The sequence below is a fragment of the Lithobates pipiens genome, unplaced genomic scaffold (assembly GCF_037356315.1).
Source record: "Lithobates pipiens isolate NorthernLeopardFrog02 unplaced genomic scaffold, aLitPip1_a1.2 Scaffold_19, whole genome shotgun sequence".
Taxonomy (NCBI): domain Eukaryota; kingdom Metazoa; phylum Chordata; class Amphibia; order Anura; family Ranidae; genus Lithobates; species Lithobates pipiens.
Window position 1 is genome coordinate 596,388,862 of NW_027507764.1, and position 142,252 is coordinate 596,531,113.

The 142,252-nt window shown below is 52.9% G+C and overlaps 4 protein-coding genes and 2 long non-coding RNA genes across 8 annotated transcripts in view; 5 read left to right on the forward strand and 1 right to left on the reverse strand.

Moving 5' to 3' along the window:
- The first annotated feature begins 7,861 nt into the window (after window positions 1-7,861).
- Window positions 7,862-63,100, forward strand: LOC143997833 (mitochondrial potassium channel ATP-binding subunit-like). Of its 2 annotated transcripts, XM_077493661.1 has the most exons (16): window positions 7,862-8,008; window positions 27,871-28,183; window positions 39,617-39,772; window positions 40,357-40,451; window positions 40,521-40,626; window positions 43,680-43,841; window positions 44,340-44,425; window positions 51,849-51,946; window positions 53,064-53,169; window positions 53,261-53,294; window positions 54,684-54,814; window positions 55,032-55,126; window positions 56,838-56,971; window positions 57,654-57,801; window positions 58,508-58,758; window positions 62,718-63,100. In XM_077493661.1, the coding sequence occupies exons 1-16, from the start codon at window positions 7,962-7,964 to the stop codon at window positions 62,796-62,798; spliced, it is 2,043 nt and encodes a 680-aa protein (XP_077349787.1). In that variant the 5' UTR covers window positions 7,862-7,961; the 3' UTR covers window positions 62,799-63,100. The 2 variants fall into 2 exon arrangements, with proteins under 2 accessions (XP_077349787.1, XP_077349788.1); XM_077493662.1 differs by lacking the exons at window positions 40,357-40,451; window positions 40,521-40,626.
- A 13,208-nt stretch (window positions 63,101-76,308) lies between these two features.
- Window positions 76,309-81,697, reverse strand: LOC143997834 (acyl-coenzyme A thioesterase THEM4-like). Its single transcript, XM_077493663.1, has 7 exons — window positions 81,461-81,697; window positions 80,650-80,756; window positions 78,843-78,981; window positions 78,600-78,753; window positions 78,355-78,465; window positions 78,020-78,144; window positions 76,309-76,717 (listed from the first exon to the last, which is right to left on the reverse strand). Exons 1-7 carry the CDS (start codon window positions 81,480-81,482, stop codon window positions 76,671-76,673), a joined length of 705 nt encoding a protein of 234 aa, XP_077349789.1. The 5' UTR covers window positions 81,483-81,697; the 3' UTR covers window positions 76,309-76,670.
- Window positions 81,698-81,770: 73 nt separating this feature from the next.
- LOC143997835 (mitochondrial potassium channel ATP-binding subunit-like) lies at window positions 81,771-98,544 on the forward strand. Its single transcript, XM_077493664.1, has 4 exons — window positions 81,771-81,971; window positions 96,548-96,653; window positions 97,193-97,316; window positions 97,985-98,544. Exons 1-4 carry the CDS (start codon window positions 81,800-81,802, stop codon window positions 97,997-97,999), a joined length of 417 nt encoding a protein of 138 aa, XP_077349790.1. The 5' UTR covers window positions 81,771-81,799; the 3' UTR covers window positions 98,000-98,544.
- On the forward strand, window positions 81,997-84,813 carry LOC143997831 (uncharacterized). Its single transcript, XM_077493660.1, has one exon. It carries the CDS (start codon window positions 82,406-82,408, stop codon window positions 84,779-84,781), a length of 2,376 nt encoding a protein of 791 aa, XP_077349786.1. The 5' UTR covers window positions 81,997-82,405; the 3' UTR covers window positions 84,782-84,813.
- Window positions 93,706-96,387, forward strand: LOC143997836 (uncharacterized). Its single transcript, XR_013277744.1, has 3 exons — window positions 93,706-93,868; window positions 94,244-94,329; window positions 96,125-96,387. It is a non-coding gene; the product is annotated as an uncharacterized LOC143997836 (long non-coding RNA).
- Window positions 98,545-118,056: 19,512 nt separating the features above from the next.
- LOC143997841 (uncharacterized) overlaps window positions 118,057-142,252 on the forward strand; it is a 205,451-nt gene continuing 181,255 nt past the window's right edge. Inside the window, exon 1 of one of the 2 annotated variants that reach the window (XR_013277748.1) lies at window positions 118,057-118,248. This is a non-coding gene — a long non-coding RNA (uncharacterized LOC143997841). Of the gene's footprint in view, window positions 118,249-118,288; window positions 118,480-142,252 lie in introns of those variants that run through there. The other variant, XR_013277749.1, reaches the window with a different exon arrangement.

A 142,252-nucleotide genomic window follows, 5' to 3' on the forward strand; every position in this document is an offset into this window, starting at 1 on the left:
GAGGAGGAGATGATGGAGTGGACGGATCCAGGAAGAGGAGGAGTTGATGGAGTGGACGGATCCAGGAAGAGGAGGAGATGATGGAGTGGACAGATTCAGAAATAGGAAGAAAAAAAATCTTTTTTTTTATCAAAATGTTTGGTATTTTTTTGTTTATATAATAAAAAACTAAAAACCCCAAAGGCCTCCACATCCATTATTTTGAATCATGATATTTACAACTAAAATTACATTTATCAGGAAGTCAGATTTACAGGAAACAGCACCTTGTCTATATGCAAGATTATATGGCATACCATTATGTTCAATTCCAAGAGATGGGCCAGGGTAGTACATGACAGTGAGATCGGTGGCAGTGCTGGGGAGGGATGGGGATCAGCGGCAATGGTAGGGAGGGATGGGGATCAGTGGCAGTGCTGGGGAGGGATGGGGATCAGCGGCAATGGTAGGGAGGGATGGGGATCAGTGGCAGTGCTGGGGAGGGATGGGGATCAGTGGCAGGGAGTGATGGGGATCGGTGGCAGTGCTGGGGAGGGATGAGGATCAGTGGCAGGGAGTGATGGGGATCGGTGGCAGTGCTGGGGAGGGATGGGGATCAGTGGCAGTGAGGGTTGGGGATCAGTGTCAGTGCTGGGGAGGGATGGGGATCAGTGGCAGTGCTTGAGAGGGATGGGGATCAGCGTCAATGGTAGGGAGGGATGGGGATCAGTGGCAGTGCTGGTAAGGGATGGGGATCAGTGGCAGTGCTGGGAAGGGATGGGGATCAGCTGGAGTGAGGGATGGGGTTCAGTGGCAGTGCTGGGGAGGGATGGGTATCAGTGGCAAAGGTAGGGAGGGATGGGGATCAGTGGCAGTGCTGGGGAGGAATGGGGATCAGTGGCAGTGCTAGGGAGGGATGGGGATCGGCGGCAATGGTAGGAAGTGATGGGAATCAGTAGCAGTGGTGGGAAGGGATGGGGATCAGTGGCAGTGCTGGGATGGGGTTCAGTGGCAGTGCTGGGGAGGGATGGGGATCAGCGGCAATGGTAGGGAGGGATGGGGATCAGTGGCAGTGCTGGGGAGGGATGGGGATCGGCGGCAATGGTAGGGAGTGATGGGAATCAGTGGCAGTGGTGGGAAGGGATGGGGATCAGTGTCAGTGAGGGATGCGGATCAGTGGCAGTGCTGGGGAGGGATGGGGATCAGCGGCAATGGTAGGGAGGGATGGGGATCAGTGGCAGTGCTGGGAAGGGATGGGAATCAGTGGCAGTGGTGGGAAGGGATGGTGATCAGTGGCAGTGAGGGTTGGGGATCAGTGGCAGTGCTGGGGAGGGATGGGGATCAGTGGCAGTGCTGGGGAGGGATGGGTTTCAGTGGCAGTGCTGGGGAGGGATGGGGATCAGTGGCAGTGCTGGGATGGGGATCAGTGGCAGTGAGGGATGGGGATCAGTGGCAGTGCTGGGGAGGGATGGGGATCAGCGGCAATGGTAGGGAGGGATGTGGATCAGTGGCAGTGCTGGGAAGGGATGGGAATCAGTGGCAGTGCTGGGAAGGGATGGTGATCAGTGGCAGTGAGGGATGGGGATCATTGGGCATGTTGGGAAGGGATGGGGATCATTGGCAGCACTGGGGAGAGGTTGGGGATCAGTGGCAGTGCTGGGGAGAGGTTGGGGATCAGTGGCAGTGCTGGGGAGAGGTTGGGGATCAGTGGCAGTGCTGGGAAGGGATGGGGATCAGTGGCAGTGTTGAGTAGGGATGGGGATCAGTGGCAGCGCTGAGTAGGGATGGGGATCAGTGGCAGTGGTGGGGAGGGATTGGAATCAGTGGCCGTGCTGGGAATGGATGGGGATCAATGGCAGTGCTGGGGAGAGGTCGGGATCAGTGGCAGTGGTGGAGAGGGTTTGGGATCAGTGGCAGTGCTGGGGGGTGGGGGAGTCAGTGGCAGTGGTGGGGGGGGGGGAGTGGCAGTGCTGGGGGGGTGGGGATCGGTGGCAGTGCTGGGGAGAGGTCGGGGATCAGTGGCAGTGCTGGGGAGGGATGGGGATCAGCGGCAATGGTAGGGAGGGATGGGGGATCAGTGGCAGTGCTGGGGAGGGATGGGGATCAGCGGCAATGGTAGGGAGGGATGGGGATCAGTGGCAGTGCTGGGGAGGGATGGGAATCAGCGGCAATGGTAGGGAGGGATGGGGATCAGTGGCAGTGCTGGGGAGGGATGGGGATCGGCGGCAATGGTAGGGAGTGATGGGAATCAGTGGCAGTGGTGGGAAGGGATGGGGATCAGTGTCAGTGAGGGATGGGGATCAGTGGCAGTGCTGGTGAGGGATGGGGATCAGCGGCAATGGTAGGGAGGGATGGGGATCAGTGGCAGTGCTGGGAAGGGATGGGAATCAGTGGCAGTGGTGGGAAGGGATGGTGATCAGTGGCAGTGAGGGTTGGGGATCAGTGGCAGTGCTGGGGAGGGATGGGGATCAGTGGCAGTGCTGGGGAGGGATGGGGATCAGTGGAAGTGCTGGGGAGGGATGGGGATCAGTGGCAGTGCTGGGGAGGGATGGGGATCAGTGGCAGTGCTGGGGAGGGATGGGGTTCAGTGGCAGTGCTGGGGAGGGATGGGGATCAGTGGCAGTGCTGGGATGGGGATCAATGGCAGTGAGGGATGGGGATCAGTGGCAGTGCTGGGGAGGGATGGGGATCAGCGGCAATGGTAGGGAGGGATGTGGATCAGTGGCAGTGCTGGGAATCAGTGGCAGTGCTGGGAAGGGATGGTGATCAGTGGCAGTGAGGGATGGGGATCATTGGGCATGCTGGGAAGGGATGGGGATCATTGGCAGCGCTGGGGAGAGGTTGGGGATCAGTGGCAGTGCTGGGGAGAGGTTGGGGATCAGTGGCAGTGCTGGGGAGAGGTTGGGGATCAGTGGCAGTGCTGGGAAGGGATGGGGATCAGTGGCAGTGTTGAGTTGGGATGGGGATCAGTGGCAGCGCTGAGTAGGGATGGGGATCAGTGGCAGTGGTGGGGAGGGATTGGAATCAGTGGCCGTGCTGGGAATGGATGGGGATCAATGGCAGTGCTGGGGAGAGGTCGGGATCAGTGGCAGTGGTGGAGAGGGTTTGGGATCAGTGGCAGTGCTGGGGAGTGGGGGAGTCAGTGGCAGTGGTGGGGGGGGGGGGAGTGGCAGTGCTGGGAAGGGATGGGGATCAGTGGCAGTGCTGGGGGGGTGGGGATCGGTGGCAGTGCTGGGGAGAGGTCGGGGATCAGTGGCAGAGAGGGTTTGGGATCAGTGGCAGTGCTGGGGAGGGATGGGGATCAGCGGCAGTGCTGGGGAGGGATGGGGATCAGCGGGAATGGTAGGGAGGGATGGGGATCAGTGGCAGTGCTGGGGAGGGATGGGGATCGGCGGCAATGGTAGGGAGGGATGGGGATCAGTGGCAGTGCTGGGGAGGGATGGGGATCAGCGGGAATGGTAGTGAGGGATGGGGATCAGTGGCAGTGCTGGGGAGGGATGGGGATCGGCGGCAATGGTAGGGAGTGATGGGAATCAGTGGCAGTGGTGGGAAGGGATGGGGATCAGTGTCAGTGAGGGATGGGGATCAGTGGCAGTGCTGGGGAGGGATGGGGATCAGCGGAAATGGTAGGGAGGGATGGGGATCAGTGGCAGTGCTGGGAAGGGATGGGAATCAGTGGCAGTGGTGGGAAGGGATGGTGATCAGTGGCAGTGAGGGTTGGGGATCAGTGGCAGTGCTGGGGAGGGATTGGGATCAGTGGCAGTGCTGGGGAGGGATGGGGTTCAGTGGCAGTGCTGGGGAGGGATGGGGATCAGTGGCAGTGCTGGGGAGGGATGGGAATCAGTGGCAGTGGTGGGAAGGGATGGGAATCAGTGGCAGTGGTGGGAAGGGATGGTGATCAGTGGCAGTGAGGGTTGGGGATCAGTGGCAGTGCTGGGGAGGGATTGGGATCAGTGGCAGTGCTGGGGAGGGATGGGGTTCAGTGGCAGTGCTGGGGAGGGATGGGGTTCAGTGGCAGTGCTGGGGAGGGATGGGGATCAGTAGCAGTGCTGGGATGGGGATCAGTGGCAGTTCTGGGAAGGGATGGGGATCAGTGGCAGTGCTGGGAAGGGATGGGGATCAGTGGCAGTGCTGGGGAGGGATGGGGATCAGCGGCAATGGTAGGGAGGGATGTGGATCAGTGGCAGTGCTGGGAAGGGATGGTGATCAGTGGCAGTGAGGGATGGGGATCATTGGGCATGCTGGGAAGGGATGGGGATCATTGGCAGCACTGGGGAGAGGTTGGGGATCAGTGGCAGTGCTGGGGAGAGGTTGGGGATCAGTGGCAGTGCTGGGGAGAGGTTGGGGATCAGTGGCAGTGCTGGGGAGAGGTTGGGGATCAGTGGCAGTGTTGAGTAGGGATGGGGATCAGTGGCAGCGCTGAGTAGGGATGGGGATCAGTGGCAGTGGTGGGGAGGGATTGGAATCAGTGGCCGTGCTGGGAATGGATGGGCATCAATGGCAGTGCTGGGGAGAGGTCGGGATCAGTGGCAGTGGTGGAGAGGGTTTGGGATCAGTGGCAGTGCTGGGGGGTGGGGGAGTCAGTGGCAGTGGTGGGGGGGGGAAGTGGCAGTGCTGGGAAGGGATGGGGATCAGTGGCAGTGCTGGGGAGGGATGGGAATCAGTGGCCATGCTGTGAATGGATGGAGATCAGTGGCAGTGCTGGGGAGAGGTCGGGGATCAGTGGCAGTGGTGGAGAGGGTTTGGGATCAGTGGCAGTGCTGGGGGGTGGGGGAGTTAGTGGCAGTGATGGGGGGGGGAGTGGCAGTGCTGGGAAGGGATGGGGATCAGTGGCAGTGCTGGGGGGGTGGGGATCGGTGGCAGTGCTGGGGAGAGGTCGGGGATCAGTGGCAGAGAGGGTTTGGGATCAGTGGCAGTGCTGGGGGGGGGATCAGTGGCAGTGCTGGGGAGAGGTTGGGGTTCAGTGGCAGTGCTGGGAAGGGATGGGGATCAGTGGCAGTGTTGGGAAGGGATGGGGATCAGTGGCAGTGCTGGGGAGGGATGGGGATCAGTGGCAATGCTGGGGAGGGATGGGGATCAGTGGCAGTGCTGGGAAGGGATGGGGATCAGTGGCAGTGCTAGGAAGGGATGGAGATCAGTGGCAGTGCTAGGAAGGGATGGAGATCAGTGGCAGTGCTGGGAGAGGTTGGGGAATCAGTGGCAGTGCTGGGGAAAGGTTGGGGATCAGTGGCAGTGCTGGGAAGGGATGGGGATCAGTGGCAGTGCTGGGGAGGGATGGGGATCAGTGGCAGTGCTGGGGAGGGACGGGGATCAGTGGCAGTGCTGGGGAGGGATGGGGATCAGTGGCAGTGCTGGGGAGGGATGGGGATCAGTGGCAGTGCTGGGGAGGGATGGGGATCAGTGGCAGTGGTGGGAAGGGATGGGGATCAGTGGCAGTGCTGGGAAGTGATGGGGATCAGTGGCAGTGGTGGGAAGGGATGGGGATCAGTGGCAGTGCTGGGAAGTGATGGGGATCAGTGGCAGTGGTGGGAAGGGATGGGGATCAGTGGCAGTGCTGGGGAGGGATGGGGATCAGTGGCAGTGGTGGGAAGGGATGGGGATCAGTGGCAGTGCTGGGAAGTGATGGGGATCAGTGGCAGTGGTGGGAAGGGATGGGGATCAGTGGCAGTGCTGGGGAGGGATGGGGATCAGTGGCAGTGGTGGGAAGGGATGGGGATCAGTGGCAGTGCTGGGAAGTGATGGGGATCAGTGGCAGTGCTGGGGAGGGATGGGGATCAGTGGCAGTGCTGGGGGGGGGTGGGGATCAGTGGCAGTGCTGGGAGGGGATGGGGAACAGTGGCAGTGCTGGGGGGGGGGGGGGTGGGGAAGTCAGTGGCAGTGCTGGGGGGGGGGGGGAGAGTGGCAGTGCTGGAGAGGGATGGGGATCAGTGGAAGTACTGGGAAGGGATGGGGATCGGTGGCAGTGCTGGAGAGAGGTCGGGGATCAGTGGCAGTGGTGGAGAGGGTTTGGGATCAGTGACAGTGCTGGGGGGGATGGGGATCAGTGGCAATGGTAGGGGGGGATGGGGATCAGTGGCAGTGCTGGGAAGGGATGGGGATCGATGGCAGTGCTGGGGGGGATGGGGATCAGTGGCAGTGCTGGGAAGGGATGGGGATCGATGGCAGTGCTGGGGGGGATGGGGATCAGTGGCAGTGCTGGGGGGTGGGGGAGTCAGTGGCAGTGCTGGGAAGGGATGGGGATCGGTGGCAGTGCTGGGGAGAGGTTGGGGATTAGTGGCAGTGCTGGGGGGTGGGGGAGTCAGTGGCAGTGCTGGGGGGGTGGGGGAGTCAGTGGCAGTGCTGGGAAGGGATGGGGATCGGTGGCAGTGCTGGGGAGAGGTTGGGGATTAGTGGCAGTGCTGGGGGGTGGGGGAGTCAGTGGCAGTGCTGGGGGGGTGGGGGAGTCAGTGGCAGTGCTGGGGGGGGGGAGTGGCAGTGCTGGGAGGATAGGATCACAGGTAGTGGTACTCGCTGTCTTTGGTTCCGTGGTGTCTGCGGCAGCAGTGACACCTATGCCAAGATCAGGAGATGGGGTCTCCTCCAGCCCCTCCCACTTCAGGCCTCAGAAGTCAGCTGACTTCTAGTCTCTGAGCTGAGTGGGCGGCCATGGGCTCCAGGGGACAGCCCAGCTCACTGCTGGGATGCACCATCTGCCTGCCTGGATGGGGGGGGGGGGGGGAACGCGGAGCTTCTCGTGCCTGGAAGTCCAGTTTCCTTCTCAGGCTGCCCCTAACCTGCAGAGCCGGCCAATGAGGAAGGGACGCCTCCGGCACCCCTGACTGATGTGTGCTGGTTGCGGCACCCCTGACTGATGTGTGCTGGTTGCGGCACCCCTGACTGATGTGTGCTGGTTGCGGCACCCCTGACTGATGTGTGCTGGTTGCGGCACCCCTGACTGATGTGTGCTGGTTGCGGCACCCCTGACTGATGTGTGCTGGTTGAGGCACCCCTGACTGATGTGTGCTGGTTGAGGCACCCCTGACTGATGTGTGCTGGTTGCGGCACCCCTGACTGATGTGTGCTGGTTGCGGCACCCCTGACTGATGTGTGCTGGTTGCGGCACCCCTGACTGATGTGTGCTGGTTGCGGCACCCCTGACTGATGTGTGCTGGTTGCGGCACCCCTGACTGATGTGTGCTGGTTGAAATCGCAATGTTCTTCTGGTTTCCGTGTGATTTCAGTGCAGGTGCCCCTTTGTCTGTCTCGTCTCTTTTGGCATCCTGTGCAGCCAGTCACCCAGAAGAAGTTCCTGCTCCTCTTTTGGGTGAAAGGCTTCATGTGATGTGATTTGCCACACAGACAATCGCGGCAAAACCGCACCACGTTTTTGCCACAAACGATCCTTTGTGCAATCAATTGATCCTTCCTTCGATTGACCGATACTTTGATTAATTTTTTCGATCATCCAATGCTTCCTGTGATCAAAGTATCGGTCAATCGAAGGAAGGATCAATTGATTGCATGAAGGATCATTAATGCAAAAGAAGGGAAGATGGATTGGTTGCTCGATGGAAGGATGGGGTGAAGGAAGGATCAATCGATCGCAGGATTTATTCGTAGTTTGAAAGAAGGATTGTTCGATCGCAGGAAGGATCAGTCGATTGCTCCTTTTTTTGATTGACGAATGCTTCCATCGATCAGCCGACTATTCCTACAATCGTTCGGCTGACCTTTCTCCCCTCAATATATTGCCCCGCCCCCCCAGGTGACTGTAACTCACAAAGGGGCGGGGTGGAAGGCGGGCTCCTCCTCTTCTCGGTCATCTGAATTTCCCGCCCACCCTCCGCACATGCGCAGTACACCCGGACGCCACACTTTGTTCCTATAGGTGGATTAGGCCACGTGACCAGGAAATGCAGCGAGCGGCTCTTTGATTGGTGCTCCTTGACTGATCCCGCCCCCCGGAAGTAATTTCAGGAGGTGGTGCTTCGCACTCAGCGGTCATGCTGCTACACTTCATCCACGGAGCCCTCCGCCAATCACCGCTGAGGTGAGCGCAGTGCACAACGGGACAGGGGAGGGGCCTCACTGAGCGGTATCCCGGGGCAACCGAGCTGAGGGAAGCAAGCGCAGAGTCCGAACTTCTCTCCGGGAATGACCCCGCCCACTCCGAGCTTCGGTCCCGCCCACTCAACTTAGGCCCCGCCCACTCTGAGCTTCGGACTCGCCCACACCGGCTCCGGTCATCCCCATCCTCAGATTCCCCCATAGATGTAATGTCGGGGTTCTCCTTTATAGTCTGTGTGTCCTCTGGTCATCTCCATCCTCAGATTCCCCCGTAGATGTAATGTCGGGGTTCTCCTTTATATTCTGTCCTCTGGTCATCCCCATCCTCAGATTCCTCCATAGATGTAATGTCGGGGTTCTCCTTTATAGTCTGTGTGTCCTCTGGTCATCTCCATCCTCAGATTCCTCCATAGATGTAATGTCGGGGTTCTCCTTTATAGTCTGTCCTCTGGTCATCTCCATCCTCAGATTCCCCCATAGATGTAATGTCGGGGTTCTCCTTTATATTCTGTCCTCTGGTCATCTCCATCCTCAGATTCCCCCATAGATGTAATGTCGGGGTTCTCCTTTATAGTCTGTCCTCTGGTCATCTCCATCCTCAGATTCCCCCATAGATGTAATGTCGGGGTTCTCCTTTATATTCTGTCCTCTGGTCATCTCCATCCTCAGATTCCTCCATAGATGTAATGTCGGGGTTCTCCTTTATAGTCTGTCCTCTGGTCATCTCCATCCTCAGATTCCTCCATAGATGTAATGTCGGGGTTCTCCTTTATAGTCTGTCCTCTGGTCATCTCCATCCTCAGATTCCCCCATAGATGTAATGTTGGGGTTCTCCTTTATAGTCTGTCCTCTGGTCATCTCCATCCTCAGATTCCTCCATAGATGTAATGTCGGGGTTCTCCTTTATATTCTGTGTGTCCTCTGGTCATCTCCATCCTCAGATTCCCCCATAGATGTAATGTCGGGGTTCTCCTTTATATTCTGTGTGTCCTCTGGTCATCCCCATCCTCAGATTCCTCCATAGATGTAATGTCGGGGTTCTCCTTTATATTCTGTGTGTCCTCTGGTCATCCCCATCCTCAGATTCCTCCATAGATGTAATGTCGGGGTTCTCCTTTATAGTCTGTCCTCTAGTCATCCCCATCCTCAGATTCCTCCATAGATGTAATGTCGGGGTTCTCCTTTATATTCTGTGTGTCCTCTGGTCATCCCCATCCTCAGATTCCTCCATAGATGTAATGTCGGGGTTCTCCTTTATAGTCTGTGTGTCCTCTGGTCATCTCCATCCTCAGATTCCTCCATAGATGTAATGCCGGGGTTCTCCTTTATAGTCTGTGTGTCCTCTGGTCATCTCCATCCTCAGATTCCTCCATAGATGTAATGTCGGGGTTCTCCTTTATAGTCTGTCCTCTGGTCATCTCCATCCTCAGATTCCTCCATAGATGTAATGTCGGGGTTCTCCTTTATAATCTGTGTGTCCTCTGGTCATCTCCATCCTCAGATTCCCCCATAGATGTAATGTCGGGGTTCTCCTTTATAATCTGTGTGTCCTCTGGTCATCTCCATCCTCAGATTCCCCCATAGATGTAATGTCGGGGTTCTCCTTTATAGTCTGTCCTCTGGTCATCTCCATCCTCAGATTCCCCCATAGATGTAATGTCGGGGTTCTCCTTTATAGTCTGTGTGTCCTCTGGTCACCTCCATCCTCAGATTCCCCCATAGATGTAATGTCGGGGTTCTCCTTTATAGTCTGTCCTCTGGTCATCTCCATCCTCAGATTCCTCCATAGATGTAATGTCGGGGTTCTCCTTTATAGTCTGTCCTCTGGTCATCTCCATCCTCAGATTCCTCCATAGATGTAATGTCGGGGTTCTCCTTTATAGTCTGTCCTCTGGTCATCCCCATCCTCAGATTCCTCCATAGATGTAATGTCGGGGTTCTCCTTTATAGTCTGTGTGTCCTCTGGTCATCTCCATCCTCAGATTCCTCCATAGATGTAATGTCGGGGTTCTCCTTTATAGTCTGTCCTCTGGTCATCTCCATCCTCAGATTCCCCCGTAGATGTAATGTCGGAGTTCTCCTTTATAGTCTGTCCTCTGGTCATCTCCATCCTCAGATTCCTCCATAGATGTAATGTCGGGGTTCTCCTTTATAGTCTGTGTGTCCTCTGGTCATCTCCATCCTCAGATTCCCCCATAGATGTAATGTCGGGGTTCTCCTTTATAGTCTGTCCTCTGGTCATCTCCATCCTCAGATTCCCCCATAGATGTAATGTCGGGGTTCTCCTTTATATTCTGTGTGTCCTCTGGTCATCCCCATCCTCAGATTCCTCCATAGATGTAATGTCGGGGTTCTCCTTTATAGTCTGTGTGTCCTCTGGTCATCCCCATCCTCAGATTCCCCCATAGATGTAATGTCGGGGTTCTCCTTTATAGTCTGTCCTCTGGTGATCTCCATCCTCAGATTCCCCCATAGATGTAATGTCGGGGTTCTCCTTTATAGTCTGTCCTCTGGTCATCTCCATCCTCAGATTCCTCCATAGATGTAATGTCGGGGTTCTCCTTTATAGTCTGTCCTCTGGTCTAGTGATGGCCGAACGGTTCGCCCGGCGGTCGTTTCGCGGCGAATTTCCGACTTTCGCCGTCCGCGGGTTCGAACGCCTTTTTCCGTCGTTCGCCCCGGCGGACTTACGTGTTTAATGTATACAAGAACTTTAACCTTTCGTGACACGTTTATCATGTGTTACAGGACAACCAATTGAGACATGACAGCTCATGGACACTTGTACATTCCCCCTAACCTATAAATACACCCGATCCGGTGGCCATTTTACATTCTTTCTTCTGTCACTGTAGGGAAAGGATCCTGTGTGGAGTAGGGACAGAGAAAACGCTAGCTATTTGGTACACAAAAGTTCTTTTCAGGACTGGTATAGGTGTTAGGTCAGCAGCCTGAGTTTCTTTTGTCAGTTTAGATAAAGGGACAGAGCGCTGTATGCTGCTATTTTAGGGACAGCTCAGCCAGATTAGTCTTTCTTCATCATCATCATCATCATCATCATTAGCTGTTACTATCAGGTCCACAAAAGAGCTGTTCCAGCTAATCGTTCCAGCCTACTCTTTTTTGCCAATTTGTATAGGGACAGGCAGGAAGCAGTGTGTCAGGCAGTGAGGATAATTTTAAAGACTTGCTGTTACTATTAGTTCCACAAAGGTTCTTTTCAGGACTGGTATCAGTGGTACGGTAATAGGCTTGTACACGTATAATATTCTTTCTTCCAAATATAGAAAGAATATTATACTTGACTGCTGCCCTTCTGCTGCAGTCTGCTAATCATTCACAACTCACTTGTTCCACAAAGCTCTTTATCAGGACTGGTAACTTGGTCTGTCTAGGGTGCTACGGTACATAGGCTTGGGTGCGGTACAGTCTGCTGTTCTGTAAGGACCGCTATCGGTCCACAATACATAGGGTTGCCGTGCACTACTGCTGACCGCTGCCCTATACTGCAGCAGTCCTTCATTGGTATAGGGACTGACGTACAGTCTGCTAATCACTAACACACAACCTGCTTGGTCCACAAAAGTTCTTATAAGGACTGGTAACTTGGTATAGGGTGCTACGGTACATAGGCCTGAGTGCGTTACAGTCTGCTGTTCTGTAAGGACCGCTATCGGTCCACAATACATAGGGTTGCCGTGCACTACTGCTGACCGCTGCCCTATACTGCAGCAGTCCTTCAGCGGTATAGGGACTGACGCACAGTCTGCTAAACACTAACACACAACCTGCTTGGTCCACAAAAGTTTTTATAAGGACTGGTAACTTGGTATAGGGTGCTACGGTACATAGGCCTGAGTGCAGTACAGTCTGCTGTTCTGTAAGGACCGCTATCGGTCCACAATACATAGGGTTGCCGTGCACTACTGCTGACCGCTGCCCTATACTGCAGCAGTCCTTCATTGGTATAGGGACTGACGTACAGTCTGCTAATCACTAACACACAACCTGCTTGGTCCACAAAAGTTCTTATAAGGACTGGTAACTTGGTATAGGGTGCTACGGTACATAGGCCTGAGTGCGTTACAGTCTGCTGTTCTGTAAGGACCGCTATCGGTCCACAATACATAGGGTTGCCGTGCACTACTGCTGACCGCTGCCCTATACTGCAGCAGTCCTTCATTGGTATAGGGACTGACGTACAGTCTGCTAATCACTAACACACAACCTGCTTGTTCCACAAAAGTTCTTATAAGGACTGGTAACTTGGTATAGGGTGCTACGGTACATAGGCCTGAGTGCGTTACAGTCTGCTGTTCTGTAAGGACCGCTATCGGTCCACAATACATAGGGTTGCCGTGCACTACTGCTGACCGCTGCCCTATACTGCAGCAGTCCTTCATTGGTATAGGGACTGACGTACAGTCTGCTAATCACTAACACACAACCTGCTTGGTCCACAAAAGTTCTTATAAGGACTGGTAACTTGGTATAGGGTGCTACGGTACATAGGCCTGAGTGCGTTACAGTCTGCTGTTCTGTAAGGACCGCTATCGGTCCACAATACATAGGGTTGCCGTGCACTACTGCTGACCGCTGCCCTATACTGCAGCAGTCCTTCATTGGTATAGGGACTGACGTACAGTCTGCTAATCACTAACACACAACCTGCTTGTTCCACAAAAGTTCTTATAAGGACTGGTAACTTGGTATAGGGTGCTACGGTACATAGGCCTGAGTGCGTTACAGTCTGCTGTTCTGTAAGGACCGCTATCGGTCCACAATACATAGGGTTGCCGTGCACTACTGCTGACCGCTGCCCTATACTGCAGCAGTCCTTCATTGGTATAGGGACTGACGTACAGTCTGCTAATCACTAACACACAACCTGCTTGGTCCACAAAAGTTCTTATAAGGACTGGTAACTTGGTATAGGGTGCTACGGTACATAGGCCTGAGTGCGTTACAGTCTGCTGTTCTGTAAGGACCGCTATCGGTCCACAATACATAGGGTTGCCGTGCACTACTGCTGACCGCTGCCCTATACTGCAGCAGTCCTTCAGCGGTATAGGGACTGACGCACAGTCTGCTAAACACTAACACACAACCTGCTTGGTCCACAAAAGTTTTTATAAGGACTGGTAACTTGGTATAGGGTGCTACGGTACATAGGCCTGAGTGCGTTACAGTCTGCTGTTCTGTAAGGACCGCTATCGGTCCACAATACATAGGGTTGCCGTGCACTACTGCTGACCGCTGCCCTATACTGCAGCAGTCCTTCATTGGTATAGGGACTGACGTACAGTCTGCTAATCACTAACACACAACCTGCTTGGTCCACAAAAGTTCTTATAAGGACTGGTAACTTGGTATAGGGTGCTACGGTACATAGGCCTGAGTGCGTTACAGTCTGCTGTTCTGTAAGGACCGCTATCGGTCCACAATACATAGGGTTGCCGTGCACTACTGCTGACCGCTGCCCTATACTGCAGCAGTCCTTCAGCGGTATAGGGACTGACGCACAGTCTGCTAAACACTAACACACAACCTGCTTGGTCCACAAAAGTTCTTATAAGGACTGGTAACTTGGTATAGGGTGCTACGGTACATAGGCCTGAGTGCAGTACAGTCTGCTGTTCTGTAAGGACCGCTATCGGTCCACAATACATAGGGTTGCCGTGCACTACTGCTGACCGCTGCCCTATACTGCAGCAGTCCTTCATTGGTATAGGGACTGACGTACAGTCTGCTAATCACTAACACACAACCTGCTTGTTCCACAAAAGTTCTTATAAGGACTGGTAACTTGGTATAGGGTGCTACGGTACATAGGCTTGAGTGCGGTACAGTCTGCTGTTCTGTAAGGACCGCTATCGGTCCACAATAGATAGGGTTGACGTGCACCACTGCTGACCGCTGCCCTATACTGCAGCAGTCCTTCAGCGGTATAGGGACTGACGTACAGTCTGCTAAACACTAATACACAACCTGCTTGGTCCACAAAAGTTCTTATAAGGACTGGTAACTTGGTATAGGGTGCTACGGTACATAGGCTTGAGTGCGGTACAGTCTGCTGTTCTGTAAGGACCGCTATCGGTCCACAATAGATAGGGTTGACGTGCACCACTGCTGACCGCTGCCCTATACTGCAGCAGTCCTTCAGCGGTATAGGGACTGACGTACAGTCTGCTAAACACTAATACACAACCTGCTTGGTCCACAAAAGTTCTTATAAGGACTGGTAACTTGGTATAGGGTGCTACGGTACATAGGCTTGAGTGCGGTACAGTCTGCTGTTCTGTAAGGACCGCTATAGGTCCACAATAGATAGGGTTGACGTGCACCACTGCTGACCGCTCACCTATACTGCAGCAGTCCTTCAGCGGTATAGGGACTAAGAGTTTTGTCACAGGGTCATTTAAAAAATGACATGCAGAGGAAGAGGCAGGCCCTTCCGCAGGGGTGGTAGGGGTAGGGCAGGAGCAACAGGCTTGAGCCAAAGTGGGAAGTTGCAGAAGGTGCGTTCAATTACTTTAAAGGATGCACCAGACTTGGTTGAGTGGCTCGCTCAGCCTTACTCTTCTGCACCCTCCTCATCCTCTCGATCTGCACCCTCTTCTTCACTCTCTGCTATGTGCACCCCCAAAGACACTACCACCAACAACACGACCACCACCACCACCACCACATACCTTCCGCTTGAGTCACTGGAATTATTTTCCGATCCATATCAAGAGGACATTTCTGATGCGCAGCCACTCTTGGTATTGGATCAGGAAGAGGAGGTAGCAACAAGCGCTACTCAGCAGTCTGACGCCAGTACCCAGATCAGCCCAAGGAGGAGGTTGGTCCCCGGTGTTGCTGCCTACTCTACTTATAGCGGTGGGGAAGGTGACGTTGATGATGACGTGTCTAGTGATGTCACGTGGGTGCCCACAAGAGAGGAAGAGGAGGGGAGTTCAGAGGGAGATATGGACCAGCAGATAGGGAGGAGAAGCAGCAATGACTTACATTGCACAGCAGGGACAAAGCAGACTGCAAATGTATCAGGAGCGAGTCATCGACCATGTACGGTCACATCTGGCGCTCCCAGGACACCGGCACATGGCTCCGCAGTGTGGGCTTTTTTTAACGTGTCCGCTGCTGACAATAGCGTTGCCATCTGCAATCTTTGCAGTCAACGCGTTAGTCGCGGTAAGCCCAATACTCACCTAGGGACGACCGCCTTAAGAAGGCACATGAGCAGCCATCACCGAGCCCAGTGGGAGCAACGGAACACACAAAGCCACACTGCAGGCTCTCACCGTCCAGCCTCGTCTTCTACTTCTCCTTCTCCTCTCTCCTCACAATTGTCCTCCACTCCACCTTCCATCACGCCAAGCTCACATTTTTCTGCAAAAAGGCAGGCTTCCGTGGGCCTAATGTTTGAGCGTAAAAAAATGATGACGCCGGATAACCCTCTTGCCCAACGGTTGGCGGCTGGCTTGTCAGAACTCATAGCCCGCCAACTACTGCCATATAAACTGGTGGACTCGGAGGCCTTTCGCAAATTTGTGGCCATTGGAACACCACAATGGAAGGTCCCAGGAAGGAAGTATTTCTCAGAGAAGGGCATCCCAGAGCTATATGGCCATGTTCAGCGGCAAGTGAATGTATCTCTGGCACACAGTGTCGGTGCCAAGATACATCTGACCACAGACACGTGGTCTAGCAAACACGGGCAGGGAAGGTATATCAGTTTTACTGCCCACTGGGTGAACCTTCTGACGGCCGTCAAGCATGTAACCCGTGGCACCCGTGTAGATTTGGTTTTACCGCCACGGATTGCATGCAGGCCTGACTCTTCTTCTCCTCCTCCTACTCCATCCTCCTCCCTCTCCTCCTCAGCTGCCTCCTCCTTTTCCGCTGCTAGCGTCTCTTCCACTGCACCGCCCAAGCTCCCCAGAACCTATTCCACATGCCAGGTGAGACGTTGCCATGCCGTGCTGCGTCTGTTGTGCCTGGAAGCAAAGAGCCACACTGGCCCGGCACTCCTTTCAGCTTTGCGTTCACAGGCAGATGAGTGGCTAACACCGCTCAATTTGACAGTTGGTAAAGTGGTGTGTGACAACGGTGCCAATCTGCTTAGCGCATTGAAACAGGGCAAAATCACGCACGTGCCGTGCATGGCACACGTCTTAAACTTGGTCGTGCAGCGATTCCTTGTCAAATACCCTGGGGTCCAGGACATCTTGCGGCAGGCAAGGAAAATCTCGGCCCATTTCAGAAGATCTTACACGGCCATGGCTCGCCTTGCTGACATTCAGCGGCGACACCATCTGCCGGTCAGACGTCTTATTTGCGATTGCCCGACGCGATGGAACTCAACCTTCTATATGCTTGATAGGCTGCTCCAGCAGAAACGTGCAGTTAACGTCTACCTGTATGAACTCTGCGAAAGAAACGGTTCTGGGGAGCTGGGTTTTTTTTCACCGCGCCAGTGGCTGCTCATGCGCGACACATGCAGACTTCTGCGGCCATTTGAGGAGATCACCAAACTGGTCAGTCGCAGCCATGGCGCCATCAGTGACATGGTACCTTATGCCTTCTTTCTGGAGCGTGCATTGCGTCGTGTCATTGATCAGGCTGTGGAGGAGCAGGAGCGGGAAGATGAGGAAGTCGCAATGCTGGATGAATTCCCAGGGGGGGCTACTCTATCTGAGACAAGTCAACAACAGGAGTCTGATGAGGAGTCAGAGGAGGATGGTGCCGGGGCGGATGAGCAGGAGCAAGAAGAGCATGCTTTAAACCTTTCTGGGATCCCTGTTGTGCGAGGATGGGGAGAGGAGAATGAAGAGGACGACATTATCCTGGATGATGAGCAGGAGCCAGGCCACCACACCGCTTCCACTTTAGTGCAAATGGGGGCCTTCATGCTCCAGTGTTTTAATAGGGACCCCCGTATAAAAAGCATGAGGGTCAAGGACCAGTACTGGGTGGCAACGTACTTAGACCCCCGGTACAAACACAAAATGGCGGAAATGTTACCGCCGTCGCAGAGGGCTGTCAGAATGCAGCACTTCCAGGCCTTGCTTCGAGAAATGCTGCATTCTGCTTTTGCGTGCGCTGGCAGAGGAGCAATTCCCACTCCCAGAGAAGGATTTGCGGGTACCAATCCAACAGCGCCTGCAAGAAGAGGCCGGTTTGAAGATGTGTTGGTGACTTCGGATATGAGGTCATTCTTTCAGCCGACCCATCGACAGGTGTCATCCGGATCCAGCATCAGGGAACGCCTAGACCGTCAGGTGTCCGACTACATTGGGTTAACGGCCGATGTGGACGCTCTGAGGAGTGATGAACCCCTAGACTACTGGGTGGGCAGGCTTGACCTCTGGCCAGAGCTTGCCCAATTTGCAATCGAACTGTTGGCTTGCCCCTCATCCAGTGTCCTGTCCGAAAGGACGTTCAGCGCAGCAGGGGGGATTGTGACCGATAAGCGTACTCGCCTAGCTCACCACAGTGTTAACTACCTCACATTTCTAAAAATGAATGAGGCATGGATCTCGGAGGAATTCAACACATGTGATCAGTAGACCATGTATATGTCTATAAACAATTTTTGGAATCAAGCACACAGACCTTCTTAATTCATTTGGCTCACTTCCCTGACCCAAAAAAGCACACCGTACTATATGCCCCTACCCTCCTCTTTGAAGAGGTTGAGCGGTGTCATATTTCTACTGGGGCTGCTTATTATGAGGGGTTCCCACCATCCCTGTGCTGTGCTGACTTCCTCCTGGGTGTTCTTATTATGAGGGGCTCCCACCATCCCTGTGCTGTGCTGACTTCCTCCTGGGGGTTCTTATTATGAGGGGATCACACCATCCCTGTGCTGTGCTGACTTCCTCCTGGGGCTGCTTACGGTGCTGCTGTCAGCGCTGTATGTCACGGAGCTGCTGTCAGCGCTGTATGTCACGGAGCTGCTGTCAGCGCTGTATGTCACGGAGCTGCTGTCAGCGCTGTATGTCACGGAGCTGCTGTCAGCGCTGTATGTCACGGTGCTGCTGTCAGCGCTGTATGTCACGGAGCTGCTGTCAGCGCTGTATGTCACGGAGCTGCTGTCAGTGCTGTATGTCACGGAGCTGCTGTCAGCGCTGTATGTCACGGAGCTGCTGTCAGCGCTGTATGTCACGGAGCTGCTGTCAGCGCTGTATGTCACGGTGCTGCTGTCAGCGCTGTATGTCACGGAGCTGCTGTCAGCGCTGTATGTCACGGAGCTGCTGTCAGCGCTGTATGTCACGGAGCTGCTGTCAGCGCTGTATGTCACGGAGCTGCTGTCAGCGCTGTATGTCACGGTGCTGATGTCAGTGCTCTGTATTACGGTGCTGCTGTCAGTGCTCTGTATCTCCTGCACCCTCTTGTTTGCCTACCCTGGTCCCTGACCTTCCCTCTCCTCCATTGCCTTCATTAGCTCCATAGTCCTGAATTGTCAGAACAATTTCCCAAATAAAAAAAAAATGCTTGTAGTTATCGATCCCAAATTCACCTCATACATGTATTATGCTATTGTCCAGGTGGTGGGACTACGTGCTACCCCCTAATAATTACCCCGTGGCCGCAAATTCGACCTAAAGGTTTGCGAAATTCGCCTCCCATTGAAGTCAATGGAGCCCGCGGCGAACGGTCGTTTTCGCGAACGTTTGTGTCCGTTCGCGTTTCGCGTTCGCGAAACGTCCCGTCGGAAGTTCGTCCATCACTACTCTGGTCATCTCCATCCTCAGATTCCCCCGTAGATGTAATGTCGGAGTTCTCCTTTATAGTCTGTCCTCTGGTCATCTCCATCCTCAGATTCCTCCATAGATGTAATGTCGGGGTTCTCCTTTATAGTCTGTGTGTCCTCTGGTCATCTCCATCCTCAGATTCCCCCATAGATGTAATGTCGGGGTTCTCCTTTATAGTCTGTCCTCTGGTCATCTCCATCCTCAGATTCCTCCATAGATGTAATGTCGGGGTTCTCCTTTATATTCTGTGTGTCCTCTGGTCATCTCCATCCTCAGATTCCTCCATAGATGTAATGTCGGGGTTCTCCTTTATAGTCTGTGTGTCCTCTGGTCATCTCCATCCTCAGATTCCTCCATAGATGTAATGTCGGGGTTCTCCTTTATATTCTGTGTGTCCTCTGGTCATCTCCGTCCTCAGATTCCTCCATAGATGTAATGTCGGGGTTCTCCTTTATAGTCTGTCCTCTGGTCATCTCCATCCTCAGATTCCTCCATAGATGTAATGTCGGGGTTCTCCTTTATAGTCTGTGTGTCCTCTGGTCATCCCCGTCCTCAGATTCCTCCATAGATGTAATGTCGGGGTTCTCCTTTATATTCTGTGTGTCCTCTGGTCATCTCCATCCTCAGATTCCCCCGTAGATGTAATGTCGGAGTTCTCCTTTATAGTCTGTCCTCTGGTCATCTCCATCCTCAGATTCCTCCATAGATGTAATGTCGGGGTTCTCCTTTATAGTCTGTGTGTCCTCTGGTCATCTCCATCCTCAGATTCCCCCATAGATGTAATGTCGGGGTTCTCCTTTATAGTCTGTCCTCTGGTCATCTCCATCCTCAGATTCCTCCATAGATGTAATGTCGGGGTTCTCCTTTATATTCTGTGTGTCCTCTGGTCATCTCCATCCTCAGATTCCTCCATAGATGTAATGTCGGGGTTCTCCTTTATAGTCTGTGTGTCCTCTGGTCATCTCCATCCTCAGATTCCTCCATAGATGTAATGTCGGGGTTCTCCTTTATATTCTGTGTGTCCTCTGGTCATCTCCGTCCTCAGATTCCTCCATAGATGTAATGTCGGGGTTCTCCTTTATAGTCTGTCCTCTGGTCATCTCCATCCTCAGATTCCTCCATAGATGTAATGTCGGGGTTCTCCTTTATAGTCTGTGTGTCCTCTGGTCATCCCCGTCCTCAGATTCCTCCATAGATGTAATGTCGGGGTTCTCCTTTATATTCTGTGTGTCCTCTGGTCATCTCCATCCTCAGATTCCCCCGTAGATGTAATGTCGGAGTTCTCCTTTATAGTCTGTCCTCTGGTCATCTCCATCCTCAGATTCCTCCATAGATGTAATGTCGGGGTTCTCCTTTATAGTCTGTGTGTCCTCTGGTCATCCCCATCCTCAGATTCCTCCATAGATGTAATGTCGGGGTTCTCCTTTATAGTCTGTGTGTCCTCTGGTCATCTCCATCCTCAGATTCCTCCATAGATGTAATGTCGGGGTTCTCCTTTATAGTCTGTCCTCTGGTCATCTCCATCCTCAGATTCCTCCATAGATGTAATGTCGGTGTTCTCCTTTATAGTCTGTCCTCTGGTCATCTCCATCCTCAGATTCCTCCATAGATGTAATGTCGGGGTTCTCCTTTATATTCTGTGTGTCCTCTGGTCATCTCCGTCCTCAGATTCCTCCATAGATGTAATGTCGGGGTTCTCCTTTATAGTCTGTCCTCTGGTCATCTCCATCCTCAGATTCCTCCATAGATGTAATGTCGGGGTTCTCCTTTATAGTCTGTCCTCTGGTCATCTCCATCCTCAGATTCCTCCATAGATGTAATGTCGGGGTTCTCCTTTATAGTCTGTGTGTCCTCTGGTCATCTCCATCCTCAGATTCCTCCATAGATGTAATGTCGGGGTTCTCCTTTATAGTCTGTGTGTCCTCTGGTCATCTCCATCCTCAGATTCCTCCATAGATGTAATGTCGGGGTTCTCCTTTATAGTCTGTCCTCTGGTCATCCCCGTCCTCAGATTCCTCCATAGATGTAATGTCGGGGTTCTCCTTTATAGTCTGTGTCTCCTCTGGTCATCTCCATCCTCAGATTCCTCCATAGATGTAATGTCGGGGTTCTCCTTTATAGTCTGTGTCTCCTCTGGTCATCTCCATCCTCAGATTCCTCCATAGATGTAATGTCGGGGTTCTCCTTTATATTCTGTGTGTCCTCTGGTCATCCCCGTCCTCAGATTCCTCCATAGATGTAATGTCGGGGTTCTCCTTTATATTCTGTGTGTCCTTTGGTCATCCCCGTCCTCAGATTCCTCCATAGATGTAATGTCGGGGTTCTCCTTTATATTCTGTGTGTCCTCTGGTCATCTCCGTCCTCAGATTCCTCCATAGATGTAATGTCGGGGTTCTCCTTTATAGTCTGTCCTCTGGTCATCCCCGTCCTCAGATTCCTCCATAGATGTAATGTCGGGGTTCTCCTTTATATTCTGTGTGTCCTCTGGTCATCTCCATCCTCAGATTCCCCCATAGATGTAATGTCGGGGTTCTCCTTTATAGTCTGTCCTCTGGTCATCCCCATCCTCAGATTCCTCCATAGATGTAATGTCGGGGTTCTCCTTTATAGTCTGTGTGTCCTCTGGTCATCCCCATCCTCAGATTCCTCCATAGATGTAATGTCGGGGTTCTCCTTTATATTCTGTGTGTCCTCTGGTCATCCCCATCCTCAGATTCCTCCATAGATGTAATGTCGGGGTTCTCCTTTATATTCTGTGTGTCCTCTGGTCATCCCCGTCCTCAGATTCCTCATAGATGTAATGTCGGGGTTCTCCTTTATAGTCTGTCCTCTGGTCATCTCCATCCTCAGATTCCCTCATAGATGTAATGTCGGGGTTCTCCTTTATAGTCTGTCCTCTGGTCATCTCCATCCTCAGATTCCTCCATAGATGTAATGTCGGGGTTCTCCTTTATATTCTGTGTGTCCTCTGGTCATCCCCGTCCTCAGATTCCTCATAGATGTAATGTCGGGGTTCTCCTTTATAGTCTGTCCTCTGGTCATCTCCATCCTCAGATTCCCTCATAGATGTAATGTCGGGGGTTCTCCTTTATAGTCTGTCCTCTGGTCATCTCCATCCTCAGATTCCTCCATAGATGTAATGTCGGGGTTCTCCTTTATATTCTGTGTGTCCTCTGGTCATCCCCGTCCTCAGATTCCTCCATAGATGTAATGTCGGGGTTCTCCTATATAGTCTGTGTGTCCTCTGGTCATCCCCGTCCTCAGATTCCTCCATAGATGTAATGTCGGGGTTCTCCTTTATATTCTGTGTGTCCTCTGGTCATCCCCGTCCTCAGATTCCCCCGTAGATGTAATGTCGGGGTTCTCCTTTATAGTCTGTGTGTCCTCTGGTCATCTCCATCCTCAGATTCCTCCATAGATGTAATGTCGGGGTTCTCCTTTATATTCTGTGTGTCCACTGGTCATCCCCGTCCTCAGATTCCTCATAGATGTAATGTCGGGGTTCTCCCTTATAGTCTGTCCTCTGGTCATCTCCATCCTCAGATTCCCTCATAGATGTAATGTCGGGGTTCTCCTTTATAGTCTGTCCTCTGGTCATCTCCATCCTCAGATTCCTCCATAGATGTAATGTCGGGGTTCTCCTTTATATTCTGTGTGTCCTCTGGTCATCCCCGTCCTCAGATTCCTCCATAGATGTAATGTCGGGGTTCTCCTATATAGTCTGTGTGTCCTCTGGTCATCCCCGTCCTCAGATTCCTCCATAGATGTAATGTCGGGGTTCTCCTTTATAGTCTGTGTGTCCTCTGGTCATCTCCATCCTCAGATTCCCCGTAGATGTAATGTCGGGGTTCTCCTTTATAGTCTGTGTGTCCTCTGGTCATCCCCATCCTCAGATTCCTCCATAGATGTAATGTCGGGGTTCTCCTTTATAGTCTGTGTGTCCTCTGGTCATCCCCATACTCAGATTCCTCCATAGATGTAATGTCGGGGTTCTCCTTTATAGTCTGTGTGTCCTCTGGTCATCTCCATCCTCAGTTTCCTCCATAGATGTAATGTCGGGGTTCTCCTTTATATTCTGTGTGTCCTCTGGTCATCTCCATCCTCAGATTCCCCCATAGATGTAATGTCGGGGTTCTCCTTTATAGTCTGTCCTCTGGTCATCCCCATCCTCAGATTCCTCCATAGATGTAATGTCGGGGTTCTCCTTTATAGTCTGTGTGTCCTCTGGTCATCCCCATCCTCAGATTCCTCCATAGATGTAATGTCGGGGTTCTCCTTTATATTCTGTGTGTCCTCTGGTCATCCCCGTCCTCAGATTCCTCATAGATGTAATGTCGGGGTTCTCCTTTATAGTCTGTCCTCTGGTCATCCCCGTCCTCAGATTCCTCATAGATGTAATGTCGGGGTTCTCCTTTATAGTCTGTCCTCTGGTCATCTCCATCCTCAGATTCCCTCATAGATGTAATGTCGGGGTTCTCCTTTATAGTCTGTCCTCTGGTCATCTCCATCCTCAGATTCCTCCATAGATGTAATGTCGGGGTTCTCCTTTATATTCTGTGTGTCCTCTGGTCATCCCCGTCCTCAGATTCCTCATAGATGTAATGTCGGGGTTCTCCTTTATAGTCTGTCCTCTGGTCATCTCCATCCTCAGATTCCCTCATAGATGTAATGTCGGGGGTTCTCCTTTATAGTCTGTCCTCTGGTCATCTCCATCCTCAGATTCCTCCATAGATGTAATGTCGGGGTTCTCCTTTATATTCTGTGTGTCCTCTGGTCATCCCCGTCCTCAGATTCCTCCATAGATGTAATGTCGGGGTTCTCCTATATAGTCTGTGTGTCCTCTGGTCATCCCCGTCCTCAGATTCCTCCATAGATGTAATGTCGGGGTTCTCCTTTATATTCTGTGTGTCCTCTGGTCATCCCCGTCCTCAGATTCCCCCGTAGATGTAATGTCGGGGTTCTCCTTTATAGTCTGTGTGTCCTCTGGTCATCTCCATCCTCAGATTCCTCCATAGATGTAATGTCGGGGTTCTCCTTTATATTCTGTGTGTCCACTGGTCATCCCCGTCCTCAGATTCCTCATAGATGTAATGTCGGGGTTCTCCCTTATAGTCTGTCCTCTGGTCATCTCCATCCTCAGATTCCCTCATAGATGTAATGTCGGGGTTCTCCTTTATAGTCTGTCCTCTGGTCATCTCCATCCTCAGATTCCTCCATAGATGTAATGTCGGGGTTCTCCTTTATATTCTGTGTGTCCTCTGGTCATCCCCGTCCTCAGATTCCTCCATAGATGTAATGTCGGGGTTCTCCTATATAGTCTGTGTGTCCTCTGGTCATCCCCGTCCTCAGATTCCTCCATAGATGTAATGTCGGGGTTCTCCTTTATATTCTGTGTGTCCTCTGGTCATCCCCGTCCTCAGATTCCCCCGTAGATGTAATGTCGGGGTTCTCCTTTATAGTCTGTGTGTCCTCTGGTCATCTCCATCCTCAGATTCCCCGTAGATGTAATGTCGGGGTTCTCCTTTATAGTCTGTGTGTCCTCTGGTCATCCCCATCCTCAGATTCCTCCATAGATGTAATGTCGGGGTTCTCCTTTATAGTCTGTGTGTCCTCTGGTCATCTCCATCCTCAGTTTCCCCCATAGATGTAATGTCGGGGTTCTCCTTTATAGTCTGTGTGTCCTCTGGTCATCCCCGTCCTCAGATTCCTCCATAGATGTAATGTCGGGGTTCTCCTTTATAGTCTGTGTGTCCTCTGGTCATCTCCATCCTCAGATTCCTCCATAGATGTAATGTCGGGGTTCTCCTTTATAGTCTGTCCTCTGGTCATCTCCATCCTCAGATTCCTCCATAGATGTAATGTCGGGGTTCTCCTTTATAGTCTGTGTGTCCTCTGGTCATCCCCGTCCTCAGATTCCTCCATAGATGTAATGTCGGGGTTCTCCTTTATATTCTGTGTGTCCTCTGGTCATCTCCGTCCTCAGATTCCTCCGTAGATGTAATGTCGGGGTTCTCCTTTATAGTCTGTGTGTCCTCTGGTCATCTCCATCCTCAGATTCCTCCATAGATGTAATGTCGGGGTTCTCCTTTATAGTCTGTCCTCTGGTCATCTCCATCCTCAGATTCCTCCATAGATGTAATGTCGGGGTTCTCCTTTATAGTCTGTGTGTCCTCTGGTCATCCCCATCCTCAGATTCCTCCATAGATGTAATGTCGGGGTTCTCCTTTATATTCTGTGTGTCCTCTGGTCATCTCCATCCTCAGATTCCTCCATAGATGTAATGTCGGGGTTCTCCTTTATAGTCTGTGTCTCCTCTGGTCATCTCCATCCTCAGATTCCTCCATAGATGTAATGTCGGGGTTCTCCTTTATAGTCTGTCCTCTGGTCATCTCCATCCTCAGATTCCTCCATAGATGTAATGTCGGGGTTCTCCTTTATAGTCTGTGTGTCCTCTGGTCATCTCCATCCTCAGATTCCCCCATAGATGTAATGTCGGGGTTCTCCTTTATAGTCTGTGTCTCCTCTGGTCATCCCCGTCCTCAGATTCCTCCATAGATGTAATGTCGGGGTTCTCCTTTATATTCTGTGTCTCCTCTGGTCATCCCCGTCCTCAGATTCCTCCATAGATGTAATGTCGGGGTTCTCCTTTATATTCTGTGTCTCCTCTGGTCATCCCCGTCCTCAGATTCCTCCAAAGATGTAATGTCGGGGTTCTCCTTTATAGTCTGTGTGTCCTCTGGTCATCCCCATCCTCAGATTCCTCCATAGATGTAATGTCGGGGTTCTCCTTTATAGTCTGTCCTCTGGTCATCTCCATCCTCAGATTCCCCCATAGATGTAATGTCGGGGTTCTCCTTTATATTCTGTGTGTCCTCTGGTCATCCCCATCCTCAGATTCCTCATAGATGTAATGTCGGGGTTCTCCTTTATAGTCTGTCCTCTGGTCATCTCCATCCTCAGATTCCCTCATAGATGTAATGTCGGGGTTCTCCTTTATATTCTGTGTCTCCTCTGGTCATCCCCGTCCTCAGATTCCTCCAAAGATGTAATGTCGGGGTTCTCCTTTATAGTCTGTGTGTCCTCTGGTCATCTCCATCCTCAGATTCCTCCATAGATGTAATGTCGGGGTTCTCCTTTATAGTCTGTCCTCTGGTCATCTCCATCCTCAGATTCCTCATAGATGTAATGTCGGGGTTCTCCTTTATAGTCTGTCCTCTGGTCATCTCCATCCTCAGATTCCCTCATAGATGTAATGTCGGAGTTCTCCTTTATATTCTGTGTCTCCTCTGGTCATCCCCGTCCTCAGATTCCTCCAAAGATGTAATGTCGGGGTTCTCCTTTATAGTCTGTGTGTCCTCTGGTCATCTCCATCCTCAGATTCCTCATAGATGTAATGTCGGGGTTCTCCTTTATAGTCTGTCCTCTGGTCATCTCCATCCTCAGATTCCCTCATAGATGTAATGTCGGAGTTCTCCTTTATATTCTGTGTCTCCTCTGGTCATCCCCGTCCTCAGATTCCTCCAAAGATGTAATGTCGGGGTTCTCCTTTATAGTCTGTGTGTCCTCTGGTCATCTCCATCCTCAGATTCCTCATAGATGTAATGTCGGGGTTCTCCTTTATAGTCTGTCCTCTGGTCATCTCCATCCTCAGATTCCCTCATAGATGTAATGTCGGAGTTCTCCTTTATATTCTGTGTGTCCTCTGGTCATCCCCATCCTCAGATTCCTCATAGATGTAATGTCGGGGTTCTCCTTTATAGTCTGTCCTCTGGTCATCTCCATCCTCAGATTCCCTCATAGATGTAATGTCGGAGTTCTCCTTTATATTCTGTGTCTCCTCTGGTCATCCCCGTCCTCAGATTCCTCCAAAGATGTAATGTCGGGGTTCTCCTTTATAGTCTGTGTGTCCTCTGGTCATCTCCATCCTCAGATTCCTCCATAGATGTAATGTCGGGGTTCTCCTTTATAGTCTGTCCTCTGGTCATCTCCATCCTCAGATTCCTCCATAGATGTAATGTCGGGGTTCTCCTTTATATTCTGTGTGTCCTCTGGTCATCTCCATCCTCAGATTCCCCCATAGATGTAATGTCGGGGTTCTCCTTTATAGTCTGTGTCTCCTCTGGTCATCTCCATCCTCAGATTCCTCCATAGATGCAATGTCGGGGTTCTCCTTTATAGTCTGTCCTCTGGTCATCTCCGTCCTCAGATTCCTCCATAGATGCAATGTCGGGGTTCTCCTTTATAGTCTGTCCTCTGGTCATCTCCATCCTCAGATTCCTCCATAGATGTAATGTCGGGGGTTCTCCTTTATAGTCTGTCCTCTGGTCATCTCCATCCTCAGATTCCCTCATAGATGTAATGTCGGGGTTCTCCTTTATAGTCTGTCCTCTGGTCATCCCCATCCTCAGATTCCCTCATAGATGTAATGTCGGGGTTCTCCTTTATAGTCTGTCCTCTGGTCATCTCCATCCTCAGATTCCCTCATAGATGTAATGTCGGGGTTCTCCTTTATAGTCTGTCCTCTGGTCATCCCCATCCTCAGATTCCCTCATAGATGTAATGTCGGGGTTCTCCTTTATAGTCTGTCCTCTGGTCATCCCCATCCTCAGATTCCCTCATAGATGTAATGTCGGGGTTCTCCTTTATAGTCTGTCCTCTGGTCATCTCCATCCTCAGATTCCCTCATAGATGTAATGTCGGGGTTCTCCTTTATAGTCTGTCCTCTGGTCATCCCCATCCTCAGATTCCCTCATAGATGTAATGTCGGGGTTCTCCTTTATAGTCTGTCCTCTGGTCATCCCCATCCTCAGATTCCCTCATAGATGTAATGTCGGGGTTCTCCTTTATAGTCTGTGTGTCCTCTGGTCATCCCCATCCTCAGATTCCCCCATAGATGTAATGTCGGGGTTCTCCTTTATAGTCTGTGTGTCCTCTGGTCATCTCCATCCTCAGATTCCTCATAGATGTAATGTCGGGGTTCTCCTTTATATTCTGTGTCTCCTCTGGTCATCTCCATCCTCAGATTCCTCCATAGATGTAATGGTCGGGGTTCTTCCGCATTGATTTCTTGTTTTCTCTCTTGCAGACTCCTCCGTGTCTCCAGAGCTCCGCCCTCTCCACTGTCCCCGCCCCTTCAGTTCTATGCCCGCCTCCGCAATGTGGCCCGTGGCTCCGCCCTTTCCTCTGCCAGGAAGCCCCTATGTAAGGGGCGGGTGTTGGGCCTGTTGCTGGGACCGGCAGTGGTCTGTGTGGGGGGGCGGGGCGTCCTCTGCCAGCTGGAGGTGACCAATCACACGCCAGACGTCCTGGAAGTCTCCCGACCTGAACCTGAATTCAACTGGACCGAGTTCTGGAGACTGCTCCGCCCACAAATGCTGGCCCTCCTATCCGCTGTCATTGTAAGTGACTCCTCCCACCTTCCTAATGCACCCGGGTGACACTCCTCCCCTCCCCCTACAGGTGGGATGTATGGAGTGCGAGTTCTGAGGACAGTGAGATCGTCTAATTTTATTGGTCGGTTTATTATAACAGAGAGAAAAATAAAAATATCCAGAAAAACTAATTTCATAAAAGTTATAAATTTGCATTTTAATGAGTGGAATAAGTATGTGAACCCTTCACAGAACATGACTTCATAGTTGTCGGTGATCACAGAGGTTTCTTGGAGTTGGCCTCCAGGTTCGCACATCTCAGGAGGGATTTTGTCCTCTTTGCAGATCCTCTCCAAGTCATGAAGGTTTCCAGGATGACATTTGGTGACTCCAACCTTCAGCTCCCTCCACAGATTTTCTATGAGATTAAGGTCTGGAGACTGGCTAGGCCACTCCAGGACCTTCATGTGCTTCTTCTTGAGCCACTCCTTTGTTGCCTTGGCCGTGTGTTTTGGGTCATTGTCATGTTGGAAGACCCGTCCATGACCCGTCTTCAGTGCCCCGGCTGAGGGAAGGAGGTTCTCACCCAAGATTTGATGGTACATGGCCCTGTCCAACGTCACTTTGATGACGTGAAGTTGTCCTGTCCCTTTAGCAGAAAAACCCCCCAAAGCATAATGTCTCCACCTCCATGTATGTCGGTGGGGGATGGTGTTCTTGGGGTCATAGGACCTCCATGTATGATGGTGGGGGGATGGTGTTCTTGGGGTCATAGGTCCTCCATGTATAACGGTGGGGGATGGTGTTCTTAGGGTCATAGGTCCTCCATGTATGACGGTGGGGGATGGTGTTCTTGGGGTCATAGGTCCTCCATGTATGACGGTGGGGATGGTGTTCTTGAGGTCATAGGACCTCCATGTATGACGGTGGGGGATGGTGTTCTTGGGGTCATAGGTCCTCCATGTATGTCGGTGGGGGATGGTGTTCTTGGGGTCATAGGACCTCCATGTATGATGGTGGGGGATGGTGTTCTTGGGGTCATAGGTCCTCCATATATGACGGTGGGGATGGTGTTCTTGGGGTCATAGGTCCTCCATGTATGACGGTGGGGGATGGTGTTCTTGGGGTCATAGGTCCTCCATGTATGACGGTGGGGATGGTGTTCTTGGGGTCATAGGTCCTCCATGTATGACGGTGGGGGATGGTGTTCTTGGGGTCATAGGACCTCCATGTATGACGGTGGGGGATGGTGTTCTTGGGGTCATAGGACCTCCATGTATGACGGTGGGGGATGGTGTTCTTGGGGTCATAGGACCTCCATGTATGACGGTGGGGGATGGTGTTCTTGGGGTCATAGGTCCTCCATGTATGACGGTGGGGATGGTGTTCTTGGGGTCATAGGTCCTCCATGTATGACGGTGCGGATGGTGTTCTTGGGGTCATAGGTCCTCCATGTATGACGGTGGGGGATGGTGTTCTTGGGGTCATAGGTCCTCCATGTATGATGGTGGGGGATGGTGTTCTTGGGGTCATAGGTCCTCCATGTATGACGGTGGGGGATGGTGTTCTTGGGGTCATAGGACCTCCATGTATGACGGTGGGGGATGGTGTTCTTGGGGTCATAGGACCTCCATGTATGACGGTGGGGGATGGTGTTCTTGGGGTCATAGGTCCTCCATGTATGATGGTGGGGGATGGTGTTCTTGGGGTCATAGGTCCTCCATGTATGACGGTGGGGGATGGTGTTCTTGGGGTCATAGGACCTCCATGTATGATGGTGGGGGATGGTGTTCTTGGGGTCATAGGTCCTCCATGTATGATGGTGGGGGATGGTGTTCTTGGGGTCATAGTTCCTCCATGTATGACGGTGGGGGATGGTGTTCTTGGGGTCATAGGACCTCCATGTATGACGGTGGGGGATGGTGTTCTTGGGGTCATAGGACCTCCATGTATGACGGTGGGGGATGGTGTTCTTGGGGTCATAGGTCCTCCATGTATGACGGTGGGGATGGTGTTCTTGGGGTCATAGGTCCTCCATGTATGACGGTGCGGATGGTGTTCTTGGGGTCATAGGTCCTCCATGTATGACGGTGGGGGATGGTGTTCTTGGGGTCATAGGTCCTCCATGTATGATGGTGGGGGATGGTGTTCTTGGGGTCATAGGTCCTCCATGTATGACGGTGGGGGATGGTGTTCTTGGGGTCATAGGACCTCCATGTATGACGGTGGGGGATGGTGTTCTTGGGGTCATAGGACCTCCACGTATGACGGTGGGGGATGGTGTTCTTGGGGTCATAGGTCCTCCATGTATGAAGGTGGGGGATGGTGTTCTTGGGGTTATAGGACCTCCATGTATGACGGTGGGGGATGGTGTTCTTGGGGTTATAGGTCCTCCATGTATGACGGTGGGGATGGTGTTCTTGGGGTCATAGGTCCTCCATGTATGACGGTGGGGGATGGTGTGCTTGGGGTCATAGGTCCTCCATGTATGACGGTGGGGGATGGTGTTCTTGGGGTCATAGGACCTCCATGTATGATGGTGGGGGATGGTGTTCTTGGGGTCATAGGACCTCCATGTATGATGGTGGGTGATGGTGTTCTTGGGGTCATAGGTCCTCCATGTATGACGGTGGGGGATGGAGTTCTTGGGGTCATAGGACCTCCATGTATGATGGTGGGGGATGGTGTTCTTGGGGTCATAGGTCCTCCATGTATGACGGTGGGGGATGGTGTTCTTGGGGTCATAGGTCCTCCATGTATGACGGTGGGGGATGGTGTTCTTGGGGTCATAGGTCCTCCATGTATGAAGGTGGGGGATGGTGTTCTTGGGGTCATAGGTCCTCCATGTATGAAGGTGGGGGGTGGTGTTCTTGGGGTCATAGGACCTCCATGTATGACGGTGGGGGATGGTGTTCTTGGGGTCATAGGACCTCCATGTATGACGGTGGGGGATGGTGTTCTTGGGGTCATAGGTCCTCCATGTATGACGGTGGGGGATGGTGTTCTTGGGGTCATAGGACCTCCATGTATGATGGTGGGGGATGGTGTTCTTGGGGTCATAGGTCCTCCATGTATGATGGTGGGGGATGGTGTTCTTGGGGTCATAGGACCTCCATGTATGATGGTGGGGGATGGTGTTCTTGGGGTCATAGGACCTCCATGTATGACGGTGGGGGGTGGGGTTCTTGGGGTCATAGGTCCTCTATGTATGACGGTGGGGATGGTGTTTTCGGGGTCATAGGACCTCCATGTATGACGACGGGGGATGGTGTTCTTGGGGTCATAGGACCTTCATGTATGATGGTGGGGGATGGTGTTCTTGGGGTCATAGGTCCTCCATGTATGACGGTGGGGGATGGTGTTCTTGGGGTCATAGGACCTCCATGTATGATGGTGGGGGATGGTGTGATGGTGTTCTTGGGGTCATAGGACCTCCATGTATGACGGTGGGGGATGGTGTTCTTGAGGTCATAGGTCCTCCATGTATGACGGGGGGGATGGTGTTCTTGGGGTCATAGGTCCTCCATGTATGACGGGGGGGATGGTGTTCTTGGGGTCATAGGTCCTCCATGTATGATGGTGGGGGAAGGTGTTCTTGGGGTCATAGGACCTCCATGTATGATGGTGGGGGAAGGTGTTCTTGGGGTCATAGGACCTCCATGTATGACGGTGGGGGATGGTGTTCTTGGGGTCATAGGTCCTCCATGTATGACGATGGGGGATGGTGTTCTTGGGGTCATAGGACCTTCATGTATGATGGTGGGGGATGGTGTTCTTGGGGTCATAGGTCCTCCATGTATGACGGTGGGGGATGGTGTTCTTGGGGTCATAGGTCCTCCATGTATGACGGTGGGGGATGGTGTTCTTGGGGTTATAGGTCCTCCATGTATGACGGGGGGGATGGTGTTCTTGGGGTCATAGGACCTCCATGTATGATGGTGGGGGAAGGTGTTCTTGGGGTCATAGGACCTCCATGTATGACGGTGGGGGATGGTGTTCTTGGGGTCATAGGTCCTCCATGTATGACGGTGGGGGATGGTGTTCTTGGGGTCATAGGTCCTCCATGTATGATGGTGGGGGATGGTGTTCTTGGGGTCATAGGACCTCCATGTATGATGGTGGGGGAAGGTGTTCTTGGGGTCATAGGACCTTCATGTATGATGGTGGGGGATGGTGTTCTTGGGGTCATAGGTCCTCCATGTATGACGATGGGGGATGGTGTTCTTGGGGTCATAGGACCTTCATGTATGACGGGGGGGATGGTGTTCTTGGGGTCATAGGACCTCCATGTATGATGGTGGGGGAAGGTGTTCTTGGGGTCATAGGACCTTCATGTATGATGGTGGGGGATGGTGTTCTTGGGGTCATAGGTCCTCCATGTATGACGATGGGGGATGGTGTTCTTGGGGTCATAGGACCTTCATGTATGATGGTGGGGGATGGTGTTCTTGGGGTCATAGGTCCTCCATGTATGACGGTGGGGGATGGTGTTCTTGGGGTCATAGGACCTCCATGTATGATGGTGGGGGATGGTGTGATGGTGTTCTTGGGGTCATAGGACCTCCATGTATGACGGTGGGGGATGGTGTTCTTGGGGTCATAGGTCCTCCATGTATGACGGTGGGGGATGGTGGGGGCACAGTGGCGGCAGTTGATGGGGGGGCACAGTGGCGGCAGTTGATGGGGGGGCACAGTGGCGGCAGTTGATGGGGGGCACAGTGGCGGCAGTTGATGGGGGGCACAGTGGCGGCAGTTGATGGGGGGGCATAGTGGCGGCAGTTTATGGGGGGCACAGTGGCGGCAGTTGATGGGGGGGCACATTGGCGGCAGTTTATGGGGGGGCCAGTTGATGGGGGGCACAGTGGCGGCAGTTGATGGGGGGCACAGTGGCGGCAGTTGATGGGGGGGCAGAGTGGCGGCAGTTTATGGGGGGCACAGTGGCGGCAGTTGATGGGGGGGCACAGTGGCGGCAGTTGATGGGGGTGCACAGTGGCGGCAGTTGATGGGGGGGCACAGTGGCGGCAGTTGATGGGGGGGCACAGTGGCGGAAGTTGATGGGGGGGCACATTGGCGGCAGTTTATGGGGGGGCCAGTTGATGGGGGGCACAGTGGCGGCAGTTGATGGGGGGCACAGTGGCGGCAGTTGATGGGGGGGCAGAGTGGCGGCAGTTTATGGGGGGCACAGTGGCGGCAGTTGATGGGGGGGCACAGTGGCGGCAGTTGATGGGGGTGCACAGTGGCGGCAGTTGATGGGGGTGCACAGTGGCGGCAGTTGATGGGGGGGCACAGTGGCGGCAGTTGATGGGGGGGCACAGTGGCGGAAGTTGATGGGGGGGCACAGTGGCGGCAGTTGATGGGGGGGCACAGTGGCGGCAGTTGATGGGGGGGCACAGTGGCGGCAGTTTATGGGGGGCACAGTGGCGGCAGTTGATGGGGGGGGCACAGTGGCGGCAGTTGATTGGGGGGCACAGTGGCGGCAGTTTATGGGGGGCACAGTGGCGGCAGTTGATGGGGGGGCACAGTGGCGGCAGTTGATGGGGGTGCACAGTGGCGGCAGTTGATGGGGGGGCACAGTGGCGGCAGTTGATGGGGGGGCACAGTGGCGGCAGTTGATGGGGGGGCACAGTGGCGGCAGTTGATGGGGGGGCACAGTGGCGGCAGTTGATGGGGGGGCACAGTGGCGGCAGTTGATGGGGGGGGCACAGTGGCGGCAGTTGATGGGGGGGGCACAGTGGCGGCAGTTGATTGGGGGGCACAGTGGCGGCAGTTTATGGGGGGCACAGTGGCAGGAGTTTATGGGGGGCACAGTGGCGGCAGTTGATGGGGGGGCACATTGGCGGCAGTTTATGGGGGGGCCAGTTGATGGGGGGCACAGTGGCGGCAGTTGATGGGGGGCACAGTGGCGGCAGTTGATGGGGGGGCACAGTGGCAGGAGTTTATGGGGGGCACAGTGGCGGCAGTTTATGGGGGGCACAGTGGCGGCAGTTTATGGGGGGGCCAGTTGATGGGGGGGCACAGTGGCGGCAGTTGATGGGGGGGCACAGTGGCGGCAGTTGATGGGGGGGCACAGTGGCGGCAGTTGATGGGGGGGCACAGTGGCGGCAGTTTATGGGGGGCACAGTGGCGACAGTTTATGGGGGGCACAGTGGCGGCAGTTGATGGGGGGGCACATTGGCGGCAGTTTATGGGGGGGCCAGTTGATGGGGGGCACAGTGGCGGCAGTTGATGGGGGGCACAGTGGCGGCAGTTGATGGGGGGCACAGTGGCGGCAGTTGATGGGGGGGCACAGTGGCAGGAGTTTATGGGGGGCACAGTGGCGGCAGTTTATGGGGGGCACAGTGGCGGCAGTTTATGGGGGGGCCAGTTGATGGGGGGGCACAGTGGCGGCAGTTGATGGGGGGCACAGTGGCGGCGCAGTTGAAGGGGGGCACAGTGGCGGCAGTTGATGGGGGCACAGTGGCGGCAGTTGATGGGGGGCACTTAGCGGCAGTTTATGGGGGGGCCAGTTGATGGGGGGCACTGTGGCGGCAGTTGATGGGGGGGGCACAGTGGCGGCAGTTGATGGGGGGCACAGTTGATGGGGGGCACAGTGTCGGCAGTTGATGGGGGGCACAGTGTCGGCAGTTGATGGGGGGCACAGTGGCGGCAGTTGATGGGGGGCACAGTTGATGGGGGGGGGCACAGTGGCGGCAGTTGATGGGGGGGGCACAGTGGCGGCAGTTGATGGGGGGGCACAGTGGCGGCAGTTGATGGGGGGGGCACAGTGGCGGTAGTTTATGGGGGGGCACAGTGGCGGCAGTTGATGAGGGGCACAGTGGCGGCAGTTGATGGGGGGCACAGTGGCGGCAGTTGATGGGGGGGCACAGTGGCGGCAGTTTATGGGGGGCACAGTGGCGGCAGTTGATGGGGGGGGCACAGTGGCGGCAGTTGATTGGGGGGCACAGTGGCGGCAGTTTATGGGGGGCACAGTGGCGGCGCAGTTGAAGGGGGGCACAGTGGCGGCAGTTGATGGGGGCACAGTGGCGGCAGTTGATGGGGGGCACTTAGCGGCAGTTGATGGGGGGCACTGTGGCGGCAGTTGATGGGGGGGGCACAGTGGCGGCAGTTGATGGGGGGCACAGTTGATGGGGGGCACAGTGTCGGCAGTTGATGGGGGCACAGTGTCGGCAGTTGATGGGGGGCACAGTGGCGGCAGTTGATGGGGGGCACAGTTGATGGGGGGGGCACAGTGGCGGCAGTTGATGGGGGGGCACAGTGGCGGCAGTTGATGGGGGGGCACAGTGGCGGCAGTTGATGGGGGGGGCACAGTGGCGGTAGTTTATGGGGGGGCACAGTGGCGGCAGTTGATGAGGGGCACAGTGGCGGCAGTTGATGGGGGGGGGGTGCACAGTGGCGGCAGTTGATGGGGGGGTGCACAGTGGCGGCAGTTGATGGGGGCACAGTGGCGGCAGTTGATGGGGGGCACAGTGGCGGCAGTTGATGGGGGGCACAGTGGCGGCAGTTGATGGGGGGCACAGTGGCGGCAGTTGATGGGGGGGCATAGTGGCGGCAGTTTATGGGGGGCACAGTGGCGGCAGTTGATGGGGGGGCACATTGGCGGCAGTTTATGGGGGGGCCAGTTGATGGGGGGCACAGTGGCGGCAGTTGATGGGGGGCACAGTGGCGGCAGTTGATGGGGGGGCACAGTGGCGGCAGTTGATGGGGGGGCACAGTGGCGGCAGTTTATGGGGGGCACAGTGGCGGCAGTTGATGGGGGGGCACAGTGGCGGCAGTTGATGGGGGTGCACAGTGGCGGCAGTTGATGGGGGGGCACAGTGGCGGCAGTTGATGGGGGGGCACAGTGGCGGAAGTTGATGGGGGGGCACAGTGGCGGCAGTTGATGGGGGGGCACAGTGGCGGCAGTTGATGGGGGGGCACAGTGGCGGCAGTTTATGGGGGGCACAGTGGCGGCAGTTTATGGGGGGCACAGTGGCGGCAGTTGATGGGGGGGGCACAGTGGCGGCAGTTGATTGGGGGGCACAGTGGCGGCAGTTTATGGGGGGCACAGTGGCGGCAGTTGATGGGGGGGCACATTGGCGGCAGTTTATGGGGGGGCCAGTTGATGGGGGGGCACAGTGGCGGCAGTTGATGGGGGGCACAGTGGCGGCAGTTGATGGGGGGGCACAGTGGCAGGAGTTTATGGGGGGCACAGTGGCGGCAGTTTATGGGGGGCACAGTGGCGGCAGTTTATGGGGGGGCCAGTTGATGGGGGGGCACAGTGGCGGCAGTTGATGGGGGGGCACAGTGGCGGCAGTTGATGGGGGGGCACAGTGGCGGCAGTTGATGGGGGGCACAGTGGCGGCAGTTTATGGGGGGCACAGTGGCGGCAGTTGATGGGGGGGCACATTGGCGGCAGTTTATGGGGGGGCCAGTTGATGGGGGGCACAGTGGCGGCAGTTGATGGGGGGCACAGTGGCGGCAGTTGATGGGGGGGCACAGTGGCAGGAGTTTATGGGGGCACAGTGGCGGCAGTTTATGGGGGGCACAGTGGCGGCAGTTTATGGGGGGGCCAGTTGATGGGGGGCACAGTGGCGGCAGTTGATGGGGGGCACAGTGGCGACAGTTGATAGGGGGGCACAGTGGCGGCGCAGTTGAAGGGGGGCACAGTGGCGGCAGTTGATGGGGGCACAGTGGCGGCAGTTGATGGGGGGCACTTAGCGGCAGTTTATGGGGGGGCCAGTTGATGGGGGGCACTGTGGCGGCAGTTGATGGGGGGGGCACAGTGGCGGCAGTTGATGGGGGCACAGTTGATGGGGGGCACAGTGTCGGCAGTTGATGGGGGGCACAGTGTCGGCAGTTGATGGGGGGCACAGTGTCGGCAGTTGATGGGGGGGCACAGTGTCGGCAGTTGATGGGGGGCACAGTGGCGGCAGTTGATGGGGGGGCACAGTGGCGGCAGTTGATGGGGGGGCACAGTGGCGGCAGTTGATGGGGGGGCACAGTGGCGGCAGTTGATGGGGGGGCACAGTGGCGGCAGTTGATGGGGGGGGCACAGTGGCGGTAGTTTATGGGGGGGCACAGTGGCGGCAGTTGATGGGGGGGGGGGGTGCACAGTGGCGGCAGTTGATGGGGGGGGTGCACAGTGGCGGCAGTTGATGGGGGGCACAGTGGCGGCAGTTGATGGGGGGGCACAGTGGCGGCAGTTGATGGGGGGCACAGTGGCGGCAGTTGATGGGGGGCACAGTTAATGGGGGGCACAGTGGCGGCAGTTGATGGGGGGGCACAGTGGCGGCAGTTGATGGGGGGGGCACAGTGGCGGTAGTTTATGGGGGGGCACAGTGGCGGCAGTTGATGAGGGGCACAGTGGCGGCAGTTGATGGGGGGGGGGCACAGTGGCGGCAGTTGATGGGGGGGGGGCACAGTGGCGGCAGTTGATGGGGGGCACAGTGGCGGCAGTTGATGGGGGGGCACAGTTGATGGGGGGCACAGTGGCGGCAGTTGATGGGGGGGGCACAGTGGCGGCAGTTGATGGGGGGCACAGTGGCGGCAGTTGATGGGGGGCACAGTTGATGGGGGGGCACAGTGGCGGCAGTTGATGGGGGGGGGGTGCACAGTGGCGGCAGTTGATGGGGGGGTGCACAGTGGCGGCAGTTGATGGGGGGGGTGCACAGTGGCGGCAGTTGATGGGGGGCACAGTTGATGGGGGCACAGTGGCGGCAGTTGATGGGGGGCACAGTTGATGGGGGGGCACAGTTGATGGGGGGGCACAGTTGATGGGGGGCACAGTGGCGGCAGTTGATGGGGGGCACAGTGGCGGCAGTTGATGGGGGGCACAGTTGATGGGGGGCACAGTTGATGGGGGGCACAGTGGCGGCAGTTGATGGGGGGCACAGTGGCGGCAGTTGATGGGGGGCACAGTTGATGGGGGGCACAGTTGATGGGGGGCACAGTGGCGGCAGTTGATGGGGGGCACAGTGGCGGCAGTTGATGGGGGGCACAGTGGCGGCAGTTGATGGGGGGCACAGTGGCGGCAGTTGATGGGGGGGCACAGTTGATGGGGGGCACAGTTGATGGGGGGGCACAGTTGATGGGGGGCACAGTGGCGGCAGTTGATGACGTCTTCAGTGTGTGCCCCTCGCCCTCCTCTGGTGCTCTGTGTCCTGTGATGTTCTCCAGGAAAAGGATTTTACAAATCTTATTATTTCCCTCATTAAAATGTCTCCAATTCAAAACTTTTCTGAAATGTTTATCTGGATATTTTTGTTGTTTTTCTCTCTTTTATAATAAACCGACCAATAAAATTATAGACGATCGTTTCTTTATCACATAATCAGCAGCCGATCGAATGCTTCTTCTTTTCCCCTCTCTGTGTACAGCACAGTGTATGGGGGGGTGTAGTGTACAGCACAGTGTATGGGGGGTGTAGTGTACAGCACAGTGTATGGGGGTGTGTAGTGTACAGCACAGTGTATGGGGGGTGTAGTGTACAGCACAGTGTATGGAGGGTGTAGTGTACAGCACAGTGTATGGGGGGTGTAGTGTACAGCACAGTGTATGGTGGGTGTAGTGTACAGCACAGTGTATGGGGGGTGTAGTGTACAGCACAGTGTATGAGGGGTGTAGTGTACAGCACAGTGTATGGTGGGTGTAGTGTACAGCACAGTGTATGGGGGGTGTAGTGTACAGCACAGTGTATGGGGGGTGTAGTGTACAGCACAGTGTATGGGGGGTGTAGTGTACAGCACAGTGTATGGGGGGGTGTAGTGTACAGCACAGTGTATGGGGGGGTGTAGTGTACAGCACAGTGTATGGGGGGGTGTAGTGTACAGCACAGTGTATGGGGGGTGTAGTGTACAGCACAGTGTATGGGGGGTGTAGTGTACAGCACAGTGTATGGGGGGTGTAGTGTACAGCACAGTGTATGGGGGGTGTAGTGTACAGCACAGTGTATGGGGGGTGTAGTGTACAGCACAGTGTATGGTGGGTGTAGTGTACAGCACAGTGTATGGGGGGTGTAGTGTACAGCACAGTGTATGGGGGGTGTAGTGTACAGCACAGTGTATGGAGGGTGTAGTGTACAGCACAGTGTATGGGGGGTGTAGTGTACAGCACAGTGTATGGGGGGTGTAGTGTACAGCACAGTGTATGGGGGGTGTAGTGTACAGCACAGTGTATGGGGGGTGTAGTGTACAGCACAGTGTATGGGGTGGGGTGTAGTGTACAGCACAGTGTATGGGGGGTGTAGTGTACAGCACAGTGTATGGGGGGGATGTAGTGTACAGCACAGTGTATGGGGGGTGTAGTGTACAGCACAGTGTAGGTCTGGGGTGAATCTTGCTGTCTTCTCAGACTTGGCCAGTAGGTGGAGCTCTAGGAATGGTGTCAGGAGGGATATCAGTGGGCAGATAATGATGCGATATGAGCACAGCGCCGCGCTCACTGTGGGCGATATGATGACATCACAGTGTTCTGTCTCCTCAGTTGGCGTTGGCTGCCGCTCTGCTGAACATTCAGATCCCGCTCATCCTCGGGGAGTTGGTGAATGTCGTGTCCCGCTACACCCGGGAGCATGCTGGGAACTACCTGCAGGAGGTGCGGGGCCCCGCCTTCAAACTACTCGCCCTGTACGCTGCTCAGGTGAGTGATGGGCGGAGCCTCCATGAAAAGGGGAGGGGCAGCATGCCTTCCCTAGGTAGTGTTACTTCTGTCCAACTCTTCCCCATAGATCCCCATAGGGGGGCCGTTCTTCCAGAAGAGCGTTTGTGAGGTCCGGCACTGATGGAGGGATTTGGGGTTTCCATAGCAACAGGCTGACTTTTCATTGGGGTACAACCAGCACTATATTACCAGAAGTATTGGGACACATGAAATGTAATGACGTCTTAGTCCGGAGGGGTCAATATTGAGTTGGCCCTTTGCAGCTATAAGAGCTTCACCTCTTCTGGGAAGGCCGTCCACAAGGTTTAGGAGTGGTTCCACCTACCCCCACCATACCCCCCACCTACCCCTCATCGTACCCCCCACCTACAACCACCGTACCCCCATCATTTCTGTTCCACCATACCCCCCATCATTTTTGTTCCACCCCCCCCCCCCCCCCCATCATTTGGTCCTCATACCCCTATAGAAGAAGATGGCTCCCTCTGCTGACACTCTCAGGTCAGGCAGTGCCCCATGTATGATGGTTGTGTGGTCTCTATCACTGTCTGTTCCTCTGTCAGGGCGCACTGACCAGCGGGTACATCGTTCTTCTCTCGCGGGTCGGGGAGCGAGTGGCCGGTGGGATGAGGAAAGCCTTGTTTACGTCTCTGCTGAGGTAAGTGTCCGGGAATCATCACTTACCTTCCCGCGGCGCCTGTCATCTCATTTATTTCCTCTGTGATAGGCAGGACATGGCGTTCTTCGATACGCAGAAGACCGGGCTCTTGGTGAACCGCCTCACCTCCGACGTCCAGGAGTTCAAGTCCTCCTTCAAGCAGGTCATTTCTCAGGTGAGTGTATTATAGGGGTCCCCCGTCTGCCTCTGACCTACCAAGATGGGGCTGGTGGCAGCTGTACAGGTAGAAAGGTCGGGGGTGGGGTCTGTATTCTGTTGGGTTTGTATGGGGCTGGTGGCACCTGTACAGGTAGAAGGGTTGGGGGCGGGGTCTGTATTCTGTTGGGTTTGTATGGGGCTGGTGGCACCTGTACAGGTAGAAGGGGCGGGGGTGGGGTCTGTATTCTGTTGGGTTTGTATGGGGCTGGTGGCACCTGTACAGGTAGAAGGGGTGGGGTCTGTATTCTGTTGGGTTTGTATGGGGCTGGTGGCAGCTGTACAGGTAGAAAGGTCGGGGGTGGGGTCTGTATTCTGTTGGGTTTGTATGGGGCAGGTGCCACCTGTACAGGTAGAAGGGTCGGGGTGGGGGTCTGTATTCTGTTGGGTTTGTATGGGGCTGGTGGCACCTGTACAGGTAGAAGGGGCGGGGGTGGGGTCTGTATTCTGTTGGGTTTGTATGGGGCTGGTGGCACCTGTACAGGTAGAAGGGGTGGGGTCTGTATTCTGTTGGGTTTGTATTGGGCTGGTGGCACCTGTACAGGTAGAAGGGTTGGGGGCGGGGTCTGTATTCTGTTGGGTTTGTATGGGGCTGGTGGCACCTGTACAGGTAGAAGGGTCAGGGGTGGGGTCTGTATTCTGTTGGGTTTGTATGGGGCTGGTGGCACCTGTACAGGTAGAAGGGTCGGGGTGGGGTCTGTATTCTGTTGGGTTTGTATGGGGCAGGTGGCACCTGTACAGGTAGAAGGGTTGGGGGTGGGTTCTGTATTCTGTTGGGTTTGTATGGGGCAGGTGGCACCTGTACAGGTAGAAGGGTCGGGGGTGGGGTCTGTATTCTGTTGGGTTTGTATTGGGCTGGTGGCACCTGTACAGGTAGAAGGGGCGGGGGTGGGGTCTGTATTCTGTTGGGTTTGTATGGGGCTGGTGGCACCTGTACAGGTAGAAGGGTCGGGGTGGGGTCTGTATTCTGTTGGGTTTGTATGGGGCAGGTGGCACCTGTACAGGTAGAAGGGTTGGGGGTGGGTTCTGTATTCTGTTGGGTTTGTATGGGGCAGGTGGCACCTGTACAGGTAGAAGGGTCGGGGGTGGGGTCTGTATTCTGTTGGGTTTGTATTGGGCTGGTGGCACCTGTACAGGTAGAAGGGGCGGGGGTGGGGTCTGTATTCTGTTGGGTTTTTATGGGGTTGGTGGCACCTGTACAGGTAGAAGGGTTGGGGGTGGGGTCTGTATTCTGTTGGGTTTGTATGGGGCTGGTGGCACCTGTACAGATAGAAGGGTTGGGGGCGGGGTCTGTATTCTGTTGGGTTTGTATGGGGCTGGTGGCACCTGTACAGGTAGAAGGGTTGGGGGCGGGGTCTGTATTCTGTTGGGTTTGTATGGGGCTGGTGGCACCTGTACAGGTAGAAGGGGTGGGGTCTGTATTCTGTTGGGTTTGTATGGGGCAGGTGGCACCTGTACAGGTAGAAGGGTTGGGGGTGGGGTCTGTATTCTGTTGGGTTTGTATGGGGCTGGTGGCACCTGTACAGATAGAAGGGTTGGGGGCGGGGTCTGTATTCTGTTGGGTTTGTATGGGGCTGGTGGCACCTGTACAGGTAGAAGGGTTGGGGGCGGGGTCTGTATTCTGTTGGGTTTGTATGGGGCAGGTGGCACCTGTACAGGTAGAAGGGTCGGGGGTGGGTTCTGTATTCTGTTGGGTTTGTATGAGGCTGGTGGCACCTGTACAGGTAGAAGGGTTGGGGGTGGGGTCTGTATTCTGTTGGGTTTGTATGGGGCTGGTGGCACCTGTACAGATAGAAGGGTTGGGGGCGGGGTCTGTATTCTGTTGGGTTTGTATGAGGCTGGTGGCACCTGTACAGGTAGAAGGGGCGGGGGTGGGGTCTGTATTCTGTTGGGTTTGTATGGGGCAGGTGGCACCTGTACAGGTAGAAGGGTCGGGGGTGGGTTCTGTATTCTGTTGGGTTTGTATGAGGCTGGTGGCACCTGTACAGGTAGAAGGGTTGGGGGTGGGGTCTGTATTCTGTTGGGTTTGTATGGGGCAGGTGGCACCTGTACAGGTAGAAGGGTTGGGGGTGGGGTCTGTATTCTGTTGGGTTTGTATGGTGCTGGTGGCACCTGTACAGATAGAAGGGTTGGGGGCGGGGTCTGTATTCTGTTGGGTTTGTATGGGGCTGGTGGCACCTGTACAGGTAGAAGGGTTGGGGGCGGGGTCTGTATTCTGTTGGGTTTGTATGGGGCTGGTGGCACCTGTACAGGTAGAAGGGTCGGGGGTGGGGTCTGTATTCTGTTGGGTTTGTATTGGGCTGGTGGCACCTGTACAGGTAGAAGGGTCGGGGTGAGGTCTGTATTCTGTTGGGTTTGTATGGGGCAGGTGGCACCTGCACAGGTAGAAGGGTCGGGGGTGGGGTCTGTATTCTGTTGGGTTTGTATTGGGCTGGTGGCACCTGTACAGGTAGAAGGGTCGGGGTGAGGTCTGTATTCTGTTGGGTTTGTATGGGGCAGGTGGCACCTGCACAGGTAGAAGGGTCGGGGGTGGGGTCTGTATTCTGTTGGGTTTGTATTGGGCTGGTGGCACCTGTACAGGTAGAAGGGTCGGGGTGAGGTCTGTATTCTGTTGGGTTTGTATGGGGCAGGTGGCACCTGCACAGGTAGAAGGGTCGGGTGGGGTCTGTATTCTGTTGGGTTTGTATGGGGCAGGTGGCACCTGTACAGGTAGAAGGGTCGGGGTGAGGTCTGTATTCTGTTGGGTTTGTATGGGGCAGGTGGCACCTGTACAGGTAGAAGGGTCGGGGGTGGGGTCTGTATTCTGTTGGGTTTGTATGGGGCTGGTGGCACCTGTACAGGTAGGATTGGGGGCGGGGTCTGTAGTTCAAGGACGGCCCTCTTTAGAAATATTGGCAGTGTGTAGACTGTCCTCCATGGGATTCTTCTTGTTGAGGATTTTATCATACATTGGGGGTGACTGTTGGGGGGTCTTGTCATTTTTGGGGTGACCCGTCCTGTAATTCTCCGCAGGGTCTCAGGAACAGCACTCAGACCTTGGGCTGCTTTGTGTCCCTCTATTACATCTCTCCCAAGCTGACCGGCCTGCTGGTGGTAGTGATGCCCGTGTTGGTGGGGGCCGGGGCCCTGATTGGCTCCTTCCTGCGCAGATTATCCCGCCGTGCCCAGGAGCAGGTAAGACCCCCACATTCTACGTACCCCCAGGTGGGGGCGCCATATTGTGTGTTCCTCTCCATCCCTCCAGTCATGTGATCTTTCCTCCTCTCCACCCCTCCAGTCATGTGATCTCTTTCCTCTCCAGTCATGTGATCTCTTTCCTCCTCTCCAGTCATGTGATCTCTTTCCTCCTCTCCAGTCATGTGATCTCTTTCCTCCTCTCCAGTCATGTGATCTCTTTCCTCCTCTCCAGTCATGTGATCTCTTTCCTCCTCTCCAGTCATGTGATCTCTTTCCTCTCCAGTCATGTGATCTCTTTCCTCCTCTCCAGTCATGTGATCTCTTTCCTCCTCTCCAGTCATGTGATCTCTTTCCTCTCCAGTCATGTGATCTCTTTCCTCCTCTCCAGTCATGTGATCTCTTTCCTCCTCTCCAGTCATGTGATCTCTTTCCACCTCTCCAGTCATGTGATCTCTTTCCTCCTCTCCAGTCATGTGATCTCTTTCCTTTATTCAGATTGCCAAAGCCACTGGAGTTGCAGACGAGGCTCTGGGGAACGTACGGACGGTCAGAGCGTTCGCTATGGAAGACAGAGAGGTGGAGTGAGTGTTCTCTTTATATTTAGTCTGAGTTCTCTATCATCCAATCACATTCCGGCTCTCATTGTCACGTTCCAGATTAGAGAATGTAGGGTAATGTGATTGGTCAGGACAGATACGGACGGAGTTGGGTCGGTTTTTACTGAATGGAAATTGAGTTGTTTGGAGATTTTACAATCAGATTGCATTATGTGAATTTAATTAAAGTGGAGCTCCACCCAAAGGGGGAGGCTCTGCTTATCTACCTCCCCCCCCCGGGGTACCCGGTTCTGACCAGTTTGTCCCCACCTCCTTCCCACCGCAGCCGCCCCATTCACAAAGTGCAGCGTGATTTGCGCATGCGGCTCGGGTGAGGACCCCGCGGGATCCCCGGACAGGTAAGTGCCCCAATATACAAGTCACCAGTCACAGGATTTGTAACCACTGCCGATCTTCCTCTTCTCAGGCCCCTCACTCCTGCCGAGTGTCCCCATAGTAACCATCTTTATATGGGGACACCCAAGCTGAGTCGCTGCTCTGGGTGTGTGCACGGCCCCGCACCCCCCTCTCCTCATTGGCTCACTGACTTTGATTGAAAGCAGCGGGAGCCAATGGCATCCACTGCTGTCTCAACCAATGAAGAAGGAGAGTCCCTGGACTTTGAGGCTCTCGGGCAACATCACTGGATAGAGGGGGGGGGGGCAGGTAAGAATTAGTGGTGGGGGGGCTCGGGTAAGTATGGGGGGGGCTGCACACAGAAGGCTTTTTATTGTCATACGGCGGCTGTTTGAAGGGGAATAGTATTGTTATGGCAGAAGAACGCTACCGTAACCCCCGATATCCTCTTCAACGGCAGGCGGTCCGCTTTCAGATAAGTGGTCTCTGTGGCGGATTCACCACAAGATCACTTTTATCAGGGGGCCCCCCACCACGTTGCGGTCGCCTCCATCGGAAGCAGCCAGACGATCGCGTCCTTTCCCCTGACAGGCTGGATGCCGAGTGAGAGGAAGATTCCCCCCACTCTTAAAGCAACGTTTTATTTTAACTTTTTTTTTATTTATTTTTTATTTTATTTTTTTATTATTGCATTTTAGTGTAAATATGAGATTTGAGGTCTCTCTGACCCCCCGGATCTCATATATAAGAGGACCTGTCATGCTTTTTTTCTATTACAAAGGATATTTACATTCCTTGTAATAGGAATAAAAGTGACACCTTTTTTTATTTTTTAAGAACCGTGTAAAAAATAGCGCCATCTCTGCCCGCATCCTCCACCAATTGTAAGATATCGGGGTGATTGGGTTCAAGTGGCGCATTTTTCCAGAAAACGTGCCACACCAGACTCTTTGTAATGGCAGCCCGCTTTTATTAAAGGAACAGAAAAGAAAGTTGAAGCAGTAATCTTCCCTCGCAGGGGGTTCCACCATCACTGTATACACAATTCAGCCTCCTTGCTTACTGTTTATCTGCTCAACTTCGTGCTGCTCGATCGTGGGCCACATCTGCCCCCTGCAGACACACATGTTCAGACTGCCACCTGCAACCTTAGACTCCTAGAGACCTCCTGTCTTTCTTCTGGAGTCATCTCCACCTGGGACCCTCCCGACCCCCTTAGACCAGGCCCCCCGTCTGTAGGGTGGAGCCGTCCCTACCTGGGACCCTCCCGCCCTCCTAGACCAGGCCTCCTGCCTGTATGGTGGAGCCGTCTTCACCTGGGACCCTCCCGACCTCCTAGACCAGGCCTCCCGTCTGTAGGGTGGAGTCGTCTCCACCTGGGACCCTCCTGACCCCCTAGACCAGGCCTCCTGTCTGTAGGGTGGAGCCGTCTCCACCTGGGACCCTCCCGACCTCCTAGACCAGGCCTCCCGTCTGTAGGGTGGAGTCGTCTCCACCTGGGACCCTCCTGACCCCCTAGACCAGGCCTCCTGTCTGTAGGGTGGAGCCGTCTCCACTTGGGACCCTCCCGACCTCCTAGACCAGGCCTCCCGTCTGTAGGGTGGAGTCGTCTCCACCTGGGACCCTCCTGACCTCCTAGACCAGGCCTCCCGTCTGTAGGGTGGAGCCGTCTCCACCTGGGACCCTCCCGACCTCCTAGACCAGGCCTCCCGTCTGTAGGATGGAGTCGTCTCCACCTGGGACCCTCCTGATCCCCTAGACCAGGCCCCCCCTGTCTGTAGGGTGGAGCCGTCTCCACCTGGGACCCTCCCGACCCCTAGACCAGGCCTCCCGTCTGTAGGGTGGAGCCGTCTCCACCTGGGACCCTCCCGACCCCTAGACCAGGCCTCCCGTCTGTAGGGTGGAGCCGTCTCCACCTGGGACCCTCCCGCCCTCCTAGACCAGGCCTCCCGTCTGTAGGGTGGAGCCGTCTCCACCTGGGACCCTTCCGCCCTCCTAGACCAGGCCTCCCGTCTGTAGGGTGGAGCCGTCTCCACCTGGGACCCTCCCACCCTCCTAGACCAGGCCTCCCGTCTGTAGGGTGGAGCCGTCTCCACCTGGGACCCTCCCACCCTCCTAGACCAGGCCTCCCGTCTGTAGGGTGGAGCCGTCTCCACCTGGGACCCTCCCACCCTCCTAGACCAGGCCTCCTGTCTGTAGGGTGGAGACGTCTCCACCTGGGACCCTCCCGACCTCCTAGACCAGGCCTCCCGTCTGTAGGGTGGAGCAGTCTCCACCTGGGACCCTCCCGACCCCTAGACCAGGCCTTCCGTCTGTAGGGTGGAGCCGTCTCCACCTGGGACCCTCCCACCCTCCTAGACCAGGCCTCCCGTCTGTAGGGTGGAGCCGTCTCCACCTTGGACCCTCCTGACCCCCTAGACCAGGCCTCCCGTCTGTAGGGTGGAGTCGTCTCCACCTGGGACCCTCCTGACCCCCTAGACCAGGCCTCCTGTCTGTAGGGTGGAGCCGTCTCCACCTGGGACCCTCCTGACCCCCTAGACTAGGCCTCCCGCCTGTAGGGTGGAGCCGTCTCCACCTGGGACCCTCCCGACCTCCTAGACCAGGCCTCCCGTCTGTAGGGTGGAGTCGTCTCCACCTGGGACCCTCCTGACCCCCTAGACCAGGCCCCCCGTCTGTCGGGTGGAGCCGTCTCCACCTGGGACCCTCCCGACCTCCTAGACCAGGCCTCCCGCCTGTAGGGTGGAGCCGTCTCCACCTGGGACCCTCCCGACCTCCTAGACCAGGCCTCCTGCCTGTAGGGTGGAGCCGTCTCCACCTGGGACCCTGCCGACCCCCTAGACCAGGCCTCCTGTCTGTAGGGTGGAGCCGTCTCCACCTGGGACCCTCCCGACCCCTAGACCAGGCCTCCCGTCTGTAGGGTGGAGCCGTCTCCACCTGGGACCCTTCCGCCCTCCTAGACCAGGCCTCCCGTCTGTAGGGTGGAGCCGTCTCCACCTGGGACCCTCCCACCCTCCTAGACCAGGCCTCCTGTCTGTAGGGTGGAGCCGTCTCCACCTGGGACCCTCCCGACCTCCTAGACCAGGCCTCCCGTCTGTAGGGTGGAGCAGTCTCCACCTGGGACCCTCCCGACCCCTAGACCAGGCCTTCCGTCTGTAGGGTGGAGCCGTCTCCACCTGGGACCCTCCCACCCTCCTAGACCAGGCCTCCCGTCTGTAGGGTGGAGCCGTCTCCACCTTGGACCCTCCTGACCCCCTAGACCAGGCCTCCCGTCTGTAGGGTGGAGTCGTCTCCACCTGGGACCCTCCTGACCCCCTAGACCAGGCCTCCTGTCTGTAGGGTGGAGCCGTCTCCACCTGGGACCCTCCCGACCCCCTAGACCAGGCCTCCTGTCTGTAGGGTGGAGCCGTCTCCACCTGGGACCCTCCTGACCCCCTAGACTAGGCCTCCCGCCTGTAGGGTGGAGCCGTCTCCACCTGGGACCCTCCCGACCTCCTAGACCAGGCCTTCCGTCTGTAGGGTGGAGCCGTCTCCACCTGGGACCCTCCCACCCTCCTAGACCAGGCCTCCCGTCTGTAGGGTGGAGCCGTCTCCACCTTGGACCCTCCTGACCCCCTAGACCAGGCCTCCTGTCTGTAGGGTGGAGCCGTCTCCACCTGGGACCCTCCCGACCCCCTAGACCAGGCCTCCTGTCTGTAGGGTGGAGCCGTCTCCACCTGGGACCCTCCTGACCCCCTAGACTAGGCCTCCCGCCTGTAGGGTGGAGCCGTCTCCACCTGGGACCCTCCCGCCCTCCTAGACCAGGCCTCCCGTCTGTAGGGTGGAGCCGTCTCCACCTGGGACCCTCCCGCCCTCCTAGACCAGGCCTCCCGTCTGTAGGGTGGAGCCGTCTCCACCTGGGACCCTCCCACCCTCCTAGACCAGGCCTCCCGTCTGTAGGGTGGAGCCGTCTCCACCTGGGACCCTCCCACCCTCCTAGACCAGGCCTCCCGTCTGTAGGGTGGAGCCGTCTCCACCTGGGACCCTCCCACCCTCCTAGACCAGGCCTCCTGTCTGTAGGGTGGAGACGTCTCCACCTGGGACCCTCCCGACCTCCTAGACCAGGCCTCCCGTCTGTAGGGTGGAGCAGTCTCCACCTGGGACCCTCCCGACCCCTAGACCAGGCCTTCCGTCTGTAGGGTGGAGCCGTCTCCACCTGGGACCCTCCCACCCTCCTAGACCAGGCCTCCCGTCTGTAGGGTGGAGCCGTCTCCACCTTGGACCCTCCTGACCCCCTAGCCCAGGCCTCCCGTCTGTAGGGTGGAGTCGCCTCCACCTGGGACCCTCCTGACCCCCTAGACCAGGCCTCCTGTCTGTAGGGTGGAGCCGTCTCCACCTGGGACCCTCCTGACCCCCTAGACTAGGCCTCCCGCCTGTAGGGTGGAGCCGTCTCCACCTGGGACCCTCCCGACCTCCTAGACCAGGCCTCCCGTCTGTAGGGTGGAGTCGTCTCCACCTGGGACCCTCCTGACCCCCTAGACCAGGCCCCCCGTCTGTCGGGTGGAGCCGTCTCCACCTGGGACCCTCCCGACCTCCTAGACCAGGCCTCCCGCCTGTAGGGTGGAGCCGTCTCCACCTGGGACCCTCCCGACCTCCTAGACCAGGCCTCCTGCCTGTAGGGTGGAGCCGTCTCCACCTGGGACCCTGCCGACCCCCTAGACCAGGCCTCCTGTCTGTAGGGTGGAGCCGTCTCCACCTGGGACCCTCCTGACCCCCTAGACTAGGCCTCCCGTCTGTCGGGTGGAGCCGTCTCCACCTGGGACCCTCCTGACCCCCTAGACCAGGCCCCTTGTCTGTCGGGGTGGAGCCGTCTCCACCTGGGACCCTCCCGACCTCCTAGACCAGGCCTCCCATCTGTAGGGTGGAGTCGTCTCCACCTGGGACCCTCCTGACCCCCTAGACCAGGCCTCCTGTCTGTAGGGTGGAGCCGTCTCCACCTGGGACCCTCCCGACCTCCTAGACCAGGCCTCCCGTCTGTAGGGTGGAGTCGTCTCCACCTGGGACCCTCCTGACCTCCTAGACCAGGCCTCCCGTCTGTAGGGTGGAGCCGTCTCCACCTGGGACCCTCCCGACCTCCTAGACCAGGCCTCCCGTCTGTAGGGTGGAGTCGTCTCCACTTGGGACCCTCCTGACCCCCTAGACCAGGCCTCCTGTCTGTAGGGTGGAGCCGTCTCCACCTGGGACCCTTCCGACCTCCTAGACCAGGCCTCCCGTTTGTAGGGTGGAGTCGTCTCCACCTGGGACCCTCCTGATCCCCTAGACCAGGCCCCCCCTGTCTGTAGGGTGGAGCCGTCTCCACCTGGGACCCTCCCGACCTCCTAGACCAGGCCTCCTGTCTGTAGGGTGGAGCCGTCTCCACCTGGGACCCTCCCGACCCCTAGACCAGGCCTCCCGTCTGTAGGGTGGAGTCGTCTCCACCTGGGACCCTCCTGATCCCCTAGACCAGGCCCCCCCTGTCTGTAGGGTGGAGCCGTCTCCACCTGGGACCCTCCCACCCTCCTAGACCAGGCCTCCTGTCTGTTGGGTGGAGCCGTCTCCACCTGGGATCCTCCCGACCTCCTAGACCAGGCCTCCCGTCTGTAGGGAGGAGCCGTGTCCAGCTGGGACCCTCCCGACCCCCTAGACCAGGCCTCCCGTCTGTAGGGAGGATCCGTCTTCACCTGGGACTCTCCCGACCCCCTAGACCAGGCCTCCCGTCTGTGGAGACGTGTCCACCTGGGACCCTCCCGCCCTCCCGCCCTCCTGCCCTCCTGCCCTCCTAGACCAGGCCTCCTGTCTGTAGGGTGGAGCCGTCTCCACCTGGGACCCTCCCGACCTCCTAGACCAGGCCTCCCGTCTGTAGGGTGGAGTCGTCTCCACCTGGGACCCTCCTTACCTCCTAGACCAGGCCTCCTGTCTGTAGGGTGGAGCCGTCTCCACCTGGGACCCTCCCGACCTCCTAGACCAGGCGTCCCATCTGTAGGGTGGAGTCGTCTCCACCTGGGACCCTCCTGACCCCCTAGACCAGGCCTCCTGTCTGTAGGGTGGAGCCGTCTCCACCTGGGACCCTCCCGACCTCCTAGACCAGGCCTCCCGTCTGTAGGGTGGAGTCGTCTCCACCTGGGACCCTCCTGACCCCCTAGACCAGGCCTCCTGCCTGTAGGGTGGAGCCGTCTCCACCTGGGACCCTCCCGACCTCCTAGACCAGGCCTCCCGCCTGTAGGGTGGAGCCGTCTCCACCTGGGACCCTCCCGACCTCCTAGACCAGGCCTCCCGCCTGTAGGGTGGAGCCGTCTTCACCTGGGACCCTCCTGCCCTCCTAGACCAGGCCTCCTGTCTGTAGGGTGGAGCCGTCTTCACCTGGGACCCTCCCGCCCTCCTAGACCAGGCCCCCCCCTGTCTGTAGGGTGGAGCCGTCTCCACCTGGGACCCTCCCGACCTCCTAGACCAGGCCTCCTGGGAGGATTATGAAGCCAGCCCACAGGTGTGTTATTAACAAGCCTTCCAAATTCGGGTGTATATTGCTAATCCACAGCATGACCTGGGGTCACCTCTCCACCTCCCCTATTCTTTGCACCCCCCATGGGGATAATTTTTTATGTAGAGTATTAAACAATTAAATTGAAATTGTATTGTATTGTGATATGAATACTTAATAGTATGTTCCTCTATCTAGCTGGCATGTATAGAAAGTCTGTCCTGATGAAGAGGACTTTGTCCAAGAAACACGTCAAGCTGTACAGACTATCATGTGCATTTCTACAGTATTGAAATCGACTGGTTTTATATACAATTGTATTTTATTGTAATCTATTGTTATATGAATTGCACTTGTCTGAATCTTATCAATTTTGAATAAATTTGATTGGACCAAAATATGTTGTGCCCTAAAAGTCCCACACCCTTCTTATTGTGATCGTTTCCATGCATCAAGTCCAGGGATGTGGCACAGAGAGTATATCCTCCTTTTCTGATTGAATAGCTCCGTATACTGTGTGTGATCTCTCTGGAATGTAAAGTGAAATCTTGTCCCCAGGTTGTACTCCATGGAAGTGGATCGGTCGGCCCGGATGAATGAAGTTCTGGGGATCGGGATCGCATTTTTCCAGGGACTCTCCAACGTCGCCCTCAACTGTAAATAATACGCCAGCGTTTTCCTCTCTGTCTCCATATATATATAGTATATACTCTGTGTGGGGTGTGCTCTGTATACCCTGTGTAATGTATGTGGGGTGTGTATACCCCGTGTGAGGTTGTATGTGGGGTGTGTATATCCCGTGTGAGGTTGTATGTGGGGTGTGTATACCCCGTGTGAGGTTGTATGTGGGGTGTGTATATCCCGAGTGAGGTTGGATGTGGGGTGTGTATACCCCGTGTGATGTATGTGGGGTGTGTATACCTCGTGTAAGGTTGGATGTGGGGTGTGTATATCCCGTGTGAGGTTGGATGTGGGGTGTGTATACCCCGTGTGAGGTTGGATGTGGGGTGTGTATATCCCGTGTGAGGTTGGATGTGGGGTGTGTATATCCCGTGTGAGGTTGGATGTGGGGTGTGTATATCCCGTGTGAGGTTGGATGTGGGGTGTGTATATCCCGTGTGAGGTTGGATGTGGGGTGTGTATATCCCGTGTAAGGTTGGATGTGGGGTGTGTATACTTCGTGTAAGGTTGGATGTGGGGTGTGTATATCCCGTGTGAGGTTGGATGTGGGGTGTGTATATCCCGTGTGAGGTTGGATGTGGGGTGTGTATATCCCGTGTGAGGTTGGATGTGGGGTGTGTATACCTCGTGTAAGGTTGGATGTGGGGTGTGTATACCCCGTGTGAGGTTGGATGTGGGGTGTGTATACCCCGTGTGAGGTTGGATGTGGGGTGTGTATATCCCATGTGAGGTTGGATGTGGGGTGTGTATATCCCATGTGAGGTTGGATGATGGGTGTGTATACCCCGTGTGATGTATGTGGGGTGTGTATACCTCGTGTAAGGTTGGATGTGGGGTGTGTATATCCCGTGTGAGGTTGGATGTGGGGTGTGTATATCCCGTGTGAGGTTGGATGTGGGGTGTGTATACCCCGTGTAAGGTTGGATGTGGGGTGTGTATACCCCGTGTGAGGTTGTATGTGGGGTGTTTATACCCCGTGTGAGGTTGTATGTGGGGTGTGTATTTCCCGTGTGAGGTTGTATGTGAGGTTTGCTCTGTTGTGTATACCCCGTGTTGGGTTCCCGGTACAGAACCTCTGTGTTTTCTCTGCAGGTATTGTCCTGGGAACCATCTTTGCCGGCGGGTCTCTGATGGCCGGGAACGAGCTCTCAGCCGGTGATCTCATGTCCTTCCTGGTGGCATCTCAGACTGTGCAGAGGTCAGTTCTCCGTCCGGGAAGTGGGGGGGGGGGGGAGGGGGTCATATTTGTAGAACATTCCCCCCCTGATTCTCCCTTTCCTCTCCCTCAGGTCCATGGCCAACATGTCGGTTCTGTTCGGCCAGGTGAGTGAAGCCAGATAGTGGAAGTGATTGTTGGGATCATTGAAGTCCAACTCCAGTCAGAAGGTTTTTCTTCAGTCCTGTCTCGTTTGAGAATCGTACAGGAAGTAAAGGGAAATCCCCAGATAATGTGGGGGCAACCCCCGAGGAAATGAGGGGAAATTCCCAGAAGATGAGGGCGATCCCCTGGGAAATTTCCACAGGAAATTAGGGAAAATCCCCCAAGAATTTGGGGAAATCTCACAGGAACTGAGATGAAACCCCCAAGGAATTAGGGGCAATCCCTCAAAAAATGAGGGGGATCCAGGAATTTGGGGAATTTCCATAGGAAATGAGATGAACCCTCTCGGAATTAATGGAACCCCAAAGAATATGAGTTACAATACCACAGTGAGGGGAAATCCTACAAAAAATGGGGGGGAGCCCTAAAAATATCAGGAGAAATCCCACAGGAAGTGAGGGGAAATCCCAAGAAAGTAGAGTAAGTTCCCAAGTAATTATGGGAAATCACACAGGAAATGAGGGTAAACACCCAGCCCCCCCCCCCCAAAGAAATATGTGGGGAAGTTCCACAGGAAATGGGGGAATCCCCTTGGAAGAAAAGGGAAATCCTGCAGGAAATGAGGGGAACCCCCCCCCCCACATTAGAGGAAATCCCACAAGAAATAAAGGGAATCCCCCAGAAAATTAGTGAAAATCTCAAGAAATTAGGGTAAATCCCCCAGGAATTAGTAAATATGACAAGAAATTAGGGAAGCTCCCCACCATATGAGGGGAAATCCTACAGGAATTGGGGGAACCCCTCAGGACTGGATTGGGGGGAAATCCCACAGGAATTGAGGGGAAATCCTGTAGAAAATGGGGAGAACCCCTGAGAAATGAGGGTAAATCCTTCAGGAATGGATGGGGGGGGGGAAATCTGACAGGAAATGACTGGAAATTCCACATGAATTGGTGGTAACCCTCAAGAAATTAGAGGAAATCCCCCAGAAATTAGGAGAATCCTCCCCTCCCCCAGAAATTGAATGGGAATTCTGCAGTGAGTGGGGGGAACCCCTCAAGAAATTAGGGGAAATCCCACAGGAATTGAGGGGCGTCTCCCAGTTGGGACACAGGCAGCAATAATACCACATTCTGTAGTATAGTGAGGAGGAGTAGAACCTTTCTGTGTGTCCCCAGGACAGAGAGTCCCCTCACTTCCTGTCCAGATGATGGATCTCACATAAACAGGAAGAGAAGAGAATTCCCCTCGAAAATGACAGACGTGATGATTGGCCTGTGATCGGTGTAGAAACGTTTTATGATATTGTTTATTCTCCATGGGTTTTCCTTCTCTTGAAGACCCCGTCGATCACTCCGCTGTGTCTCATAGGGGTCTCTCCTGTGTGTCAGGTGGTCCGCGGTCTGAGCGCTGGAGGACGTGTCTTTGAGTTCATGTGTCTGGAGCCGGAGATCCCCCTTAAAGGAGGCTCTAAACTACCGACATTCAAAGGGGAGATACATTTCCGAGACATCTACTTCAGGTAATGTGACCCCCCCAAATCATCTGTGACCCCCCCCCATATACACCTTGAAGTACACGTCTTCTCCTGACCCCTCCATACTGGGTGTATATACACATCATGGAGTACGTCATTGTACTATGGAGACATGCAGGGGGTCCGGAATGGATTGTGTTGGGTGAACCCCATAATTACAAAGTGTTTCTGATATTGATACATACGACTTCCTCTCCTGCAGTTACCCCACACGGCCCGGCCAGGAGGTCCTGCACGGATTTAATCTTCACATCCCCTCCGGGAAGACGGTGGCCATCGTGGGACAGTCTGGGGGAGGTGAGAGGACATGTTGGATTACCCCGAGATCATTGGAGATTTTATATGAGATGGATTATATAGATATTATATTAAATAATGGACAGTTTACTTGCAATGGAGCACACAGCGGGCCCCGAGGAGGAGCGGGAGCAGACTGTGCACAGCTGGGGGCCCCTGAGGAGGAGTGGGAGCTGACTGTACAGCTGGGGGGCCCCCGAGGAGGAATGGGAGCTGACTGTACAGCTGGGGCGCCCCGGGGAGGAGTGGGAGCTGACTGTACAGCTGGGGGGCCCCCGGGGAGGAGTGGGAGCTGACTGTACAGCTGGGGGGCCCCCGAGGAGGAGTGGGAGCTGACTGTACAGCTGGGGCGCCCCAGGGAGGAGTGGGAGCTGACTGTACAGCTGGGGCGCCCCGGGGAGGAGTGGGAGCTGACTGTACAGCTGGGGGGCCCCCGGGGAGGAGTGGGAGCTGACTGTACAGCTGGGGGGCCCCCGGGGAGGAGTGGGAGCTGACTGTACAGCTGGGGGGCCCCCGGGGAGGAGTGGGAGCTGACTGTACAGCTGGGGCGCCCCGGGGAGGAGTGGGAGCTGACTGTACAGCTGGGGCGCCCGGGGAGGAGTGGGAGCTGACTGTACAGCTGGGGCGCCCCGGGGAGGAGTGGGAGCTGACTGTGAACAACTGGGGGGCCCCGGGGAGGAGTGGGAGCTGACTGCACAGCCAGGGGGCCCCGGGGAGAATTGGGAGCTGACTGTACAGCCGGGGGGCTCCGGGGAGGATTGGGAGCTGACTGCACAGCCGGGGGGCTCCGGGGAGGATTGGGAGCTGACTGCACAGCCGGGGGGCTCCGGGGAGGATTGGGAGCTGACTGCACAGCCGGGGGGCCCCGGGGAGGATTGGGAGCTGACTGCACAGCTGGGGGCCAATAGGAAGAGAAGAAGCAGACCTTGTATAGCTGGGGGCCTTGGAGAAAAGTAGTCGCAGACTGTGAACAGCTGGGGGCTCTGGCGAAGAATATGAGGAGATTGTGCACAACTGGGGGCCCATAGAGTGAGGAGGAGCAGACCATGCACACCTAGGGGCCCATAGAGTGAGGAGGAGCAGAACATTGCACAGCTGCTGGCCCATAGAGTGAGGAGGAGCAGACCATGCACACCTAGGGGCCCATAGAGTGAGGAAGAGCAGACCATGCAGAGCTGGGGGCCCATAGAGTGAGGAGGAGCAGACCATGCACACCTGGGGGTCCATAGAGTGAGGAGGAGCAGACCATGCACACCTAGGGGCCCATAGAGTGAGGAGGAGCAGACCATGCACACCTAGGAGCCCATAGAGTGAGGAGGAGCAGACCATGCACAGCTGGGGGCCCATAGAGTGAGGAGGAGCAGACCATGCACACCTGGGGGTCCATAGAGTGAGGAGGAGCAGACCATGCACACCTGGGGGTCCATAGAGTGAGGAAGAGCAGACCATGCACACCTGTTGGTCCATAGAGTGAGGAAGAGCAGACCATGCACACCTGGGGGTCCATAGAGTGAGGAGGAGCAGACCATGCACAGCTGGGGGCCCAGAGAAGAGTAGGAGCAGACGGTGCTGATATGGGGCCCCTGGGAACAGAGGAGCTGTGTAGAGACCGTTTGATTGGCCCCAGCATGGGGGTCTCCAGGTAGTCGATACATTGTACACACATTTCATCTTCACTGATACATTGTATAACGTTCCTGTTCTGATTCAGGGAAGTCCACCATTGCGGCCCTGCTGGAGCGGTTCTATGACCCCGTCCGGGGGGCGGTGGAGCTGGATGGAGTGGACATTCGCTCTCTGGACCCGTCATGGCTCAGAGGAGAAGTCATTGGATTCATCAATCAGGTACATCGCCCCGATCACAGACAAGTGCAAGTATATAGAAGACCAAAGGTTTTCCAGTTGTGGGTGGGGGATGGGATGTCTTATTGGGGGAGATTATCACAACAGGAAGTGAAAGGGAAATCTCCTCTGGAAGACCCCCCAACCACCCCCCCAGTTTCCTCCTGTCATTGCTACTGTTATCATGTCACTTCCTGCCTAGTGGAGCCAGAGACAGGAAGTGGGGTGAAATCTATCTTCCGGGGCCCCAAATTGTAGTACGAAGCCCAACAGAAGCTCCAATCCTTCCGGAAGTAGGTTTGAACTTCAGCAAGTCGTCCTCGCCACGTCTAGATGCCGAAATGCATTGAGTGTCTGCCATGTGATTGGCTGATTAGCAATTTTTGTTACCAGGCAGTTGAACGGGTGTACCTAATAGTGGCTGGTGGGTGTCGTATACATCCCAGAGGGGCATTGTGCAGGAAGCCTGGTGATTGGGTGAGGGTTGAACAACTGCCTATGAATTACCTGCTGACCAGAATGTAATGAACCCCCCCACCCCCATCATGGTGACAAGGGGGGGTCACAATGTGCTGTAATGGGGGGATATGGGTTAGATGGATCTGTGTTGGGCTGGCCTTGTACTGTGCAGCATGGAGAATACACTGAAATTTTCCGTGTCCTGACCGATTCTTGTCCCCCTCAGGAGCCCGTCCTGTTTGGCACATCCGTCCTGGAGAATATTCGCTTCGGGAGGCCGGAGGCTTCTGATGCCGAAGTCTTCCAAGCTGCCAAGTTGGCAAACGCCGATGACTTCATCCGGAACTTTCCAGATGGCTACGACACCGTGCTGGGTGAGCCGTGTACAGACGTCTGCACTCACAAAGAATCCTGGGGGGTTTTTTTGTTTTGTTTTTTTCGTTTCATTCATTTTTTTGCATTTTTTTCGGAAATTCAAAAATTCTGAAACTTTGAAAATCTGAAAAAACTAAAATTTTGAATTTTCTGATTTTAGAAAATCTGAAAAAAAGAAAGAAAATCAGTAAAATTTTGAAATAATAATTATTAAATTCTAGGTATTGGAATTTCCTTTAAAATTTGGCTGTTCGGCATTCGTTATTTCAGATAATTCGGAACTTCGGATAAATTCGTATTCGTTACCTTCACTAACGGACAAATTTGAAAGGAAATTCCAAAATTTATAATTTAATAGTTATTATTAGTATTTCAGATTTTTGAATTTTCATTCTTTTGAATTTGTCGGATTTTCATTCTTATTCTTGGATTTTCAAATTTCCAAATTTTAGAATTTTTAAATTTATGAAATTTTTCAAATTATTCAAATGTTTGAATTTTCAGAAACTCAAAATTCGGAGATTTCTGAATTAACAAATTTGTTAAACAAATTCGGAACTAAATGACTTGCACATGTCTAATACTGGACCCCTCCCCCTCCCCGTGTATCACTTACCTGCGGCCAGGAACCGGCCGGGTCCACAGAGGGCCGTCTTCTCATAACACACATCAGAAGTGACCGGCGCTCATTTCCTCTCTCGGCAGGTGAGCGTGGGGTGACCCTCTCCGGAGGTCAGAAGCAGAGGGTGGCCATTGCTCGCGCCCTTCTAAAAGACCCGCGGGTGTTAATTCTGGATGAAGCTACGAGCGCTCTGGACGCGGAGTCGGAGAGGACGGTACAGCTGGCTCTGGAGCGCGCCGCCTCCGGCCGCACCGTCTTGGTGATCGCTCATCGGCTGAGCACCATCGCCGACGCGGATATCATCGTGGTCCTGTCTAAAGGCCGTGTGGTGGAGGTGAGTGGCCAGGAATTCCAATGCTTTGTCCTCATCATCACCAGACATGCACAGCGGCGACCCCCTCCCCCGTCACATCACGTGATGCTTCATATTGGTGTCAATGCCACGTGAGGGCGGCCATTGCAAAGTCAGTGGATGCCCGGCTGTGGCCACAAGTTACGATGCCGGTGCTGCCGAACAGAGGGGGGATGAGCAGGGCTTCCATCCCCCACATCGCTGGACCCCGGGACAGGTAAGTGTCCAATTTATTAAAAGTCAGCAGCTGCAGTATTTGTAGCTGCTGACTTTTAATTTTTTTTTAGAATGGGAACTCCTCTTTAGGGGATGAGCCTCTTTTTGACGCTTGTTGTTTAAAATCCTTTTTCTAGCAAAAGATAAAAACAAATTACTTAGAACCCCCAAACATTATATATATATATATATAATAACTGCCATTTTATTCTCTATGGTGTCTGGAAAAAAAAAATCTATATATATATCTATATATATATATACATACATACATACATACATATAAAAAAAAAAATTCCCAGACACCCTAGAGCAGGGGTACTGAATTAAAATTCATGGGGGTCCGGTCAGTAAAATGTTCTTCCCGCGGAGGTCCGAATGTCATATTGGTCATGACTCCGATCCTTCACATTACAGCCTCCCGTGCACATCACAATTGTTTTCTATTGCCCTTGTAGATACCTGGGTTTTTCTAGGGCAGAAAAACAGATCTCTGCACAAGTGTGGACAAGCCCCTACATCAGTGCCCTCAGTCCCCCTTCACAGCACATTTCTCACTTTTACATCACAGTCCCCCCATCAGAAACCCCGCAACCCATTACAGACTCATCACAATGTGTCCTTTTAAAGACCCCATCACAGAGCCCCCCACCTCATTACAGACCCCCCCCACAAACACAGATCCCCCATTACAGATCCTCTTCACCACAGACCCCCCCCCCTCAGCACAGATCCTCACTCCATCACATATCCCCCCCCCATCACAGACCCCACTCCATAACAGATCCCCCCCTAATACAGACCCCACTCCATCATAGATCCCTCGATCACATATCCCCCCATTACAGACCCCACTCCATCACAAATATCCCCTCCGATACAGATCCCCCTCCATCACAGACCCCCCCCCCGATACAGATCCCCCTCAACCACACTATACACGGGTACTCAGCCACACTATACACAGGTACTCAACCACACTATACACAGGTACTCAACCACACTATGCACGGGTACTCAACCACACTATACACAGGTACTCAACCAGACTATACACAGGTACTCAACCAGACTATACACGGGTACTCAACCAGACTATACACGGGTACTCAGCCACACTATACACAGGTACTCAACCACACTATACACAGGTACTCAACCACACTATGCACGGGTACTCAACCACACTATACACAGGTACTCAACCAGACTATACACAGGTACTCAACCAGACTATACACGGGTACTCAACCAGACTATACACGGGTACTCAACCAGACTATACACGGGTACTCAACCAGACTATACACGGGTACTCAACCACACTATGCACGGGTACTCAACCACACTATGCACGGGTACTCAACCACACTATGCACGGGTACTCAACCAGACTATACACAGGTACTCAACCAGACTATACACGGGTACTCAACCACACTATACACGGGTACTCAACCACACTATACACGGGTACTCAACCAGACTATACACGGGTACTCAACCAGACTATACACGGGTACTCAACCACACTATACACGGGTACTCAACCACACTATACACGGGTACTCAACCACACTATACACAGGTACTCAACCACACTATACACGGGTACTCAACCACACTATACACGGGTACTCAACCACACTATACACGGGTACTCAACCACACTATACACGGGTACTCAACCACACTATACACAGGTACTCAACCACACTATACACGGGTACTCAACCACACTATACACAGGTACTCAACCACACTATACACAGGTACTCAACCACACTATACACGGGTACTCAACCACACTATACACGGGTACTCAACCACACTATACACAGGTACTCAACCACACTATGCACGGGTACTCAACCACACTATACACAGGTACTCAACCACACTATACACAGGTACTCAACCACACTATACACGGGTACTCAACCACACTATACACAGGTACTCAACCACACTATGCACGGGTACTCAACCACACTATACACAGGTACTCAACCACACTATACACAGGTACTCAACCACACTATACACAGGTACTCAACCACACTATACACGGGTACTCAACCAGACTATACACAGGTACTCAACCACACTATACACGGGTACTCAACCACACTATACACGGGTACTCAACCACACTATGCACAGGTACTCAACCACACTATACACGGGTACTCAACCACACTATGCACAGGTACTCAACCACACTATGCACGGGTACTCAACCACACTATACACAGGTACTCAACCAGACTATACACAGGTACTCAACCAGACTATACACGGGTACTCAACCAGACTATACACGGGTACTCAACCAGACTATACACGGGTACTCAACCAGACTATGCACGGGTACTCAACCACACTATGCACGGGTACTCAACCACACTATGCACGGGTACTCAACCACACTATGCACGGGTACTCAACCAGACTATACACAGGTACTCAACCACACTATACACGGGTACTCAACCAGACTATACACGGGTACTCAACCACACTATACACGGGTACTCAACCACACTATACACGGGTACTCAACCAGACTATACACGGGTACTCAACCACACTATACACGGGTACTCAACCACACTATACACGGGTACTCAACCAGACTATACACGGGTACTCAACCACACTATACACAGGTACTCAACCACACTATACACAGGTACTCAACCAGACTATACACGGGTACTCAACCACACTATACACGGGTACTCAACCACACTATACACGGGTACTCAACCAGACTATACACGGGTACTCAACCACACTATACACAGGTACTCAACCACACTATACACAGGTACTCAACCAGACTATACACAGGTACTCAACCACACTATACACGGGTACTCAACCACACTATACACGGGTACTCAACCACACTATACACAGGTACTCAACCACACTATGCACGGGTACTCAACCACACTATACACAGGTACTCAACCACACTATACACAGGTACTCAACCACACTATACACGGGTACTCAACCACACTATACACAGGTACTCAACCACACTATGCACGGGTACTCAACCACACTATACACAGGTACTCAACCACACTATACACAGGTACTCAACCACACTATACACAGGTACTCAACCACACTATACACGGGTACTCAACCAGACTATACACAGGTACTCAACCACACTATACACGGGTACTCAACCACACTATACACGGGTACTCAACCACACTATACACAGGTACTCAACCACACTATACACGGGTACTCAACCAGACTATACACAGGTACTCAACCACACTATACACGGGTACTCAACCACACTATACACGGGTACTCAACCACACTATACACAGGTACTCAACCACACTATGCACGGGTACTCAACCACACTATACACAGGTACTCAACCACACTATACACGGGTACTCAACCACACTATACACAGGTACTCAACCACACTATACACAGGTACTCAACCACACTATACACGGGTACTCAACCACACTATACACGGGTACTCAACCACACTATGCACGGGTACTCAACCACACTATACACAGGTACTCGCAGACCAGCATGCACCCACAATACACAAGTACTAACAATCCACACACACTACTCAGACAACACTCAGGTGCTCACACTACACAGGTACTATTATGACCCCTGTTATAACCTCCTGGTTTTCTGATCTCCTGTATTCTTCTCTTTCCCATCAGAGTGGGGCTCATCGTGAACTGCTGCGGAGGGGGGGGATTTACGCTGAGCTGATCCGCAGACAGAGCCAGGAGTCCCAATGACATTCCAGAATGAAGAAGAAGATTCTCTGCCCCCCACTCCTCAGACCTCCAGAACTGGAAAATCTCCTGGATGATGTCACCTCACCGGGTCCTCCTCACTGTGTGTGACCGATGGCTCTCCTCTCAGGACTTACCTACAGTGACTATTTTGGGGGGCCCCGCAACTCTGAAACTTGCCTACAGTGACTGTATGGAGGGTTTAGTTGAGTTGCATCTTGATATAGCGCCGTCATTTACCCCGTAGGATCTTGACGCGCTTACAACCACACATACTGGAGCCAATTTTTTTTTTTTTTTTTTTTTTTTAGAAAGGATCTGATTAACCTACCAGCATGTCTTCAGAGTGTGTCAGGAAACCAGAGAACCCAGGGGCACACGCAGGCACAGGGAGAACATGTCATGGTCGGGATTTCAACCAGCGACCCTTTTTTTGTTGCTAGGTGAAAGTGTGACCCACTACACTGCTGTGGTGGGGGCCCCCACTACTCCGAACTTACCTGTAGTGACTGTATGGAGGGGCCCCCACTACTCCGAACTTACCTGTCGTGACTGTATGGGGCGGCCCACTACTCCGAACTTACCTGTCGTGACTGTATGGGGCGGCCCACTACTCCGAACTTGCCTGTCGTGACTGTATGGAGGCCCCACTACTCCAAACTTGCCTGTCGTGACTGTATGGAGGGGCCCCACTACTCCGAACTTACCTGTCGTGACTGTATGGGGCGGCCCACTACTCCGAACTTACCTGTCGTGACTGTATGGAGGGGCCCCACTACTCCAAACTTGCCTGTACTGACTATATGGGGAGGCCCACTACTCCGAACTTGCCTGTCGTGACTGTATGGGGGCCCCCACTACTCCGAACTTACCTGTCGTGACTGTATGGGGCGGCCCACTACTCCGAACTTGCCTGTCGTGACTGTATGGAGGCCCCACTACTCCAAACTTGCCTGTCGTGACTGTATGGAGGCCCCACTACTCCAAACTTGCCTGTCGTGACTGTATGGAGGGGCCCCACTACTCCAAACTTGCCTGTCGTGACTGTATGGAGGGGCCCCACTACTCAAAACTTGCCTGTCGTGACTGTATGGAGGGGCCCCACTACTCCGAACTTACCTCTAGTGACTGTATGGGGGGCCCAACTATCACCGATGAGCGCTGACAGGCGTCACTGGTGGGGCTGCACTGATAATCAATGCAGATGTCCCCTCTGAGGAATGCGGCGTATCGGCTCTTCTCTCATGTGCTGTCAGTGTGAGGAGAGGAATGTTGATAATCGGCATTTCCTATTTACACTGTGATCAGCTGTGTCCCATTGGACAAGTCTACATCATAGGCTCTTTACCGTGATTACCACTGACCGCCGTGCGCCCCATTCTGAAGGACGTCATATGGCGTTCAGTCAGGATGGGAGTGCCACCGCCCGGTTGTCATTCTGCTATAGGCCCGGCAGGAAGGTGTTACCCAGCCCACAGACGATTGATTCTCTCCTCCGTTCATTGGAGGGCACGGCAGAAGTATGCCCCTCCCCCCTGTATATGCGGATCAGTTTTTTTCTTATGTCCTTTCAGGGTCTTTTTTTCTATTTTTTAAGGTTTTTGTTCCAGCCAATGAAGATTTTTCTTCAACAGTTCTGGGTGACAGGCTGGATATTATAGGTCCAGGTAATCCTCCCAGCACTGCCATCAAGTGCATGCAGACCCCCAATATAGGGTATCAGCTCTAACAACTCACACAGAGTGGCCAGATGGGGCAGGACCCCTTGGGGGGACGCATATCATGACTAGGCCAGTTTTTCCAATGCAGCGCTGCGTATTGACTGACGATACCCGGATCAATAGAGGGTCAGAGGTGCTTTGTCTTCCCATCTGGATTGGGTTGATTAAAAATCTTCATTCCCCCATCGGCACATTCAATAAAAGGGGCGGGGGTTCATGGAGCGGGAAATGGGTGGGGTTTATGGAGCAGGAAAGGACAGAGTTTATGGAACTGAGTTTAGGGAGCCTGGAAAGAGGCAATGTTTATGGAGAGGATGGTGCGGGGAAAGGGGCGGAGTTTATGGGGCAGGAAAGGGTGGAATTAATGGAGAGGATGAGCGGGAAAGGGCAGAGTTTAGGAATCTGGAAAGGGGCGGGGTTTATGGAGAGGATGGTGTGGGGAAAGGGGTGGAGTTTGATACAGGAAAGGGGAAGGGTTTATGGAGCAGGAAAGGGCAGAGAGCATTGAAAGGGGTGGAGTTTATGGAGCTGGAAAGAGGGGAAGTTATAGGAAGGATGGAGCAGGAAAGGGCGGAGTTATGGGAAGGATGGAGCAGGAAAGGGTGGAGTTATGGGAAGGATGGAGCAGGAAAGGGCGCAGTTAATGAGGAAAATGGATCAAAAAAGGGAGGGAGATGTTTAATAACATGAAAAATTATCTTTATGATTCCCCTGACTTGTATCTACAAGCTGAACATCCCTGAAAACAGGTACAAGGCCTCCCCATCACCCGCCTGTATGGATTGTTTTGACCCCACAACTGAAGGATCTCATTGCCATTAATACAGACTGATCCAGGGAGTGGACAGAGAAAGATTTAAAGGACATAATAAAGACTTTATTAATAATGCAATTCAAAAAGTGAAAGAATATTCGATTATTTACTGTTTGTGTTTTGAGGTTGTACATTTTTGACACTTTTATGGAAGACATTAAATAACATTAAAAAAAAAAAAAGTTGTCTTTTTAACAAGTTATTTCTGACAGATCATACTGTGGAATTACACCCCAAAACACATTCTGCTACTCCTTCCGAGTATGAGGATACCACATGTATGAGACTTCTTCACAACCTAGAGGCCCAAAATCCAAGGAGCACCTTCAGGTGTTCTAGATCAGCCCTCAAAATTTCCACTTGCCTGCTCGTATTAGGAGAGTGGAAATAAGCTGAGGGCAAGTGTAGAGCCGCATTGGATGGGGGGGGGGGGGGGTCGTGGGTACCCTCGGCAGACGGGATTGAACATGAGCTGATTCTCCTCCCAGTGATCAGTAAACTGTGGGGAAGGGAGAGGAGAGCCAGCCGGATCACAAAGAGAGGGGAACTCCTTCTGTGACACAGCTTGGATCTGAAACGCCATCTGCTGTCAATGTCTTGCCTTCTGAAGTGGCTCCTAAAATAGACAGCACACTGGTCCAATGCCGGGAAAATGCACACGGGGGACATGGGAGCTGGGGGAGGGGCACGGGGGTTCAGAGATTAAGGGACATTTAATGGGCAGTTGGGGATGATTGGTGCGGCGGAGGGGGGGAGTAACAAGCACAGATTTCCCTGTGTCGGCTGCTTCATTGAAAGCCGTACATGGAGATCAGTGCTTGTAACTCCCCCCACCGCTGCACCAATAATACACCCGCCCCTCGCAGAGTCCGATGAATAATACACCCGCCCCTCGCAGAGTCCGATGAATAATACACCCGCCCCTCGCAGAGTCCGATGAATAATACACCCGCCCCTCGCAGAGTCCAATGAATAATACACCCGCCCCTCGCAGAGTCCAATGAATAATACACCCGCCCCTTGCAGAGTCCAATGAATAATACACCCGCCCCTTGTAGAGTCCAATGAATAATACACCCGCCCCCTTGCAGAGTCCAATGAATAATACACCCGCCCTCGCAGAGTCCAATGAATAATACTATAGGAAGCCCCTCCCCTTCCTATAGACAACAGACTCCTCCTCTGTGACAGTTATCTCCCCTCCCCCACACTGACAAGTGCTCCTCCTCCAGCCTGGAAATCACCTGTCTCCCCTCCCCCACACTGACAAGTGCTCCTCCCCCACCTTCTGACAGTTAAAGTGGAGCTCCACCCATATTTTCCGCTCCTCAGCACCCCTCACTAAACTGTGCGCTGTAAACGAATTGGATATTTTTATTTTCTCAGCACCTACTGTATATCTGCTGTATTCATTCTTCCCTTCCCCCCTCCCTGGCCGCGGCCCGTCGCCTCATTTCCGGTTTGCAATGCCTCCTGGGAGATGTGTGTCATCAATCCCAGGAGCCAATAGGCATTGCTGGGCTGTAACATCGTGTTATTTGCAAAGCGAAAATGCCGCCAAGCATATCCAGCGCCATGTTTAAAAAGGGTAACCAGGATTTTGTAGCCATGGTTACCAAAGCTTCTTATACACGGTGATAGGCGGTGGGGGGAGGGGGCTGGAGAATCTCAGCTCTGATTACATACAGAGCCCGGGGGAGAGACACACCATTACTAATCATTTATAATAGAGGACTAGGAGGGGGAAATGTAATGGGGCAATAGGATGGGGCAGGTTGGGCAGGATCGCTGTCAGCCTTGTGTCTGCCCCGATTGGCTCGTATAATAACAATATGTAGAGATTCTGTCTGATGTGGCCTAGGGGGCACTGTAACCCTATTTATTCCCCCATTAAAGTCTCTTATAGTATCTATTCCCTCCAATAGGAAACATCCCACTTTGCTCCATATGTACAATTCACCTCTATGGGATTGCCTTATAAGGACATGCAGGATTCCGTGTTCTATCATCGGATGCTTGTCAGCCCTGCTCTACATGCTAACAGCCAGGGCCGGTGTTGTAAAATTTCCTGCGACTTATGAAAAACCCCTCACCCCGTCACTTCCGGTGCGGCTCTGTCACTGAAACAGCTGACGGCGGGCCTTTACTGCGCAGGATGTTTATTTAAGCGGTGGATAAAAAATATACACTCAAGTGGGCGGAGACTACTGGGGATATGCTGATCACCCATCTGTGCTGCTGGAGGGAGCCCAGACGGGCATAAATGAGGGACCTGCATGTCATGGTAAGTGAGACCATCCCATATCCCACTCCATCTTTCCCGAGAACAGGGACCCCCTTCCAACCCCCAGAGGATACACAGAGGATACACAGAGGATACACAGAGGATACATGGGATAGATTAGAAGGGATAGAGGCCTCCTCTGTTTTCTCTGGGCCTCCATCCCTTCTAATCTATCCCATGTATCCTCTGTGTACTCTGGACATGTCTCTGGGCCTCCATCCCTTCTAATCTATCCCATGTATCCTCTGTGTACTCTGGACGTGTCTCTGGGCCTCCATCCCTTCTAATCTATCCCATGTATCCTCTGTGTACTCTGGACATGTCTCTGGGCCTCCATCCCTTCTAATCTATCCCATGTATCCTCTGTGTACTCTGGACGTGTCTCTGGGCCTTCATCCCTTCTAATCTATCCCATGTATCCTCTGTGTACTCTGGACATGTCTCTGGGCCTCCATCCCTTCTAATCTATCCCATGTATCCTCTGTGTACTCTGGACATGTCTCTGGGTCTCCATCCCTTCTAATCTATCCCATGTATCCTCTGTGTACTCTGGACATGTCTCTGGGCCTCCATCCCTTCTAATCTATCCCATGTATCCTCTGTGTACTCTGGACGTGTCTCTGGGCCTTCATCCCTTCTAATCTAACCCATGTATCCTCTGTGTACTCTGGACATGTCTCTGGGCCTCCATCCCTTCTAATCTGACAGGGGGAACTCTGCGAACCCTGATGCAAAGGGCAATGCTGCAGACCCTGATGTAAGTGGGAACTCTGATGTAAATGGGAATGCAGTGGACTCTGATATAAGGTGGTCTCTGGTGACCAGAGCACCCCTTACATCAGAGTTCCTCCTTAGATCATGCTCTGTAGTATTTTCCTTTGCCTTGGGGAAGAATCCTGCGGACTCTGATGTAAAGGGGAATGCCGGGAAATGTTATGCGGGGGGGGGGGGGAAACTCTGGTGACCAGAGACCACCTTCCGCAGAGTGAATACACTGGGGGGAGGGGGTGTTACTGAGATGATGGGAAACCTTTATATGAGTGCCCTCTTGTCACTGACCTCCTCTCCAGTGCAGGGCTCAGTTAGACGGCTCCAGGTTGGTGGTTGTGGTTTTTATTCTATAGTCTCTTCTCCACAGTCCATACACATCTGACTCCTCCCGTAATCCCAATCCTGGCGGTGCTCTCACTCTTGATTCCTCTCCAGACTCCCCCTAAGAGACTGCAGACACGTTAAAAGACAAGAGATAGTCAGAGATTGCAGACAGGACACAGGAGGTGGCTAGAGGCTACAGACAGGACACAGGAGGTGGCTAGAGGCTACAGACAGGACACAGGAGGTGGCTAGAGGCTACAGACAGGACACAGGAGGTGGCTAGAGGCTACAGACATGGTACAAGAGGGGGTCGGAACATGTGCACAGGATACAGGAGGCAGTCAGTGGATGTGGAGATGGTACAGGGGGTGGTCAGAGTATGCAGACATGTAGGGGGAGCAAACAGAGGGGTTCCCCATGCAAGTTTTGGACACAGAGGGATCAGTCATGTAGGGGGATCACACAGTGGGGTGAAGTCCTTATAAGAGCTGTCACAGGAGGGCCCTCACACAGGACACATGGCTGGCAGGGCAGTGAGGTTGGCGCACACAGGGTGATCAGGTTCCTGTTCTTAGGGGAGGTGGGGTCCTGATTCCCAGGGCAGATGGGGTCCCTAGGTGAGATGAAGTCTCTGTTCTCCTGTCCCCAGGAGAGAAGGGCACAGTGAGCCAGCGTTTGCTGGGCATGGTGAGGCGGCGTTCGCTGGGCACAGTGAGGCGTTTTCTGGGCACAGTGAGTCGGCATTTTTTGGGTGCAGTGAGGCGATTTCTGGGCATGGTGAGGTGGCGTTTGTTGGGCACAATGAGGGACATTTTTTGGGCACAGTGGGGTGAAGTCCTTATAAGAGCTGTCACAGGAGGGCCCTCACACAGGACACATGGCTGGCAGGGCAGTGAGGTTGGCGCACACAGGGTGATCAGGTTCCTGTTCTTAGGGGAGGTGGGGTCCTGATCCCCAGGGCAGATGGGGTCTCTAGGTGAGATGAAGTCCCCGTTCCCAGGGGAGATGGAGTTCCTGTCCCCAGGAGAGAAGGGGATCCCTGTCCCCAGGAGAGAAGGGGATCCCTGTCCCCAGGAGAGAAGGGGGTTCCTGTCCCCAGGAGAGAAGGGGGTTCCTGTCCCCAGGAGAGAAGGGGGTTCCTGTCCCCAGGAGAGAAGGGGGTTCCTGTCCCCAGGAGAGAAGGGGGTCCCTGTCCCCAGGAGAGAAGGGGGTTCCTGTCCCCAGGAGAGAAGGGGGTCCCTGTCCCCAGGAGAGAAGGGGGTCCCTGTCCCCAGGAGAGAAGGGGGTCCCTGTCCCCAGGAGAGAAGGGCACAGTGAGCCAGCGTTTGCTGGGCATGGTGAGGCGGTGTTTGCTGGGCATGGTGAGGCGGTGTTCGCTGGGCACAGTGAGACGTTTGCTGGGCACAGTGTGGAGGCATTTTTTGGGCGCAGTGAGGTGTCGTTTGCTGGGCGCAGTGAGGCGGCGATTTCTGGGCACAGTGAGACAGCGATTTCTGGGCACAGTGAGGCGGCATTTTTTGGGCGCAGTGAGGTGGCGATTTCTGGGCGCAGTGAGGTGTCGTTTGCTGGGCGCAGTGAGGCGGCGATTTCTGGGCACAGTGAGACGGCGATTTTTGGGCACAGTGAGGCGGCATTTTTTGGGCGCAGTGAGGTGTCGTTTGCTGGGCGCAGTGAGGTGTCGTTTGCTGGGCGCAGTGAGGCGGCGATTTCTGGGCACAGTGAGACGGCGATTTTTGGGCACAGTGAGGCGGCATTTTTTGGGCGCAGTGAGGTGGCGATTTCTGGGAGCAGTGAGGTGTCGTTTGCTGGGCGCAGTGAGGCGGCGATTTCTGGGCACAGTGAGACGGCTATTTCTGGGCACAGTGAGGCGGCATTTTTTGGGCGCAGTGAGGTGGCGATTTCTGGGCACAGTGAGGCGGCATTTGTGGGGCACAGGGAGGCGTATTTATTGGCAGAACAATGTACTGTATATGTAGTCAGTGCTATGCACCGGGCCCCGCCCCCTCTCCAAGCTCCGCTCTATCTCTTCCTCCCAGCAAGTCTCCGCCCCCTCTTGAGTCCATAATTTTGGTCGACCGCTGAACAAATATCCCGCGCATGCGCTAATAACAGCTTGAAGCCATAATTTTTCTTGACCGGTGAAGAAAATCGTGGGGTGGGCGGGGCTGCTGTTGATGTTCTAACCATCTGTTCAGCTCCACCTGCCCACCCACCCGCAAGTCTCCGCCCACTCACCCGCAAGTCTCCGCCCACTTGAGGCTAGAATTTTTCTCCACCGTGAAAATAAATATACTGCGCATGCGCTGTTAATGTCAGGGAATTGGCGCATGCGCGGTAAAGGCCCGCCGTCAGCTGTTTCAGTGACGGAGCCGCACCGGAAGTGACGGGGTGAGGTGTTTTCATAAGTCGCAGGAAATTTTACAACACCGGGAACACTGCTCGCCACTGATGCTGGTAAACAGCCATTGGCCGTTTACCACACAATCGGCTGTGATCATCCCAAACGCAGACACTGTCCCCAAACGCAGACGGGGTGAGGGTTTTTCATAAGTCGCAGGAAATTTTACAACACCGGATAACAAGCCAAGGCAGCTGACGTCACAGGCCGGGGTGTCGTCAAAAAAGGGTGACGGAAGTGACGTTTCACCGCCGCCATCTTCCTACACCCCGCGCTCCTCCATAATAAGGAGACACTGAGAAGGGGGTAAGCGGACATCTTGTTACACCCACCGGGGTTTTGCATTTCACACGCTTTTTATACGGCGGGGGAGAAGAAGAAAGTCTGTGGTAAACTCTGACAGAGGGTATAGCACGGCACAAGCGCTCACTACCGCCGTCTGATTGGCGGATGATGTCATTCCGGTCACTCCCCCAGCACCAGATATACAGGAGGTGGCCCAAGTCTCCCGCGAGCTCCGCTGTGCTAAACACAAGTCAGGGGACAACAGCCGGTGTTCTGCCTAATAGAGTCCGCCTATCAAATGCTGTCCACTCCGTACTGCGCATGTGCAGTACGGAGCAGACGAAGCTTCGGAAAAACTCCGAAGCTGAACGGCGCTGTGCCGTGAGTGGAGGAGGTAGCCCCACTATCCAAGCGGACATAGGGTTGAGAATTTTAGAGGGCCCCTCGCGGGCGAGCTTCGCTCGCCACGCTTCGGGCTCGGCCTCGCTGCGCTCGGCTCTTTTTTATTCTAACTCTATGTCCACTTAGATAGTGGGGATAGAACCTGGACTCACGGCGCAGGCGCCGTTCATCCTCGGTAATTTTCGGAAACTGTGTTCCTGTGTACTGCGCATGCGCAGTACGCAGGGGACAGTATCTGATAGAGGACACTATTTTACAAAACACCGGTAACAAGCCAAGCCGGTGTCTTGTCAATTAGGGTCCTCCATCAGATGCTGTCCTCTGCGTACTGCGCATGCGCAGTACACAGGAGCACAGATTCCGAAAATTGCCGAGGACGAACGGCGCCTGCGCCGTGAGTCCAGGTTCTATCCCCACTATCCAAGTGGACATAGAGTTAGAATAAAAAAGAGCCGAGCGCAGCGAGGCCGAGCCCGAAGCGTGGCGAGCGAAGCTCGCCCGCGAGGGGCCCTCTAAAATTCTAAACCCTATGTCCGCTTGGATAGTGGGGCTACCTCCTCCACTCACGGCGCAGGCGCCGTTCAGCTTCGGAGATTTTCCGAAGCTTCGTCTGCTCCGTACTGCGCATGCGCAGTACGGAACGGACACATATCGATGGCCGGACTCTATTAGGCAGAACACCGGTTACCTCAGAGACTGAGAGCTGGGCGGGCCGGAGTGTCGTCATAAAAAGTGTGACGGAAGTGACATTTCATCGCCGCCATCTTCCTACACCCCGCGCTCCTCCATAATAAGGAGATACTGAGAAGGGATAAGCGGACATCTTGCTACACCCACCGGAGTTTTGCCTTTCACACGCTTTTTTTTAACACTAAATTGAGTTTCTGTAGTGAAACACAAAGCTTAGATCTCCGGGTGACTGGTTACATGTTGAATTTTAAAGGCAGCAAACTTCTGTCAGATTAACAAACCTATAAGATCAGCACACTTGCCGCAGCTTTTAAAATTCAACATCTAAACAGTAACAGGGAGTTATAAGTTCTGTATTTCACTATATAACCTCACTTTACTGTTAAAAAAAAACGTGTATAGGGCAAAACTCCGGTGGGTGTAACAAGATGTCCGCTTGCCCCTTCTCAGTGTATTCTTACTACTGACAAGTGCGGGGTGTAGCAAGATGGCGGCGACCAAACGTCACTTCCTGCCTAATCTGACGAAACACCGGTGTTGTAAAATTTCATGCGACCCGTGATTTTCGCTCACCCCGTCACTTCCGGTGAGGCTACGTCATTCGCACAGCTGACGGCGGGCCTTTACTGCGCATGTGTCAATCCCCTGCCCTTAACAGCGCATGCGCTGTAGATTTATGCTCACGGTGGAGAAAAATTATAGCCTCGAGTGGGCGGAGACTTGCGGGTGGGCGGGCGGAGCTGAACAGATGGTGAGAACGTCCCCGCCCACCCCAAGATTTTCTTCACTGGTGAAGAAAAATCATGGCTTCAAGCTGTGAACAACAAGGCTCAGCGGTCCTACGCAAGAAACACACCAATTTTGGCCACAATGAATATACATAGTAGGAGAGCCACTATATGCACTTACTATAAGATTTTTTTTTTTTTTTTTACCACTGCCTGTTTTTGATCTTATAATATGTGACCCCACAGTGCAGAATATGGAGGCCGGTGACCCCACACCCCAGAATATGGAGGCCGGTGACCCCACACCCCAGAATATGGAGGCCGGTGACCCCACACCCCAGAATATGGAGGCCAGTGACCCCATACCCCAGAATATGGAGGCCGGCTCCAGCGGTGACCCCACAGTGCACAATATGGGGGCCGGTGACCCCACAGTGCAGAATATGGAGGCCGGTGACCCCACACCCCAGAATATGGAGGCCGGTGACCCCACACCCCAGAATATGGAGGCCAGTGACCCCATACCCCAGAATATGGAGGCCGGCTCCAGCGGTGACCCCACAGTGCACAATATGGGGGCCGGTGACCCCACAGTGCAGAATATGGAGGCCGGTGACCCCACACCCCAGAATATGGAGGCCAGTGACCCCACACCCCAGAATATGGAGGCCAGCTCCACCGGTGACCCCACACCCCAGAATATGGAGGCCAGTGACCCCACACCCCAGAATATGGAGGCCGGCTACACCGGTGACCCCACACACCAGAATATGGAGGCCAGTGACCCCACACCCCAGAATATGGAGGCCGGCTACACCGGTGACCCCACACACCAGAATATGGAGGCCAGTGACCCCACACCCCAGAATATGGAGGCCGGCTCCAGCGGTGACCCCACAGTGCAGAATATGGGGGCCGGTGACCCCACACCCCAGAATATGGAGGCCGGCTCCAGCGGTGACCCCATAGTGCAGAATATGGGGGCCGGTGACCCCACAGTGCAGAATATGGAGGCCGGTGACCCCACACCCCAGAATATGGAGGCCGGCTACACCGGTGACCCCACACACCAGAATATGGAGGCCAGTGACCCCACACCCCAGAATATGGAGGCCGGCTACACCGGTGACCCCACACACCAGAATATGGAGGCCAGTGACCCCACACCCCAGAATATGGAGGCCGGCTACACCGGTGACCCCATAGTGCAGAATATGGGGGCCGGCTCCACCGGTGACCCCACACCCCAGAATATGGAGGCCAGTGACCCCACACCCCAGAATATGGAGGCTGGCTCCAGCGGTGACCCCACAGTGCAGAATATGGAGTCCGGACTCAGTGACCCCAAAATATGCAGGCTGATCTCACTGGTGACCCCACATTCCAGAATATGGAGGCCGGGCTTACTGGTGATCCTGGAATATGGAGGCTGATCTCACTGGTGACCCCACACCCCAGAATATGGAGTCCGGACTCATCGGTGACCCCAGAATATGGTGGGTGGAGCCACACTCACTCTTCTAGGGGTTCACTAGGTCTTGCAGGTTTACATGCCATCACTCACCCTTAGGAGTCCCTCCTGCCACGTCTCTACCAGGTGCTGGTCTGTGAGCGTCTATTAATGGGTAGCAATGTGGCTGGGACCGGCTGACAAGGCTGCAGAGAACAATATACAGGGGCCCCCGATCCATAGAATGGTGGAATCCCCATATACAAGGCTGCCCCCCCCCCCCCCCAAAGTGTCCACCAACTCAGGGGTCCCCAGCCTCAGGTGGAGGACAATGCCAACTTCTCTTGTCTAGTTTCAGGTATGGGGGAGAAGATGGGACTTCCGGGCTCAGGATGTGTCTAACAGGAGAAGAACAAAGAAAAGGATGGGGGGTGATGACACATGGCATGGAGAGGATGGGGGATGATGACACATGGCATGAAGAGGATGGGGGATAACAGATGGCACATGGCATGGAGAGGATGGGGGATGATGGCGCATGGCATGGAGAGGATGGGGGGTGATTGTACATGGCATGGAGAGGATGGGGGGTGATTGTACATGGCATGGACAAGATGGGGATAACCATTGTTAGGTTGAACTGGTGTCTGTGTCCAGCTGGGGAGATACCTCTCTTAATCCTGGGGACCATCCCTCCTCTCCCTCCTCATCCTGGAGACCCTTTCTTGTCTCTATTCATCCTGGAGATCATTCCTCCTCTCTCCTCATCCTGGAGATCATTCCTCCTCTCTCCTCATCCTGGAGACCCTTTCTTGTGTCTCTTCATCCTGGAGAACCTTCCTCCTCTCTCCTCATCCTGGGGGACCCTTCCTCCTCTCTCCTCATCCTGGGGGCCATTCCTCCTCTCTCCTCATCCTGGGGGCCATTCCTCCTCTCTCCTCATCCTGGGGGCAATTCCTCCTCTCTCCTCATCCAGGATCCTTGTCTCCAGGATGAGGAGAGAGGAGGAATTGTCTCCAGGATGAGGAGAGAGGAGGAATTGTCTCCAGGATGAGGAGAGAGGAGGAATTGTCTCCAGGATGAGGAGAGAGGAGGAATTGTCTCCAGGATGAGGAGAGAGGAGGAATTGTCTCCAGGATGAGGAGAGAGGAGGAATTGTCTCCAGGATGAGGAGAGAGGAGGAATTGTCTCCAGGATGAGGAGAGAGGAGGAATTGTCTCCAGGATGAGGAGAGAGGAGGAATTGTCTCCAGGATGAGGAGAGAGGAGGAATTGTCTCCAGGATGAGGAGAGAGGAGGAATTGTCTCCAGGATGAGGAGAGATGAGGAATGGTGTCCAGGATGAGGAGAGATGAGGAATGGTGTCCAGGATGAGGAGTAGGAATGGTCTTCAGGGTGAGAAGAGGAGAGGAGGAATGGTCCCCAGCATGAGGAGTAGGAATGGTCCTCAGGGTGAGAAGAGAGGAGGAATGGTTCCCAGCATGAGGAGAGAGGATGAATGGTTCCCTCGAAGAGGCAAAAGGAGTTATGTTCCCCAGGATGAGGAGAGGAGGAACGGTCCCCAGGATGAAGCGAGAGGAGGAACGGTCCCGAGGATGAAGCGAGAGGAGGAACGGTCCCCAGGATGAAGAAGATACAATGAAGGTATTTGCAACACTTGAAATGCTGTGAAAATATTTTCTGTATTTATTCAGTTTAAATAAACGTCACATACAATAATTATGAACGATTATTAATTACATTTGGTTGGGAGGAGTCAAAGAACAGGGCTGTACAAAAACGGGTACATGGTGGGGGCGGGTTTGAGGTCATTGCACCTAGAAAAAAGGGACCGCTACAAAAGATCAATCCAAGAGAGCGGTGAGTACATTATAAAAAAGTTCTCCCAGGAGGGTTTCTATGGTACGGGATCTGCTGCCCTCTAGTGACAGACAGGATACATTACAGTACAAAGTGCAGCTGCCAACCAACAGAATCTGTAACATTTCCTGAGGTCTGAGATGTGCAAATTATAGTCGGGCTTCAGATTCTCCTGACTTCAACATAACGTACAAAGCTGGAGGAGAGAAAAAAAAAAGTGTAAATTGTCAGAACAACAACAAGAGCAACAGAAAAGGCAGAGGAGGGAGGAGGAGGAGGAATGAGAGAGGAGCAGCAACAGAAACAGCAGACAAGAAACCGGAATGGCAGAGAAGGAGGGAGAGAGGAGCAGCAACAGGATCAGCAGACAACAGGGATGGCAGAGGAGGGAGAGAGGAGCAGTGACAGGAACAGCAGACAAACAGGAGTGGCAGAGGAGCAACGCTAGGAATGGCAGAGAAGGAAAGAGGAGCAGCAACAGGAACGGCAGAGGAGCAGCGACAGGAACAGCAGACAAGAAACAAGAGGAATGGCAGAGGAGCAAAGCCAGGAACGGGAAAGAGGGAGAGAGGAGCAGCACCAGGAATGGCAGAGGAGGGAGAGAGAGGAGCAATGACAGAAACGGCAGAGAAGCAACGTCAGGAACAGCAGACAATGAAGAGGAACAGCAGAGGAGCAACGTCGGGAGCAATGACAGGAGAGACAGAGGCGGAGCAGCAACAGAGGAACGGCAGAGAAGAAGGAGAGGAGCAGCAACAAGGAGGGACAGAGGAGCAATGTCAGGAATGGCAGAGGAGCAGCAACAGGAACAGCAGAGGAGCAACAAAGGAGCAGTGTCAGGACCAGCAGACAAGAAACAAACAAAAAGGAATGGCAGAGGAGCAATGACAGGATTGGCAACGACCGGAACGGCAGACGAGCAGCGACAGGAACAACAGACAAGAAACAAGAGGAATGGCAGAGGAGCAATGCTAGGAACGGCAGAGAAGGAGGGAGAGAGGAGCAGCAACAGCAGGGACAGAGGAGCAACAACAGAGGAGCAACACCAGGAATGACAGAGGAAGAGAGGAGCAATAACAGAAACGGCAGAGAAGCAACGTCAGGAACAGCAGACAATGAAGAGGAACAGCAGAGGAGCAACGTCGGGAGCAATGACAGGAGAGACAGAGGAGGAGCAGCAACAGAGGAACGGCAGACAAGAAGGAGAGAGGAGCAGCAACAAGAAGGGACAGAGGAGCAATGTCAGGAATGGCAGAGGGGCAGCAACAGGAACAGCAGACAAGAAACAGGAATGGCAGCGGAGCAACGCCAGCACCGGCAGAGGAGCAACAAAGGAGCAGAGTCAGGAACAGCAGACAAGAAACAGGAATGGCAGAGGAGGAGGGACAGAAGAGCAATGACAGGAGCGACAGATCAGAAACCACAGATGAGTGACAGGAGAGACAAGAGAGGAAGGAATGGAGTTACAGAATGAAGATTTCCCAGCAGTAGTCCTCACCGGTGGCCTCGCTGTGAAGCACAGCGCTGTCATGACTGCGGACCTGGCATCTGGTGTAGACTTTCTGACCGTCGACCTTCTCCACTCGGCTGTCTATGAGGACTGTGGATCCCAGAGGAATCGGACTACAGACACAAAGAGAACCTCATTACACCTCTCTGCTATCACAGCTTCAGAACATCAACAACTCCTACCCCCCCCCCCCCCCGCGAGAGTCTCCCCAATATTATTCTTCCCCTGTCACTACCACATCATCACCGCCGGCCATCGATTGTACAATCTCCTGACAACCATGTAGTGTCAGGTAGGTCCTCTTCTCCCCCCTGGGCGCTTACCTCCGATAGTCGAGGTTCAGGTTGGCGGTCATAGCCGGTCCGATGCCGTTTACAATTCCCGCCCCCACGGTGGAGTCTACGATGGTGGCGATGCAGCCCCCGTGTGTGTACCTAGAAGAAGGCAAGAGGGGACGCGAGAGGTGGAAGGAGAACAAGGAGAGCCCGAGGAACCAAAGGATTCTGGTTAGGGTAGGCTCTGCGAAGAAAAAAAAAAAGAAAAAAAAAAAAAAGAAAATAACGCTCACCCTGCGAGGCCCCCCAGATAGGGCCCGGGCTGGAATATGCAGACTGTCCTCTTCTCCGCCTCGTTATAGAACATACAATACTCGAAGCCGATTCCTTCCTGATCCAGGTTCCTGGTGAAGAAACGAGTTTCCCCGTCGGCCTCCAGGCTCATACCTGTACAGGAGGAGGTCAGAGGTCACCAGAGGAGCTTACACTCTAATGTCATCCCCCACCACAGCCAAACACTATTCTTATTCTTGTACTCGATCTGCTGCCAGCGAACTCCTCGTAGGAGGGAAGTCTCCTCCAGCTCGGGTCTCGGCTCAGCTCCTCGTACAGCCTCTTGGTTTCGGGGTTCCAGGTGGGGTTGGGCACGGCGTAGTCCCGCGGTTGGAGGGCGGCCTGCAGATTTAAAAATAAATAAATAAACAGATGTCAGACCTGTGCCCTTCGCTTTGGCTTTTCTATGATTGGGAGGGTTAAAAAGAAGACATTCTGGGTGGAGTCTTTGGTGGATATTCAGCCTATAGGAAGCAGATGTTTGGGATCACCTCCCACTGACAGCGATCACCGTCCCGCGGTCAGGGTGTGAGCGGCACTAGAGGTGTGTGCAGAACATTCAAATTTCTTACGTTACCAAATTTTGGTTTCAGAATTTTAGTTAAAAATTTTAATTTTGTTTATTCATTTTCTGACGGATTCCACAATTTTTTGAAAAACAATTTGAACTCGTAAAAAACAAAAAATAAAAAAAACAAAAAACAATACAAAACAAAACCCAAAACAAAACACAAACACCACACGATCAATGATTCAAATTCTGTGTGAAGAAATAGCTGGTTGCTAAGGATCGGGCTGGGGGCGCCGTCCGCCACGTCCTTAGCAACCGACGACTCGTTGGCTGTCAGCGGGATTCCCCACTGACAGCTGAAACGTAAAAACAAATGAGTGCTGGCAATAGAAAATCCTGGAAAAAAAAACAAACCCCCCCCCCCAACAACCAACCCTGCATGGGCACCAGCCCCCCCCCCCCCCCCCCCGATGGGGAAGAGGAATAAAAAAAAAAAAAAAAAAAAGCATAGGGGTCCGGACCTTTATCCAAGCATGCAACCCAGGAAAGGGGGAAGGGGGGGTGTATGAGCAAGTGCCCCCCCACCCCAAACCATACCAGGTCACCATACCAGGGCCCTGCCCTAAGCACCATGCTGATGGGGACAAGGGCCTCTTTCCAACAACCCTGGCTGGTGGTTGTGGGGGGGGGACCCCAGATCCCGCCCTACCCACCTATGTGAATGAGTATGGTGTACATAGATCAAAAATAGTAAATAAAAAGTCCCCCCCAGGCCCTTATCCGATGCAGACCGGGGGGCAGGCAAGGAAAGGGGGGGGGGGGGGGGTATTGGCAAAAAAACAAAGGAGTCCCCCCCAGATCCCACACTACCTCCAACTATGTGAATGAGTATGAGGTACGTAGTACCCCTACCCTTTCCACCCCAAAAAATTTAAAAATAAATAAAAACCCCTTTCGAACGCTCCACGCTGTTGAATGTCCGACGGTTCTTACATGGCTAAGGGGTGGCCCCGCCCCTGTGACATCACCAACCAGGTAACGCTGGGCTGTTGATGTCACAAAGGGGGTGGGGTGTTTTACATTTCAGCCAGTAGGGAAGCCCGCTGACAGCTGATGACTCATTGGTTGTTAAGGAGGCGGCGGCGGCCACCCCCCCCCTTTAGCAACCAGCTATTTCTTGACACAGGATTCGAATCGGTTGACCTTTTTGTTTCTCCCCCTCCCCCCAAACGATCCGAATCCAAGTCGTACATAAATAATTTGGAATGGGTGAGAAAACGATGAACGTAAATTAAATTTCAACAAAAATGTGTTACCATTTCATCTCCGAGATTCAGATACATCCGAATGGCTACAAATGTATCCAAATTTATATCCAGAGAGGCATAGTGTCTATGGGGCTCCGTCCGGCAGCAGAGCGCGCACATTAGGTGGCATGCCCCTCCCCCACTGGGGACACTCCAGGCGGTTAACCCCTCCCCCAACCAATCAGTACTCACAGGGAATAGGTGTTCATGCTCTACCCTGGCGGCGGCGGCGGTGGAGGCGTGGCGGCAGACGGCAGCGCCGCCCTGGATGATCCTGGAGATTTCGTACAGCATGGTGCCTGAGAGAGGAGACAGGAAGGAGATGAGACGGGGACACCGACATCAATCTATACATTATCCCCCACACTGGAGGAGTACTACATATCCCAGCATGTCCCCCCCCCCCCACACACACACACACACACACACACACACACACACACACACACACCAGAGCACTACCTATCCCAGCATGTCCCCTCCCCCACACCAGAGCACTACATATCCCAGCATGTCCCCTCCCCCACACCAGAGCACTACATATCGCAGCATGTCCCGTCCCCCCACACCGGAGCACTACATATCCCAGCATGTCCCCTCCCCCACACCGGAGCACTACATATCCCAGCATGTCCCCTCCCCCACACCAGAGCACTACATATCCCAGCATGTCCCCCTCCCCCACACCAGAGCACTACATATCGCAGCATGTCCCGTCCCCCCACACCGGAGCACTACATATCCCAGCATGTCCCCTCCCCCACACCGGAGCACTACATATCCCAGCATGCTCTGTGTATCCTTCCTCCACCTAGAACTGAACTACAAAGTCCCAGCAAAGCCCACAAGCTCCAGAACTCAGCCCCCCCTCACCTGCTGGGAGTTGTGATTCTTTTGCTGCTTTAGACCAAAACAGCTCCTCTGCCCACCTCCTCTCCAAACCCCTTCCATTCCACCAATGTCCCTTTTATCAGCATCTTCCAGGACTCGTCTCTATTCACACCTGTCCCTGATTCCGGAGACATTTTCCTGAAGCCTCCGCCTGGAGAAAATCTCCGCCCACTTGAGTATGATTTTTCACCACCACTTAATATTCAGAGGCATGTTATTAGGGTGGGCGGGGCTGCTGCTGACGTCCTGAGCATCTGTTCAGCTCCGCCCGCCCACCCGCAAGTCTCCGCCCACTCGAGGCTATAATTTTTCTCCACCGTGAGAATAAATCTACAGCGCATGCGCTGTTAAGGGCAGGGGATTGACACATGCGCAGTAAAGGCCCGCCGTCAGCTGTGCGAATGACGTAGCCTCACCGGAAGTGACGGGGTGAGCGAAAATCACGGGTCGCATGAAATTTTACAACACCGGCTCCGCTCCGGTCATGTATTGCGGTGTGCGCCGGGCTGTGCGGGGCGGGTGGGGAGAGTCGGTGGAGGTCAGAGGGGTGGAGATGAGACACAAGACTCCGCTATACCTCCTGATAGTACAGCTGAGAGCTGATTGGACTACAGCTTCCCAAGGTGTGTGTGACTCCGCCCCCTACCTGTCATACCCCCTTCCCCCCTACCTGGGACACCCCCCCCTCCCCCTACCTGTGAGATGTGACCTCTATGGGATTGCCTTATAAGGACATGCAGGATTCCGTGTTATATGATTGGATGCTTTGCCAGCCCAGCTCTACACTCTAACAGCCAATCAGATTCCAGCAGCAGCCTATGACGTCACAGTGGTGGTCACATGACTGCGGGCTATAAATAGCAGTGTGCAGGCATGGTAGCTGTCAGTTGAGATTTGCTCTCAGTGAAGAAGGTGCTTCATAGAAAGCTGCTGATTTTGGATATATTGGATTTCATTAGATTCGATAGCTGATAGATTTCTACACATCGATCGATAACAATCGTCACCAAGTGACTTTTCTTACAATTCTACTTATAGAGAAAATAACTGTCATAAAATGAGGCTGCAGATTATAATTACAATGCTGCTGCTGCTGATAACGGGGCCGGATTTAGGACAGAAGGAGAAGACGGAGAAGGACGGAGGGATTAGGATGGGGGGAGGGGCGGAGTTTGTGGAGCAGAAGACGGAGGGGGACGGAGGGATTAGGATGGGGGGAGGGGCGGAGTTTGTGGAGCAGAAGACGGAGGGGGACGGAGGGATTAGGATGGGGGGAGGGGCGGAGTTTGTGGAGAGGACGGAGGAAGACGGAGGGATTAGGATGGGGGGAGGGGCGGAGTTTGTGGAGAGGACGGAGGAGGACGGAGGTATTAGGGTGGGGGGAGGGGCGGAGGGGATTGTTGAGGACGCAGAAGAGTATAACAAGGAAATATACCAGAAATTAGAGGCGACGGAGAAGATACTGAAAAGTAAAAATGATCCCCCCAAATTCCCTACCTGGATCACCTCGATAAAAAGGCACAACCCCTGGATCTACTTCCTGCTGGTCTTATCCTACTGCATCAACTCTAATGTGATACGCAGTCGTCACATAAACGTGCTAATATTGTTCTTTAGCATCATCTATTGGCTGTTCACTCGCGGATTCATAGACTATGACTCCATTAAACCAAAGTGCCCCGAGGTGCGGGAGGTCTTACTGTTCCTAGGCATACGCCTACTTTTCAATAGCAGGAATTTGTACAAAATGATGGTTGCTTGGCTCCGCCCAGTCCCCTTCACTGAGTCCTCTGCTTTAGAAACAGATGACCCACCCACGCCCATCAATGAGGGAGATCGGTACCAGGTGCTGCCGTTTGGTAATGATTGGCTCCGCTCCGTCTTCGCCTGGGTGTCTTCCCTTATTGATATCGATGACCCACCCACGCCCAACAACGAGGGAGATCGGTACCAATTGGTCGTTTGGCTCCGCCCCGTCTCCAACTGGGCGTCTTCCATTTTTGATTTCGATGACTCACCCACGCCCATCGAGGGAGATTGGTACCAATTGCTGGTCACTTGCATGCAGGCAGGCTGGTTCTGGTGGTGTTTTACCTTATTTCTCATAGTCCTAAACTGCGATATCATGACCAGGGATTTGCAATGGATGCCCGCTGGGCTCCGCTCACCATCCTGCCCGTGGAGTCTCATAGTAAGCCTGTTACTGGTCCACTTAGTCATCATCTTCTATCTACTGCTTTTACTATGGGGAGCCAACTCCACCAAACCCGAGGATTCCCAGGACCAGAGAGGACATTCTACTACACTGGATGACTCTGCAAACGCCGACCCGGCACAGGAGGAGCTCACACAGGAAGAGCCCACGCGGGACGAGTCTGCGCAGGACGACACCGCACAGGAGGAGCTCACACAGGAAGAGCCCACGCGGGACGAGTCTGCGCAGGACGACACCGTACAAGAGGAGCTCACACAGGAAGAGCCCACGCGGGACGAGTCTGCGCAGGACGACCCCGTACAAGAGGAGCTCACACAGGAAGAGCCCACGCGGGACGAGTCTGCGCAGGACGACCCCGTACAAGAGGAGCTCACACAGGAAGAGCCCACGCAGGACGAGTCTGCGCAAGACGACACCGTACAGGAGGAGCTCACACAGGAAGAGCCCACGCGGGACGAGTCTGCGCAGGACGACACCGTACAAGAGGAGCTCACACAGGAAGAGCCCACGCAGGACGAGTCTGCGCAGGACGACACCGTACAAGAGGAGCTCACACAGGAAGAGCCCACGCGGGACGAGTCTGCGCAGGACGACACCGTACAAGAGGAGCTCACACAGGAAGAGCCCACGCGGGACGAGTCTGCGCAGGACGACACCGTACAGGAGGAGCTCACACAGGAAGAGCCCACGCGGGACGAGTCTGCGCAGGACGACACCGTACAAGAGGAGCTCACACAGGAAGAGCCCACGCGGGACGAGTCTGCGCAGGACGACACCGTACAAGAGGAGCTCACACAGGAAGAGCCCACGCGGGACGAGTCTGCGCAGGACGACACCGTACAGGAGGAGCTCACACAGGAAGAGCCCACGCGGGACGAGTCTGCGCAGGACGACACCGTACAAGAGGAGCTCACACAGGAAGAGCCCATGCGGGACGAGTCTGCGCAGGACGACACCGTACAGGAGGAGCTCACACAGGAAGAGCCCACGCGGGACGAGTCTGCGCAGGACGACACCGTACAGGAGGAGCTCACACAGGAAGAGCCCACGCGGGACGAGTCTGCGCAGGACGACCCCGTACAAGAGGAGCTCACACAGGAAGAGCCCACGCGGGACGAGTCTGCGCAGACTAGTGGTGCACCTTCCAGCAAGAAGTCCCTTAAGGCTCACATCCGTGACTACATCCGGCGTAAATGGCAGCCAATGAAGAAACGTTGAGGGGGAGGGGTATCACAGGTGGGGCAAGGAGGGGGTGTCACAGGTGGGGGGGAAGGGGGGTATGACAGGTGGGGGGGAGGGGGGGTTATCACATGTGGTGGGCGGTATGACAGGTGGAGGGGAGGGGGGGTTTATCACATGTAGTGGGGGGGTATAAATAGTGGGGGGGGAGGGGGGGTTATCACCGGTAGGTCGATCTTTATGATTCCCCTGACTTGTATCTACAAGCTGAACATCCCTGAAAACAGGTACAAGGCCTCCCCATCCCCCGCCTCTATGGATTGTTTGGACCCCACAACTGAAGGATCTCATTGCCATTAATACAGACTGATCCAGGGAGTGGACAGAGAAAGATTTAAAGGACATAATAAAGACTTTATTAATAATGCAATTCAAAAAGTGAAAGAATATTCGATTATTTACTGTTTGTGTTTTTGAGGTTTTACATTTTTGACACTTTTATGGAAAAATGAAGACATTAAATAAAACTTAAAAAAAAAAAAAAGTTGTCTTTTTAGCAAGTTATTTCTGAAAAGGTGGGGGGGGGGGTATGACAGGTAGGGGGAGGGGTATGACAGGTGAGGGGGAGGGGTATCACAGGTAGGGGGAGGAGTCACACACACACCTTGGGAAGCTGTAGTCCAATCAGCTCTCAGCTGTACTATCAGGAGGGATAGCTGAGTCTGTGTCTCATCTCCACCCCTCTGACCTCCTCCTACAACTCTCCTCACCCGCCCCGCACAGCCCGGTGTTGTGCCGTATAGTGTCCGGCCATCATATAGCGCCCGCCCCGTACTGTGCATGCGCAGTATGGAGCAGAAGAAGCTTCGGAAAATCTCCGAAGTTGAACGGCGCCTGCGCGGTGAGTGGAGGTGGTGGCCCCACCATCCAAGCGGACATAGGGTTGTGAATATTAGAGGGCCCCTCGCTTCGCTCGCCACGCTTCGGGCTCGGCCTCGCTGCGCTCGGCTCTTTTATATTCCTACTCTATGTCCACTTGGATAGTGGGGATGGAACCTGGACTCACCGCGCAGGCGCTGTTCCTCCTCGGCAATTTTCGGAATCTGTGTTGCTGCCCATGCGCAGTACACAGCGGACACTATCGGATGGGGGACCTTATATGACAAGACACCGGCGCCCACGGCAATACATGACCGGAGCGGAGCTAGTGTTTTGTCAGATTAGGCAACCTGTCCGAAAGTATAACGGAAGTGACGTTTAGTCCCCGCCATCTTGCTACACCCTGTACTCAATAGTGTACAGTGAGAAGGGGTGTAGTGTCATATTTTGCTCCCCATCACAGAATGCTACGGAAGTGACTTTGCCGCCAGAAATTTTGCACTGCACATGCGCGATGCGTTCCAAATGCTTGCACCATGCGTTCCAGAGTATTTCCGACAATATAGTTCAGTGAAAGCGTCAGATAATGTCACGGGAGTGAGGGGAGGTAATCGTGACATTAACTTTAGACAGAGCGGAGAGCGGCGGAGAGAGAGCGGGTAACTGTGTGGCTCAGGGAGGGGATTACCTCCCCTCACTTCTCTGACATTATCTGACGGTTTCACTGGTCTGCATTGTCGCAAATCATTTGGAGCGCATGGCGCAAGTGTTTGGAACGCATGGCGCATGCGCAGTGCTAAATTTCTGGCCGCAACGCCACTTCCGGAACATTCTATGATGGGGAGAAAATATGACACTACACCGCCATGCGGACATCTTGTTACACCCACCGGAGTTTTGCCCTTTATACGTTTATTTAACAGTAAAGTGAGGTTATATAGTGAAATACAGAACTTATAACTCCGTGTTACTGTTTAGATGTTGAATTTTAAAAGCTGCGGCAAGTGTGCTGATCTTGTAGGTTTGTTAATCTGACAGAAGTTTTGCTGCCTTTAAAATTCAACATGTAACCAGTCACCCGGAGATCTAAGCTTTGTATTTCACTACAGAAACTCAATTTAGTGTTAAAAAAAGCGTGTGAAAGGCAAAACTCCGGTGGGTGTAGCAAGATGTCCGCTTACCCCTTTTCAGTGTCTCCTTATTATGGAGGAGCGCGGGGTGTAGGAAGATGGCGGCGATGAAATGTCACTTCCGTCACACTTTTTATGATGACAATCCCGCTCGCCCAGCTCTCAGTCTCTGAGGTAACCGGTGTTCTGCCTAATACAGTCCGCCCATCAAATGCTGTCCGCTCCGTACTGCGCATGCGCAGTACGGAGCAGCCGAAGCTTCGGAAAAACTCCGAAGTTGAACGGCGCCTGCGCCGTGAGTGGAGGAGGTAGCCCCACTATCCAAGCGGACATAGGGTTAAGAATTTTAGAGGGCCCCTCGCGGGCGAGCTTCGCTCGCCACGCTTCGGGCTCGGCCTCGCTCCGCTCGGCTCTTTTTTATTCTAACTCTATGTCCAGTTGGATATAGTTAGTCAGGTTGAAAAAAGACACAAGTCCATCCAGTTCAACCTTAAAAACAAATAAATAAAATAAAAAATAATCGTACAATCCAGATACCCAATTTTATGCCCACAATTGATCCAGGAAGGCGAAAAAAAACCCAGCAGAGCATGCTCCAATTTGCTACAGCAGGGGAAAAAAATTCCTTCCTGATCCCCCAATAGGCGATCGGATTTTCCCCGGATCAACTTTACCTATGTTAGTACCTAGTTATATTATGTAGATTCAGGAAAGTATCCAGGCCTTTCTTAAAGCAATCTACTGAGCTGGCCAGAACCACCTCTGCAGGGAGTCTATTCCACATTTTCACAGCTCTAACTGTGAAGAAACCTTTCCGTACTTGAAGATGAAATCTCTTTTCCTCTAGACGTAAAGAGTGCCCCCGTGTCCTCTGGGTTGACCGTACAGAGAACAACTCAACACCAAGTTCACTATATGGACCCCTAATATATTTGAACATGTTGATCATATCCCCCCTTAATCTCCTCTTCTCAAGAGAGAATAAATTCAGTTCCTCTAATCTCTCCTCATAGCTGAGCTCCTCCATGCCTCTTATCAGTTTGGTTGGCCTTCTCTGCACTTTCTCCAGTTCCCCGATATCCTTTTTGAGAACTGGTGCCCAAAACTGAACTGCATATTCCAGGTGAGGTCTTACTAATGATTTGAACCGGGGAAAAATGATATCTCTCTCTCTCTGGAGTCCATACCTCTCTTAATACAGGAAAGGACTTTGCTCGCTTTGCAAACAGCAGCTTGGCATTGCATGTTGTTATTGAGCTTATGGTCTACCAAAACCCCCAGATCCTTCTCCACTATGGATTCCCCCAGTTGTACTCCCCCTAGTATGTATGATGCATATTCTTAGGCCCCAAGTGCAGAACTTTACATTTATCAACATTAAACCTCATCTGCCACATAGTCGCCCAATTAGACAGAGCATTGAGGTCGGCTTGTAAATTGGTGACATCCTGTAAGGCGGTTATTCCCCTGCATATCTCGGTGTCATCTGCAAAGACGGAAATGTTACTTTTGATCCCAGACCCCATATCATTTATAAAGATGTTAAAAAGTAAGGGTCCCAGCACTGAACCTCGGGGTACACCACTGATAACCTTACACCATTCAGAGTAAGGCCGCGTACACACGGGCGGACTGTTCGCCCAACTTTGTCCGCTGAACAGTGTTTGGGCGGACAGTCCGCTCGTGTGTGGGCTTTCAGCGGACAGTTTCAGCGGACAGTTGGACGGACAAGGTTTTTCGGAAATTCCGAAAAACTGTCCGCTGAAACCTTGTTTCAGCGAACAGCCCGCTCGTGTGTAGGCTTGTTCGTCAAACAAAGTTCCGCGCATGCTCAGAAAGGATTTACACGCCGAAAGCTATAATGCAGTGTATAGGACGTTGTATTTTTCGTCCCGTCGTACGTGCCGTTCACGTCATCGCGCACGGTTTCAGCAAACTGTTTGTTCGTCGTGTGTGGCCATGTCCGTCCATGCTAATTTTGAGCGGACTGTTCGCTCAAACTGTTTGACGGACAAAGTTGGGCGAACAGTCCGCCCGTGTGTACGCGGCCTAAGAATCATTAACCACGACTCTCTGAATTCTGTCTTTTAGCCAATTTTCTATCCATTTACAAACTGATGTTTCCAAACCTGTAGACTTTACCTTACACAAGAGCCGTGTGTGGGGAACTGTATCCAACGCTTTCGCAAAATCCAAGTATACCACGTCCACCGCCACCCCTCTGTCCAAGTATACCCCGTCCACCGCCACCCCTCTGTCCAAGTATACCACGTCCACCGCCACCCCTCTGTCCAAGGTTTTACTTACCTCCTCATAAAAAGAAATCAGATTTGTCTGACAACTTCTGTCTTTCATAGTGGATAGTGGGGATAGAACCTGGACTCACGGCGCAGGCGCCGTTCGTCCTCGGCAATTTTCGTAATCTGTGTTCCTGTGTACTGCGCATGCGCAGTACACAGGGGACAGCATCTGATGGGGGACACTATTTTACAAGACACCGGCTTGGCTTGTGTTTAGCACAGCGGAGCTCGCGGGAGACTTGGGCCCCCTCCTGTATATCTGGTGCTGGGGGAGTGACCGGAATGACATCATCAGCCAATCAGACGGCGGTAGTGAGCGCTTGTGCTGTGCTATACCCTCTGTCAGAGTTTACCACAGACTTTATTCTTCTCCCCCCGCCGTATATTGGGGGATGTTCTGGCCGCTGATTCTCCTCGTACTGCCGACATCTTGGAAGGGGAAGCAGGAAAGTGAGAGGTGCGGGTGATGCCGGGTGGCGGCAGTTGATGGGGGGGGGGCACAGTGGCGGCAGTTGATGGGGGGGGCACAGTGGCGGCAGTTGATGGGGGGGCACAGTGGCGGCAGTTGATGGGGGGGCACAGTGGCGGCAGTTGATGGGGGGGCACAGTGGCGGCAGTTGATGGGGGGGCACAGTGGCGGCAGTTGATGGGGGGGGCACAGTGGCGGCAGTTGATGGGGGGCACAGTGGCAGCAGTTGATGGGGGCACAGTTGATGGGGGGCACAGTGGCGGCAGTTGATGGGGGGGGCACAGTGGCGGCAGTTGATGGGGGCACAGTGGCGGCAGTTGATGGGGGCACAGTGGCGGCAGTTGATGGGGGGCACAGTGGCGGCAGTTGATGGGGGGCACAGTTGATGGGGGGCACAGTTGATGGGGGGCACAGTTGATGGGGGGCACAGTGGCGGCAGTTGATGGGGGGCACAGTTGATGGGGGGCACAGTTGATGAGGGGCACAGTTGATGGGGGGCACAGTTGATGAGGGGCACAGTTGATGGGGGGCACAGTGGCGGCAGTTGATGGGGGGCACAGTTGATGGGGGGCACAGTTGATGGGGGGCACAGTTGATGGGGGGCACAGTTGATGGGGGGCACAGTGGCGGCAGTTGATGGGGGGCACAGTGGCGGCAGTTGATGGGGGGCACAGTGGCGGCAGTTGATGACGTCTTCAGTTTGTGCCCCTCGCCCTCCTCTGGTGCTCTGTGTCCTGTGATGTTCTCCAGGAAAAGGATTTTACAAATCTTATTATTTCCCTCATTAAAATGTCTCCAATTCATAACTTTTCTGAAATGTTTATCTGGATATTTTTGTTGTTTTTCTCTCTTTTATAATAAACCGACCAATAAAATTATAGACGATCGTTTCTTTATCACATAATCAGCAGCCGATCGAATGCTTCTTCTTTTCCCCTCTCTGTGTACAGCACAGTGTATGGGGGGGTGTAGTGTACAGCACAGTGTATGGGGGGGTGTAGTGTACAGCACAGTGTATGGGGGGGGTTGTAGTGTACAGCACAGTGTATGGGGGGTGTAGTGTACAGCACAGTGTATGGGGGGGTGTAGTGTACAGCACAGTGTATGGGGGGGTTGTAGTGTACAGCACAGTGTATGGGGGGTGTAATGTACAGCACAGTGTATGGGGGGGGTGTAGTGTACAGCACAGTGTATGGGGGGTGTAGTGTACAGCACAGTGTATGGGGGGTGTAGTGTACAGCACAGTGTATGGGGGGTGTAGTGTACAGCACAGTGTATGGGGGGGTGTAGTGTACAGCACAGTGTATGGGGGGGTTGTAGTGTACAGCACAGTGTATGGGGGGGGTTGTAGTGTACAGCACAGTGTGTCCTCTGGTCATCCCCATCCTCAGATTCCCTCATATAATGGTGGCGGCAGTTGATGGGGGGGGGGCACGGTGGCGGCAGTTGATGGGGGGCCACGGTGGCGGCAGTTGATGGGGGGGCCACGGTGGCGGCAGTTGATGGGGGGGGGGCGCACAGTGGCGGCAGTTGATGGGGGGGGCACAGTGGCGGCAGTTGATGGGGGGGGCACAGTGGTGGAAGTTGATGGGGGGGCACAGTGGCGGCAGTTGATGACGTTTTCAGTTTGTTACAGCACAGTGTATGGGGGGTGTAGTGTACAGCACAGTGTATGGGGGGTGTAGTGTACAGCACAGTGTATGGGGGGTGTAGTGTACAGCACAGTGTATGGGGGGTGTAGTGTACAGCACAGTGTATGGGGGGTGTAGTGTACAGCACAGTGTATGGGGGGTGTAGTGTACAGCACAGTGTATGACAGGGGTTGACAAATTTGCTTGGAATCTAGGAGCCAGCTAAAAAAGTTAGGAGCCGGGTCGGTGACGGCGATCTGGACCTGTCCCTGGCCTGACATGGAGACGAGTGAGGGGAAGATAGCGCCCCCCACCTGTCTCCAAGTCATTGCCCATAGCTCTTAGAGGGACATTTTATTTATTTTTTTCAAATGACAATTTTCTTTTAAATTGCATTTTAGTGTAAATATGAGATGTGAGTCTCTCTGACCCCAGATCTCATATAAAAGAGGACCTGTCATGCTTTTTTCTATTACAAGGGATTTTTACATTCCTTGTAATAGGAATAAAAGTGACACACATTTTTTTTTTTTTTTAAAAGAACAGTGAAAAAAATAAAAATAAAAGTTAAAATAAGAAAAAAAAATGTTTTAAATGCGCCCTGTCTCGCCAAGCTTGCGTGCAGAAGCCAACACATATATGAAAGCGTTGTTCAAACCACACATGTGAGGTATCGCTGCGATCGGTAGAGTAAGAGCAATAATTCTACCCCCAGACCTCCTCTGTAACTCAAAACGTGCAACCTGTAGAATTTTTTAAACGTCGCCTATGGAGATTTTAAAGGGTAAAAGTTTGTCGCCATTCCATGAGCGGGCGCAATTTTGAAGCGTGACATGTTGGGTATCGATTTACTCGGCGTAACATTATCTTTCACAATATATAAAAAAAAAAATGGGCTAACTTTACTGTTGTCTTTTTTTTTTTTTATTAAATAAAAAAATTTTCCCCAAAAAAAGTGCGCTTGTAAGTCCGCTGTGCAAATACGGTGTGACAGACAGTATTGCAACGACCACCATTTTACTCCTCTAGGGTGTTAGAATAAATAATAAAATTTTTTTTTTATATATAATATATATATATATATATATATATATATATATATATATTATACATATTATATAAAAAAAAAATGTTTTTATTATTTATTCTAACACCCTAGAGGAGTAAAATGGTGGTCGTTGCAATACTGTCTGTCACACCGTATTTGCACAGCGGACTTACAAGCGCACTTTTTTTGGGGAAAATTTTTTTATTTAATAAAAAAAAAAAAAGACAACAGTAAAGTTAGCCCAATTTTTATTTTTTTTTATATATTGTGAAAGATAATGTTACGCCGAGTAAATCGATACCCAACATGTACAGCACAGTGTATGGGGGGTGTAGCGTACAGCACAGTGTATGGGGGGGTGTAGCGTACAGCACAGTGTATGGGGGGGTGTACAGCACAGTGTATGGGGGGGGTGTAGTGTACAGCACAGTGTATGGGGTGTAGGTCTGGGATGAATCTTGCTGTCTTCTCAGACTTGGCCAGTAGGTGGAGCTCTAGGAATGGTGTCAGGAGGGATATCAGTGAGCAGATAATGATGCGATATGAGCACAGCGCCGCGCTCTCTGTGGGCGATATGATGACATCACAGTGTTCTGTCTCCTCAGTTGGCTGCCGCTCTGCTGAACATTCAGATCCCGCTCATCCTCGGGGAGTTGGTGAATGTCGTGTCCTGCTACACCCGGGAGCATGCTGGGAACTACCTGCAGGAGGTGCGGGGCCCCGCCCTCAAACTACTCGCCCTGCTCAGGTGAGTGATGGGCGGAGCCTCCATGAAAAGGGGAGGGGCAGCATGCCTTCCCTAGGTAGTGTTACTTCTGTCCAACTCTACCCCATAGATCCCCATAGGGGGGCCGTTCTTCCAGAAGAGCGTTTGTGAGGTCCGGCACTGATGGAGGGATTTGGGGTTTCCATAGCAACAGGCTGACTTTTCATTGGGGTACAACCAGCACTATATTACCAAAAGTATTGGGACACATGAAATGTAATGATGTCTCAGTCCGGAGGGGTCAATATTGAGTTGGCCCTTTGCAGCTATAAGAGCTTCACTTCTTCTGGGAAGGCCGTCCACAAGGGTTAGGAGTGGTTCCACCTACCCCCACCGTACCCCCCACCTACCCCCATCATACCCCCCACCTACCCCCACCATACCCTCCCCCCCATCATTTGGTTCCAGTCCTCCTTCAAGCAGGTCATTTCTCAGGTGAGTGTATTATAGGGGCCCCCGCCTGCCTCTGACCTACCAAGATGGGGCTGTTGGCACCTGTACAGGTAGAAGGGTTGGGGGTGGGGTCTGTATTCTGTTGGGTTTGTATGGGGCTGGTGGTACCTGTACAGGTAGGATTGGGGGCGGGGTCTGTATTCCAAGGACGGCCCTCTTTAGAAATATTGGCAGTGTGTAGACTGTTCTCCATGGGCTTCTTCTTGTTGAGGTTTTTATCATACATTGGGGGTGACTGTTGGGGGGGTCTTGTCATTTTTGGGGTGACCCGTCCTGTAATTCTCCGCAGGGTCTCAGGAACAGCACTCAGACCTTGGGCTGCTTTGAATCCCTCTATTACATCTCTCCTAAGCTGACCGGCCTGCTGGTGGTAGTGATGCCGTGTTGGTGGGGGCCGGGGCCCTGATTGGCTCCTTCCTGCGCAGATTATCCCGCCGTGCCCAGGAGCAGGTAAGACCCCCCCCCCCTCCATATTCTGCATACCCCCAGGTGGGGGCACCATATTGTGTGTTCCTCTCCACCCCTGCGGTCATGTGATCTCTTTCCTCCTTTCCAGTCATGTGATCTCTTTCCTCCTCTCCAGTCATGTGATCTCTTTCCACCTCTCCAGTCATGTGATCTCTTTCCACCTCTCCAGTCATGTGATCTCTTTCCACCTCTCCAGTCATGTGATCTCTTTCCACCTCTCCAGTCATGTGATCTCTTTCCACCTCTCCAGTCATGTGATCTCTTTCCACCTCTCCAGTCATGTGATCTCTTTCCACCTCTCCAGTCATGTGATCTCTTTCCACCTCTCCAGTCATGTGATCTCTTTCCTTTATTCAGATTGCCAAAGCCACTGGAGTTGCAGACGAGGGTCTGGGGAACGTACGGACGGTCAGAGCGTTCGCTATGGAAGACAGAGAGGTGGAGTGAGTGTTCTCTTTATATTCAGTCTGAGTTCTCCTATCATCCAATCACATCCCGGCTCTCATTGTCACATTGCAGATTAGAGAATGTAGGGTAATGTGATTGGTCAGGACAGATTGGTGACGGATATCACATCGGTCTGTACCCGCCGGGATCACTCGGACGGAGTTGGTTCGGTTTTTGATGAATGGTAATTGAATTGTTTGGAGATTTTACAATCAGATTGCATTCTGTTAATTAAAGTGGAGCTCCACCCAAAGGGGGGAGACTCTGCTTATCCAGAGTCCCTGGACTTTGAGGCTCTCGGGCAACATTATTGGATAGAGGGGGGGGGGCAGGTAAGTATTAGGGGGGGCTCAGGTAAGTATGGGGGGGCTCAGGTAAGTATGGGGGGGGGCTCAGGTAAGTATGGGGGGGGCTCAGGTAAGTATGGGGGGGGCTCAGCTAAGTATAGGGGGGGGGCTCAGGTAAGTATTAGGGGGGGGGGGGGGGGCTCAGGTAAGTATTAGGGGTGGGCTCAGGTAAATATGGGGGGGGGCTGCACACAGAAGGCTTTTTATTGTCATTATACGGCGGCCGTTTGAAGGAGAATAGTATTGTTATGGCAGAAGAACGCTACCGTAACCCCCGATATCCTCTTCAACGGTGGGCGGTCCGCTTTCAGATAAAAGTGGTCTCTGTGGCGGAATGCAAGATCACTTTTATCAGGGGGCCCCCACCACGTTCCGGTCGTCTCCATCGGTAGCAGCCAGACGATCGCGTTCTTTCCCCTGACAGGCTGGATGCCGAGTGAGAGGAAGATGGCCCCCACTACTAAAGCAACGTTTTATTTAACTTTTTTTTAATTTATTTATTTATTTTTATCATTGCATTTTAGTGTAAATATGAGATTTGAGGTCTCTCTGACCCCCCCGGATGTCATATATAAGAGGACCGGTCGTGCTTTTTTTCTATTACAAAGGATATTTACATTCCTTGTAATAGGAATAAAAGTGACACCTTTTTTTTTTATTTTTTTAGAACTGTATAAAAAAAATAGCGCCATCTCTGCCCGCATCCTCCACCAATTGTAAGATATCGGGGTGATTGGGTTCAAGTGGCGCATTTTTCCAGAAAACGTGTCACACCAGACTCTTTGTAATGGCAGCCCGCTTTTATTAAAGGAACAGAAAAGAAAGTTCAAACAGTAATCTTCCCTCGCAGGGGGTTCCACCATCACTGTATACACACAATTCAGCCTCCTTGCTTACTAGCTGTTTATCTGCTCAACTTCGTGCTGCTCGATCGCGGGCCACATCTGCCCCCTGCAGACACACATGTTCAGACTGCCACCTGCAACCTTAGACTCCTAGAGACCTCCTGTCTTTCTTCTGGAGTCATCTCCACCTGGGACCCTCCCGACCCCCAGACCAGGCCTCCCGTCTGTAGGGTGGAGTCATCTCCACCTGGGACCCTCCCTCCCTCCTAGACCAGGCCTCCCGTCTGTAGGGTGGAGCCGTCTCCACCTGGGACCCTCCCGACCTCCTAGACCAGGCCTCCCGCCTGTAGGGTGGAGCCGTCTCCCAATGTGAGCCCTGAGCTCTCTGGGAGGATTATGAAGCCAGCCCACAGATGTGTTATTAACAAGCCTAACAAATTCAGGTGTATATTGCTAATCCACAGCATGACTTGGGGTCACCTCTCCACCTCCCCTATTCTTTGCACCCCCCATGGGGATAATTTTTTTATGTAGAGTATTAAACAATTAAATTGAAATTGTATTGATATGAATACTTTAAAGTATGTTCCTCTATCTAGCTGGCATGTATAGAAAGTCTGTCCTGATGAAGAGGACTTTGTCCAAGAAACACGTCAAGCTGTACAGACTATCATGTGCATTTCTACAGTATTGAAATCGACTGGTTTTATATACAATTGTATTTTATTGTAATCTATTGTTGTATGAATTGCACTTGTCTGAATCTTATCAATTTTGAATAAATTTGATTGGAACAAAATATGTTGTGCCCTAAAAGTCCCACACCTATATGTGTATATATATATATATATGTATATATATATATATATATATATATATATATAATCTATTTTCTGTGTGGAGTGGGCTGTGTATATCCCGTGGGGTGTGTATACCCCGTGTGAGGTTGTATGTGAGGTTTGCTCTGTTGTGTATACCCCGTGTTGGGTTCCCGGTACAGAACCTCTGTGTTTTCTCTGCAGGTATTGTCCTGGGGACCATCTTTGCCGGCGGGTCTCTGATGGCCGGGAACGAGCTCTCAGCCGGTGATCTCATGTCCTTCCTGGTGGCGTCTCTGACTGTGCAGAGGTCAGTTCTCCAGCCGGGAAGGGGGGGAGGGGGTCATATTTGTAGAACATTCCCCCCGATTCTCCCTTTCCACTCCGATCACAGACAAGTGCAAGTATATAGAAGAGCAAAGGTTTTCCAGTTGTGGGTGGGGGATGGGATGTTATTGGGGGAGATTATCACAACAGGAAGTGAAAGGGAAATCTCCTCTGGAAGACCCCCCAACCACCACCCCAGTTTCCTCCTGTCATTGCTACTGTTAACATGTCACTTCCTGCCTAGTGGAGCCATTGAGACAGGAAGTGGGGTGAAATCTATCTTCCGGAGCCCAAAATTGTAGTACGAAGCCCAACAGAAGCTCTAATCCTTCCAGAAGTAGGTTTGAACTTCAGCAAGTCGTCCTCACCACGTCTTGATGCCGAAACGCATTGAGTTTCTGCCATGTGATTGGCTGATTAGCAATTTTTGTTACCAGGCAGTTGAACGGCAGGCCTTGTACTGTGCAGCATGGAGAATACACTGAAATTTTCCGTGTCCTGACTGATTTTTGTCCCCCTCAGGAGCCCGTCCTGTTTGGCACATCTGTCCTGGAGAATATTCGCTTCGGGAGGCCGGAGGCTTCCAAGTTGGCAAACGCCGATGACTTCATCCGGAACTTTCCAGATGGCTACGACACCGTGCTGGGTGAGCCGTGTACAGACGTCTGCACTCACAAAGAATCCTGGGGGTTTTTTTGTTTTGTTTTTTCATTTCATTCATTTTTTATTTTTATTTTTTTGGAAATTCAGAAATGTTGAAATTCGAAAAAAAACTAAAATTTAGATTTTCAGAAATTTGAAAATCTGAAAAAAAAAAGAATCATTAAAATTTGAAATAATTATTAAATTCTAGGTATTGGAATTTCCTTTAAAATTTGGCTGTTCGGCATTCGTTATTTCAGATCATTCGGAACTTCGGATAAATTCGTATTCGTTACCTTCACTAACGGACAAATTTGAAAGGAAATTCCAAAATTTATAATTCAATAGTTATTATTAGTTATTTCAGATTTTCAAATTTTGATTCTTTTGAATTTGTCGGATTTTCATTCTTATTCTTGGATTTTCAAATTTCCAAATTTTAGAATTTTAGAATTTTTTTTTAATTTATGAAATTTCAAATATTCAAATTTTTGAATTTTCAGAAACTCAAAATGCAGAAATTTAAATTAATTAAATTTTGTAAAACAAATTCGGAACTAAATGACTTGGACATGTCTAATACCTGCGGCCAGGAACCGGCCGGGTCCACAGAGGGCCGTCTTCTCATAACACACATCAGAAGTGACCGGCGCTCATTTCCTCTCTCGGCAGGTGAGCGTGGGGTGACCCTCTCCGGAGGTCAGAAGCAGAGGGTGGCCATTGCTCGCGCCCTTCTAAAAGACCCGCGGGTGTTAATTCTGGATGAAGCTACGAGCGCTCTGGACGCGGAGTCGGAGAGGACGGTACAGCTGGCTCCGGAGCGTGCCGCCTCCGGGCGCACCGTCTTGGTGATCGCTCATCGGCTGAGCACCATCGCCGACGCGGATATCATCGTGGTCCTGTCTAAAGGACGTGTGGTGGAGGTGAGTGGCCAGGAATTCCAATGCTTTGTCCTCATCATCACCAGACATGCACAGCGGCGACCCCCTCCCCCGTCACATCACGTGATGCTTCATATTGGTGTCACGTGAGGGCGGCCATTGCAAAGTCAGTGGATGCCCGGCTGTGGCCACAAGTTACAATGCCGGTGCTGCCGAACGGAGGGGGGGTGAGCGAGGCTTCCATCACCCACATCGCTGGACCCCGGGACAGGTAAGTGTCCAATTTATTAAAAGTCAGCAGCTGCAGTATTTGTAGCTGCTGACTTTTAATTTTTTTTTTTAGAATGGGAACTCCTCTTTTAGAGCCCATTCACACAGGGGCAACTCCTGATCCGACTTCAGGTCGCCCCTAGTCGCCTCAGGTCGGACAACATTTAAAAAGCAATGTAAGTGAATGAGAGCCGTCTTAATGCACACTACTGAAGTCGCTCCGACTTCAGAAAAGGTTCCTGTACTACTTCTATCCGACTTGTAGGCGACCGGTACCCATTGATTTCAATGGAGATCGCCTCCAAGTCGGATCTCCGTCTATACGGAGGCGACTCTGACAGAATTATCAGCTCTCAAGAGGGCACTCCACGCCAAATTTCTGAAAAAAATTTGGCATGGGTTCCCCCCTCCGAGAGCATACCAGGCCCTCAGGTCTGGTATGGATTCCAAGGGGAACCCCCTACGCCGAAAAAACGGCGTGGGGGTACCCCCCAGATCCACACCAGACCCTTATCCGAGCGCGCTACCCGGCCGGCCAGGAAAGGGGGTGGGGACGAGCGGGCGGCCCCCCACCTCCTGAGCCGTACCAGGCCGCGTGCCCTCAACATGGGGGGGTGCCTTGGGGGAGGGGGGCGTGCGGCCCCCCCACCCCAAAGCACCTTGTCCCCATGTCGATGAGGACAAGGGCCTCTTCCCGACAACCCTGGCCGTTGGTTGTCGGGGTCTGCGGGCGGGGGGCTTATCGGAATCCGGGAGCCCCCTTTAATAAGGGGGCCCCCGGATACCGGCCCCCCACCCTATGTGAATGAGTATGGGGTACAATGTACCCCTACCCATTCACCTGTGAAATAAAGTACAAAAAAAAACACAACACAGGGAAAAAATATTTTATTGCACAGCTCCGGGGGTCTTCCGTCTTCGGGGGTCTTCTCGCCGGACTCCTCCGCTATCTTCTGCTAGCTCTTTTGCTAGCGGAGGAGTCTGGCTTTCTTCCTCGCCGCCGGCCTCTTCTTCCGACTTCGGGGGTCTTGTCCCCCTCTTCGGTTCTTCTGCCGGGCCACCGCGCCTTCTTATAGCTCTTTTAGAGGCGGTGGCCCGGTCTTCTGTCGCCGCCGCCTTCCGTTCTTCTCCTTCTTCTTCTCCTGGAGATGTTGACTCAACGATCTCTCCGGCCACAATGCCAGGGACGCGCTCCGCTGCCTCTTATATAGGGACAATGGGGCGGTGTCACATGGGTTGATGTCACATGGTGACCCCGCCCCCTTACCATGTGACATCAACCCATGTGACCAACCCATGTGACACCGCCCCATTGTCCCTATATAAGTGGCAGCGGAGCGCGTCCCTGGCATTGTGGCCGGAGAGCTCGTCGAGTCAACATCTCCAGGAGAAGAAGAAGGAGAAGAACGGAAGGCGGCGGCGACGGAAGACCGGGCCACCGCCTCTAAAAGAGCTATAAGAAGGCGCGGTGGCCCGGCAGAAGAACGGAAGGCGGCGGTGACGGAAGACCGGGCCACCGCCTCTAAAAGAGCTATAAGAAGGCGCGGTGGCCCGGCAGAAGAACCGAAGAGGGGGACAAGACCCCCGAAGTCGGAAGAAGAGGCCGGCGGCGAGGAAGAAAGCCGGACTCCTCCGCTAGCAAAAGAGCTAGCAGAAGATAGCGGAGGAGTCCGGCGAGAAGACCCCCGAAGACGGAAGACCCCCGGAGCTGTGCAATAAAATATTTTTTCCCCGTGTTGTGTTTTTTTTGTACTTTATTTCACAGGTGAATGGGTAGGGGTACATTGTACCCCATACTCATTCACATAGGGTGGGGGGCCGGTATCCGGGGGCCCCCTTATTAAAGGGGGCTCCCGGATTCCGATAAGCCCCCTGCCCGCAGACCCCGACAACCAACGGCCAGGGTTGTCGGGAAGAGGCCCTTGTCCTCATCGACATGGGGACAAGGTGCTTTGGGGTGGGGGGGCCGCACGCCCCCCCCTCCCCCAAGGCACCCCCCCATGTTGAGGGCACGCGGCCTGGTACGGCTCAGGAGGGGGGGCCGCCCGCTCGTCCCCACCCCCTTTACTGGCCGGCCGGGTAGCGTGCTCGGATAAGGGTCTGGTGTGGATCTGGGGGGGACCCCCACGCCGTTTTTTCGGCGTAGGGGGTTCCCCTTGGAATCCATACCAGACCTAAGGGCCTGGCATGCTCTCGGAGGGGGGAACCCACGCCAAATTTTTTTCAGAAATTTGGCGTGGAGTTCCCCCTTGAGCTCATTCTCTGCTTGGCCACGGCAAAAGTCGCCTGGCCTGGGGCGACTTGTAAGTCGTCCCAAGTCGCGCTTGAAGTCATCACAAGTCGTTTTGAAGTCGTCCCAAGTCGCGCTGTGATCTTAACTCAAGTCGTCTACAAGTCGTGTTGCCCCTGTGTGAATGGACTCTTAGGGGGATGAGCCTCTTTTTGACGCTTGTTGTTTATGTTAAAATCCTTTTTCTAGCAAAAGGAAAAAATAAATTACTTAGAACCTCCAAACATTATATATATATATATATATAATAACCGACATTTTATTCTCTAGGGTGTCTGAAAAAAAACTAAAAATAAAAAATAAATATATATATATATATATATATATATATATATATATATAAAATAAATTAATATAATATAATTTTTTATTTTTTCAGACACCCTAGAGAATAAAATGGCGGTTGTTGCAATACTTTGTCACAGTGGTCTTGCAAGCAATATTTTTTTTGGAAAAAATATACTTCTTTGAGTTAACAAAATGAGGCCGCGTACACACGGGCGGACTGTTCGCTCAACTTTGTCCGCTGAACAGTGTTTCAGCGGACAGTCCGCCCGTGTGTGGGCTTTCAGCGGACAGTTTCAGCGGACAGTTTGACGGACAAAGTCTTTCGGAAATTCCGAAAAACTGTCCGCTGAAACTTTGTTTGAGCGAACAGTCCGTCCGTGTGTAGGCCACTTTCAAAATGAGCAAACTGTTCCCGCTCGGAGGAAAGTCTGCTCATTTCGAGCGCGTGTGAAGGTAGGCGGGGCCCGCGACGGAGACGTCGCGGGCTCCGCCGCCTGGAATGAACTTAAAGGGGAACCCCAACGCCGAAAAAAATCGGCGTGGGGGTCCCCCCAAAGTCCACAACAGACCCTTGTCCGAGCACGCTACCCGGCCGGCCAGGAAAGGGGGGCGAGCGAGCGCGCCCCCCCTCCTGAGCCGTACCAGGCCGCGTGCCCTCAACATGGGGGGTGCCTTGGGGAAGGGGGGCGGCGCGGCCCCCCCACCCCAAAGTACCTTGTCACCATGTTGATGAGGACAAGGGCCTCTTCCCGACAACCCTGGCCGTTGGTTGTCGGGGTCTGCGGGCGCGGGGCTTATCGGAATCCGGGAGCCCCCTTTAATAAGGGGGCCCCCGGATACTGGCCCCCCACCCTATGTGAATGAGTATGGGGTACAATGTACCCCTACCCATTCACCTGTAAAATAAAAGTACCCAAAAAAAAAACACAACACACGAGAAAAAATATTTTATTGCACAGCTCCGGGGGTCTTCCGTCTTCGGGGGTCTTCTCGCCGGACTCCTCCGCTATCTTCGTGTAGCTCTTTTGCTAGCGGAGGAGTCCGGCTTTCTTCCTCCCCGCCGCCGGCCTCTTCTCCCGACTTCGGGGGTCTTGTCCCCCTCTTCGGTTCTTCTGCCGGGCCACCGCGCCTTCTTTAGCTCTTTTGCAGGCGGTGGTCTTCTGTCGTCGCCGCCTTCCGTTCTTCTTCTTCTTTTTCTTCTTCTTCTTCTTCTCCAGGAGATGTTGACACGACGCTCTCTCCGGCCGGAATGCCAGAGCTGCTCTGTGCTGCCACTTATATAGTGACAATGGGGCGGTGTCACATGGTATATGTCACATGGGTTGATGTCACATGGTGACCCCGCCCCCTTACGATGTCATAGTCCCCATGTGACCAACCCATGTGACATATACCATGTGACACCGCCCCATTGTCACTATATAAGTGGCAGCACAGCGTACCGATACCCCTCCCAACCCCCACTAGAGTACCGATACCCCCACCCGAGTACTGATACCCCTCCCATCCCCCCACCAGAGTACCGATACCCCTCCCATCCCCCCACCAGAGTACTAATACCCCCCCCGCCCACCCACCAGAGTACCGATACCCCTCCCAACCCCCACTAGAGTACCGATACCCCCACCAGAGTACTGATACCCCTCCCATCCGCCCACCAGAGTACTAATGCCCCCCATCCCACCGATACCCCTCCAATCACCCCGCCAGAATATGAATACCCTGGGACTATTATTTGGCAAAGAGATAGAAATGAGTTTAAATATTATAATAAGAAAAGAATATCTTTATTGGTTTCTTAAAAAGGCAAATACAATCATTACAAGTTGCGGCTCAAACACATCTGTATCCATTTTACACAGATAGTAAATGTCTGAAGATTAGGAGATCTCTGTGTGTATGAGATGTTGGTCTCTGGATCCAGGATGTAAAATCAGCTTGTTGCTCATGTCTTCTGATGGTGAAGTTTTTTTTGGTGCCTCCAACCCAACCTAACCAATCCAACCCAACCCAACCTAACTTAACCCAGCCCAACCTAATCTAATCGAACTTAACCAAAACTAACGCTACCCAACCTAATCTAATCGAACTCAACCAAAACTAACGCTACCCAACTTAATCTAATCGAACTCAACCAAAACTAACGCTACCCAACCTAATCTAATAAAACTCAACCAAAACTAACGCTACCCAACCTAATCTAATTCTAATTAACCCAACTTAACTCTACCTAACCAACCGGTCCCAACCTATCCTAAGTCTACCTTCTTGTGTTGCGTGAGCAGCTTCTTTGGCCAGTCTTTGATCATTGGTTGGCATTTACACCGGAGGTAGGCAAGGATGTGACTACCAAGAGGTTTCTTGTGGAATTGGTTGCGGTCTTTGGTGAGCACTTTTTCACTGGCTGGACATTACGCTGGAGGTGGTCATAGATGTGACCCCCTCAGAGTCTTCTTGAAAAATTTCTTGTGGTGCCCAAACAGATTCCTTGGCCAATACTTCACTGGCCAGAAATCAAGCAGGAGGTATGTACAGGTGATATTCGTAAGAGACTTCTTGTTGAACGTCTTGGAGCGCTTAAACAGTTCCTTTGGCCATTGATTCATTGAGTATAAATCAAGCTGGAGGTCGACAGTCATGTTAATTATAGCAGGTTTTCTTTCTTCTTCCTGGAAAAGGTGGCCGCTAGTCTGTACAGGGTCATCTTGTGAAGAGTTGTCTGATGAATCAGTGAAATGTCAGCTGGGTGAGGTTGGCTCTCCATTGCCAATACAGTAGAAGGAATAATGATTGTGGATGAACAGAACCAGCAGAATTAGGAGAACCCACTGCAAGTATGGTGACCGGAGCAAAGCAACCAACCTTTGGAACCAATTGGTAAGTGGGGGGTGGAGCTCTGATCAGTAAGGCCTCCCACACCCCGGACCAGTCTGGATCAGTGAGGTCATATAGTAATAAAAAGAGGTTCTGCAGCAGCAGGAAGATGTAATATTGATGTAAGAACATGTTCAGGTAAGGATTTTGTATCTGATAATGGCAGATCAAGGTGACGATGACCAGCAGGACCTTGCTTAGGGTGTCTGGTGTATTCAGCATGGAAATCCGGGGAGGAGATTTTGGGGGGGGGATCGTTTTTATTGTTCTTCAACAGCTCCTCCTTTTTCTGCTTAATTTTCCTTATAAGTGTAGCTATATCCCGCTCCATCTTCGCCAAAAAATCTGCCTCTCTGTCCTCCCCTGTCTTTTGATTCTCTGCGAAAATCGTTGACATTAGCAGAAGCGATGTTATAATCCGCAGTACCATTCGGTGAAACATGTTGTCACTATAAATAAAATAGAATAAAATGTCACTTGATGACAATTGTTATCAATCAATGGGTAGAAATCAGCTGGAGATCGAATGTAATGAAATGCAACATAACCAATAACAGCACCTTTCTATAGAGCACCTTCCTCTACTGATGGCAAGAATCAACTGCCACCTCTGGCTGCACGCTGCTATTAACCTCCCCGGCGGGACGATTATTTCGGATTTTAGGTGCTAAAAGCGGTACAATTATTTTGCATGAAAATTTGGCGTTTTATTTTGTAGTCCTGCAATTCTTAGAAATAACTCACTTAAATCTGTCCAAACCAGAGTCTAGCAGACATCCCGGGTATAATAAAGTTTGAAAAATGAAATCATAAATTATAATATAATAAATAATTATAAATAATTGTACCAAATAATAATATAACAATAATAAAAATTATTCAATAATGTAATCAAATCAAAAACACTGAAATTTGCTGAGTTGCAGAATTGTCGCTGTCATTTCTTTTCAGTATTTGATGACGGATCTCCCCACAAATCGCTATCCCTCAATTCTGCGAGTGATTCCAATTTATTATCGCTGTTTTCTAGCTGGTCTAAAACCATTTTTGATGTAAAGGGACAGTTTTGGTTGCTATGGACAATCTCCAGTTTCCAGGCATAAAGAACAGTTTTTATTACATAAAACTGCATGCAGAGCACTGGGCAGACCACTAGGGGCAACGGGGATGTGAAATATTTACATACAGCAATGTAATCTGTAAGATAACATTATACTCTATGTTTACTGTTTGTTTCACTTTTTGAATTTGGCGCCGATCTCCGTCCCCGTGCGTCGCAGCGCTCGCAGGGCACGGAGATCGGCGATGTAATGCATCGAGCGAGACACGGCTCGCTCGTACAGCGGGGGAGACAACGCTGGATCCGAGGGAGAAGGTAAGTAAACCTCCTCCTGGATCCAGCGATGCAGTCCCGAGTCTGGCTCGGGGATACCGCTTTTGGTATGAAAATCCCACCCCGAGCCAGACTCGGGAATACCGTCAGGGGGGTTAAGATGTCCCACTCCAGGCTATAAATAGCAGTGTGCAGCCAGGAGGTGGCAGTGTCACTGTCATGCCACCTTCATTGTGACATTATAGTGCCATCGTCATGTGACTTTCACTGTGACATTATAGTGTCAGTGTTATTCAGAGTGAGGCTGCTGCTGGAATCTGATTGGCTGTCCTTATAAGGCAATCCCTCAGAGATGAATAGTACATAACATCAGAAACGCTAAACTTCGATCCGGCCCACTTCCTACTGCATCACAATCCCCCCCAACAAAAAAATATTTGAAATCCCTAATCATGATCATGACAAATGCGGCGAGACATTGTATCCCTTGTCATTGGAGGTCATCCTCACTCCCAACGAAAAAAGAAGAATGCTTCAGAAGGATTAACTCTATTGAAACCATTGAGGAACTTCTAAGTATTTCACAAGAAAGAATGTTAAACTTTACCTCAACCTGGTGGAAATGGCTAGCATCCAAAGATACCCAGGACTAGAAGTCATCCATATAGCAACGATTGCTGTCCAACTTTTGATATTTATGTCACTTCTTAGAGGATCTGAGAGCGCAGAGCCGCTGCTTATGAAACCTCCTTGCCTACTCTTCCCTTTTGCTACTATATTAACCACCACAGACCCAGGCCAATTCTGACATTTCTCTCCTACATGTAAAATTCCTAATTTTTTTGCTAGAAAATTACATAGAACCCCCCAAACATTATATATGTTTTTTTAGCAAAGACCCTAGAGAATACAATGGCGGTCATTGCAACTTTTTATCTCGCACGGTATTTGCACAGCAATTTTTAGAACGCGTTTTTTTCAGAAAAAAAAAGTTTCATGCTAAAAAAAAAAACGATCCTGGCTTCCTAGCCAGATTGGCGCTGTTAATTTGAATACCGAGGCCGGGCGTGACGTCATAACATCGGGCCCGGCCTCCGAATGATCATAGAGACTCCGGGGACAATCTAGTCCGCCGGAAATCTCTATGTTCGAATGCTGGCGGATCCTGTGACCGACTCACCGATGGAAACGGTGAGTCGGTAGAAGCACCGGAGGGCGGCGGAAGGGGGGGTGTCCCCTCCCGCCGCCCGTAAGAACGATCAAGCGGCGGAACAGCCGCTATGATCGTTCTTATGGTGCAGGGAATCGCCGGCTGAAAAACGGCAATATCTGAATGATGTCTGTGGACTCGGGCATCATTTAGATATAACCACCGGAACCCCATGACGTCACATGACGTATTGCGGGTCTCAAGTGGTTAAACTAATCTCTCACCCCTTCCCTGGTCCCCCCCCCTTTTTTTTTTTTTCCTTTTCCACCCATCCTTCCCCCTCTTTTTTTTTGAGTAACCCTGTCTTATTTTTATATTTGCTCAGATTCCTGTTTTGTCCACATCAATAAGATTAACTTTATATTACACATTAAGAATCTACAGACTGTATTCATTTATACCCTGTTGATTGTAATAACCATCCTCTGTATCCCTGCAAACACCTGTGATACCGTGTAAAAATGTTACCGACACGGTGCGATTTATTGTTGATTGTAATACTCTGCTATTCTTCAATAAAAACTTTTGTGAAATAATAAAAAAAAAAAAAAGAATAGTACATATGGAGCAAAGTGTTTTTTTTCCCCCATTAGAGGGAATAGATATTATAAGAGACTTTAGGAGAATAATGGGGAATAAATAGGGGTTATAGTATCACCATAGGGGCCAAAAATATAAAAAGGCCACATCAGACAGAATGTCTACAAACCTAGGATCATGTCACATACCTGACCAGAGTCTGAAGAGACGAGGTCAGCCTCTCGTGTATCTCCAACCTGTGTCACACAGAGTGGGGACAGAAGGAGCCGAGGGATAGGAGGAACACAAGTGCCTGCAGATGTAGCTCTGGAAGCTTGAAGCAGATGATGCGACTTTGGGAATGCAGAAAGTCACAGCAGGTCGCAGGAGTGGAGTTGCGGGCACACGGAAAACAGCATTGAGCCAAACAGGAGACAGGAGCGAAGTCACAGGGATAGCAGGATTCGGAAGCAGGCAGGCAGCAAGGTAGCAAATCATCGGTCAAATAGGAAGCCAGAATCAGGAGCCGGAAATCAGAGATGTAGGAGAGTCCAAAAGCAAGGTGAAGGAAAGCCAAGGTTCAGCGACGGATATCAAGCAGGTAATAACAGGATTCTACAGGGTACGGTACAGGAACAGCTGAAGATCAGTCAGCATCTGTCACAAGTCAGTGCACCCCTTAAAGCGGGAGTTCCGCCGTTTTTTTTTTTTTTTAAAGCAGCAGCTACAAAATACTGCAGCTGCTGACTTTTAAAATAGTAACACTTACCCGCCCAGCGCGCCCGCATGTCGGCACCCGAAGCCGATCTCTCGATCGTCTCTTGGGTGCTGCCGTCGCCATCTTGGGTATGGGAATCAGGAAGTGGAGCCTTTCGACTTCATTTCCCGGTTCCCTACTGCGCATGCGCGAGTCACGCTGCGCAATAAGGATGGACCCCGCTGCCTCTGGGATCTGCGTGTTTCCCAGCAGGCAGCGGGGGACTTTCAGAAAGGGGCGTAATCTACGCCCCTTTCCGCAGATAGCTATCCCGGAAGTGGGTGCAGATACCGGTACTGTACAGGTACCTGCACCCCCCCTCCCCCCTGAAAGGTGCCAATTGTGGCACCCGAGGGGGGGGGGAGGATACCAATGAGCGGAAGGTCCACTTTAGGGTGGACCTCCGCTTTAAATAGGCCGTCTGGCACCAAAGGGACGCGCACCTATGGATGCGCACACTCCTTTGCGCACACGCAATGGTGAGTCTGATCCGCATAGTTTCTCATGCGTGCGCTAGTGCGCCCGGAGCACAACAATAGTTCTCTCACATTGCCCCCTCCTTACGGGCAGCCTCCGGATATCCCTCGGGGGCTTCTTCTCTGGATGGTGCTAAAAAAATGCTTGCACCTTTTGTGGGACATGTACATTAGAAGCTAGTTCCCAAGAATTGTCCTCAGGGCCATAGCCCTTCCACTTTATCAGGAACTGTGTTTGGCCTCTCCTGGTTCTACAATCTAGAACAGCTTCCACTTCAAATTCTTCACTGGCCTCAACAAGCAGTGGGGGGAGATTTTCAGAATCCCGGTTGGGAAAAGGGATTGTGCACTGTTTTCAACAAAGAGACATGGAAAACAGGGTGAATCTTTAGATTCCTAGGTAAGGTTAGTTCGAAGGCCACAGAGTTGCTCTTTCTCTTTACAGGAAAGGGGCCCATTCGGACCAAGTTTTTTTGGAGGGACACCCAAGTTTCAGATTTGCAGTGGAGAACCAGACTTTGTCTCCTGGTTCCAGACTCAAGCTACTCCTTTATGACGGATTTCGGATACCTCTGCTGGGCACCTCCACCAGACCTGTGTCTCCTGTCCTCCAAATGCACCTGCAGACTCACTATAACCAGCCCTTAACACCTCAATCACCCAGACAGAGACACACAGGTGTTGAGGGTTAAACATGCAGAGCATAAAATGTTTAATAAATACAAAAACATGCATCTTTAAACACACTCCCCTTAGCTTTGTCATAGAGGGGGAGGGGACAAGGAAGAACCAATGGGGACTCAATACTTGTACATGGGAACAGAAACTACAGTTTAAACACATGAAGGGATTATGATAAGCAGGCAGCCCCTCCTTACACATCCCCTGCTGGGAGATGTCTCCAGACCTTTGTCTATGTGCCATGACCCAACACAATTAAAGCGGGAGTCCACCGGGACTCCGCGTTTTTTTTTTTTTTAAAGCCAGCAGCTACAAATACTGCAGCTGCTGACTTTTAAAATAGTGACACTTACCTGTCCAGCGCTCCCGCGATGTCGGCACCCGAAGCCGATCTCCTAGGTCGCCTGTCGGGTCCTGCCGCCGCCATCTTGGGTATGGGAATCAGGAAATGGAGCCTTTCGGCTTCATTTCCCGGTTCCCTACTGCGCATGTGCGAATCGCTCCCCGCTGCCTCTGGGATCTGTGTGTTTCCCAGCAGGCAGCGGGGCACTTGCGGGAAGGGGCGGGCACTTGCGGAAAGGGGCGTAAGTTACGCCCCTTTCCGCAGAGAGCTATCCTGGAAGTGGGTGCAGTTACCTGGATTATCCAGGTAACTGCACCCCCCTCCCCCCTGAAAGGTGCTGATTGTGGCACCGGAGGGGGGGGAGGGTTCCGATGAGCGGAAGGTCCACTTTAGGGTGGACCTCCGCTTTAAACAGCATCAAGAGTAGGGGGATGGGGGAGAAGGAATGTAGCATTACGTTACATTATCTCAATACCATTTGTCCCAAAGTCTCTTCTGGCCCATAGTCTGTGGGTAGGAGGCCAGCCCTCAGTCCCTTTCCAAAACAGACAGTGACAGTGCGTTCTGTCACATTTCTCCCCTTTTAAAAACAGATGAACCAGGTTCCTGACCCTTAGTTCTGGACCTGTGTTAGTCACAAACTCCCAACCCAGGCAAACAGAAAAAGAAACAGTATGACTCTGGCACTGGGGAGCAAATCCGGTCTCCCGTGAATAAAAACAACCGCTGCAGTGGGAACAGCTGTCCGCGGCCCCCCGGATCCAGAGCTGGGTTGTAGGTATTGGGGGGGGGGGTGAATAATCCTCTGCCTCGTAGCCAGTGCTTCTGCTGGTGTACCGGATACAATACTCTGAACATGCTGCTGATCACCATCTACCAGCCTTCCAGCACCCGTCTCAACACCCCCTTCCGAGACTTTTATGCTATTAGCTTGTCTTGCTGCGGGGGGGGAGATCCGGATGTGATTCGCACGCACTGCAGTGCAAATCACATCCGATCTCTGTGCGATGCGAGTTCAGCCATACAGATAGTATACAGATAGTATACAGATAGTATACAGATAGTATGGCTGAATTTGCATCGCTCCCGCAGCAAACTCCACAGGACCCTTTTTTTAGTCCGCAACAGAATCGGATCGCATGGGGGTTCACACCATGCGATCCGATTCCTGTGCGAGTCTGCAGATCGCACTGCGATATGCGGACGGATCTGGGGGTGTCATTAACATATCATTGACACTCCCAGCCGTCCGCATAGGGCAGTGTGAACTGCCGGTGGGAGGTGTGCGATGCGGGAAAACGCTGCGGATTCGCAGCGTTCCCGCATCGCTGTGGTGTGAACCCGGCCGTAGATAAGTCCTGAAAAGTGCAACAGAAGCAACCAGAAGGCCAACAAGCTGGAGATATAACGAGCCGCCATTAAACACGGGTTTGTCCATGGAGGTTACACCCAGGAGACTGTCAATTGGCTGATGCCGGTGTCCTATCATATATGGTCCCCCATCGGATAGTGTCCGCTGTGTAGTGCGCATGCGCAGTACAAAGCACACACAGATTCCGAAAATAGCCGAAAGATGAACGGCGCCGTGAGTCTAAGTTCTATCCCCACCATCCAAGTGGACATAGAGTCGGAATAAAAAGAGCCGAGCGCAGTGAGGCCGAGCCCGAAGCGCGGCGAGTGAAGCGAGGGGCCCTCTAATATGTGCAGCCCTATGTCCGCTTGGATGGTGGGGCCACCACCTCCACTCACCGCGCAGGCGCCGTTCATCTGAGATTTTCCGAAGCGGCTTCTTCTTTGTGTTGCGCCTGCGCAGTACACGGCCGTCAGTATCCGGACGCTATATGCCAGAACACCGGATCCATAATCTAGATTCCTAGTCCTGCCTAGGGGGGTTGGGTTATTGTCCAAATCCCAGTACTGATTAAACTACAGCAGACCCCACTAGCTGGAGGTTTACATTGCTGAAAACAAAGTGTAATTGATGGTAAACGTAGAGTAAGCGGACCCCCAGGAGCCGTGACTTAAGTGTAGGAAGGAGTTCACGGGGTGCAGCTTCTGCTGATCTCCGACATTGCTAGCCCCAGCTCTGCAGATTGTAGCGTGTGTTAGGGCCTCTGCCTCCAAAATGACCACAAAGCACATTCACCCTGTGTTTGTAAGAAGTATGCAAAACACCCACAGCAACCAGTACCCGGGGCTGTCTTCAAGGCAGGGCAAAACGGGCAGCTGCCCTGGGCCCGGTCATTGTTGTGGGGCCCAAAGCAGCCGCCTCATACTTGTCAAATATCCCGGTTTAAATTACCTCGTCCATTGGAGTAGTTTTAGTCCTGTGCTGTGTCCTGATATCTCAGTGTGAAGTGCTGCTACTAATGCTGCCGGCTCTGCCCTATTGTGTACAGAGGACTCACCTGCAGACCCTGTGTTAACATGGAAATAACAGGAGAATTCATATGCAAGAGCCGGTTCACACAGGGCAACAAGACTTCCAACGCGACTTTTGGAGGCAACTTGGACACGACTTGGGGTGACTTACAACACAACTTTAGGTCGTCCCAGGCCAGGCGACTTTTGCCGTGGCCAATCAGAGAATGAGCTCTCAAGTGGGAACTCCACGGCAATTTTTTTTTTTTTTTTTTAACGCCGTGGGTTCCCCCCCTCTGGGAGCATACCAGGCCCTTGGGTCTGGTATGGATATTAAGGGGGAACACCCTACGCCGAAAAAAAACGGCGTGGGGGTGCCCCCCAGTACCATACCCTTATCCAAGCACGAACCCTTGCCGGCCAGGAAGGGGGTGGGGTCGAGCGAGCGCCCCCCTCCCTGGACCTACCAGGCCGCGTGCCCTCAACATGGGGGGGGGGGGGGGGTTGGTGCTTTGGGGAAGGGGGGCGCCCTATGGCCCCCCCCATCCCAAAGCACCTTGTCCCCATGTTGATGAGGGACAAGGGCCTCTTCCAGACAACCCTGGCCCTTGGTTGTCGGGGTCTGCGGAAGGGGGGGAGCTTATCGGAATCCGGGAGCCCTCTTTAATAAGGGGGCCCACGGATCCCTGCCCCCCCCCACCCTATGTGAATGAGTAAGGGGTACATCGTACCCCTACCCATTCACCTGGGAAAAAACGTCAATAAAAAATACAATACAAGTTTTAAAAGTCCTTTATTAAGCAGCTCCGGGGGTCTTCTGAGGACTTCTCCGCTCTGTCCGGCCTCTTTCCCGCTCACCGGCGTCTTCTCCCGGGCTCCTCCGCTGTCTGTCCTTCTCCCGATGTTGACCCGGCGCTGTCTTCCGCTGTACTGGCTTGTGCGCGGCGACTTATCTTAGGTATGGGGCGTGGTCACCATATGATGTCACACAGTGACCCCGCCCCTTTATGACGTCACAGTCCCACGAGGACAGAGGACGGCGGACGGCCGACAGAGGACGGCCGACAGAGGACGGCGGACGGCCGACAGAGGACGGCGCACGGCCGACAGAGGACGGCGGACGGCCGACAGAGGACGGCGGACGGCCGACAGAGGACGGCGGACGGCCGCTTCTTCTCCGGCGGAGAAGAAAAAAAAGTTTGTCATTTAATTTCCAACGCTCTTTTAGGAACCCCTCAATCTGGACTCCATTTCAAGGAGGGTTGCAGCCCTGGAGCCGTATCCAGGCAGTAGAGAACTTGTACTTGCAGCCTGTGCATCTGTCCCTTAGGTGGTTCCTCCTTTACTCCCATCCCCCGTCCTAGAGGGAGAGGCCACAAGGCGGAATAAGTCTTTTACAAAAGAATGAAGAACTTGTATAGCGCTACATATGCCAACTAAACCGCCTCAGGGCCCTCAGTAGAGACGGGCCTGAGCTTCTTCCTGAAGGCCAGATAAGGAGGGGGGAGGGGGGGGTGTGTGTGAGAGGGATAAGGAGGGGGGGGGGGTGTGTGAGAGGGATAAGGAGGGGGGGGGGGGGGGGGTGTGTGTGAGAGGGATAAGGAGGGGGGGGGGGTGTGTGTTAGAGGGATAAGGAGGGGGGGGGGTGAGAGGGATAAGGAGGGGAGGGGGTGTGAGAGGGATAAGGAGGGGAGGGGGGTGTGAGAGGGATAAGGAGGGGGGATGGGGAGGGGGGTGTGAGAGGGATAAGGAGGGGGGATGGGGGGGGGGTGTGAGAGGGATAAGGAGGTGGGATGGGGGGGGGGGGTGTGAGAGGGATAAGGAGGGGGGATGGGGGGGGGGGGGTGTGAGAGGGATAAGGAGGGGGGATGGGGGGGGGGTGTGAGAGGGATAAGGAGGGGGGATGGGGGGGGGGGTGTGAGAGGGATAAGGAGGGGGGATGGGGGGGGGGTGTGAGAGGGATAAGGAGGGGGGATGGGGGGGGGGTGTGAGAGGGATAAGGAGGGGGGATAAGGAGGGTGGTGTGAGAGGGATAAGGAGGGGGGATAAGGAGGGTGTGTGAGAGGGATAAGGAGGGGGGATAAGGAGGGTGTGTGAGAGGGATAAGGAGGGGGGATAAGGAGGGTGTGTGAGAGGGATAAGGAGGGGGGATAAGGAGGGTGTGTGAGAGGGATAAGGAGGGGGGATAAGGAGGGTGTGTGAGAGGGATAAGGAGGGGGGATAAGGAGGGTGTGTGAGAGGGATAAGGAGGGGGGATAAGGAGGGTGTGTGAGAGGGATAAGGAGGGGGGATAAGGAGGGTGTGTGAGAGGGATAAGGAGGGGGGATAAGGAGGGTGTGTGAGAGGGATAAGGAGGGGGGATAAGGAGGGTGTGTGAGAGGGATAAGGAGGGGGGATAAGGAGGGTGTGTGAGAGGGATAAGGAGGGGGGATAAGGAGGGTGTGTGAGAGGGATAAGGAGGGGGGATAAGGAGGGTGTGTGAGAGGGATAAGGAGGGGGGATAAGGAGGGTGTGTGAGAGGGATAAGGAGGGGGGATAAGGAGGGTGTGTGAGAGGGATAAGGAGGGGGGATAAGGAGGGTGTGTGAGAGGGATAAGGAGGGGGGATAAGGAGGGTGTGTGAGAGGGATAAGGAGGGGGGATAAGGAGGGTGTGTGAGAGGGATAAGGAGGGGGGATAAGGAGGGTGTGTGAGAGGGATAAGGAGGGGGGATAAGGAGGGTGTGTGAGAGGGATAAGGAGGGGGGATAAGGAGGGTGTGTGAGAGGGATAAGGAGGGGGGATAAGGAGGGTGTGTGAGAGGGATAAGGAGGGGGGATAAGGAGGGTGTGTGAGAGGGATAAGGAGGGGGGATAAGGAGGGTGTGTGAGAGGGATAAGGAGGGGGGATAAGGAGGGTGTGTGAGAGGGATAAGGAGGGGGGATAAGGAGGGTGTGTGAGAGGGATAAGGAGGGGGGATAAGGAGGGTGTGTGAGAGGGATAAGGAGGGGGATGGGGAGGGATAAGGAGGGTGTGTGAGAGGGATAAGGAGGGGGGATGGGAGGGATAAGGAGGGTGTGTGAGAGGGATAAGGAGGGTGTGTGATGAGGGATAAGGAGGGTGTGTGAGAGGGATAAGGAGGGTGTGTGAGAGGGATAAGGAGGGTGTGTGAGAGGGATAAGGAGGGGGGATGGGAGGGTGTGTGAGAGGGATAAGGAGGGGGGATGGGAGGGTGTGTGAGAGGGATAAGGAGGGGGGATGGGTGTGAGAGGGATAAGGAGGGGGGGAGGGGTGTGAGAGGGATAAGGAGGGGGGGAGGGGTGTGAGAGGGATAAGGAGGGGGGGAGGGGTGTGAGAGGGATAAGGAGGGGGGGGAGGGGTGTGAGAGGGATAAGGAGGGGGTGTGAGAGGGATAAGGAGGGGGTGTGAGAGGGATAAGGAGGGGGTGTGAGAGGGATAAGGAGGGGGTGTGAGAGGGATAAGGAGGGGGAGGGGGGATGGGGGGGAGGGGTGAGAGGGATAAAGAGGGGGGGGTGAGAGGGATAAAGAGGGGGGGGGGGTGAGAGGGATAAAGAGGGGGGGGGGGTGAGAGGGATAAAGAGGGGGGGGGGGTGAGAGGGATAAAGAGGGGGGGGGGGGTGAGAGGGATAAAGAGGGGGGGGGGTGAGAGGGATAAAGAGGGGGGGGGGGTGAGAGGGATAAAGAGGGGGGGGGGTGAGAGGGATAAAGAGGGGGGGGGGGGTGAGAGGGATAAAGAGGGGGGGGGGGTGAGAGGGATAAAGAGGGGGGGGGGGGGGTGAGAGGGATAAAGAGGGGGGGGTGAGAGGGATAAAGAGGGGGGGGGGGGGTGAGAGGGATAAAGAGGGGGGGGGGGGGGGTGAGAGGGATAAAGAGGGGGGGGTGAGAGGGATAAAGAGGGGGGGGGGGTGAGAGGGATAAAGAGGGGGGGGGGTGAGAGGGATAAAGAGGGGGGGGGTGAGAGGGATAAAGAGGGGGGGGGTGAGAGGGATAAAGAGGGGGGGGGGTGAGAGGGGGGATGGGGGGGGGTGAGAGGGATAAAGAGGAGGGGGGGTGAGAGGGATAAAGAGGAGGGGGGGGGTGAGAGGGATAAAGAGGGAAAGAGGGGGGGGGGTGAGAGGGATAAAGAGGGGGGGGGTGAGAGGGATAAAGAGGGGGGGGTGAGAGGGATAAAGAGGGGGGTGTAAGGGATAAGGAGGGGGGATGGGGGGGGTGAGAGGGATAAAGAGGGGGGGGGTGAGAGGGATAAAGAGGGGGGGGTGAGAGGGATAAAGAGGGAGAGGAGAGAAGGAAAGAGGGGTGAGAGGGATAAAGAGGGAAAGAGGGGGGGGTGGAGAGGGATAAAGAGGGGGGGGGGGGTGAGAGGGATAAAGAGGGGGGGGGTGAGAGGGATAAAGAGGGGGGGGGGTGAGAGGGATAAGGAGGGGGGATGGGGGGGGGTGAGAGGGATAAAGAGGGGGGGGGTGAGAGGGATAAAGGGGGGGGGGTGAGAGGGATAAAGGGGGGGGGGGGTGAGAGGGATAAAGAGGGGGGGGGGGGTGAGAGGGATAAAGAGGGGGGGGGGGTGAGAGGGATAAAAGAGGGGGGGGGTGAGAGGGATAAAGAGGGGGGGGGGTGAGAGGGATAAGGAGGGGGGTGTAAGGGATAAGGAGGGGGGATGGGGGGTGAGAGGGATAAAGAGGGGGGGGTGAGAGGGATAAAGAGGGGGGGGGTGAGAGGGATAAAGAGGGGGGGGTGAGAGGGATAAAGAGGGGGGGGGTGAGAGGGATAAAGAGGGGGGGGGGGTGAGAGGGATAAAGAGGGGGGGGGGTGAGAGGGATAAAGAGGGGGAGGGGTGAGAGGGATAAAGAGGGGGGGGGGGTGAGAGGGATAAAGAGGGGGGGGTGAGAGGGATAAAGAGGGGGGGGGGGTGAGAGGGATAAAGAGGGGGGGGGGGTGAGAGGGATAAAGAGGGGGGGGGTGAAAGGGATAAAGAGGGGGGGGGGTGAAAGGGATAAAGAGGGGGGGGGTGAAAGGGATAAAGAGGGGGGGGGGTGAAAAGGGATAAGGAGGGGGGGGGGGTGAAAGGGATAAGGAGGGGGGGGGGGTGAAAGGGATAAGGAGGGGGGGGGGGGGTGAAAGGGATAAGGAGGGGGGGGGGGTGAAAGGGATAAGGAGGGGGGGGGGGGTGAAAGGGATAAGGAGGGGGGGGGGTGAAAGGGATAAGGAGGGGGGGGGGGGGGTGAAAGGGATAAGGAGGGGGGGGGGTGAAAGGGATAAGGAGGGGGGGGGTGAAAGGGATAAGGAGGGGGGGGGTGAAAGGGATAAGGAGGGGGGGGGGTGAAAGGGATAAGGAGGGGGGGGGGTTGAAAGGGATAAGGAGGGGGGGGGTGAAAGGGATAAGGAGGGGGGGGGGGGTGAAAGGGATAAGGAGGGGGGGGGTGAAAGGGATAAGGAGGGGGGGGGTGAAAGGGATAAGGAGGGGGGGGGGGTGAAAGGGATAAGGAGGGGGGGGTGAAAGGGATAAGGAGGGGGGGGGGTGAAAGGGATAAGGAGGGGGGGGTGAAAGGGATAAGGAGGGGGGGGTGAAAGGGATAAGGAGGGGGGGGGTGTGAAAGGGATAAGGAGGGGGGGGGGTGTGAAAGGGATAAGGAGGGGGGGGGGTGAAAGGGATAAGGCGTGGGGGTGTGAAAGGGATAAGGAGGGGGGGTGTGAAAGGGATAAGGAGGGGGGGTGTGAAAGGGATAAGGAGGGGGGGGTGTGAAAGGGATAAGGAGGGGGGGTGTGAAAGGGATAAGGAGGGGGGGGGGGTGAGGGATAAGGAGGGGGGGGCGGTGTGAGGGATAAGGAGGGGGGATGGGAGGGTGTGAGGGATAAGGAGGGGGGATGGGGGGGTGTGAGGGATAAGGGGGGGGGTGAGGGATAAGGGGGGGGGGGTGAGGGATAAGGGGGGGGGGGTGAGGGATAAGGGGGGGGGGTGAGGATAAGGGGGGGGGGGGTGAGGGATAAGGGGGGGTGCGAGAGGATAAGGAGGGGGGGGGTGCGAGAGGGATAAGGAGGGGGGGGGTGCGAGAGGGATAAGGAGGGGGGGATAAGGAGGGGGGGATAAGGAGGGGGGGATAAGAAGGGCGGGAGGGGTTGTAGCCCTGCCTGGGGGGGGGGTCGCCATCTTGTTACACCCCGCACTCCGTCTATAGTAAAGATACACTGAAAAGGGGAGGGGAAAGCGGACATCTTGTTACACCCACCGGAGTTTTGTATTTTACACCATTTTGTTAAACACAAAAAGGAGCTTTTATGCTTAAATTGAGTATTTCAGTCGGTGGGATTTCTAAATACTCTATTTCACCATATAAGCTCCGTTTTGTGTTTAAAACATGTGTAAAATACAAAACTCCGGGTGGTGTAACAAGATGTCCGCTTTCCCCTTTTCAGTGTATCTTTACTATAGACGAGTGCGGGGTGTAACAAGATGGCGACGACCAAACGTCACTTCCTTTACACTTTCTGACAGGTCGCCTAATCTGACGAAACACCGGCTCCGCTCCGGTCATGTATTGCGGTGTGCGCCGGGCTGTGCGGGGCGGGTGAGGAGGTCAGAGGGGTGGAGATGAGACACAGACTCCTCTATCCCTCCTGATAGTACAGCTGAGAGCTGATTGGACTGCAGCTTCCCAAGGTGTGTGTGTGACTCCGCCCCCACCTGTCATACCCCTCCCCTCACTGGGATACCCCCTCCTCCCCCCACCTGGGATACCCCCTCCATTCAATTCATGGGGCGCAGGGCCCTGATTGGCTAAATATTTTCGCAGAGTTTTGAACGTAGCGCATCACAGAAGTCATTTCACAATAATAATCCATTTTTACTTCAATCGTTTTCATTGGTTGAAAATATCGTTCCATTTTAAAGGTATGGCGCCAATTCTACTTAACTGATTCTTATACCTAAATAGGTCCTCTGTGATTGGGCGGACATACCAGGCATGGGCGGCTCTTATAACCCATAGGGCAATCTCACCCTCTTTTCAGTCAGAATAATGCAACCGCTTCCGCCCGTCGTTTTGCTATATGTCGGGGTGAAGAGGTTAAATGATTAATACAAAGATCTTTTAGTAGTGATATTTAACCCCTTCGATACCGGGCAGCTGATGAGGAGGCACTGACGAGCATCACTGGGCACTGATTGACATCCCTGGTGGTCATGGGTGGCAAACTGGTGCCCTTCCCCTGGTGGTCCTGGGTGGCAAACTGGTGCCCATCCCTGGTGGTCCTGGGTGTAATCCCTGGTTGTTCTGGGTGGCAAACTGGTGCCATCCCTGGTGGTCATGGGTGGCAAACTGGTGCCTATCCCTGGTGGTCCTGGGTGGCAAACTGGTGCCCATCCCTGGGGGTCCTGGGTGGCAAATTGGTGCCTATCCCTGGTGGTCCTGGGTGTAATCCCTGGTGGTCCTGGGTGGCAAACTGATGCCCCATCCCTGGTGGTCCTGGGTGTAATGCCTGGTTGTTTGGGTGGCAAACTGGTGCCCTTCCCTGTGGTCCTGGGTGGCAAATTGGTGCCCATCCCTGGTGGTCCTGGGTGGCAAACTGGTGCCCATCCCTGGTGGTCCTGGGTGGAAAATTGGTGCCTATCCCTGGTGGTCCTGGTGTAAGGCCTGGTGGTCCTGGGTGGCAAACTGGTGCCCATCCCTGATGGTCCTGGGTGGCAAACTGGTGCCCATCCCTGGTGGTCCTGGGTGGCAAACTGGTGCCCATCCCTGGTGGTCCTGAGTGGAAAATTGGTGCCTATCCCTGGTGGTCCTGGGTGTAATCCCTGGTTGTTCTGGGTGGCAAACTGGTGCCCATCCCTGGTGGTCATGGGTGGCAAACTGGTGCTTACCCTGGTGGTCCTGGTTGGAAAACTGGTGGCCATCCCTGGGGGTCCTGGTTGGAAAAATGGTGGCCATCCCTGGTGGTCCTGGTTGTAATCCCTGGTGGTCCTGGGTGGCAAACTGGTGCCCATCCCTGGTGGTCCTGGGTGGCAAATTGGTGCTTATCCCTGGTGGTCCTGGGTGTAATCCCTGGTGGTCCTGGGTGGCAAACTGGTGCCCATCCCTGGTGGTCCTGGGTGGCAAATTGGTGCTTATCCCTGGTGGTCCTGGGTGTAATCCCTGGTTGTTCTGGGTGGCAAACTGGTGCCCATCCCTGGTGGTCATGGGTGGCAAACTGGTGCCCATCCCTGGTGGTCCTGGGTGGCAAATTGGTGCTTATCCCTGGTGGTCCTGGGTGTAATCCCTGGTGGTCCTGGGTGGCAAACTGGTGCCCATCCCTGGTGGTCCTGGGTGGCAAATTGGTGCTTATCCCTGGTGGTCCTGGGTGTAATCCCTGGTTGTTCTGGGTGGCAAACTGGTGCCCATCCCTGGTGGTCATGGGTGGCAAACTGGTGCCCATCCCTGGTGGTCATGGGTGGTAAACTGGTGCTTACCCCTGGTGGTCCTGGTTGGAAAACTGGTGGCCATCCCTGGGGGTCCTGGTTGGAAAAATGGTGGCCATCCCTGGTGGTCCTGGGTGTAATCCCTGGTTGTTCTGGGTAGCAAACTTGTGGCCATTCCTGGTAGTCCTGGGTGGCAAACTGGTGCCCATCCCTGGTGGTCCTGGGTGGCAAACTGGTGCCCATCCCTGGTGGTTCTGGGTGGCAAATTGGTGCCTATCCCTGGTGGTCCTGGGTGTAATCCCTGGTGGTCCTGGGTGGCAAACTGGTGCCCATCCCTGGTGGTCCTGGGTGGCAAATTGGTGCTTATCCCTGGTGGTCCTGGGTGTAATCCCTGGTTGTTCTGGGTGGCAAACTGGTGCCCATCCCTGGTGATCATGGGTGGCAAACTGGTGCTTACCCCAGGTGGTCCTGGTTGGAAAACTGGTGGCCATCCCTGGGGGTCCAGGTTGGAAAACTGGTGGCCATTCCTGGTAGTCCTGGGTGGGCATCCTCGGGGGGGCCGCACTCATGATCAGCACAGACTCCCCCGTCAGGAGAGCAGCCGATCAGCTCTCCTCTACTCATGTCTGTCAGATGCGCTAGCGGTAAATCCGATTCAAGGCTTTTCCTGTCTACACCGTGATTGGACGCAGCTGATCACGTGGTAAAGAGCCTCTGTCAGACTCCTAGATCGGAGTTGCGGTGCGTCAGACTGACATGCGACCGATCGGCGTGCTGAGCGCCGGCTTGTCACCCTGCTGGATGTCAGGATAAGTGAGGCACTCGCCGGCTGTGGTTGTTCTGTAGGCCGGGAGGGGGGAGGGGAAGTGGTTAAAGGGCTGAATGTTTCCAGGCGGGTCCCTTCCCTACACAGAGGTGTGCAGTTGTCACCGGGGCAATAATGAGGTGTAGGGGGACACACTGTATACCTGCCTATTGTCAGTGTTCTGTATCATCAACACCAAAACTGACAATGAAATAGATTTCCCACATTCTCTATACTCTATATATTGTATTTTCTTGGAACTTTATAACCTCTTCTGTCCCGTGGATCGCACCGACACCTTCCGTGGATCGCACCGACACCTTCCGTGGATCGCACCGACACCTTCCGTGGATCGCACCGACACCTTCCGCTTGTCTCTTGTGTAACTTTATTTACAATGATAAGCTAGACATGCATACATTTTATTTTTGTTCAGCCTGAATAGAAGAGAAATGTCTGAGAGATTCCTCCATGATTGCTGAGCGCTGCGGATGGACGAACCTCCCGCTGCGGATGAACGAACCCCCCGCTGCGGATAGACGAACCCCCCGCTGCGGATGGATGAACCTCCCGTTGAGGATGGACGATCCTCCCGCTGAGGATGGACGAACCTCCCGCTGCGGATGGACGATCCTCCCGCTGCGGATGGACGAACCTCCCGCTGCGGATGGATGAACCTCCCGCTGCCACCATCTGCTATTCTGATCGGAGAATACAAAGATGGCGCCCGCATCTCAATGTAGTTTTGTGTACACCAAGTGCCTCAGCAAATCCACATCTTACCCTCGTGAACAAAATGCTGCCATTCACTGTGCTGCATATTGCTTTTACATGGAAGACATCTATGGGGGGGGCATCAGGTATTTCCTCTACAAGCTGCCTGTAGATAACTTTATGGGGATAGAAGACCAATCACCACGGCCGTCTGTAGCGCCTGCCCTGTGCCCAATCTTTGTAGGGGCCCCGTTACCTGTGAATTGGGGCCCCCCGTGAAGGCTTTGCAGAGGCTGTATTCCCACGCTGGCCATCTCAGAAGGGGCGGGCCTGGAAGCGCCACTGATGCTCTGACCCCGCCCCCCCATGCAGCAGAGCGGTGATCGGAGTGTGTGGACGGGGCTTCCATTCTCTGCTCTCATTACAACAGCCGGGAGCTCCACTGATGCTTTGTAGGGGGGCCCCATTAGCCATGAATTGGGGCCCCCGATGATGGCTTTGCAGAGGCTGTATTCCCACGCTAGCCATCTGAGAGGGGGCAGGGCTGGAAGCTCCACTGGCGCTGACCCCGTCCCTGTGTAGCGGAGCAGTGATCGGAGTGGGAGCGTCACTGGAGCTCCGGGCCTCGCCCCGGGCCTCTGTATTACCCAGTCAGGATAGAGGGGGCGGGGCCGGGAGCTCCACTGATGCTCCCGCTCACAGAGAATAGAAGCCCCGTACACACACCTCTACATGTATGTAGTGAGTTTGGCTGCTCAGGTATGTCCTCACACCCATAAAATGCCTGACTGCTTAAACCCTGAGCTGTGTTATTCAAATGTAATGCTGTGCATTTCTGAAAGTTCTCTGACCATCACCTGTATAATGTCCGCAGTCTCTGATTGTCTCCTGTATAATATCCGCAGTCTCTGATTGTCTCCTGTATAATGTCCGCAGTCTCTGATTGTCTCCTGTATAATGTCCGCAGTCTCTTATTGTCTCCTGTATAATGTCCGCAGTCTCTGATTGTCTCCTGTATAATGTCTGCAGTCTCTGATTGTCTCCTGTATAATGTCCGCGGTCTCTGATTGTCTCCTGTATAATGTCCGCAGTCTCTGATCGTCCCCTGTACTATGTCTGCAGTCTCTGATTGTCTCCTGTATAATGTCCTCAGTCTCTGTCTCCTGTATAATGTCTGCAGTCTCTGATCGTCCCCTGTACTATGTCTGCAGTCTCTGATTGTCTCCTGTATAATGTCCTCAGTCTCTGATTGTCTCCTGTATAATGTCCGCAGTCTCTGATTGTCTCCTGTATAATGTCCGCAGTCTCTGATCGTCCCCTGTACTATGTCTGCAGTCTCTGATTGTCTCCTGTATAATTGTCCACAGTCTCTGATTGTCTCCTGCAGTATGTCCACAGTCTCTGATTGTCTCCTGTATAATGTCCGCAGTCTCTGATTGTCTCCTGTATAATGTCCACAGTCTCTGATTGTCTCCTGTATAATGTCCGCAGTCTCTGATTGCCTCCTGTATAATGTGGACTCCTGTTGTTGACTTGTCTCAGATAGAGTAGCCCCCCCTGCGAATTCATCCAGCATTGTGACTTCCTCATCTTCCCGCTCCTGCTCCTCCACAGCCTGATCAATGACAGGACGCAATGCACGCTCCATAAAGAAGGCATAAGGTACCATGTCACTGATGGCGCCATGGCTGCGACTGACCAGTTTATTGATCTCCTCTAGTGATGGACGAACTTCCGACGGGACGTTTCGCGAACGCGAAACGCGAACGGACACAAACGTTCGCGAAAACGACCGTTCGCCGCGGGCTCCATTGACTTCAATGGGAGGCGAATTTCGCAAACCTTTAGGTCGAATTTGCGGCCACGGGGTAATTATTAGGGGGTAGCACGTAGTCCCACCACCTGGACAATAGCATAATACATGTATGAGGTGAATTTGGGATCGATAACTACAAGCATTTTTTTTTTATTTGGGAAATTGTTCTGACAATTCAGGACTATGGAGCTAATGAAGGCAATGGAGGAGAGGGAAGGTCAGGGACCAGGGTAGGCAAACAAGAGGGTGCAGGAGATACAGAGCACTGACAGCAGCACCGTAATACAGAGCACTGACATCAGCACCGTGACATACAGCGCTGACAGCAGCTCCGTGACATACAGCGCTGACAGCAGCTCCGTGACATACAGCGCTGACAGCAGCTCCGTGACATACAGCGCTGACAGCAGCTCCGTGACATACAGCGCTGACAGCAGCTCCGTGACATACAGCGCTGACAGCAGCACCGTGACATACAGCGCTGACAGCAGCTCCGTGACATACAGCGCTGACAGCAGCTCCGTGACATACAGCGCTGACAGCAGCTCCGTGACATACAGCACTGACAGCAGCTCCGTGACATACAGCGCTGACAGCAGCTCCGTGACATACAGCGCTGACAGCAGCACCGTGACATACAGCGCTGACAGCAGCTCCGTGACATACAGCGCTGACAGCAGCTCCGTGACATACAGCGCTGACAGCAGCTCCGTGACATACAGCGCTGACAGCAGCTCCGTGACATACAGCGCTGACAGCAGCTCCGTGACATACAGCGCTGACAGCAGCTCCGTGACATACAGCGCTGACAGCAGCTCCGTGACATACAGCGCTGACAGCAGCTCCGTGACATACAGCGCTGACAGCAGCTCCGTGACATACAGCGCTGACAGCAGCACCGTAAGCAGCCCCAGGAGGAAGTCAGCACAGCACAGGGATGGTGTGATCCCCTCATAATAAGAACCCCCAGGAGGAAGTCAGCACAGCACAGGGATGGTGGGAGCCCCTCATAATAAGAACACCCAGGAGGAAGTCAGCACAGCACAGGGATGGTGGGAACCCCTCATAATAAGCAGCCCCAGTGAAATATGACACCGCTCAACCTCTTCAAAGAGGAGGGTAGGGGCATATAGTACGGTGTGCTTTTTTGGTCAGGGAAGTGAGCCCAAATGAATTAAGAAGGTCTGTGTGCTTGATTCCAAAAATTGTTTATAGACATATACATGGTCTACTGATCACATGTGTTGAATTCCTCCGAGATCCATGCCTCATTCATTTTTAGAAATGTGAGGTAGTTAACACTGTGGTGAGCTAGGCGAGTACGCTTATCGGTCACAATCCCCCCTGCTGCGCTGAACGTCCTTTCGGACAGGACACTGGATGAGGGGCAAGCCAACAGTTCGATTGCAAATTGGGCAAGCTCTGGCCAGAGGGTCAAGCCTGCCCACCCAGTAGTCTAGGGGTTCATCACTCCTCAGAGCGTCCACATCGGCCGTTAACCCAATGTAGTCGGACACCTGACGGTCTAGGCTGTTCCCTGATGCTGGATCCGGATGACACCTGTCGATGGGTCGGCTGAAAGAATGACCTCATATCCGAAGTCACCAACACATCTTCAAACCGGCCTCTTCTTGCAGGCGCTGTTGGATTGGTACCCGCAAATCCTTCTCTGGGAGTGGGAATTGCTCCTCTGCCAGCGCACGCAAAAGCAGAATGCAGCATTTCTCGAAGCAAGGCCTGGAAGTGCTGCATTCTGACAGCCCTCTGCGACGGCGGTAACATTTCCGCCATTTTGTGTTTGTACCGGGGGTCTAAGTACGTTGCCACCCAGTACTGGTCCTTGACCCTCATGCTTTTTATACGGGGTCCCTATTAAAACACTGGAGCATGAAGGCCCCCATTTGCACTAAAGTGGAAGCGGTGTGGTGGCCTGGCTCCTGCTCATCATCCAGGATAATGTCGTCCTCTTCATTCTCCTCTCCCCATCCTCGCACAACAGGGATCCCAGAAAGGTTTAAAGCATGCTCTTCTTGCTCCTGCTCATCCGCCCCGGCACCATCCTCCTCTGACTCCTCATCAGACTCCTGTTGTTGACTTGTCTCAGATAGAGTAGCCCCCCCTGGGAATTCATCCAGCATTGCGACTTCCTCATCTTCCCGCTCCTGCTCCTCCACAGCCTGATCAATGAACACGACGCAATGCACGCTCCAGAAAGAAGGCATAAGGTACCATGTCACTGATGGCGCCATGGCTGCGACTGACCAGTTTGGTGATCTCCTCAAATGGCCGCAGAAGTCTGCATGTGTCGCGCATGAGCAGCCACTGGCGCGGTGAAAAAAACCCAGCTCCCCAGAACCGTTTCTTTCGCAGAGTTCATACAGGTAGACGTTAACTGCACGTTTCTGCTGGAGCAGCCTATCAAGCATATAGAAGGTTGAGTTCCATCGCGTCGGGCAATCGCAAATAAGACGTCTGACCGGCAGATGGTGTCGCCGCTGAATGTCAGCAAGGCGAGCCATGGCCGTGTAAGATCTTCTGAAATGGGCCGAGATTTTCCTTGCCTGCCGCAAGATGTCCTGGACCCCAGGGTATTTGACAAGGAATCGCTGCACGACCAAGTTTAAGACGTGTGCCATGCACGGCACGTGCGTGATTTTGCCCTGTTTCAATGCGCTAAGCAGATTGGCACCGTTGTCACACACCACTTTACCAACTGTCAAATTGAGCGGTGTTAGCCACTCATCTGCCTGTGAACGCAAAGCTGAAAGGAGTGCCGGGCCAGTGTGGCTCTTTGCTTCCAGGCACAACAGACGCAGCACGGCATGGCAACGTCTCACCTGGCATGTGGAATAGGTTCTGGGGAGCTTGGGCGGTGCAGTGGAAGAGACGCTAGCAGCGGAAAAGGAGGAGGCAGCTGAGGAGGAGAGGGAGGAGGATGGAGTAGGAGGAGGAGAAGAAGAGTCAGGCCTGCATGCAATCCGTGGCGGTAAAACCAAATCTACACGGGTGCCACGGGTTACATGCTTGACGGCCGTCAGAAGGTTCACCCAGTGGGCAGTAAAACTGATATACCTTCCCTGCCCGTGTTTGCTAGACCACGTGTCTGTGGTCAGATGTATCTTGGCACCGACACTGTGTGCCAGAGATACATTCACTTGCCGCTGAACATGGCCATATAGCTCTGGGATGCCCTTCTCTGAGAAATACTTCCTTCCTGGGACCTTCCATTGTGGTGTTCCAATGGCCACAAATTTGCGAAAGGCCTCCGAGTCCACCAGTTTATATGGCAGTAGTTGGCGGGCTATGAGTTCTGACAAGCCAGCCGCCAACCGTTGGGCAAGAGGGTTATCCGGCGTCATCATTTTTTTACGCTCAAACATTAGGCCCACGGAAGCCTGCCTTTTTGCAGAAAAATGTGAGCTTGGCGTGATGGAAGGTGGAGTGGAGGACAATTGTGAGGAGAGAGGAGAAGGAGAAGTAGAAGACGAGGCTGGACGGTGAGAGCCTGCAGTGTGGCTTTGTGTGTTCCGTTGCTCCCACTGGGCTCGGTGATGGCTGCTCATGTGCCTTCTTAAGGCGGTCGTCCCTAGGTGAGTATTGGGCTTACCGCGACTAACGCGTTGACTGCAAAGATTGCAGATGGCAACGCTATTGTCAGCAGCGGACACGTTAAAAAAAGCCCACACTGCGGAGCCATGTGCCGGTGTCCTGGGAGCGCCAGATGTGACCGTACATGGTCGATGACTCGCTCCTGATACATTTGCAGTCTGCTTTGTCCCTGCTGTGCAATGTAAGTCATTGCTGCTTCTCCTCCCTATCTGCTGGTCCATATCTCCCTCTGAACTCCCCTCCTCTTCCTCTCTTGTGGGCACCCACGTGACATCACTAGACACGTCATCATCAACGTCACCTTCCCCACCGCTATAAGTAGAGTAGGCAGCAACACCGGGGACCAACCTCCTCCTTGGGCTGATCTGGGTACTGGCGTCAGACTGCTGAGTAGCGCTTGTTGCTACCTCCTCTTCCTGATCCAATACCAAGAGTGGCTGCGCATCAGAAATGTCCTCTTGATATGGATCGGAAAATAATTCCAGTGACTCAAGCGGAAGGTATGTGGTGGTGGTGGTGGTGGTCGTGTTGTTGGTGGTAGTGTCTTTGGGGGTGCACATAGCAGAGAGTGAAGAAGAGGGTGCAGATCGAGAGGATGAGGAGGGTGCAGAAGAGTAAGGCTGAGCGAGCCACTCAACCAAGTCTGGTGCATCCTTTAAAGTAATTGAACGCACCTTCTGCAACTTCCCACTTTGGCTCAAGCCTGTTGCTCCTGCCCTACCCCTACCACCCCTGCGGAAGGGCCTGCCTCTTCCTCTGCATGTCATTTTTTAAATGACCCTGTGACAAAACTCTTAGTCCCTATACCGCTGAAGGACTGCTGCAGTATAGGTGAGCGGTCAGCAGTGGTGCACGTCAACCCTATCTATTGTGGACCTATAGCGGTCCTTACAGAACAGCAGACTGTACCGCACTCAAGCCTATGTACCGTAGCACCCTATACCAAGTTACCAGTCCTTATAAGAACTTTTGTGGACCAAGCAGGTTGTGTATTAGTGTTTAGCAGACTGTACGTCAGTCCCTATACCGCTGAAGGACTGCTGCAGTATAGGGCAGCGGTCAGCAGTGGTGCACGTCAACCCTATCTATTGTGGACCGATAGCGGTCCTTACAGAACAGCAGACTGTACCGCACTCAAGCCTATGTACCGTAGCACCCTATACCAAGTTACCAGTCCTTATAAGAACTTTTGTGGACCAAGCAGGTTGTGTGTTAGTGTTTAGCAGACTGTGCGTCAGTCCCTATACCGCTGAAGGACTGCTGCAGTATAGGGCAGCGGTCAGCAGTAGTGCACGGCAACCCTATGTATTGTGGACCGATAGCGGTCCTTACAGAACAGCAGACTGTAACGCACTCAGGCCTATGTACCGTAGCACCCTATACCAAGTTACCAGTCCTTATAAGAACTTTTGTGGACCAAGCAGGTTGTGTGTTAGTGATTAGCAGACTGTACGTCAGTCCCTATACCAATGAAGGACTGCTGCAGTATAGGGCAGCGGTCAGCAGTAGTGCACGGCAACCCTATGTATTGTGGACCGATAGCGGTCCTTACAGAACAGCAGACTGTAACGCACTCAGGCCTATGTACCGTAGCACCCTATACCAAGTTACCAGTCCTTATAAAAACTTTTGTGGACCAAGCAGGTTGTGTGTTAGTGTTTAGCAGACTGTGCGTCAGTCCCTATACCGCTGAAGGACTGCTGCAGTATAGGGCAGCGGTCAGCAGTGGTGCACGTCAACCCTATCTATTGTGGACCGATAGCGGTCCTTACAGAACAGCAGACTGTACCGCACTCAAGCCTATGTACCGTAGCACCCTATACCAAGTTACCAGTCCTTATAAGAACTTTTGTGGAACAAGCAGGTTGTGTGTTAGTGATTAGCAGACTGTACGTCAGTCCCTATACCAATGAAGGACTGCTGCAGTATAGGGCAGCGGTCAGCAGTAGTGCACGGCAACCCTATGTATTGTGGACCGATAGCGGTCCTTACAGAACAGCAGACTGTACTGCACTCAGGCCTATGTACCGTAGCACCCTATACCAAGTTACCAGTCCTTATAAAAACTTTTGTGGACCAAGCAGGTTGTGTGTTAGTGTTTAGCAGACTGTGCGTCAGTCCCTATACCGCTGAAGGACTGCTGCAGTATAGGGCAGCGGTCAGCAGTAGTGCACGGCAACCCTATGTATTGTGGACCGATAGCGGTCCTTACAGAACAGCAGACTGTACTGCACTCAGGCCTATGTACCGTAGCACCCTATACCAAGTTACCAGTCCTTATAAGAACTTTTGTGGACCAAGCAGGTTGTGTGTTAGTGATTAGCAGACTGTACGTCAGTCCCTATACCAATGAAGGACTGCTGCAGTATAGGGCAGCGGTCAGCAGTAGTGCACGGCAACCCTATGTATTGTGGACCGATAGCGGTCCTTACAGAACAGCAGACTGTAACGCACTCAGGCCTATGTACCGTAGCACCCTATACCAAGTTACCAGTCCTTATAAAAACTTTTGTGGACCAAGCAGGTTGTGTGTTAGTGTTTAGCAGACTGTGCGTCAGTCCCTATACCGCTGAAGGACTGCTGCAGTATAGGGCAGCGGTCAGCAGTAGTGCACGGCAACCCTATGTATTGTGGACCGATAGCGGTCCTTACAGAACAGCAGACTGTAACGCACTCAGGCCTATGTACCGTAGCACCCTATACCAAGTTACCAGTCCTTATAAGAACTTTTGTGGACCAAGCAGGTTGTGTGTTAGTGATTAGCAGACTGTACGTCAGTCCCTATACCAATGAAGGACTGCTGCAGTATAGGGCAGCGGTCAGCAGTAGTGCACGGCAACCCTATGTATTGTGGACCGATAGCGGTCCTTACAGAACAGCAGACTGTAACGCACTCAGGCCTATGTACCGTAGCACCCTATACCAAGTTACCAGTCCTTATAAGAACTTTTGTGGAACAAGCAGGTTGTGTGTTAGTGATTAGCAGACTGTACGTCAGTCCCTATACCAATGAAGGACTGCTGCAGTATAGGGCAGCGGTCAGCAGTAGTGCACGGCAACCCTATGTATTGTGGACCGATAGCGGTCCTTACAGAACAGCAGACTGTAACGCACTCAGGCCTATGTACCGTAGCACCCTATACCAAGTTACCAGTCCTTATAAGAACTTTTGTGGACCAAGCAGGTTGTGTGTTAGTGATTAGCAGACTGTACGTCAGTCCCTATACCAATGAAGGACTGCTGCAGTATAGGGCAGCGGTCAGCAGTAGTGCACGGCAACCCTATGTATTGTGGACCGATAGCGGTCCTTACAGAACAGCAGACTGTACTGCACTCAGGCCTATGTACCGTAGCACCCTATACCAAGTTACCAGTCCTTATAAAAACTTTTGTGGACCAAGCAGGTTGTGTGTTAGTGTTTAGCAGACTGTGCGTCAGTCCCTATACCGCTGAAGGACTGCTGCAGTATAGGGCAGCGGTCAGCAGTAGTGCACGGCAACCCTATGTATTGTGGACCGATAGCGGTCCTTACAGAACAGCAGACTGTAACGCACTCAGGCCTATGTACCGTAGCACCCTATACCAAGTTACCAGTCCTTATAAGAACTTTTGTGGACCAAGCAGGTTGTGTGTTAGTGATTAGCAGACTGTACGTCAGTCCCTATACCAATGAAGGACTGCTGCAGTATAGGGCAGCGGTCAGCAGTAGTGCACGGCAACCCTATGTATTGTGGACCGATAGCGGTCCTTACAGAACAGCAGACTGTACCGCACCCAAGCCTATGTACCGTAGCACCCTAGACAGACCAAGTTACCAGTCCTGATAAAGAGCTTTGTGGAACAAGTGAGTTGTGAATGATTAGCAGACTGCAGCAGAAGGGCAGCAGTCAAGTATAATATTCTTTCTATATTTGGAAGAAAGAATATTATACGTGTACAAGCCTATTACCGTACCACTGATACCAGTCCTGAAAAGAACCTTTGTGGAACTAATAGTAACAGCAAGTCTTTAAAATTATCCTCACTGCCTGACACACTGCTTCCTGCCTGTCCCTATACAAATTGGCAAAAAAGAGTAGGCTGGAACGATTAGCTGGAACAGCTCTTTTGTGGACCTGATAGTAACAGCTAATGATGATGATGATGATGATGATGAAGAAAGACTAATCTGGCTGAGCTGTCCCTAAAATAGCAGCATACAGCGCTCTGTCCCTTTATCTAAACTGACAAAAGAAACTCAGGCTGCTGACCTAACACCTATACCAGTCCTGAAAAGAACTTTTGTGTACCAAATAGCTAGCGTTTTCTCTGTCCCTACTCCACACAGGATCCTTTCCCTACAGTGACAGAAGAAAGAATGTAAAATGGCCACCGGATCGGGTGTATTTATAGGTTAGGGGGAATGTCCAAGTGTCCATGAGCTGTCATGTCTCAATTGGTTGTCCTGTAACACATGATAAACGTGTCACGAAAGGTTAAAGTTCTTGTATACATTAAACACGTAAGTCCGCCGGGGCGAACGACGGAAAAAGGCGTTCGAACCCGCGGACGGCGAAAGTCGGAAATTCGCCGCGAAACGACCGCCGGGCGAACCGTTCGGCCATCACTAATCTCCTCAAATGGGCGCAGAAGTCTGCATGCGTCGCACATGAGCAGCCACTGGCGCGGTGAAAAAAAACCCAGCTCCCCAGAACCGTTTCTTTCGCAGAGTTCATACAGGTAGACGTTAACTGCACGTTTCTGCTGGAGCAGCCTATCAAGCATATAGAAGGTTGAGTTCCATCGCGTCGGGCAATCGCAAATAAGACGTCTGACCGGCAGATGGTGTCGCCGCTGAATGTCAGCAAGGCGAGCCATGGCCGTGTAAGATCTTCTGAAATGGGCTGAGATTTTCCTTGCCTGCCGCAAGATGTCCTGGACCCCAGGGTATTTGACAAGGAATCGCTGCACGACCAAGTTTAAGACGTGTGCCATGCATGGCACGTGCGTGATTTTGCCCTGTTTTAATGCGCTAAGCAGATTGGCACCGTTGTCACACACCACTTTACCAACTGTCAAATTGAGCGGTGTTAGCCACTGATCTGCCTGTGAACGCAAAGCTGAAAGGAGTGCCGGGCCAGTGTGGCTCTTGGCTTCCAGGCACAACAGACGCAGCACGGCATGGCAACGTCTCACCTGGCATGTGGAATAGGTTCTGGGGAGCTTGGGCGGTGCAGCGGAAGAGACGCTAGCAGCGGAAAAGGAGGAGGCAGCTGAGCAAGAGAGGGAGGAGGATGGAGTAGGAGAAGAAGAGTCAGGCCTGCATGCAATCCGTGGCGGTAAAACCAAATCTACACGGGTGCCACGGGTTACATGCTTGACGGCCGTCAGAAGGTTCACCCAGTGGGCAGTAAAAGTGATATACCTTCCCTGCCCGTGTTTGCTAGACCACGTGTCTGTGGTCAGATGTATCTTGGCACCGACACTGTGTGCCAGAGATACATTCACTTGCCGCTGAATATGGCCATATAGCTCTGGGATGCCCTTCTCTGAGAAATACTTCCTTCCTGGGACCTTCCATTGTGGTGTTCCAATGGCCACAAATTTGCGAAAGGCCTCCGAGTCCACCAGTTTATAGGGCAGTAGTTGGCGGGCTATGAGATCTGACAAGCCAGCCGCCAACCGTTGGGCAAGAGGGTTATCCGGCATCATCATTTTTTTACGCTCGAACATTAGGCCCACGGAAGCCTGCCTTTTTGCAGAAAAACGTGAGCTTGGCGTGATGGAAGGTGGAGTGGAGGACAATTGTGAGGAGAGAGGAGAGGGAGAAGTAGAAGACGAGGCTGGACGGTGAGAGCCTGCAGTGTGGCTTTGTGTGTTCCGTTGCTCCCACTGGGCTCGGTGATGGCTGTCCATGTGCCTTCTTAAGGCGGTCGTCCCTAGGTGTGTGTTGGGCTTACCGCGACTACTGCGTTGACTGCAAAGATTGCAGATGGCAACGCTATTGTCAGCAGCGGACACGTTAAAAAAAGCCCACACTGCGGAGCCATGTGCCGGTGTCCTGGGAGCGCCAGATGTGACCGTACATGGTCGATGACTCGCTCCTGATAAATTTGCAGTCTGCTTTGTCCCTCCTGTACAATGTAAGTTATTCCTGCTTCTCCTCCCTATCTGCTGGTCCATATCTCCCTCTGAACTCCCCTTCTCTTCCTCTCTTGTGGGCACCCACGTGACATCACTAGACACGTCATCATCAACGTCACCTTTCCCACTGCTATAAGTAGAGATCTCGGAGTAGGCAGCAACACCGGGGACCAACCTCCTCCTTGGGCTGATCTGGGTACTGTCGTCAGACTGCTGAGTGGCGGTTGTTGCTACCTCCTCTTCCTCATCCAATACCAAGAGTGGCTGCGCATCAGAAATGTCCTCTTGATATGGATCGGAAAATAATTCCTGTGACTCAAGCGGAAGGTATGTGGTGGTGTTGTTGGTGGTAGTGTCTTTGGGGGTGCACATAGCAGAGAGTGAAGAAGAGGGTGCAGATCGAGAGGATGAGGAGGGTGCAGAAGAGTAAGGCTGAGTGAGCCACTCAACCAAGTCTGGTGCATCCTTTAAAGTAATTGAACGCACCTTCTGCAACTTCCCACTTTGGCTCAAGGCTGGTGCTCCTGCCCTACCCCTACCACCCCTGCGGAAGGGCCTGCCTCTTCCTCTGCCTGTCATTTTTTAAATCACCCTGTGATAAAACTCTTAGTCCCTATACCGATGAAGGACTGCTGCAGTATAGGGCAGCAGTCAGCAGTGGTGCACCTCAACCCTATGTATTGTGGACCGATAGCGGTCCTTACAGAACAGCAGACTGTACCTCACTCAACCCTATGTACTGTAGCACCCTACACAGACCAAGTTACCAGTCCTGATAAAGAGCTTTGTGGAACAAGTGAGTTGTGAATGATTAGCAGACTGCAGCAGAAGGGCAGCAGTCAAGTATAATATTCTTTCTATATTTGGAAGAAAGAATATTATACGTGTACAAGCCTATTACCGTACCACTGATACCAGTCCTGAAAAGAACCTTTGTGGAACTAATAGTAACAGCAAGTCTTTAACCACTTTCACACCGGACCATTTTGCTGGTAAATGACCACAGGTCTTTTTACAATTTGGCACTGCGCTGCTTTAACTGGTAATTGCGCGGTCATGCAATGTTGTACCCAAACAAAATTTGTGTCCTTTTCTTCCCACAAATAGAGCTTTCTTTTAAAGGTATTTGACTGACTCTGCGATTTTTATTTTTTGCGATATAAACGTAAAAAGACCGCAAATTTTGAAAAAAAATGATATTTTCTACTTTTTGTTATTAGAAAAATCCAATAAACTCAATTTTAGTCATACATTTAGGCCAAAATGTATTCAGCCACATGTCTTTGGTAAAAAAAAAAGTCAATAACTGTATATTTATTGGTTTGCGCAAAAGTTGTCACATCTACAAACTAAGGTACGTTTTCTGGAATTTACGCAGCTTTTAGTTTACGACTGCCTATCTCATTTCTTGAGGTGCTAAAATGGCAGGGCAGTACAAAACCCCCCCAAATGACCCCATTTTGGAAAGTAGACCCCCTAAGGAAATTGATAAGTGGCATGTTGAGCCCATTGAATATTTTATTTTTTTGCCTTAAGCGATTGAATAATGACAAAAAAATTATTATTATTTTTTTTTTACACAAAGTTGTCATTAAATGATATATTGCTCACACATGCTATGGGCATATGTGAAATGACACCCCAAAATAAATCCTGCTGCTTCTCCTGAGTACGGGGATACCACATATGTGGGACTTTTTGGGAGCCTAGCCGCGTACGGGGCCCCGAAAACCAAGCACCGCCTTCAGGCTTTCTAAGGGCGTAAATTTTTGATTTCACTCCTCACTACCTATTACAGTTTTGAAGGCCATAAAATGCCAAGATGGCACAAAACCCCCACAAATGACCCCATTTTAGAAAGTAGACACCCCAAGCTATTTGCTGAGAGGCATGTTGAGTCCATGGAATATTTTATATTTTGCCACAAGTTGCGGGAAAATTACAAACTTTTTTTTACACAAAGTTGTCACTAAATGATATATTGCTCACACATGCTATGGGCATATGTGAAATGACACCCCAAAATAAATTCTGCTGCTTCTCCTGAGTACGGGGATACCACATATGTGGGACTTTTTGGGAGCCTAGCCGCGTACGGGGCCCCGAAAACCAAGCACCGCCTTCAGGCTTTCTAAGGGCGTTACAGTTTTGAAGGCCATAAAATGCCAAGATGGCACAAACCCCCCCCCCAAATGACCCCATTTTGGAAAGTAGACACCCCTAAATTTAGGGGTACACTAGTGAGACTAAGTAATAAATGGCGGGTGCCCTGAAACTATAAAAAAAATAACTAACCAACCAGCGTCACCTGTAACAGTTATATGGTGATCACTGGTGAAAGGGTTAACTAGGGGGCAATCAGGGGGCTTTATGCGGTAGTATATGGGGGTCCCTGGTGCTATAAAAAGCTGCGGCGAACCTAAATACCTACCTGCCTAACTAGCGTCACTTGTGACACTAATACAGCGATCAGAAAAACGATCGCTTATTAGGCTGGGTTCACACTGGAGCGATGCGGGAACGCCATGAATCCGCGGCGGGTTCCCGCATCGCATGCCTCCCGGCGGCAGTTCACACTGCCCTATGCGAACTGCTGGGAGTGTCAGTGAAATGTTAATGACACCCCCAGATCAGTTTGCATATCGCAGTGCGATCTGCAAACTCGGATCGCATGGTGTGAACACCCATGCGATCCGATTCTGCTGCGGACCAAAAAAAGGGTCCCGTGTGAGTTTGCGGCGGGTGCAACGCGAATTCAGCCATACTATCTGTATACTATCTGTATAGCTGAACTCGAATCGCACAGAGATCGGATGTGATTTGCACTGCAGTGCGGTGCGAATCACATCCGTTCTCATAAACCGCTGCAATGTGAACCCAGCCTTAGTGACACTGGCGACGGGGGGTGATCACGGGGTTAAACCTTTATTGGGGGGGTTAGGGGGGTACCTTAGAACTAAAGGGGGCTAACCCTAACAGTTACTACAGTCACAAATGACACCCGCCGGGTGATCAGGGGGTTAAACCTTTATTAGGTAATAAATGGCGGGTGCCCTGAAACTATAAAAAAAATAACTAACCAACCAGCGTCACCTGTAACAGTTATATGGTGATCACTGGTGAAAGGGTTAACTAGGGGGCAATCAGGGGGCTTTATGCGGTAGTATATGGGGGTCCCTGGCGCTATAAAAAGCTGCGGCGAACCTAAATACCTACCTGCCTAACTAGCGTCACCTGTGACACTAATACAGCGATCAGAAAAATGATCGCTTATTAGGCTGGGTTCACACTGGAGCGATGCGGGAACGCCATGAATCCGCGGCGGGTTCCCGCATCGCATGCCTCCCGGCGGCAGTTCACACTGCCCTATGCGAACTGCTGGGAGTGTCAGTGAAATGTTAATGACACCCCCAGATCAGTTCGCATATCGCAGTGCGATCTGCAAACTCGGATCGCATGGTGTGAACACCCATGCGATCCGATTCTGCTGCGGACCAAAAAAAGGGTCCCGTGTGAGTTTGCGGCGGGTGCAACGCGAATTCAGCCATACTATCTGTATACTATCTGTATAGCTGAACTCGAATCGCACAGAGATCGGATGTGATTTGCACTGCAGTGCGAATCACATCCGTTCTCATAAACCGCTGCAATGTGAACCCAGCCTTAGTGACACTGGCGACGGGGGGTGATCACAGGGTTAAACCTTTATTGGGGGGGTTAGGGGGGTACCTTAGAACTAAAGGGGGCTAACCCTAACAGTTACTACAGTCACAAATGACACCCGCCGGGTGATCAGGGGGTTAAACCTTTATTAGGTAATAAATGGCGGGTGCCCTGAAACTATAAAAAAAATAACTAACCAACCAGCGTCACCTGTAACAGTTATATGGTGATCACTGGTGAAAGGGTTAACTAGGGGGCAATCAGGGGGCTTTATGCGGTAGTATATGGGGGTCCCTGGCGCTATAAAAAGCTGCGGCGAACCTAAATACCTACCTGCCTAACTAGCGTCACCTGTGACACTAATACAGCGATCAGAAAAATGATCGCTTATTAGGCTGGGTTCACACTGGAGCGATGCGGGAACGCCATGAATCCGCGGCGGGTTCCCACATCGCATGCCTCCCGGCGGCAGTTCACACTGCCCTATGCGAACTGTTGGGAGTGTCAGTGAAATGTTAATGACACCCCCAGATCAGTTCGCATATCGCAGTGCGATCTGCAAACTCGGATCGCATGGTGTGAAAACCCATGCGATCCGATTCTGCTGCGGACCAAAAAAAGGGTCCCGTGCGAGTTTGCGGTGGGTGCAACGCAAATTCAGCCATACTATCTGTATACTATCTGTATGGCTGAACTCGAATCGCACAGAGATCGGATGTGATTTGCACTGCAGTGCGGTGCGAATCACATTCGTTCTCATAAACCGCTGCAATGTGAACCCAGCCTTAGTGACACTGGCGACGGGGGGTGATCACGGGGTTAAACCTTTATTGGGGGGGTTAGGGGGGTACATTAGAACTAAAGGGGGCTAACCCTAACTGCCCTAACAGTTATTACAGTCACAAATGACACCAATGCAAAAAAAAAAAAAAAAAAGACATTGGTGTCACTGTGACTGGGGGGCAGGGGTAATTGGGGGGGGTGATCGGGGGGGGGGTGGGGGTGAGAGTGTGCCTGGCATGTTCTACTGTGTAGTGTCGTGTTGGTGCAACTCACCGATCCTCTCTCCTCGGTGTCGGAACTAAAAATACCGACACGGAGGAGAGATTACATCACTTCCTCTCCTGTGTTTACATTACAGGAGAGGAAGTGATGTCACGGAGGATTTTCATTCGTCGGGAGCGATCGCGAGGGGGTGGCCATGAATGAATGGCCGCCCCCTCATCCCGGATCGCTCCCGAACGAATACCGACCGCCGCAGGCACCGGGGGGGGGCCCGATCGGGCCCCCCACCCGCGGGAAGGCAGGGACGTACATGTACGCCCATATGCCTGCCCGTGCCATTCTGTCGACGTACATCGTCGTGCGGCGGTCGGCAAGTGGTTAAACAGTTCCTTTGGCCATTGACTCAATGGGTATAAATCAAGCTGGAGGTCGACAGTCATGTTAATTATAGCAGGGTTTCTTTCTTCTTCCTGCAAAAGGTGGCCGCTAGTCTGTACAGGGTCATCTTGTGAAGAGTTAAAGGAAAAGGTCTGGTGTCCCCAGTGACACACTTCCATCCCTGTAATATATAACAAACTGCAAAGGATTCGCCCTGGGACTTTAAATGAAGTGGGTACTGTTTCCGCCAGTAAACATAACAGTAGTAAATATAATATATGGTTTATTCAAGTACAGTTGTTTACATGGATAAATAACATCAACGGTTGCCAATAAAAAATATATAAACAAGGAGTATTGGTACATAAATGTAGAAGTAGTACATGGTACACGGGCATCATACTACCCGACTAGTTTCGTGAGATCCAGCTCGCTCTTCAGGGGTGGATGTGTGTAACAATGTACCACTGAGCTTGGCCATGGCTCCAGGTGTGCGGCATCTTGTGAAGAGTTGTCTGATGAATCAGTGAAATGTCTTACCTGCCCCCAGGAATCTATCAGCTGGGTGAGGTTGGCTCTCCATTGGCAATAGAGTAGAAGGAATAGGATAGTGGATGAACAGAAACAGCAGAATTAGGAGAACCCACTGCAAGTATGGTGACCGGAGCAAAGCAACCAACCTTTGGAACCAATTGGTAAGTGGGGGGTGGAGCTCTGATCAGTAAGGCCTCCCACACCCCGGACCAGTCTGGATCAGTGAGGTCATATAGTAATAAAAAGAGGTTCTGCAGCAGCAGGAAGATGTAATATTGATGTAAGAACATGTTCAGGTAAGGATTATGTATCTGATAATGGCAGATCAAGGTGATGATGACCAGCAGGACCTTGCTTAGGGTGTCTGGTGTATTCAGTATGGAAATCCGGGGAGGAGATTTGGGGGGGGGATCGTTTTTATTGTTCTTCAACAGCTCCTCCTTTTTCTGCTTAATTTTCCTTATAAGTGTAGCTATATCCCGCTCCATCTTCGCCAAAAAATCTGCCTCTCTGTCCTCCCCTGTCTTTTGATTCTCTGCGAAAATCGTTGACATTAGCAGAAGCGATGTTATAATCCGCAGTACCATTCAGTGAAACATATTGTCACTATAAATAAAATAGAATAAAATGTCACTTGATGACAATTGTTATCAATCAATGGGTAGAAATCAGCTGGAGATCGAATGTAATGAAATCAAACATAACCAATAACAGCACCTTTCTATAGAGCACCTTCCTCTACTGATGGCAAGAATCAACTGCCACCTCTGGCGGCACACTGCTATTAACCTCCCCGGCGGGACGATTATTTCGGATTTTAGGTGCTAAAAGCGGTACAATTATTTTGCATGAAAATTTGGCGTTTTATTTTGCAGTCCTGCAATTCTTAGGAATAACTCACTTAAATCTGTCCAAACCAGAGTCTAGCAGACATCCCGGGTATAATAAAGTTTGAAAAATGAAATCATAAATTATAATATAATAAATAATTGTACCAAATAATAATATAACAATAATAAAAATTATTCAATAATGTAATCAAATCAAAAACACTGAAATTTGCTGAGTTGCAGAATTGTCACTGTCATTTCTTTTCAGTATTTGATGACGGATCTGCCCACAAATCGCTATCGCTCAATTCTGCGAGTGATTCCAATTTATTATCGCTGTTTTCTAGCTGGTCTAAAACCATTTTTGATGTAAAGGGACAGTTTTGGTTGCTATGGACAATCTCCAGTTTCCAGGCATAAAGAACAGTTTTTATTACATAAAACTGCATGCAGAGCACTGGGCAGACCACTAGGGGCAACGGGGATGTGAAATATTTACATACAGCAATGTAATCTGTAAGATAACATTATACTGTATGTTTACTGTTTGTTTCACTTTTTGAATTTGGCGCCGATCTCCGTCCCCGTGCGTCGCAACGCTCGCAGGGCACGGAGATCGGCGATGTAATGCATCGAGCGAGACACGGCTCGCTCGTACAGCGGGGGAGACAACGCTGGATCCGAGGGAGAAGGTAAGTAAACCTCCTCCTGGATCCAGCGATGCAGTCCCGAGTCTGGCTCGGGGATACCGCTTTTGGTATGAAAATCCCACCCCGAGCCAGACTCGGGAATACCGTCAGGGGGGTTAAGATGTCCCACTCCAGGCTATAAATAGCAGTGTGCAGCCAGAGGTGGCAGTGTCACTGTCATGCCACCTTCATTGTGACATTATAGTGCCATCGTCATGTGACTTTCACTGTGACATTATAGTGTCAGTGTTATTCAGAGTGAGGCTGCTGCTGGAATCTGATTGGCTGTATGTCCTTATAAGGCAATCCCTCAGAGATGAATAGTACATAACATCAGAAACGCTAAACTTCGATCCGGCCCACTTCCTACTGCATCACAACACAATCCCCCCCCCCAAAAAAATATTTGAAATCCCTAACCATGATCATGACAAATGCGGCGAGACATTGTATCCCTTGTCATTGGAGGTCATCCTCACTCCCAACGAAAAAAGAATGGTTCAGAAGGATTAACTCTATTGAAACCATTGAGGAACTTCTAAGTATTTCACAAGAAAGAATGTTAAACTTTACCTCAACCTGGTGGAAATGGCTAGCATCCAAAGATACCCAGGACTACAAGTCATCCATATAGCATTGACTGCTGTGGAACTTTTGATATTTATGTCACTTCTTAGAGGATCTAAGAGCTAGAGCTGCAACTAACGATTAATTTGTCTGTCGACTAATCTATCGATTATTTCTTCGATTAGTCAACGACTATCCGATTATTTTTTTTATTTTTTAATGAATCTAGTGTTTTTTTGATTAGCTAATTAATCCTTTGGATAACCTTGAGAGTATTGTATTGGCGGGCAGTGTATTGTACTGCATTGGCTGGCAGAGTATTGGCTGGCGGGCAGAGTATTGGCGGGCAGAGTATTGGCGGGCAGAGTATTGCATTGGCGGGCAGAGTATTGCATTGGCAGGGTATGGAGGGATGGCTGCATCCATCCGACCTCTCCCCTCCACTGCACAGATCAGTACAGAGAGGGGAGAGAGAAACGGTTTGTTTACAAGTGATCGCTCCATCGGAGCGATCACATTGTAAACGCCTGAGTGTAGAAAGATGGCCGCCACTTCGGAGCTAGGCCGAAGCCGCGGCCTCTCCTAAGGCTGAGACCGCGGATCGCGGCATGTGCGCACGGATCGGTGATGATCCGTTGCACCCCTAGGGATGGCGGCACGGAGGGGGAGAAGTGGGGGGCGGCGGCACAGAGGGGAGCAGTAGATGCTAAGCACTGCCCCCACTGTGACGCATCGACGCCCTGCACGCACGTCGACCTATTTTCTTAGTCGACGCGTCGTGGCAGCTCTAAGAGCGCAGACCCGCTGCTTATGAAATCTCCTTGCCTACTCTTCCCTTTTGCTACTATATTACACTAATCTCTCACCCCTTCCCTGGTCCCCCCCCCCTTTTTTTTTTTTTCCTTTTCCACCCATCCTTCCCCCCTCTTTTTTTTTGAGTAACCCTGTCTTATTTTTATATTTGCTCAGATTCCTGTTTTGTCCACATCAATAAGATTAACTTTATATTACACATTAAGAATCTACAGACTGTATTCATTTATACCCTGTTGATTGTAATAACATCCTCTGTATCCCTGCAAACACCTGTGATACCGTGTAAAAATGTTACCGACACTCTGCGATTTATTGTTGATTGTAATACTCTGCTATTCTTCAATAAAAACTTTTGTGAAATAAAAAAAAAAAAAAAAAAAAAACAAATAGTACATATGGAGCAAAGTGTTTTTTTTCCCCATTAGAGGGAATAGATATTATAAGAGACTTTAGGAGAATAATGGGGAATAAATAGGGGTTATAGTATCACCATAGGGGCCAAAAAATATAAAAAGGCCACATCAGACAGAATGTCTACAAACTCCTACAAACCTAGGATCATGTCACATACCTGACCAGAGTCTGAAGAGACGAGGTCAGCCTCTCGTGTATCTCCAACCTGTGTCACACAGAGTGGGGACAGAAGGAGCCGAGGGATAGGAGGAACACAAGTGCCTGCAGATGTAGCTCTGGAAGCTTGAAGCAGATGATGCGACTTTGGGAA

Coding starts and splice junctions, on each gene's coding strand:
- LOC143997835 (XM_077493664.1), top strand. CDS start 81,800: ATGAAATTTTACAACACCGGCTCCGCTCCGGTCATGTATTGCGGTGTG. Junction 81,972..96,547: donor TTGGACTACAGCTTCCCAAG/GTGTGTGTGACT, acceptor TTTTCTCTGCAG/GTATTGTCCTGGGGACCATC. Junction 96,654..97,192: donor GCGTCTCTGACTGTGCAGAG/GTCAGTTCTCCA, acceptor TGTCCCCCTCAG/GAGCCCGTCCTGTTTGGCAC.
- LOC143997831 (XM_077493660.1), top strand. CDS start 82,406: ATGAGGCTGCAGATTATAATTACAATGCTGCTGCTGCTGATAACGGGG.
- LOC143997833 (XM_077493661.1), top strand. CDS start 7,962: ATGCTGCTACACTTCATCCACGGAGCCCTCCGCCAATCACCGCTGAG. Junction 28,184..39,616: donor CCCTCCTATCCGCTGTCATT/GTAAGTGACTCC, acceptor CTGTCTCCTCAG/TTGGCGTTGGCTGCCGCTCT. Junction 39,773..40,356: donor TCGCCCTGTACGCTGCTCAG/GTGAGTGATGGG, acceptor TTCCTCTGTCAG/GGCGCACTGACCAGCGGGTA.
- LOC143997834 (XM_077493663.1), bottom strand. CDS start 81,482: ATGTCTCCGGAATCAGGGACAG. Junction 80,757..81,460: donor GTCTCCGGAATCAGGGACAG/GTGTGAATAGAG, acceptor CTCCTCTCTCAG/GCACCATGCTGTACGAAATC. Junction 76,718..78,019: donor GCTTCACAGCGAGGCCACCG/GTGAGGACTACT, acceptor TCTCTCCTCCAG/CTTTGTACGTTATGTTGAAG.